The 103,068-nt window shown below is 36.0% G+C and overlaps 4 protein-coding genes, 1 long non-coding RNA gene and 4 pseudogenes across 7 annotated transcripts; 7 read left to right on the top strand and 2 right to left on the bottom strand.

Annotated features, from left to right (window-relative positions):
• The first annotated feature begins 2,003 nt into the window (after positions 1-2,003).
• Positions 2,004-5,338, top strand: LOC122314823 (adenine phosphoribosyltransferase 1-like). The gene is made up of 6 exons (XM_043130435.1): positions 2,004-2,221; positions 2,391-2,501; positions 2,864-2,956; positions 3,925-4,074; positions 4,571-4,629; positions 5,054-5,338. The coding sequence occupies exons 1-6, from the start codon at positions 2,140-2,142 to the stop codon at positions 5,105-5,107; spliced, it is 549 nt and encodes a 182-aa protein (XP_042986369.1). The 5' UTR covers positions 2,004-2,139; the 3' UTR covers positions 5,108-5,338.
• A 2,936-nt stretch (positions 5,339-8,274) lies between these two features.
• LOC122316394 lies at positions 8,275-8,912 on the top strand (annotated as a pseudogene).
• Positions 8,913-24,713: 15,801 nt separating this feature from the next.
• Positions 24,714-26,356, top strand: LOC122316393 (annotated as a pseudogene).
• Positions 26,357-32,018: 5,662 nt separating this feature from the next.
• LOC122316444 lies at positions 32,019-53,552 on the top strand (annotated as a pseudogene).
• Positions 53,553-55,583: 2,031 nt separating this feature from the next.
• LOC122316854 (interferon-related developmental regulator 1) lies at positions 55,584-60,269 on the top strand. The gene is made up of 13 exons (XM_043133675.1): positions 55,584-56,028; positions 56,237-56,408; positions 56,639-56,719; positions 57,161-57,243; positions 57,327-57,442; positions 57,554-57,664; positions 57,886-57,995; positions 58,266-58,578; positions 58,656-58,733; positions 58,825-58,875; positions 58,973-59,062; positions 59,187-59,264; positions 59,944-60,269. The coding sequence occupies exons 1-13, from the start codon at positions 56,019-56,021 to the stop codon at positions 59,992-59,994; spliced, it is 1,344 nt and encodes a 447-aa protein (XP_042989609.1). The 5' UTR covers positions 55,584-56,018; the 3' UTR covers positions 59,995-60,269.
• A 10,692-nt stretch (positions 60,270-70,961) lies between these two features.
• On the top strand, positions 70,962-73,462 carry LOC122315091 (cyclin-D5-1-like). 2 transcript variants are annotated; one of them, XM_043130852.1, is made up of 5 exons: positions 70,962-71,566; positions 71,674-71,760; positions 71,889-72,186; positions 72,286-72,419; positions 72,548-73,462. In XM_043130852.1, exons 1-5 carry the CDS (start codon positions 71,333-71,335, stop codon positions 72,767-72,769), a joined length of 975 nt encoding a protein of 324 aa, XP_042986786.1. In that variant the 5' UTR covers positions 70,962-71,332; the 3' UTR covers positions 72,770-73,462. The 2 variants fall into 2 exon arrangements, with proteins under 2 accessions (XP_042986786.1, XP_042986787.1); XM_043130853.1 differs by having other exon boundaries at positions 70,967-71,566; positions 71,895-72,186.
• Positions 73,463-76,962: 3,500 nt separating this feature from the next.
• Positions 76,963-87,836, bottom strand: LOC122315275 (calcium-transporting ATPase 1-like). 2 transcript variants are annotated; one of them, XM_043131099.1, is made up of 8 exons: positions 87,700-87,836; positions 87,126-87,370; positions 82,683-82,737; positions 80,646-82,597; positions 79,242-79,400; positions 78,516-78,687; positions 78,099-78,397; positions 76,963-77,478 (listed from the first exon to the last, which is right to left on the bottom strand). In XM_043131099.1, exons 2-8 carry the CDS (start codon positions 87,300-87,302, stop codon positions 77,236-77,238), a joined length of 3,057 nt encoding a protein of 1,018 aa, XP_042987033.1. In that variant the 5' UTR covers positions 87,303-87,370; positions 87,700-87,836; the 3' UTR covers positions 76,963-77,235. The 2 variants fall into 2 exon arrangements, with proteins under 2 accessions (XP_042987033.1, XP_042987031.1); XM_043131097.1 differs by having other exon boundaries at positions 87,126-87,795.
• Positions 87,837-89,689: 1,853 nt separating this feature from the next.
• On the top strand, positions 89,690-90,768 carry LOC122316392 (annotated as a pseudogene).
• Positions 90,769-99,210: 8,442 nt separating this feature from the next.
• Positions 99,211-101,095, bottom strand: LOC122314789. The gene is made up of 3 exons (XR_006243873.1): positions 100,940-101,095; positions 99,977-100,053; positions 99,211-99,754 (listed from the first exon to the last, which is right to left on the bottom strand). It is a non-coding gene; the product is annotated as an uncharacterized LOC122314789 (long non-coding RNA).
• Between the last annotated feature and the right edge of the window lie 1,973 nt (positions 101,096-103,068).

Raw genomic sequence — 103,068 nt, 5'->3', positions numbered from 1 at the left:
TTGTCTTGTAATAAAACGGGCTATTCCTTGTATTTAAAATGCAATCGGCATTTAGATTGAATTATTGATGGAAGCACGTGAGAGTATAAAATAGAGATATAGCTCTAATTAAACATTAGTTATCGAGAATGCGACAAAACAAATCAGAATTGATAAGGTTAAGCAGTTAAATAACATTTTAAGTTTCTAGACAAATCCTCGCCAATAAGATAAGTTGAAAATGGATTAATCATGAAGTCATTGCTTACAAGGCGTTTTTTTTTTTTGTCAAAGAAAAATAAATGAGTAAAGTTCAGGTCGCAGCAGAAACCAAGTGCTAGTTTTCAACAGGCTTCAACACACGGGATTTTCCCCCATTTTAAATTCTCCAAACCTGTTTGTAAAATTCTAATTTTATTTCATTATTATAAATTTTTTTAAATTTTTATATAAAATATAATAAATAATTTTATATTCTAAATTTTAAAATAAAAATAATATTTTAAACTTTTTCTAAAACTAAAAATTCTTATCACATTCACCAACCCGGCCCAAACCTACCCAAAAGTTTCGTAACGACTAAGATACTTCTCCCCTGTCAATCCAAACGAGGAACGTCAGATACTTCTCCCCTGCCAAGCCAAACGCAAAACACGTGAGCTCTTACTATTTCAAGATGGGCAGCACAGTTTGCATCTCCAGAAACCTCTTAACTGTGATTGTTTAAAGAAATGCAGGAAGAGAATCTGCAACTGTTCAAAAATACTCTCCATCGTTTAATTTTTTTTTGTTCAGAAAATACAGGACTGGATAATAGAAGAAGTGATGGGAAATTGGAATTGGGGAAATGGCTAAGGAGTCGGGAGTATCTGATGCTTGCCTTTTTAACTGGCAAGAGAAGTTGGAGAAACGAAAGGCCAGCCTTTCCGAACTTTGAATCTAAAAAACAAGGCGGCATATGCCGTTGATTTCTGACTTCTTTGCTCAAGAAAGTTTCTTGGAGAAACTAGAAGGTAGAAAGCGATGAAGGATGCGTGTGGGGTTGGGTTGGGCCGAGTGAATCCGGTCCATTGCCGTTTACATCATCAAGTTGCTGCTACGTTGTCCTTCTTATTAAAGTCGATTTTTAGGGGTCCCCTGGACTTATTAAAGAGACAAACAAAAATCAAGAAATAAACAAATGGCACTATAAAAGTTCCCAATTCGCACATCAATGTGGCTGTAGACTGATACTACTCCTCAAAGTAAAAGGCCCATTAATCTATTTTGAGTACTAACGACCAACCCACAGGGCTCACTGAAACAAAATTGTAGTCCAGGGGACGTGAATGTCGTAGTTCCATTTTTCTCACGTGCTTGTTTGGAACAAAAGAAGGCTATTATTTAATTATTTTATATAAATTTACGTTAAAGTTATTAAAATAATAATAACTTTTCTCATTTCTGAATTAAATTATTTTGTCCATGGAATTCAGGATCACTGAAAAAGAGAATAAAAATAAAGAAAGGGCTCCAATTGTGAGATTGGTAATTTGTAGTTCCAGTAATTTATATGGTCCGCATACAATGTATACTCATTAAAAAGAAAAAAAAAAAGATTTAATTTGGTCAGATACACTAGAGAAAGCTTGTAGAATTCACCAATATTCCTGAACGTGGCATTTGATTGGTGCCTCCTAAAACAAGTAGCTCTCGTAAATTGCCTTCTTTCCGTTCCTTCTGCTGCACGTACAGTGCAGACGCTCGCCCTGCTGGCTTGCTTTCTTACAATATACATGAACCTTTTCAACGATGGTGCACACAGACTCGCTTTTCTCCTTCTCGTTTTCAGTCTCACCGTCACAGCAATGGATCTTTCTCCATATCATAAAATCCGAACCGTAATAAACACGACCAAGCTACACGTATAGAAACCCAACGAGAGTTGAACGTGTGTTAGTCGCCATAAGTGACTTTGTAAATGGGTAATTTGGTCTTAAAAAATAATTTATCACCGCTTGGTCTGTTTTGTTTTTTTGGAGTGGGGCTTTTCATGCCTCTTTTCCAAGTCTACTCATCAAAAAAGCGTAAAAGAGTAGGCAGCTCCTTTGTCTCTGTCTCTGACATTCCAACTGTTATTTTGCCTATTGGGTAGCGAGTGACTCTGTGAAACGACAAGAGATGGCTTCTGAGGATTGCCAAGACGCTCGCATAGCAAGAATCGCCGCAGCCATCCGAGCCATCCCAAACTTCCCTAAACCAGGTGCTTTTCTTAATTTTATAAAAATGTCTATTTTCTTGTTACAATGCTATTTTGCTTCTGTTGGGCGATCGCAGTTGTCTTCTGGGTAGTGAGTAATCTTTTGTTTAATCGTAGATGTAGTATTGAAATTCTGAGGATACTTTTGGTTTACTGGCTACCAATTTGGCAGGGATTTTGTTCCAAGATATAACCACCTTGCTTCTTGATACGAGGGCGTTCAGGGACACCATCGATTTGTTCGTTGAGAGGTACAAAGACAAAGATATATCCGTGGTTGCAGGTATTCCCTCATACTCTGGCCGGTAGCCCATGTGATGAAGATACCATCAATCGTTCTGCGATTTTTTGATTTGGGCATCTTGTTCTTTAATTTGAACAAGCTCAAGACTTCAGGGTGTTTTTAGACTACGTAGTGTATATTTGTATAGTGCCTTGATGTTATAGGCTTTATTGGCTGCCCGATGCAGCTTAGTTTGAACTTTCAGACCTATGGTTTTTTTTTTTTTTTAATTATTATTATTATTTTTTATCATCTGAAAGTTTGATAAATAGTCCCTTGGGTTTTAGTCTGGGATTGACTGGTTATTCTTGCATGTACGTTGAAGTAAATTATTTTCTGATTGTACCATTAATACAATGCAGGTATTGAAGCTAGAGGTTTTATCTTTGGCCCTCCAGTTGCATTGGCTATAGGTGCAAAGTTTGTCCCCTTGAGAAAGCCCAATAAGTTGCCTGGTATTGTTTCATTCTATACTTTTTTGCTTCCTCCACACGAATTGCATCATTTTTTTAACTGTGTTTTTGAGAGGTCTATGGTATCTTTGATCACTAATTGAAGGGACACATTGCATCTTGATCAACCTAATATCCAAGCTCGACAGAACAACTCGACCCAATATGTATACAGCTCGGATGCGACGCTAGTTTGGTGTTGAGGCTTCTAATGTGTCAGTTTTGTAAATATAGTGACATTTGCTTCAATAAAATTAATCTTCTTTAGATAAAACCAGTTGGGTTGAAAACTCATTCATAGCAACTGTTTCAAACCAAACTCCTCGAATTATGTCACATTAAATGAGTCTAGTTGAAAGTATCACGTAGTTGATGATAGTCTGTGCGTCCTTTCTTTCAATATGAAATAGATTCATCTATCCCAAAAAAAAAACACTGGAAAGAAAACATAGGCAAGGCTTGAAGGTTGAAGAGTTTATAAAAGAAGATAATTGGATAAAAGAGGAAAGTAGTCCTCTCAACTCACAGAAATCCAACTATGAGCCCACAGTACACCGGATCGCTTCATTTTTGTTTCAAGTTGAACAAATAGTCTGTTTGGAGACATCAACACAAGGCCCAAGGGACTTCCCTGAGAAGGGAATAGATAAGAAAACATGAAAAGTTCTACCCCTCCCAACCAGATAGTGAAAGAGAGAGAAGTTTCCTTTGCATTAGTATATTATTCAAACAAAAACAAATTAATGATGTTCTGGTAAAATACAGCATGAGGCAGAGTGCAATTGTTTTACTTCATCTGTATGATGGGGACCCCGTGTAAGTTTGGATTTTAACAGGGTAAAGATGGGTTGCATTTGCATGGTCTAGGATTCCCTCTCATAAAAAAAAAAAAAATGTAGGGTGCAGCTATAAATTATAATTGAAGTTTCAACATCCAGATTTTGATTAACAGTTAATTGACGGTTTGGCAGGAGAGGTTATTTCTGAAGAGTATTCATTGGAGTATGGAAAAGACAAAATGGAGATGCATGTAGGCGCTGTTCAAGCAGGAGAACGTGCACTGGTAATAGATGATCTCATTGCAACTGGGGGAACCTTGTGTGCAGCAATCAGCCTACTCGGTAACGTGTAAAATCTTGGCTTAGTTTTACGTACAAGTGTAGATCAAGGAGGTGCGTTTCAAAAGACAAGCATATTGGGTATATTGATTGGCTAGCCAATCAAGAAATAATTAACTTTGCTTCGTAATGCACATGATGGATCAGTCAGGTCCATGGACCTGTCTGGGGGCTTCACAAATGACAATTTGTCTCAAATAGGTCTGGTGGAATAGATTGTAGCTACCTTTTGACCGGATTAGTGTTCCTTTTCTTGCATTTCTCAGTAAGAGTATGGTTTTTCATTGCAGACAACCTTGGTTTGATAAACATACATTAAACTATGGTTTAGTCGCCACTATACATTTCAAGTGGTTCCTCTAAAGAAAGATGTTTGATTCTATGTGCTATTCTTGGCCTCAAGGAACATCATCAACCTTCTCTAATTCCCAGTGACTTTAAGTCTGTTGTTCACTTGGTTAAGTCTGTTGTTCACTTGGTTTTAGTTCTTTCGTTGCAGAGCGTGTTGCAGTGCATGTGGTAGAGTGTGCTTGTGTTATTGAATTGCCTGAGCTGAAGGTATGATGTCCCTCATAAAGCTTATTATTGGATAGTGAGATGAAATAAGATGGTTTTAGATAAAAATTGAAAATTGAAAGTTGAATAAACTATTGCTAGAATATTATTTTTTAATATTATTATTGTTTTGGGATTTGAAAAGGTTGAATTGTTTATTATATTTTGTGTGAGAATTTGAAAAAGTTGTAATGATGAGATGAGATGAGATAAAACCGTTTTTGTATTCAAACTGAGCATGAGATTTTGCTACTGAGATACAAAGACCAAATCTTTCGAGTTCTCTGGAATGATGGCTTGAGATACTGAGATACAAAGACCAAAATCTCTCTGTTCACGCTTGCTAATGTTAACTTAAGCAACTGTAAAAACATATTTTCACCCTTCAGGTATTGCATTGCTGATGTGCATTATTGACTTATTTCAGGGTCGGGAACGGTTGGGAGACAAACCATTGTTTGTTCTTGTTGATGCAGCTTGATCTAGAGTGTCTGAGATAGTACGGATTGTTTCTCGGCATATAATTTTTATATACATAAATACTAGATGTCTACTTGAAGCTATATTTTTGGAGACTATTTTGAGTTAAAAGTCCAGGAAAGCTCGGTTTGCTAATAAAAGGTAATTTGTTCGTGTGGTTGAAGAGAAGCATGAGGCACTTGAATCTTGATATTGAATGATATCAGTAATAAATTATATAATTCTTGTACAATAATGCGACCAATTTCTTAATCTTCTTCTCAAACTCACAATATCATAGTGTATCACAAAATCATGTCTTACGTATCAATAACAACTATTGCTACAACCATTTACTATTTATTTATATGATCATCACCATCATGACTACTAGTACCATCCTTCAAACACTCAATAATACTTTACACTAAAATAACATAAAATTCGAATCAGACATCAAAAGAAAATGAAGGTGCCAATTCATATTCAGGCAGCCATGCATTCCTCAGACATAGAATATGATCTGGGGATACAAGCTAGTTTTGATATAAAGTGTATCCTCATTTAGCAATGCTGGCAAGATTCAAATAGCACCATGTGGGATGCGCGCGCGTGCAAATGTCTATACACACATATATACATATTATATAAGTGACGTTACTACAAGAAAATCGGATTTTTGTTATCAATTTATTACAATCAAAAGATTATTTGCAATCAATTTTAGTTGGAAGTAGTCATTTTGTTGGAATTAACTAGTCATAAATAAGCAATTTTCTTATAGTGCGTATACAGTGATCAATAAAATATGAGATTAATTTCCTACTTACAAAGAGGCCGAATTAGTATATGGTACCATTTTGACCTGCATGTGAGGGGTCTAAGACTCTGAATTGATTCTTATAATTAGTGACATTATATTAATCTACTAATTTAAATCAATATATATTTATATAAATAAATGAATAAAAAGTTATAATATGTCATGCTAATTAAAAGTACTAATATATTCGGGATAATTTGTTCCCAATGTGGAATATTATTCTTTTCGAATTACGAAATACGAAATACTACACGACGTATTTGATGTACTGTACGTGCATGCATGCTCTTCCTAGTAATTCCTATATACATGACCAGTTTGACGTGTCCTTCTAACTACTAAGAACAAAACGTGCATAACAATGTATAGGTGTGACACATGATCTCTTAATTACATAAATAAATTAATAACCATTAATGCTGCTTGGACTTTCGAGAATGGAGCAACTATACATGATAATGTACTATATATTTAAATCATTATATGTATGTGTGTGTATATATATATATATATATATAACTTGTTAAATTGCCAGCCCAAAACAAGAAAAGAATGATTAATGGTTCATGCATGCAGTTCATGATTACCGACTTAATTGGAAGTTGGAAACGGTCCCTCATGAGTCCGGCCCGAATATTTTTTATTAACACAAACTATTTAAATAACTACTACTTTTTTTTTTGCCCTTACTTATAATGACGTGATAGTATGCCATAATGACGTTGTTTGAGAGTGATTAAGATAGATTAGTTTAATGGTTATTTTAATATGTTGTTAATTGGGCCTTTAGAACCCACTAACTCGATAACTCTAATGTCCGCTGCTGTTTTGATATATAATTATAGTACTGTTACATCTATAAAAAAAATTATATAAAATAATGTATTTTCATCTGATTTATTAGATCTGCTTTATAATAAAAATAATTTTACAATCTGACAAATTACATTAAATCACGTCAATTTATAAAATAATTTTTATATAATTCTTTTGTGAGTAAAATATTTTCCATATAATTAAGACAAAAGGAAGAGTTGTCATATGTCTTTTAGGTTTTGTTATTTGTTAATGTTGAAAAATTGCAAACCGCGATCAAGTGGATGGAATCGCAGCCAACTAGATCTGAGATAAACTTGTCCTACCGAAAACCCTATATCGATGATCTAATCATGCAAGAGAGCGCGCGAGACAGTAGCACTACTATAAATATATATATATATATATATATATATACACATTATACCAAATTAGTTTTCTGATAATGGGAGGAATAAAATCAGATTTCTTAGTTTTTAAACTTCATTATGTGCTTTGAACTTCTAGATTTAATTCCATTCTCTAGCTCATTTTGATTTTGATTTTTTTTAAAAAAAGCAAGCTTTGGGAATATTTAGGGTTTTGTTTTGATCACACAAAAAAGGCCGTCGTTCAAGAGCCGGTGCAATTTTCAAATGAAGATCACCTCGCGCGTCGAACTTTCCTCAAAGAAGGAGCATAATATATACAGATATAATTACAGGCGTATATATTTGAGTTTTAATCTTGAGTTCCTGAAGTAATACTCATGCTTAATTATTGTGTATATATTGAAGAAATTCATGAGTCTAACTCATATCATAAAATTGATTCAAAGAAAGAGGTTTGTTTCAACTTTATAAACATGTCTAAGATTTTGTCTACAAGTAATATTGTGAGATTTATTCATCAACACCCTCTCTTAAGTCTAACTTAGTATTTTTTTTTGTTCTTGTCACTTGGTAAGTAGTGTGTACCCCCATTCGTCCTGTAGCAGAATCTGATATTATGAAAAAATTTATGGGACTAACTCATCTTATAAAATTAGTTCAAAAAGAGAGATTTGCTCCAATCTTATAAATATATTCAAGATCTTGTCAATAGGGAATGTGAGATTTATTTTTTAACATATATATATATATATATATATATATATTATATATCTCTGAAAACATTTGATCAGCTGAAGGAAAACCTATTACGTTTAATCCATTGACGATACAAGGAACGAGCTATGCGGTTTCCTTGTCGGGCTTTAATTTCGGTACTACTTGTAAATAATGCATGTTATAAGCCTCATTCCCACGATCTGGTCGTCCATTTATCGTGTTTTTGTTTATTATATCTCTCTATAATAATAAGCGTCTATCCCGCTGCTACAGGAATGAGCAGTAAATTCACACATTTGATTTTTTCTATTTATTGCATAGTTACTTTTTTCTTGATGAACCTCTCTCTCTCTCTCTCTGAAGCTTACGAACCCAGCTCTCTGCCAAAGCCTCAAGATCCACTCCACCCTACCGAAAAGTCGAACTTTTTACTACCCAGAAGATTACTCGCCTGCAAAAGCCATGACGATCGATCAGGATCTGCGATACCCGGTATTCATTTCTCACGTTTGATGCAGAGCTCAATCTCATTGATTGCTTGGAAGCACTAGGAGGCCACCAAAATGCCCATAAACCTATTGTAAAAGAAAATTCTATAGTTCACAAGCACTAGGAGGCCACCAAAATGCCCACAAAAGAGAGAGGACCTAGCAAAAAGAGGACAAAAGATAGCAGCACACATATTGGCCTCCGCAGAAGCTTTTGGGCACTCCCTCCACCAGCACCGGCATCGGCACTGGCACTACCCAAGCATGGCTTCTCTTCCTCTTCATGGTGCTAATTACAATAACAGATCGCTCGGAGTTCAGGCGCATTTTATGATCCAAAAGCCTTCTCACAAATCATCTTCGGTTAAGTTTTGGGAACCTCAGGGCTGGTCAAGACCCCTCGTTGACCAACAACCAGCAGTTGGAAATTTTCACACAGCAGTAGGATCGCTTTCGCGAGGCAGCGTTGGTAGATTTGGATTGCTAAGAATGATGAATGGTTCTCCAACCCGTGATGATGAATTTAGTGAATTTTGGTCTGCAAATAGTGCTGCTATTTACAGGACTAATCAAGAGGAGATGAAGAAGCTTGACTTATCTCTCAAGCTTTGAAGAGCTGCACGCTTCGTCTTTCTTTTTCTTTTTTTACAGAAATTAATGTTGTATATTCAAAGCTGCCTTGCTTAATGGGAAAAGAAACTTATTTGAGAAGAAATTTTAAATTTTTTGAAATGAAAATTTGAGAAAAAACTTGAGATTGTTTTAAATGAAAATTAATAAATTAAAATATGTATTTATTTTTATAAAATTTTTGACAATAAAAATTTTTTAATTTTTAAAATTTTTATTTTAATCGTAAAAGTTAACGAGACCTAAACAGTAGCGTGTAGAAATGTACAGGGCCTTGATTTCAACTGACGGTGGTGCGGGGATCGATGAATTTGCTTTAGTAACGTGACAGGGATGTATGACATCATAGAATTGACCCCATCAATAACAAAGTGATATATCTTGTGTGAATGGAAGATTTATTAATGATTTCTCAGTACTTTTTTTTTTTAATGTCGATCGACTCAAATGGGTTCAAGTTCTTGCCCTCATGACATTAAACAACAAAAAAATGGAAATCTCCAAAATTATGTCTGCCACAATGAAAATGCAAAACATGCCTTCCATAAATCTTATGCATGCGCCCCCACCGCATGCAATACTGTACCAGCATAAACGTCCATGCATGCAACAACACAAGGATAGCAAATAAATATTTTATAGCCAATAATTACCGAGCCAATTGCATGCATGTCACATCAGCATTCCCTTTGATATAATATAAAACAAATATCTCCAAGATTCGTACCATGTGGTTTTGGGTTAACTATTTATTAGTGGACACATATGAAATATTATCACTCTACGTATGAGACAGAGAGAGGGGGATCGAGATCAATTGCCTTGGAGGAGAAATTAAAAAAATTGTAAGGACTTGAAATTATTGAAGTTAAATAATTACATGAGCTAATTAAAAATTGATAGATGGAAGAAAATCATGTCTATCAGCATGCAATACTATACCAGCACAAACGTCTATGCATGCAACAGCACAAGGATAGCAAATAAATATTTTATAGCCAATAATTATCGAGCCAATTGCATGCATGTCACGTCAGCATTCCCTTCGATATAATATAAAACAAATATCTCCAAGATTCGTACCATGCATGCAATACTGAACCAGTACAAACATCCATGCATGCAATAGCACAAGGATAGCAAATAAATATTTTATAGCCAATAATTATCGAGCCAATTACATGCATGTCACATCAGCATTCCCTTCGATATAATATAAAACAAATATCTCCAAAATTCGTACCATATGGTTTTGGGTTAACTATTGATTAGTGAACACATATGAAATATTATCACTCCACGTATGAGACAAAGAGAGAGGGATCGAGATCAATTGCCTTGGAGGAGAAATTAAAAAAATTGTAAGGACTTGAAATTATTGAAGTTAAATAATTACATGATCTAATTAAAAATTGATAGATGAAAGAAAATCATGTCTATCATTGTCCACGATCAACGACCTTGATCGTGGAAGCCCTGCCGTCCTCCGACTGAGCCAAAAGCCAGTCAATTCCCTTGGCGATCTCGTTCCCTTCACCAACAAAGTATTTTCCAGAAGAAACTCTTTTTATTTTATTTTATTCTATTTTTCAGGTCTCTCGTGAACAACTGTGTTAAAATAAATATGCAAAGGTTATATACAGAAAGATGCGATTAAACTAAAGGAAGGTTATTGGAGAGGTTTGTTTTGTGGGTGATTGATTATATATGTTGTGGGACCAGGCTCTTTTCCATGCATGCTAGCTTTATTTATTTTATTTTATTTTATTTTTATGAATCTTCATGGATAGCAAAAGATCATCATATAGATATAGGTCATGTGTTGACATATATAAATGATGAATAATCAGAGGGAATTTAAAAGGTTTGTGTGTCTGCAGCTTGAATTTTTAGCTTTGTTAAATACATCAATTTAGGTAAAGAAAAAATGATCTATTCTGGAGGGAGACATTATAACACCTGGGCCCAAAGATATACATATATATATTAAGCGAGTGCACCAGCTGGTTCTTTATAGTCCAATCAAATCATCATCATGATAAGTACCTAATCCACAAATTAGTGGCATGCAGTCTGATATGGATTGAGAAATTAGCTCAATTTGTTTGACATTTTGGCCTCTGAATTAATCAAGTAGTATGCTCTTGGGCTAGCTGCTGCGGCTATATATATATATATATATATGTTTTTTTCACCCTGTTATTTACCTAACCAAAGAAAAGACATTATTCAATAATCTTACAGAGCTTGTCTTGTCATTGAGGCGCACGACTTTATATACACATATATTATTGATATCCACTCCTTTCACTTTATCACCCAATCATTATCATGGAAGCTTGCAAATAATTACCGCACATGGGTTTGATCATCCGGTAATTTCGATGTACATTTTTTACTTGTTTCAACTTTTTGTTTATGAAAGCATGACATAAGAGTGACTCCATCCATGAATTAATATTGTAATGCATGAAATCGTAATTCGTAAAAAGATGACAAATTTTTTATTTTATTTTTTACATTTTTAGATAATTTAATTAAGATATCTTATTCCCTGAAAGTCGAAGAAAACATTATTACTGTTAGAGAACATATCTGTGAAATATTTTAGAGAGCAAGAGAGAGACTTTTAAAAATATTTATTTTCTCTAAATAAAGCAAAATTATTGTTCTTGCTCGAGCCCTTTAATTGCTCGTCTTACAGACAAAAATATTAAATTTAATATGCTAAGGTGGATGGAAAGTTTATATCGACAGGGGTCCAATCATTGATGATTTTAACAATTTTGATAACACATTGTCTAAAAAGTGGCTTTAGTCATGTCCAACAAATGGGCTTTTTTTATTCATCACTCTCAATACTGTTATGTTAAAAATTATAAATTATGCAATGAACTCCATTTTTTTATGTTTTATTTTAAAAGTTTTAAAAATTGTAACGATTAAATAATATCATTAGATAAAAAACTTAAAGCTAAAAGATATTTTAATTATATTAAAATATTAAAATGAGGTAAGATAAAATGAATAAAAAAAATTATAATATTTTGCTAAAAATATAGGTTGACAGTTTTATCCTAACACTCTTTTTTTGCCATTTTATTAAGATATAAGTTTATTTAAAATTACATACTACTTAATTAATTAAATTAAATTATGTCAGCTTAAAAAGTTTACAGCAACAATACTTGCTAGAAATGATTGATTGAAACCAAAAAAAGTAGGTTATGTACAGATGGATGACACTTTGAATTATAGAAGCTTGAGGCAGCTTCAAGATCACAATTGGATTGGTTGCCTTTTAGTGCGCGTCACCTTTTTCCTGGGGCCTCTCTCTTATATTTAGCAATTTAATTTTACAAGTTGTACGTACGATGTGACTGGTGTAAATATTTATCAATCGTTTTACTTATTTTGTTGCAAGTTGCTAAAATTTTGTTCCGATGTGCCTGCCAATATTTTAACGTTTTCTATCCATCCATTTGATTTTATTTATAATTATTTTTTATTTTTTAAATCATAAACTTTAGTCGAATCAAAATGTTTGGACAGATCGAAAACGATTGAAAAAAGCAAATACTACTTTAATTATAATGATTACCATCATTTTCCTATATTCAAATTTTGCCTAGCTTTTAATAAATATTATTAAAAATCTAAATATACATATTTTAATGCCAAGTGACAAGTCAATTATTGACAAATTAACACCGCGTATGGTTGATGGATTAATATTCTTTTTACTTTGAGTTAGAATTTTGGATGATAATTTAACAGAGAGACATTTATAAAAAAAGTAATGACATTCTTTTCAACACTTATCTGCACAAGTAAAATTAAATCTATGTCATAGATTTAAATAAAGAGTCTTTATATAAAACTTCTTTATCTCAATCAATTATAACAATATTAATAATAAAAAAACTGTATGTGTATTATCATCTTCCACTAAATTTTGTCTTTTGTAATAAAAACAATGGTGTCAAGTAATTGGGCAGATATCATACAAATATGACTAAAGGTATACAGTAATAGATTATAATTTTCGATATATTAAAACTTAATTCAATAATTTATTTCAAGAAGTCGATGTCTAATGTCAACAACCAAGTTAATTTATATTATATAGATGTATATATATATATAATATAAGGCAAATCCAACGAATGGATCAAGAAGATTGAACTCAATCAGACAGATAAGATATCACACAGATTTCGAGCACAAGCATATCAATAATGCAAAAGTGGAAGTCTCAGAAGATTTTAGAGGAAAGACGTGGAAACTGTAGAGGCTGATATCGAGATGTGTACTGGTTTGTGTCTATGTCATAGATTTAAATAAAGAGTCTTTATATAAAACTTTTTTATCTCAATCAATTATAACAATATTAATAATAAAAACACTGCATGTGTATTGCCATCTTTCACTAAATTTTGTCTTCTGTAATAAAAACAATAGTGTCAAGTAATTGGGCAGACATCATACAAATATGACTAAAGGTATACAGTAATAGATTATAACTTTCGATATATTAAAACTTGATATATTAAAACTTAATTCAATAATTTAAAATGCATGGGTGTGTGCCAGCTATTGATGCTCTCTGTCATCAAATAAAATAAAATAAATGAGAAGATGCGATTAGACTCGGCAACCGAACAAAGCATCTTCACATGGCATCAACTCCAGAATAGTTTTGCGCCTTACGGTGCGCAATTATTGAGCAAAATGTTGTATCAGAAAAGATTGAATACGATTTTATATATAAAAATATTAATGATTTTTAGAGCTAATTAATATAAAAGTATATATTTTTCTTGCATAACATGAATAATAATTAATAATGAATTGAGTTGATCATGATCAGTTTATTTCAATCTCCAACCAGCACGTTTCCTAATCGAATGGAGTCCACTCAATTATTCGAACCCATCTTATAAAAAAGTATCAGTTACTATTCACGTGTCGGGAAAGAATTCAAAATTGATTGACGTGTTGAATTGAAGATTGCAAAAAATTAATGAAAACCGTTCAGTTATTTTTCTGTCGACTTCTCTCTTATTTTCTTTCTTTAATTTAGAAGTTTAAGCACAATTTTTATTTTTTATTTTTTTTATTTTTTGCAATCTTTAATCAATCATAATTAATGTTTTTATATTTTTTTTGTTAAGACTAAATACCAATAATGTAATTGAATGATTAATTAATAATGAACGGGTAGTGTAATGTATTAAATACGATGTTATATCATGTTGATGGTGTTGCGAATAGAGTAGTTAATCTAGGGATCTAACGGGTCGAAGACATATTTAGTCGAGCATCCAAACAAGTCTTAATTCACCAAAAAACAAAACCGAAAACCGCTTTAAGGACACCTGGTTTTCATTTGGTGGGAGATAATCCATTTCTCAGCACAAATACATTGCATGTGGGTTTTTCTTATGTGTATTATCACGTACACAAACCTCCCACATTCTTCTCATGAAATAAAACTGTTTTCCATTGACCCACCCCGACTTCTATCATTTCGCTCCTCACTTTCTATTTCTTCTCACTTATTTTCTTTACTTTTTTTTGCCCTATCTCATAGAATTTGCATGTGGGTTTCCGTTTTTGTTGATAAAGCTCAGTATGAAGAGATTTTGGCCGTTGTCTTATTTGGTTTTATCTTTTTTGCTCTGTTTGGAGGGTTTTCTGATGGAAAACGGTGCGGATTCGACCTCCTGGATTTTTTTCAACTGTACCCATGTCTAACATCTTCGGTTTCAGTGGTAAACTCTCGATTGCTTTAGAAAAACATAAATGATATACTTTAAGTGTTCTTCTAAATAACATACTTAGTAAAGAATTCATCAAAATTAAGCCGTTAACCACACACAGTCTCTCTCTCTCTCTCTCTCTCTCTCTCTCTCTCTCTCTTAACAAGAGCGGTGGCCCTCTGTTTTAGACCAAACAACTATGATCTGTAGGATTTTTACGGGTCTTCTGTAGCTGTCAGGCGTCGCATAGCTATAACACTACATTGCTCTTCTGTAGTTGTTAGGCGCCGCAGCTATGATACTACATTGCTCTTCTGTAGCTGTCAGGCACCGCAACTATGATACTACATCACTCTTGTCTCTTGTAGAGAAATGCTTCACGAGAGATAATTCGTCATAATTTTCTCTATAAAAGAATTATTCAGTTCATCTTCTTTCGCATCTCATCTTCTTCACTTTTTTGAAATTAGTCTGCATTCTTATTCTGTAATCTCTTTCTGTTTTCTCACTTTGCAATGACTCAACAATCTTCTCATTACCAATATATGAGATATTCTGCACCTCGTTCACCAGTTGTTTCTACTTCTTCCGTAGGTGCTATAATGCAATCCAATAATGATCTGACTAATAAGTCAGATAATGAAATTATCTACGAGCTTGTGAGTCTCAGTACCCTATACTCATCAACCCTCGTTGCATATTCTCAACAACTACAATCTAGAACTGGTGGGGTTGACAAACTCCACGAGAATATTTTTATCCTTCAGCGGCTTCTTATGGAGTCCAACATGAAGATAGAAGCACTAAAGTGAGAGAACAGAGATTTAAAATCTTTGCTTAACTCTTCTTTTCGAGTGGCTACTCCTTTAGATAGAAAATGCATGCAGATTTTTGAAGAGCAAGAGCGTTTAAAGATTGAGGCAAAGAGTCTCAAATTTCTATAATTTTGCTTTGTGATATTAAAATAATATTTCACAAATATTTATATTTGTGTTTCTATCTTCTGGTAGATGCTTTATGTGCTCTATTTTATTTCTTTAAGGGATTTTTATATATATGACATGATCCAATGACTCATATAAATATGCATTTAATCATGCATATCCAAACTCTTGGTAATCTTCAAGTTAATAAAAACCTCAAGAAGTTCTACTGGTCTAGGACTAACTTACTTCTTTATAATCGCAACAATCAGTCCTTTTCTTAGGTGGTACTTCGATAACTGACCAGTTAATAACTTAAACTTGAGACTTTCTCTCTTATGATTATCATAACTCTTCTTTCCATCATGAGTTATCAATTATTCTAACTCTAAATGATTTGTTCCTAATGTTCACATAAATCCTCAAGACCAAGATTTTACTCCCCATATAATAGTCTCCAAAAGAAGATCGATCTATAATTTCTATAATTTTGCTTCGAGATAATAAAATAATACTTTACAAATATTCATATTTGTGTTTCTATTTTCTGTTAGATATTCTATATGTTCCATTTTATTTCTCCTTTAATAATGCACACTCTCTTATAAAACCGTAATATGAATCTGAAATACTAATTGTATTTAAGAGATGATATTTTAGATCTAATAATTTCATTCATCTCCCACATGAATGTTCTCTAAATCCCAATTGAAGCTTCTCATTTTACAAATTTTTTAGTTACAATTCACTTGTAAAATCTTTACTTGTTATTTGGAAAAATTTCAATGGATCAAGATATCAACAATCATGACAGTCTTGCTGCTCTCCTTCTAAACAGGTTGATTCACATGAATAACCTCAGTTGCTTCAGTATATTGAATGAGATGTACTTATTTCTTCTGTTCTTTATTTTAGGGCATTTCATAAATTTGAATTTGACGATGTAGGAAAACTTGCTGCTGAGCTTTGTGGTCGCATTCACCCCCAAGTATCAACAACTATGCCCAAACTTGTTATTAGTGCATCTTATTTGGCTCATGCTTGAGACTGTTTGATTATTTGATTATGTTCCTGTTTGAAAAAAATTGTAATTTCAATAAAACTCTAATTTCAATTCCTCCAAATTTGTATCAGTTTTAACTTATTTGTCTTTGAATTAATACTTTAGTATTAATGTTTTTATATTTTTTTTGTTAAGACTAAATACCAATACTGTAATTGAATAATTGATTAATAATTAACGGGTAGTGGTGGCTTTGGTTTGAGATCTCTGTTGGTCAATACAGACAGATAGGATTATAATAAAGCATAAGATTTTGAATTAGTTGTTGGACGCTACAACTAATTTGTCTTTGACTTAATACTTTAGTAATAGAAAGTAATTATTACTATCATTACTATCTTTTCATGCATTTTATTTATTCAAATATTAGTCTTTATTTTAAGAAATTTTGATAATTTTCTAATAATATTATATTTAATGAACATATTTTTTTCTCTCTCACTAGAGAAACGTGCCTTGCACGTTGAGTGCCAACTAATATATATATAAAAGCGAACTTCAACGTTCCCGCTATATCAAATACATGATCATGATCGATGATAAGCTCGCATGATTAGAAAAACAAAAAAATACATGATCAATCTTTTCTCCACGCAGACATGCGTATAATTACTCTAAATTCTAATACCACCTTACTAAATATATAGGTATTAAGGGGCCCATTAAATGTAGTTAGTCACCTGATCTCGATGATTTTTGCTTTTTGACCCTTTTTTGTCATGATTCTGATCGTGGCAGTTTTAGCAAGTCCACGGTGTTTAAAGGCCATTAAAATCCTGCAATATTTAATTTCCATCGTTGCATCATGAACTTGGCCCCTTCTGAGTTGTACTTTGGCTGTTATCTGCCCCTTCAGATTTCTTAGGTTTTAATCTCCATTCTGCGTTGTACTTCTAGATTTTATTCCTTTCTCTTGTGGGCTTAAAAAGAAAAAGAAAAGGAAATTCAAGCTTTGGGAATATTTAGGGTTTTCTTTTGTTTTGATCATATAAAAAAGGTCGTGCAAGGGCGGCCGGTGCAATTTTCAAACGAAGACCTTATATCGAACTTTCCCCAAAGCAAAGAAGGAACATATTAAAAGAAGAGTAATGTCACGTATAATCATTTTTGCGTATTCTCTACGCATTCCACTGATATGATTGGCTGGATTAATTTTTTTTAATACACAACCAATCATATCACTAGAGTGCACAAAGGAATCCGCAAAAATGACTGCACATAAAATTTTTCTTAAAAGAATGTCTCTATCTCATGACGCGTACTGGAATCAAAGCGCGAGAATCGGCAGAATCTTTAGGGGGGCAAAAGGGACAGTACTTAGATCTGTTCGTGTGTTTCTTGGCTTTGTTCAGGTCATCCAATTAATGGCAGCTGATTACTACGAATAGGTTGGGGTCTTGAACATGGTTTAATCGTATCTAAGATATCACATCTGGGTTTTGGGTTTCTTATAGATGTTGTGCTGGTATGGCGCATGGGAATCTTAATCTAGTTTGTTTATTTGGAGCTATGTTACTGTAGCTACCTAATTTTTCACTATATTTAGGTGCCATTTGATTAAATAACCAAGTTCCAACCATTCAAACAGCTGATTTTCAAGCTGCAGGTTTCTAGTTATAACAGAGGCATGTTTTCCACTTATGATGAAGCCCTATTAATATTTATGTCTGGATTAGCTGAAGACTGGAATTTTGAAGCATGAGCGGCTGAGTTTGGAAATTAAACTAGCCAAATCTGAATTTGCATGTCAGGAACATTCCCAATGATCATGATCAATAGTGGGGACATCTCAGAGTGCAAGGGAATACAAGAGTTTCTGCACGTATTGCATGTTATAATTATACATTTAAGTATGCGTTTTCAATTTTCATTGCAACTCACGGTCAGGCATCATCTCATGAGGCTCTGATCTGATCGAGCCAATAAATTTATGCCAGAGCACTTATAGAATATGGTTTTAACGGTCAACTATATATTGGATCGTGTAGGATTTAACAAATCGATGACTGAAAAAGTTTCTATATTTCATCGTATAATTGTGTACAGAGTATATGAATTTATAATCCACCTATCAGTAACTGACGCCTACTAAAGTGATATACAAAATTCAAAAAATAGAATCTGGAAACATAAATCACGGCATATAACAGAACCGAAAATAAAGGTCCAGGATTATTGCTATGTCTTCTCTGCTTGTTGAGGTTCAGCCTGATTTTTAGTTGCTGCAGAATCTTCTACGTGATCATCGGATTTTAATTCAATACACCCCCTCAATCGAATGGGCAGCTCCTGCACATGAAGGTTGGCTCTTAGATTATTAAACCGTGCGGTAGCCAGAGGTTTAGTCAACAAATCCGCAAGCTGATCTCGCGTAGACAAGAAAGAAACTTGAAGTTTCTGCTGCACAACTTGATCTCGTATGAAATGAAAGTCAATTTCAATATGTTTCATACGAGCATGAAACATTGGATTAGAGGAAAGATAAGTTGCTCCAATATTATCGCACCAAAGAGTGGGACAACGTTGGAGAGGCATTTGGAGTTCTTTCAAGAGTGATTGAAGCCACTGTAATTCGGCAGCAGTGTTGGCTAGTGACTTATATTCCGATTCAGTGCTGCTGCGTGCTACCGTTTGCTGTTGTTTGCAGCTCCAGCTAATTAAATTGGAACCATGAAAAATACAATATGCCCCTACACTTCGTCTATCATCATTGTCACCAGCCCAGTCGGCATCACTAAAGCCTTGTAAAATATGATCTGACTGATTGGTAATATGTAAACCATAGTTTACGGTGTGTTTGAGATAACGAAGTATTCGTTTTACTGCCTGCCAATGAACATCTTTGGGCTGATGCATGAACTTGCTCACTTTATGAACTGCAAACGCAATGTCTGGTCGTGTAAAACCAAGATAGTGTAAAGCACCAACAGTACTTCGATATAAATGGGGGTCATCGAAATCAACACCCTCAAATTTGGACAGTTTGCAGCTTGTAGACATTGGCGTGCTGCAAGGTTTTACCTTATCTAACTTGAGTCTTCGTAACAAGTCAATGACATATTTTCGTTGAGTCAAAATAAGAGCACCACTATCACGTAGAGTTTCAACGCCGAGAAAGTAGGATAAGGGACCCAAATCTTTGACAGGAAAGGCACGCCCAAGATAAGAAATTAATTTGGTGACTTCCGCAAAGTGAGAACCTGTGACTATTATATCATTAACATAGATAAGTATGAGTAGCTGGAAATTTTCAGTCCGTAGAATGTAAAGAGAAGGATCTGATTTTGAGCCAACAAAACCATATTGAATCAATTGATCTGTCAACCGAGAGAACCAAGAGCGGGGAGCCTGACGAAGGCCATATAGACTTTTCTTTAAGCGACATATGTGTGTGGGAAAATCTGGATGAACGTACCCTTGAGGTTGACACATATAGACCTCGTCATCCAGCAGTCCATGAAGAAAGGCATTCTGGATGTCCAGTTGCCGAATATACCAATTGTTTGAGAGAGCAATAGACAATACCAACCTTATTGTTCCTTGTTTGACGACGGGACTAAAGGTTTCCAGAAAATCAACACTATGCTGTTGATGATAACCTTTAGCGACCAGTCGTGCTTTGTAACGCTCCACAGTTCCATCAGCGTGAGTTTTGACACGGTAAACCCATTTATTGCCAACTAGATTGACATTGGATTTAGCTGGTACAAGATCCCAAGTATTATTTTGTAAGAGAGCATTAAATTCCATATTCATTGCTTCCTTCCACTTTTGGTCCTTTGAAGCTTCAGTAAAGGAGGTTGGTTCAACCATTGCGTGGCAGGATTGCGCAATAAGCGCTTGAGGCAGTGGGTATTTGATGAAACCAACATATGGTTGCTTCGGTTTGAGAGAGTTTGTCTGAGATCTGGTAGTCATCTTTCTTGATATAGTGGATGGAGCAGGTGCATCAGCAAGTGAAGGTCGAACTGCATGCATTGCTGGAGGTGGCATTGCATTCGAAACAACAGTTGTAGGAACAGCAGCTGGCATAAGATCAGATGCATGTGGAGAGACATGATTGGCACTAGTAATATCACCTACATGTAGAGTGAGAGAATTCGAGACACTTGGACGTAAATGGGAAGGTAATGTGATAGTGTCTGACTCGGTAACTATGGATGTAGAGGTGGGAGATTTGTAAGGAAAAAAGGCTTCATCAAATATGACATGACGGGACACAAAGATCTTGCCAGTAGACAAATCGAGACACTTATACCCCTGATGTGAGAGACTGTAGCCAATAAAAATACATGTTTTCGATCTGTAATCAAATTTATGTTTGTTATAAGGACGTAAGTTTGGCCAACAAGCACAGCCGAAAACACGCATAAAGTTATAATTTGGTTTTTGATTGTAAGCTTTTTCAAAGGGAGAGTAATGATTCAAAATTTTACTGGGAAGACGATTAATTATATATACAGAAGTTAAAAACGCATCCTCCCAATATGGTTTTGGAAGATTAGCATAGGCCAATAAAGCGAGACCCATTTCAACAATTTGGCGATGTCGTCTTTCAACGGATCCCATTTGCTCATGCGTGTATGGGCAAGCTAGACGATGTTGAATACCACATTTAGAAAAATATGTATTTAGTCTACGATACTCACCTCCCCAATCAGTTTGAATAGCCTTAATTTTGGTGTTAAAGTGGCGTTCAACATACGTCTGAAAGTGTAAGAAAATATTTTCAACATCAGATTTTTGCTTAAGAGGAAATAACCAAATAAATTTTGTAAAAGCATCCAAGAAACAAACATAATAACGAGAGCCGTAGCTCGAAATCACGGAACTAGGCCCCCATACATCTGAATAAATGAGTTCCAGGGGCTTCGTAACATGAGGTACAGAAATGGAAAACGGTAAATTATGGCTTTTAGCCATCTCACATTCAGGACATATTCGGTGCCATTTATTGGAAATAAATGGAAGTTGATTTGCACGGATAACATGATTGACAGTGTTGTAAGATGCATGCCCAAGACGACAGTGCCAATCGGAGACTGAGACACGGACAGCAACAAGAGTTTTGGGATATAAATGCTGAAGAGGCTGTGAAAAACAGTAGAGACCATCTTTGACGATACCCTTATGCAGGGTGTTCCCCAAGTAATCCTTGATCAAAAAAAAGGAAGCATGAAACTCAAAATAGACAGGATTGTCTTCAGTGAATTTCTTAATGGAAATCAGATTTTTAGTAATTTGAGGAACAACTAATATTTGATCAAGAACAAACGAGTGAGAGTGTGTGGATAAGGATGCCTTGCCTAGGTGAGTTATGGGCAAACCTGTGCCATCTCCAACTTGAATCTGATCATTGCCAGCATACTCTTCACTATGAACATTAAGATTGTTGAAGTTGTTAGTCAAATGGTGCGTAGCTCCAGTGTCGGCATGCCATTCTTGCTCCACTAAGTGCTGAGTGGGTTGGTTGGAGGCAAAGTTGGCTTGAGGATTGGGTCGAGGAGGTTGTGGAAGAAACTGAGTATCAAATCTCTTGAAGCATCGAGCCGCAGTATGGCCAGGTTTATCACATAGCTGACACCAAATATTAGTGTAGTTATTATTTGGACGGGAAACAGTTTGAAAATTACCTCTACCACGTGAGAATGATTGGCCACGTCCCCTGCTTCGAGAGGTGGAATTGTTGTTGCGGCCACGGAATCCAGAAAAAGATTGTTGCTTGGTAGCAACATTGGCTGACGGTGTGGCAGACAAGAGAGCTTGTTGGTGATGCTGCACACGTGCCTCACAAGTGAGCAGCATAGAGTACACCTCTTCTAGAGTGATATTGTCTTTAACAGAGACTGTGGTGACAAGAGAATCATACTCGGGTCCTAGACCAGCGAGTAGATATGTGATGATCTCATCACATTTAAGAGCCTGACCTGCCATAGCAAGGTCATCAGATAGCTTCTTCACATACATGAAATAGTCTGTGATAGATTGAGTGGTTTTCCAAGCAGTAGCAAGCTGCGAACGGACTTGGATGGCCTTGGCTTTGGACTGTGTAGCAAAAGCATTGTGGAGTGATGTCCAGACTTCGTGAGAAGTAGTGCATTGTGCCACCTGCACGAGTACATCATCAGTAAGAGAGGCATTAATGCAGCTGAGAAGAAGATTATCTTGAGTTTCCCAAATATCAAATGCTGGGTTGGGTTGCATGGAGCCATCACTAAGAGGAACTTTCTGTGCAGGCATTTTAAAGTGCCATCAACATAGCCAAACACTTTCTGACCCTTAAGATAGGGAAGCATGGTTGCTTTCCAAGTTGGGAAATTGGTGCGGGTAAGTTTAGTGATATTGATGCTAGAGGAAGGATTGAAGAGAGGGAGAGTGTTTGGAGTGTTATCAAAAGTAGAGGAAGAATTGGGGGAGGCAGCCATGGTGGCTGCGAGGGGAAACAGGCAAGAAGTTTAGAAAGAAGAAAGGAGAGGTCGGAGCAGAGAGGAAGAATTTTAGGAAAGGACGTTAGTCGTTCTGGCTGATACCATGTAGGATTTAACAAATCGATGACTGAAAAAGTTTCTATATTTCATCGTATAATTGTGTACAGAGTATATGAATTTATAATCCACCTATCAGTAACTGACGCCTACTAAAGTGATATACAAAATTCAAAAAATAGAATCTGGAAACATAAATCACGGCATATAACAGAATCGAAAATAAAGGTCCAGGATTATTGCTATGTCTTCTCTGCTTGTTGAGGTTCAGCCTGATTTTTAGTTGCTGCAGAATCTTCTACGTGATCATCGGATTTTAATTCAATAGATCGAACATTACATTATTATGATTTAGCCTTTATTCACCCTTAAATAATTTAAACCCCGATCATCCTGCCTCATGGTTCATGCCTTCTTTAAACAATGAAGTGCCATTAAAGTTATACGTACACGATGATATGATCGACTGAGTTATTCAGTTCAAGTACTGCTGATCAATCAAAAATATATTTGTAAATACATATCAGTACTGTGGCTGATCAGCCGGAGGAAAACTGGCCTGTTCGGTCCAGTCCATTCATGATCATCAGGAGGCAAGGAACGAGCCATGCGTAGACTTTGTCGAACTTTCAGTACTTGAAAATAAATAATGCACGTCAGACTCATTCCCACGATCTTGCCATCCATTTGCTTGCGTTTTGTTTAATAATAGGACAACAAATTAAACTCGAAAAATGATATACTACAAACTACTCTACAACTTATTTACAATAATAGATTAAAATAATATATTTTTTAAAATTTTAATTTAACTTTTATTTGATTTGATGGATTTAAATATTAAAAAAATATTATTTTATTAATAATTGTAAATAAATTGTAGCTTGGTTGTAAGGTATCAGTTCTCATTAAACTCCCTCCGTTTAGTCTATTAATTCAAGAAAACTTCCACGTTCTAGCTGTAATATCAAATACTTTATCAGTCTTTTCAACACGCAGGCTATTATAAATTACTCTCGTACCACGTACCTAATTACTATATAGCTATTAAGGGACCCATTGAATGTAGTCATGAGTCGCCTCTCAATGATTGCTTTTTTAACGCTTTTTGTCATTCTGGTGACAGTTTTAGCAAGTCCACGGTGTTTTTAAGGGCCATTAAAGCCCTGCAATATTTAATTTCCGTCATTGCATGAACTTGGCCCCTTCTGAGTTGTCCTTTGCCTGGCCTCGGCCCCACTGTAGACTCCTCAGATTACATAGAACTGGGACTTGCCATGAACAATGATGATCATGAATTAAATTATATATATTCACTCTGCAAATTCTGAAGTCAATCCTTACTGACATGTACGTTCTTAATAGGGGTGAGCATAAATATGTGTCTCCAGTCTCCTCTTGTCTCTCAAAAGCAGTTCATGAGCTTCTCTTAGCAGCAGCACTAAACAAACAGAAGAAGACTGCTTTTTGCACAGGTTTGCAAGGGTATTAGAAAAAATGGAGCGTCTTGGGGAGCCTTTCCTGATGGAGAATGGGACTCCTTTAGCAATATGTTCTTCGCTGATGATCAAGAGCTTGATTTCACACCACAGTTTCTTGGTCATGAGTGCTCATTTCTGCTCGAGCATGATGAGGCCGGTTTGAGCTCTCGAGCGCCATCAACTTCTTGCCCTGATTCTGAGGCAGCTAACATGATAATGACCGGATTGGTTAACGACAGTTTACTTTATTCCTTGGATTGTCTCAACTCTAACTTGCACTTTATTCCTCAAGAAAGTAGTAGTAGCAGTAATAATAGTAACAGTAGTAGCAGCATCTTTATTGCCACTCCAAGCCATGAGAACTACCACTTCAGTGAAGCCAACCATATTCAAATATCAAATGATATATCCATGTTCATGAATATTTGTATGATGGATGATCAGAAAAATATTGCCTCTTTTATCCCGGGGTTTCCTGATGTTTTAATGGGTGAGACGGTCTGTAACAATGAATTAGATACGAGCCTTAAAGGATCGGATGCATTAGAAGATGGCAAGCAACCAGCTGTTTCTATTCCTATCAAGGACTTGATACCCAAAAGGAAGTTTGATATGCCAGAATCTCAGACAAAAGCAGAAAGTAGAAATAACAACCAGTCATCTGAACAGAATTCAAAGAAGAGACCTCGGGTCTCATCAAGAGATGTAAGTACTTGAAAAAGAAATGAAGTGATTCTCCGTATTCCACTAGTGGGGGTACTGGATTTCTTTTTAAATACATTGTTTAATTAATCTCGTTTCTAAATGAAGGTACGAAAGAGGAAGAAGAATGTAGAGTCAAAGAAGAACCGGAAGCTCCCCAATGGTAATGCTCAGGAAGAAAAGAGCAATATTGCTGGACCTGATGGACAGAGCTCTACTGCTCAGAGGATGATAATGCTTCCCAGGAGATTAATGGAGGAGCCACTTCAGAATCCAAAGCGGCTGCATCTATCAGCTTGAGTGGGAAGTCGAGAGCCAGTAGAGGGTCGGCAACAGATCCACAAAGCCTCTACGCAAGGGTAATTAATAAGACTTCTGCAGACGCAGAAAACGTTTTCAGTACTGTAATCTGCATGTATTATATAACTGATTTCGTCTGTTCTATTGAATCTTGCAGAAAAGAAGGGAAATGATAAATGAGCGATTGAAAACCTTACAGAATCTAGTCCCCAATGGAACGAAGGTGTGTAACATTATTCTTTCAAAACCGTGCTTGTCTATATGTCTTTTAAGATATAATATGAAACCCTAAATTAGATCTTCATTGATGGTCTAACAGGTTGATATTAGCACACTGCTTGAAGAGGCAGTCCATTATGTTAAGTTTTTGCAGCTCCAAATCAAGGTAGGAACACTTTACACTGATTTTTCCACCCAAAAACGTGAATTTTCTTAAACAAAGGTAGCAAAATGTAGGGACTAACCGCTTCCGTATCATCTAATTTGTAGCTTTTAAGCTCCGATGATCTGTGGATGTATTCTCCCATCGCTTACAATGGAATGGATATTGGTTTGATCAACCAGAAGATTTCTCCACCTGACCTATGACTTTTAAGGGAACTAGCTGTTGCATGTGATATTTATTCATTTCTTGCAAGTTTATCCCAAAAAAACTCCATGCATCTTCGATCACGAGGAGAATCCTAGATCATTTTAAGCTGTCTTGTATCATGTCTAGCCTGTTTTTCTTGTGTTTGCCAAACACTTGTATAAATTGCAGCAGCCGGCCCGGCCCTGTTCAGAATATTGGTCCGATCCTCTAATTTCAAGATTCAGTACTACTGAATTTGAATTCATGTGGTTCTCGTGAATTTGCACCACTCAACAAAATATAAAGCATATTTTATATATAAGATATGATATGTAATTGATTGTTTGATATGTGCTGAGAATCTCCAATATTAGTACTGATCATGTCCTCGATGATTAAGATCAACCGAAAGCCTTTGTCAATTCCTGCGGTTGTGAATTTGGCACCCCCGACCCTCTCAATCGATCTCATGAACTTCACACTCAAATTGTATATAAACAAATCGATAATATGGGATTCCTATATATATATATATAATTATATAAATATTTTGAAGAGAAGAATATCACTATATTTTTATTCCAATATTACAATTAATTAATTAGAAGATAAAAATATTTATGTTAACTTATCAAAATAATAATAATTCTTATCTACTATATATCTAATGGCTTATAATTTTTAATTCAACTTCTTTCCACACACACACATATATATATATATTAAAATTAAGCTTGTAGTTATACATGAAATGAATACTACGTATATGCTAATATAAATAATAAGTAATGAATAAAAACTATGAACTTCTCATATCATGCATGCACGGTTAAATGTTCGGAAAACTAAGGCATCTCACTATGGTTTATGCTTCTTAATTTCAAGCAATTACTGGTCTCTGATATATAACACTTCTTCCTGTACATATAGATCACTTTAATTAACTGCCCAGGCCGAGGCCCGGTTTTATCTTTGTCGCAATATAATATAAATACTGTTCATATATATGTTTGGAGTAAACCTTTTTTTATTGAGTATTCAAATATACTAGCAATGTTATAAAAAGTTATATATTATGTAAGCGTTGTATTTTTTTTTTAAATATTATTAAAAAATTATTATTTTTATATAAATCTTATATTTATTATTTTTTAAATAAATATATGCGTTATTGTTCACTCTAATATCATTTTTTCAGATATACAAATTTAGTCTCAATTTCTTTTTCTATTTTTTTTTAAAGTTTAAATAGTGAATGGCTCACTGAATCCCACGTAAAAAATAAAAAAAAAATCAAAATTTTAACAAGACCACATTTTTACGAATGAGTAATTCTACTCTTAAGCCGGTCTAGATGCATACACCACATATTAATCATGTGACAAACCGGTTTATTTGAAAACGGTCTAATGCTTGAGAATCGAGTTCCCTCTCTCCCTCCCCCCTCCCTCATTCTTTGCTTTTCTCTCTCTCTCTTTGCATAATCCTTCTTCTCCCTGGCCCCTTTCTCTGCACGGTAACATTCTCAATTTCTCATGGACCTAGAACTCTAGAGGAAATGATAACAACAAAAAATTTTGAACCTTGGAGACACTGCACAAGACTGCAATATTAGAAAGCAACAAATTTCAGTAAACGAGCAATATCAAGTCAAAAATGTCGATTTCTCTCTATTGAATTTGCCTCAGCGAAAGCTTTTCTCTATTTTTTTTTTTTTTAGCAACACTGTCATGGAACTCTCTTTTTTTAGAGTTAGTAGTTGCTACCTAACCCATCATCAACTCTATTGAAGTTGCTACCTAACACATCATCTCCATTATCATTTTTTCACTCAAGTTCTGCACTGTACTGCTCCTGTGCATTGCAATTTGTATGTGTGTATTTGTGCTCATACGACTCAAATTGAAAAAGCATTAACTTTTTAATTTAATTTTTTTTTCACTCAGCTCTATTTGTGCTCATGCCACTCAAGCATCAACTTTCTTCGACTCAGATTATAGAGAAATGTCAGTGTTTTTTGTGTTTTATTGAATTTTTTTAGAGAGAGAAGTTGGGTATAGAGGACTTTTATACCAGAGTAGCAGAACAACCTGCCAAATTTAAGTTTCTTCAGTCGATAGGAGTTGTCGGCGGTGAAAGGCTTTGGCAAATGTATTTGCAACACTGGCGGAAGGGCGAATCATGGAGAGAGAAGTGGGGAGGGATGATTTCGAATCAGACATGAAAAAGTGAAAACCCACTCTTGAGACGTGGACTGGACAGGGTCACACGGGCACATGGAAACTGAAAGAGATAAAGTAAAATTACTGTGCAGGAAAAAAAAATTAAAGCCACGTGGGCAGTGTGTAGTGTGGGCGAAAGTCTGGGATTAAGTGTAGAATAACTCTTTACGAAACTTATGATTGTGCAACAGGTCTATTTATTCAAAAAAGCTTGAACGCTTCCTTTAGAGAGAGATAAATCAATGATAATTAGGGTGGAGCTGTCTACCCTCATCTCATTTTTTTTTTCATTTTCATATTGTGTATACCCTTTTCAAGATAGTGTTTTTTTCTCTTATCCATCCAACGATTCGGTTTTGATCAAATCTGTTACTCTCTCGCCATTCGCCTACACGCGTTGTACCACTCCATCCTACAGTCGTCGATCTACTAAGACTGTGCAGAGCTGCTCCAAATGCTCTGCATGTTATCCTCACGCGCGACTTGTTGCCACACGTGGTGTTTACACATCGCTGTGCTTCAACGCCTCCAACGACTACATGCGTCGTACTAGCAACTTTGTCTCGCCGAGATCTTCTAGATCTAGGCCACCCCGTCTCCTTCCCACCAATGTGTGGTTGCCTTGGGTCACCAAAAGTGGTCGGGAACGCAAACGATCTCTAGTTGCAAATCAGTCCACTCAATGTCATGCTTTTTACTATATTTTTGCTTTCCTTAATCGGTGATATTGAAGAAATGACTGCGAATCTCTCTAAAAATTATCTCAAGATAACAAACAACAGTACACCGACCACTCTCATCGCTTCTAGCGGAGATGTTTGCAACTTTTTGTGAACATCTTATTACCGTATTTTAAGACAACGTCCTCTTGGTAAGATTTGGTAAAAACTAAGAAATTGATCGCTAAAACCCGTTTTTTTATTTTTTTATTCATCTCTTTGCATTGTTGTTATTATTCTGGGGCGTTTGTTGGGGAACTCCACCCCCCTCATGTATCATCTTTTTTACCTTTTTAATGAAATTTACTCGCTTGCTTAAAAAGAAGAAGAAGAAGGTCTATATACATTCATGAGCGAGCAAGGCTTGTGTGCTTTAGAGGTAACAATTTGTGTTTGTGGATCGTATTTGTGTCATGTCGTGTTAAATTATGGATATTCGATTGTATAGCTCAATCTGAACCCAATTCATTAAGCTAAATATGTCAGGCTTTCAAACCTTAACACGATCCCTTTAAATAACAAATTGTATCGTGTCACTCGTTTAATAATTAATTAAAAATAAATCAACACAATATTACTCATTTAAATTCATTTCATGTAAATGAGTTGAGATAATCTACATAATCCATTTGATCTAATTAACATAGTTTTTCAAAAAAATTAAAATATATATATTAGTAACCGCAATATTTAAAAAACACAATTAGACTATCCACTAACAAAAAATATCAATATTTTTCAAATTTTAACTTCTAATAAAATCAATATTTCAACTCAATATTAATAAATATGAGTATAAGTTAAAATTATAATCTCAATAATAAAAACGTAAGTATGTTGATAATATTACAATCCAACAATAATAAAATTGTGATTGTGAGTAAAAATCTAAACGAGTCACAAGAGGTTGGTTTTATGTTAAAGAAATTTAAATAATGCTACATATAATCGTGAGTGTACAAGCGTCATATAATTATTTTGAAAAATAATAAAGTCTATTATTAAAAAATTAATTTTTTTATATCAATTTCATATTTACTCATTTTTTCAAAAAAACTAAATAGTACTTCCACGAATTACTACGGCATTTCTCAACAAATTTACCCGTTATCACAAAGCCATTTACAATTAACTCTTAATACTTAAAATATTAAAAAATAAATACTTCTACAGAGACCAACGGTCTAAAAAATATTTTTGGGTACAAATTATAATATAATTTAAATAAAAAAATTTAATTTATTAAAGTTATAGTTTAAATTTTCTTAATCTTTTGGAAAAGTCTTATTGCAGGCATAAAGCGGACCAACTTGTGCACCATTGCTGACATGGATAAAATGAAACGCAGCGTTTCATCTCGAGCGAGAATTCTTTTCCTCTTCTTTGTTTTTTCATGCGTTTTCCTTTTGTGGATCTGGGTGTTTTTCTTTCATTTGAAACACAGAGTGATGAGAGAGAAAGAGAGATTGGAGAGAGGTGGCAGAGTAGAGCACGATGGAGCTGTAGATCGGCGACGGCGAGCGTGCGACAGAGTCGAAAAGCTTTTAAAGCCTTCAACTTTTGCTTCCAAAGTTCTGGTGCACCAGGAGAAGAACAGCTCCTGAGTCGTTTACTCAAGTCATCCCGGTCTCGCCCAAGGATGAACCTAATGTTCATACTATTTATTCTTATTTCTTTGTTCAAATTGAAAGCGTTTTGAACTTTTGAAGCGCTTGGTGTTTGCAAAAGCATCTTCTAAATATTTTTTTTTTTATAAAGGCAGCCAAGCAGCCTAGCAAGTATGTGAAAAACTCAACTTGTTTATTTGTTAAGGAGGCGATAATTATGCTTAATATTTATGGGGCTTCGTTTGGCTGCTGAGTTATGGGTTGAGAATTATGGAAATCATAAATTTTCACTACCGAATTTTTCATAGGTTTTAAGGAGTTTAGTTAGAGAAAATGTTGAAGACAGAAACTATTCAAATTTTTTTGGTATTTCCACAAAAAATTTGTATGCTAGCTGAGAAAAAAGAATTTGAAAAGCCAAGAAAATACATTTCTTTATCGTTCTTCTCAATCATTCTATAACTTCTCTTTATGCGTTATGAATTGGGTATATATAACAACAAAAAATGGAGTGGAACATGGACTAATAAGAGATGAAAATAGAGAAACTGAGAAAGGAGTTGGTGGGAAGAGATGAAAATGGTGGAAGAGATTCATGGAGGTGGTGGTCGCGGAGGAGATGGTTGCGGAGGAGCTGTAGTCCGCGGATGGGAGAGATGAAAATGGCTGGAGCATTTCTGGATTTTGCTTCCCTCTTCTGTGTTTTTCTTTTTTATAAGATAATTGGGTCTGCCACGTCAGCAGATGGTGTGCAAGTCAGTCCGCAACTTACCTGTACGGAGAAGAACTCTAATCTTTTATGAGTTTTGTTATATACAAGCACGGTCGCGTATTAATTTGTGTACCAATATTGATTCATTTATACTTAAAATTTAAATTAACACTGTTTTTAATAAAATCTATTTTTTGACCAATCACATTACATTAGTGTATATATTAGTGCACAATTATACTTACAACTATATTTTTCCATCTTTTATGCCAACTTTCAAAGGTGGGCAATGGGGATCGTGCCCTGTTACCCATCAAGTTCGCATGCCCCAGCTTTATTTTACATATAAAAAAATAACTTTTTTATATTTATATATATAATATATTATATATAGATATAATAATTTATTAAAAAATTAAAATTATATTTAAATTATTGAATTGTCGTTTTAAGCTAACTCAACTTCATATTGCTTAAATATGGCTATTACCTCAATCTCTAAAAATTAGTAGCCTCCTGCGGGGTTGAAAAGCCATCCCGCAATCCGCATGGTGCGGGGTAGACTTTTTACTTAACGTACTGGGTTAATGGTAATTTTACGTACCCCTTGGGCCGACACTAATTCTGAGCGGGCTACCATTAGGCCAGAGCGAGACTTGTGGCCCTACTATCTCTTTCACTGGTCATGGCGTCGGCGGAGCAGCCTCCGAAGAAGCGGAGGCTATACGAGCCTCTAGAAGAACCCCCTCATCCACCACTATCAGAACCACCGCCGCCACAAAAATTAGACCAGGATCAGAGCTCCGTAGCTCCACCGCCAACACCACCGCCACTTTCTCAGGATGAAATTCTTCTCAGACGGAGGAACAGAGACGAGATTCGAAGCGTTTACGATTGTTATAAGCGAATTAGGTTTTGCCTTTCTCAGAAAGACGATGCCTCCATGCCTGACATCGAACAGGCTTATCTATCGCTCCTTTCCGCTTCTAGAGGTTAGGGTTTTACCATCTTCCCTCTCCTATTTATTTTATTTAATTTGGTTTCGAATATATTTTTCTTCGGATGCTATAGTGCCAAATTCACTACTGTAGCATCTTTCGGTTGAAGATATGTCGAAGGAGTATCAATTAATGCTCCGTTTGGCTGCTGACAACCAAATAAAAAACACTAAATGAAAATAAAGATTAGATAGGAAGAAGCTTAATTGAGTGCTGCCTGTTATTTTTTCTCACGCTATAATTAGCATATAATCAGGTGGTCTACATATCATTTTGTTGTAATTTCCTTCCTTTTTTTTTTTTTTTTTTTTCCTTCCTTTATCCAAATTCCAAAGTAAGAAAACTAAGTGGGGACTATGATTCAATCATGAAAAATTATTTATGATACTAGGGAGCTTTTTCTGTAGAAAGCTCTCATGATTAGGGTTGAGGTAACCCCTTCCCTCCTTCTCTCTTTACATCCTAAATTAGTCTGCTATTAATCTATCTCTATTTTTTGATGGGGAATATATAATTGCATAAGTCTACATTGTGCTTTATATACATTAAGAAAAGGGGACGAGACCCTCTTTAAATAATACTAAGCTTTTTTTGTTGGAAGGCCATGACTATTTACGACAAATTAACAATATTTGGGGAAACAGAAGCATTTGCCTGTTTGGGTTGCAATTACGAATTTCTAACCAGCATGACTTGTTAGATAACTTGCCTTGCTAGAAGAGCATCTTGGCACCTTTTAGCTTGTTCATCTTGGCTTGCCCGTGCATTTCTTTCATTGCTAAATAAGATTTTATTGATTTTAGGAATAGGCAAAAGCCCAAGTACACGGGTCATATACAAGAGCAATGCCTAGGCGTGAGCCCGTGCATTTTTATATAACTGATCAATTTATAAAAGCTGTTCAGTAATTTAGCTTTTTCTAAAAAAGAGAGAAAAAAGAAATTATTGGAAAAGAGGGAGGCAATTGCCGCAGTTCTACTCCAAAGAATTAAAAATGTACAATAAAGTATTTAAGAGCTCCATAATGTTGATGGTGAACTGACTTCAGTAGACATCCATTGATACAATAAGCCTACTGAGAGGCAGTTTCTACTCCTTCAATATTATTTTATTTGGTTCACTCCATGTTGTCCTCATTAGGCACGTTAGGTCCACAGCCTAGCATTTCTATGCTACCCATATGTCCACTGCGGGCGCTGAAAAATAGTACAACCACGTATAATAAAATACTTGTATGCACCTTTGAGGATAAAAGCACAGAAACTATTTTCTTAATCTGAAACAGAACTTCTACTCGGCTTGTTATTGCAAATGTAGAATACGATCACTGTGCTTGGTACAGATGGACAAGGAACAAAGATTGTGTGTAGAAGACCTTAGTATTCTTTTTTTTAAAGGTAAAAAACCTTAGTATTCTGAGTTCTTTTTTTTTTTAATTATTTTATTTATTTATTTTTATTGGCACCGGGTGTCTAGGAACAACCGTTCCGACTAATCTTGGAGGTGCACAGGCTTTCGGCAAGGAGTTTCCCTCAAGTGCACCTCGGGTAATTCAAAGAGAAAATCTCCCAGTTTGATGGCCCTTAGAGATTGTTTGCACCCAATAGGATTTAATCGTTAGACCTGGGGGGAGCATACTCTTAAGCCCAAGGCTTTTACCACTTGAGCCAACCTCTAGGGGTTAAAAGGTCAACCTTAGTATTCTGAGTTCTAAAGAAGCTCTAAATAATATTATAACTACTAATATTATTGCTAGCTAGTATGAGCTAGGTGTTTTCTTGTATACGTCCAGTCTACTTAGTTTTTTTTTTTTTTGATAAGTAAAAGATAAATATTATTGATCATAAGAGAACATGCATGGCCCTTGTATACAGGAAGTATACATTAGGTATCTAAAAACATTCTACGAGCGAGGAATCAAAGACAGGAAATCATGGATATTGTCCCCATTTAGTACAATAGCAGAAAACCAAAGCAATAAAGTTTGAAAGAAAAAGTTCTTTAGCTCCTCAATAGTGCTTTCCTTGTCTTCAAAACAGTGCGCATTTCTTTCCAACCAGATACACCACATGATACATGGTAGAATCATCTTCCATACTGCTGCCACTTGCTGGCAACCTTGTATCTTCCTCCAACACCCCAGCATGTCCACTACCCTCAAAGGCATCACCCAAGCAATGTTGACCCTTTGGAAAATCTCATCCCATATCTCCCTTGTGATCTCACAATGTAATAGAAGGTGATCCACAGATTCTCTATTCTTTTTGCACATATAGCACTAATCCATCACTACACACCCCATCTTCCTCAAATTATCCGTGGTCAAGATCTTCCCAAGTGCTGCGTTCCAGACGAAGAAGGCTACTTTGGAGGGTACACGTGACCGCCAAATATTCTTCCAAGGGAACAAAGGGAGGTTTTGTGTGGTCAAAATTTTGTAATACGCCTTTACCGTAAATTTCTTCTGATTATTACACCTTCACTTCACACGGTCACACTGTGCCATAGGAGTATAGAAGGCTGAAAAGATCTGAAACAGAAGATAATTCCCAATCATGAAAGTTCCTGTTGAAAAGAACATCCCACTGAATAGTGCCATTATAGAGGGACCGCATATCTGCAACCGAAGCCTCTCTATTAGCAGCAATGCGATAAAGGTTCGGAAAAACTTTTTCCAAAGCATGATCTCCACACCACACGTCCCGCCAAAAACTGATTCTATTGCCTTCTCCCACAACGAATCGAATATGATTCTCGAAACAAGACCACCCCCTTCTTATAAACTTCCATAAACCCACACCATACCCCTCTCTCCCTTTATTGGAACACCAACCGGCCTAGGTATCTCCATAGCGAGCGACGATGATTTCCTTCCACAATGCATCCCCCTTCGATTGGTATCTCCATAACCATTTCTCCAAAAGAGCTTTATTGAAGGTTCTCAAGTCACACACTCCCCACCCCCCCTGTACGACTGCATCACAAACTGTCTTCCATCTAACTAGATGGAATTTCTTCTCCTCTCCCATGCCCCCCATAGGAACGCCCTGAAGAGTTTCTCAATTTTGTTTCCCACCCCTGCTGGCAATGGGAACAAAGATAGACAATAAGTGGGAAGATTCGTAAGGGTGCTCTTAATAAGAGTGAGTCGACCCCCTTTCAATAAGTACATCCGTTTCCAGCCAGCCAATCTTTTCTCTATCTTCTCCACTAACCCATCCCAAATCGCTCTAGCCTTAAAAGCAGCTCCCAGAGGAAGGCCCAGGTATTTCAAAGGCAACGAAGACACCTTGCAATCCAAAAAACTAGCTAAGCTGTGTATATTTGAAGCCACACCCACCGGAACCATCTCAGACTTACCAAGATTTACCTTGAGCCCCGACACTGCTTCAAAGCAAAGTAACAATGCCCGTAGAGCTTGGATCTGGTTCCTATTTGCTTCACAAAAGAGTAGGGTATCATTTGCAAATAATAAATGAGAGATCATAACCGTGTCGTTACCCACGTTGAAGCCAGATAAGAAACCTTCGCTAAAAACTGCCTGAACCATTTGGCTAAGAGCCTCTATAACTATAACAAACAAAAGGGGAGATAAAGGGTCTCCTTGCCTCAAACCACGAGAATTGTCAAAGCAACTAACCGGTGTACCATTTACTAAAACTGAGAACCGAGCTGTTGAAATGCAGTGACGCATCCAAGCAATCCATCTATCGCCAAAACCACTCGTCCTAAGCATATACAGAAGGAACTCCCAATTCACATGATCATAAGCCTTCTCCATATTAAACTTGCATAAAATACCTGGTTCACCCTCCCTCAGTCTATGATCCAAGCACTCATTTGCAATGAGCACCGAGTCAAGAATTTGTCTTCCACGAATAAAAGCATTCTGAGGCTTGGAGATAATCTGTTCCAGCGCCGGGCTTAAGCGGTTGGCAAGGACTTTCGAGATAATCTTATATACACCACTAATCAAGCTTATAGGGCGAAAATCCTCAATAACCGAAGCCCTGTGTCTCTTAGGTATGAGAGCAATGAATGTCGCATTAAGAGATTTTTCAAACTTTTGAAAAGAATGAAATTCATTGAAGACTTGCAAAACATCACCTTTAACGATGTCCCAACAAGTTTGGAAGAACCCCATTGAGAACCCATCCGGCCCCGGCGCTTTGTCTTTGGCCATACCAGAAATGACCTTGTAAATCTCTTCTACCTCAAACGGTCTCTCCAAAGTAATCATGCTCTGAGGATCAATAGTTTTAAAGGACAGGGTATCCAGCTTTGGCCTCCAACCAGCCGGTTCTGGAAGAAGACGCTCATAATAATTCGTAATATGGTTTTCTAAATCAGAAGCAGAAGATATCACCTGGTTATCTGAGTGTAGAGATTCAATGGAGTTATTGCGCCGGTGTGAATTGACCATTTTGTGAAAGTATTTTGTGCACTTGTCACCTTCTTTCAACCAAAGAGCTCTGGATTTTTGGCGCCAAGAAATCTCCTCTGACAACAAGACCCTCTCCAGATTTTCCAAAACCATGCCCTTACTCAAAAGCACCTCCTCTGAGGTCTCTCCCAACAGCTCCCTCCTCTCTAGATCCTGCAATTCCTCTAGGAGAGAGGACTTTTGATTGTCAATGTGGCCAAATACTTCCAAGTTCCACTTCTTCAGATCTTGTTTCAGTGCCTTCAATTTACCTGAAAGAATGAAGCTTGGGGTGCCAAAGAATTGATACGAGGCCCACCAAGTACAGACCATCTCTACAAACCCATCCGCTGCAAGCCACATGTTCTCAAACTTGAAGTACCGACGCCCACTATGAATACCCCCACAATCTAAAAGAATAGGAAAGTGGTTTGAATTTATTCTGGCTAACAGTTTCTGACAAACCTCCGGATAGTGTGCTTCCCACGCAGGAGAAACAAGGAATCGATCCAGTTTCGACCAAACCCGACCGTTTGACCAAGTGAACTTGCCTCCCATAAGGAGGAGATCCATGAGATCTAGCTCAAAGATGAACTCGGAGAACTCCTCCATGGCCGCAGAATTCCGGTAGTGCCCTAATCTCTCACTAGGGAAGCGAGTAATGTTAAAATTCCCCCCCCCCCCCCCCCACATGCACCATGGTACATCCCACAAAGAGTGCAGCCCTGCCAATGCTTCCCAAAGCCTCCCCCTTTCTCTGTCCACATTCGGCCCATGAGACCCTGCAAAAGCCCATGCCCACCCGTCAACCACATTTTTGAAAAGTGTCGCTACCATATACGCCCCGATACACTCCTCAATCGCCTCAACCACTTTTTTATCCCACATTAATAATACTCCGCCTGAAGCTCTCAAAGAGGCCAGATAGGCCCATCCCACATACGAGCACCCCCATAAACTCCTCACAATTTTTCTATCAATAAAACTGAGTTTAGTTTCTTGAAAACATACCACATCCCCCTTCCATAACCGCAATAAAGATTTGATGCGGAGGCGTTTATTGCAATTGTTAAGCCCCTGCACGTTCCTAGAGATGATCTTAGGCCGCATGTAAACCGAGATTGCCCCTCCCTTTCACTCTATCCCTACCACTACTTCCCTCCTTTGCATCATAATTAATGGAACAAGTTAGCCTTTTAGGCTCCCTGTTCTGCTTAGTCTTTGACTTCGACCGCCTCTCTTCAATTGCCATAAGAAGGGCCATAAATTTATCTTCATCCCCTTCATATGAAATCCCAATAACAGCTTGTATCTCCTCCACCTTGGTTTGAACTTTTGTTGGGAGAGGAGGGAGGAGGGCCATTAATTTATCTCATCCCCTTCATATGAAATCCCAATTACATTCTTGCTTGCATGAAATTGCATCACGAGGCATCAAATGAGTTGCATGGTAATTGGTCCTTTGTTGCCTATTTAAGTCTTTAGCATTGATATGCTTATATTGCACAATCCATCATCCCATCGAGCTCTTACTAGGGTTTTCTTTTGAAAAAAAATGTAATAAATTTATTAAAAAGTGCAAAAGGTGCAGTTAAGGTATACAGAATGTAAACAAGAGAAAATCATGAAAGTTAATGTCTAACTTATCAAAAAATGAAAGTTAATGTCTAAAGGACAATTACTGGAAAATAAATTTTTGTGCTCCTTTAATGTCCGGTCATGGTCTTCAATTTTTTTTTTCATTTCTTTCCCTCAAAAATCAGGATATGAGGCAACTGAGGACCTTCTTACACATTGTTGTATTTGTGAACTATCCCTTAACCCTCTCCAAACACCAAAAAGGTCCACTATTATTCTGGACATTACCCGAGTCAAATCAACCTAACTGAAGAAGTCATTCAACAAAGCACCAATAATCTTAAAGGGTTACTCAACCCAATACTCTGCCAAGTAGGTTGTTATAATGAGGAATAAGGACATTATATAGGTGGGACATAAATAGTATATTTTTTGCCGAAATGATTATTCTTTTAGTCAAAATAAACATAAGGAATCCCTGTGCTTGCATTAGACATTTAATAATAAATTTAACATATTTATATATCTGTATCACCCCAGAAACCCCCCCCCCCCCCCCCAAAAAAAAAAAAAGGAGAAGAAAAAATTGACAAATTGTCTGTTTACTGCTAGCTTTGCAGGTTGTGCAAGCGTACAACGGATAGTGGCTGATCTCATTCCTCGGTATGCATCACATTGTCCTACTGCTCTTGAAGCTGCAGCAAAAGTTGTTATCAACATGCATAACTGGAGTTTGGCAGTGATAAATAGAGGAGATGTTGCTGATGAGGTTGCATTTCAGACTGCTAAGGCCTGTATTTTTGGTCTAGTTGACATCTGTTGCACTGCTTCTTCAGAGGCCCCAACATCATCTGTCATTCGAGGCATTTGCTCTGCAGTTTTTCAGAATGTGCTTACCTTCTTCATGTCCTCATTTGAGGAAAAGGATATCTTTCAGATAGTTGATAAAGAAAATCTGAAGATGCAAGATTCTGCTGACATCTTCACTGAGCTAAAGCAAAAGCTTTCAGATGAAGATGCATCTTCTTTAGTTAAATTATCCAAGTTCCGTGCACTAAGCTTACTTCGAATTTTCTTTTGTTGTCCTAAAAACTTGCTTGCGGCATCTTTTGAGCTCCTCAACTCCAGTGTGGTGGAGGGAGTCAATAAAGAGAGCGAGTGTTTTCTTAGGCAGGTGACAAGCAAGCTTGTCCATGATGTGGCTTCTGTATCAGATAAAACTAGTGACAGAGCTGAATCACGTACAGGTTCTGTTGAAAGAAGCATGAAAGGCAGTGAGGAGCTAATATCTGATGGCAACCATTTTTCAGGAGATGCATTGCCTGCTCCAGAGAGTTGCTTGTTGGCTTTGGTAATGCTCGTGTCTTGTTCAGGGTGAAAAATCTTGTTGGCTGGTAGATTAAAGCCTTCATTTTCATTACTTCCAGCTGGCCAACATTTGCTACCAAAACCTGTGGTTGTAAACATACAAATATGTAAATAAAATTTCTGGTGGACTTTCTTTTCCTCGTAAAAGGAAAAAGAGGTTGAATCTAAACTAATTGCCGCAGATAATGACAAATCATTGACTATGGCTGGCACTTGAATCTGTGGTAGATTGTAAATCTTATGGGAAAAATGAATTTTGTGCACTAGACTAGCCATACTTGATCTTCAACATCTAATTTTCCTGAAAGAGTTATGTTGCTGGGACAAAGTTGTCAGCAGGGAATTTCCTATGACTATGGCATTCTTTTGTTATCTATGTTTCTTCCTTTGTGATAAGATGTCTCATTGTTTTCATAAGTCTGACGTGCATAAGTTTAAATGTACTTCTAGTGTATATTCTTTAACTAAAATATCTCGTGTATGAAAAAACTTGGATATAATCTTATTAGTTTTTTATTTTTTAGAGAAAATAGCTCTTCTTGTTGTAATTGACAAAAGTTATGATGTTGCCCCAGATACACAATTTTTATCATAAAATTAACTTTTCTTTTTCCCTTTTTTTTCATTTTTTATTTCTTGGGAAAAAACATATCAACCTTCTTTGATGCAAATAAGATATTTGTACGGTTTTTATTATGAGAAAAGCATATAATTCATTCAAATTCTGGTTGAAAATTAAACAGTTTAAATAATATGGAGAGATTATGGTAGATTTGTATTATGGACGTTCAGTTATATTCATGCTCTTCACTATTGATTTCTTTCACTGGGCTTCATTTATGCAGGTTCTTGGAAAAGACCGATCATTGCAGAGATGGATTTTCTCAAAGTTCAAGAAATTAAATAACTCGTCATTTTCTAGTACTGTTTCTGATATTTTGTCAGCTTTGGAAGGAATCATTCAATCGTTTAAAGAAGCAATTTCTGTAGAAGGCAGACTGGTAGATAGTGATGAGGATGATCCTGATTCATCTAAGTATGTTAATCAGAGATATTCAGTGCATAGGATCTCTAATCAACATGAACACTCCGATGATCCATCTGGAAAGAAAGGTAATTCAGACATCCATTATTGGTGATAGTTTGATATCTGATAAAGTTCAGATAGATATTCCAAAATTTGCTCTTCAGTAATTTCTCATGAAACTGATCACCACTCAAATTCAGGTTCTGCTCATGATATTGGAGGCTCGAGGCCCATGGATTTTGAGTCCGGCGAGAATAGTGATGTGTCGCGTGGCCGGTCTTCCGGGGAATTATTTTCACCTGCTAGAAGAACTCCGTTACACTTCAGGAGTAATTCATTTGAAGGTAGAAGTAATTCTTTTAATGTTGAGAAGAATCAGGTTTCAAATATGGATTCCAGTATGTCCACCATGAGATCTTCCTGTGGAGGCATAAATAATGCTTTGACTTCTCCTCAACATCACTTGGGAATGCCATGTAATTCGACAACCCAAATTGTTTGGCATTCTGATGGGGACCCTGCAGCCATGGATATTGTCTCTGCGTCTAAACAGCTCTGGGTGGGTTTTTCAGGATCAGATACATCTGAAGCTCATATAAGGTTTCAGTTTGAGAGGTTTGGTCCTATAGAGCAATTTATTTTTTTTCCAGTCAAAGGATTTGCCTTAGTGGAGTACAGAAACATCATTGATGCCATAAAGGCTCGTGAATATATGCGGCGGCATTTCCCATGGCGTATCAAGTTCATCGATGTAGGATTGGGAACTAGGGGTGCAATGAATGGCGTTGCGGTTGGTTCAAGTTCTCATGTTTATGTTGGAAATGTTTCAAGCCAATGGGCCAAGGATGAGATTCTGCATGAATCAAGGAAAGTGGTTTACAAGGGTCCCTACACTGTTACTGAGCTTTTTAGTGAGGGTGCATTACTGATGGAGTTTGAATCTCCTGAAGAAGCTGCCTCTGTAATGGCCCATCTCAGACAGCAGCGCAAGGAGCGAAGTAATTATCGGGCACCTCTGAATGTGGGGCCATCTAATGTTGCAGTGCCTCTTATAGATGGCGCAAGATCTGTCCCTACCCATGTTGATGCCAGAAACAGTAACCTTGGAACCATATCTAGTAACAGTATTGGATCACCTCACCCCCGAACTGTACCAGGGAGCCCTGCTGACAGTTGTAGGATGAGGATGCCTCACTTATCTTCCTTACTTTCATCATTACGTACAAAATATAATATCAATCAGAACTCAAGCTTCTTTGACAATTATATATCTGGAAACAGCCATACTGCCATGACAAGGGAAGAAGATAAAGTGCCATCAAATACACTTTGGATTAGTCTTCCTAATATTAGCTCCCCATTCCTCACAGATGATGAGCTAATGGCCATTTGTAGTCTGGCTGTCAGCAATGTTGGGTCTGTAGTCAGGTTGACCCGAGCAAATATTCAGATGGGGTGCAGTTGGTTTGTTGAATGCAGCAGTGTCGATGCTGCAATCACAATTTTGAAGAATCTCCGTGGTTCTCCTGGATTGTTCTTTCAAATAGAATTCAGGTTTGAAGTCACTTTACACTTGATTTCATTCAAAAATTGTGCCCTTAATTCCTCCCATTGACAAAGCATTTGGATTGACATTGGAGCATCATGAATTACCAACTCATGGCCATTGAATTTTAATCATATATTGGGAGAAAGTGTGGGTTCAAGACCCCCGAACTATAACTTACCAACCAATAAACGTTTACGTGGAAGTAGATGTTCCCATCCTCTGTATAGTCGGGCATTCGTATAAATTGTGACCTATTCTGTTGATAATATACAAGGTACTCGTGCTATCACAGATCATCATGGGCTGAAAAGTAGCGACATTAAATCTGAAACATTCTAAGGCAAGAAATAAGGAGGTCGAACAATTCTGGCCTCAAAAAACCCTGGCTATGTATGGCCAATGTGCTCTAGTTGAAATGAACCCCCCCCCCCCCCAAAAAAAAAAAAAGGGACCAAATAAGAATGGGATTGAGGATGTGGTCTTTTTACATGTTACTTTTTTCCTGAAAAAATGTCCTGTAAAGTTACATTTGGAATTAGTTGTTTCGTACCAAATTCAGGTTTTGGTGTTAAATTAAAGTAGTATATGTTTTTCATCGGTTCTAATGTTCCTTCTGACCTTTCATTTGGCATGTGAGTTGTAATCGTATTTGTGTACTATTCTCCTTACTTATATTCAATTTGTTCCGTCTTTATTAACTTAAGATAATTAATGAAGTATGCCCAAGAGCTCAAAATTTATTTAGTTTTGAGTTGATAATGCACTGTTCTTATATTTCTTTTAATTATTATTTTTTCTTGAAACTTGATTTTACAAGTGGTGCATGGAATGTAAATCTTCTATGAGTTATTGTTTGAACTTCTAGAGTTATGCATATGTTTCTTGTCAAATACTTCTGAGTTTAATTCTTGATGATAATACTTTTATTAAGCTCTACTATTCTTTACTATCTCCTTTGAACAGTCAACCAGGAAAGCAGCATCCTGCACCTTTCTCAATGAAAAATGAGAGCAGCTCTATGGAGCTTGTATCCCCCAGAATGAAGCTTGATAATCATGCAAATACAGTACATTGCGGGTATTCATTTCAGTCAAACTGGGCAGTTTCTGGAGAGATGCCTGAAGTTGGGGGGAGAAAAGTTGATGGTTATGATAGCAGTGCAGGGCTAGATCCTTCACAAGGAGGTGATATATTGATGATTAACATGTAAACAAAAATAATTTTTTCTCTTCTTTTCTCATATAACTGAATGAGTTTTTGTGGAATGATTTTATTTTAGGTGGTCATGGTGTTTCTGGTTCTGCCGAACAAATGTGGATGTATAAGAAACCTGAAATTGAGCTACATTCTGCGCCAGTGAACATTCCTTGCATGCCCTTCGCAGCACAGGGACCACCTATTCCCTCACCACAGCAAATTCAGTCATCATCGTATATGCGACCTGTTTACCTTCCTCCAAACAGTTCCTGGGATGCACGAGGTTTACATCATCAGATGCCTTTGAACCCTGTCTCGCCAGGTGTAATGACTAATAGTTTTCATGGTAATGCTGTTGCAGCTCCTTTTATACCTGCTTCTGTGACACCATTAGCACAGATACAAGGAGCTCCAATGCACCATTTTGACCAAATGTTTTCCTTGCCTGTTGCACCGCCACCTTTATCGTCCCTGCCACCACCTCAGCCTGAAATGCCACCTCCATTGCCTCCATCTCCACCTCCTTTGCCTCAATCAAAGCCACCTTCAGTCCCTCCTCCCCCCAGTTCTCCCCCTCCACCTCCTCCTATTGTAGAACCATCCAAGACAGAAAGTTCTGGACAGTGTCCCAAACATCAGTGGCAAGGTACATTATGTAAAAGTGGGGTTCATTACTGCACAGTTTATGCACATAGACTGGACTCTGATATTTGCAAATATTCAAACGCTCTTTCGGAGCCTTCTGAGTAAGGACCACATTTCCCATTATCCACTTTGTTGATGATTTTGTTTGGACCGGACTATTTCTAATAGTAGTTTTTCTTGCTACTGCTTGGTGCAGATGGCCTGCTAAATTAGATATGACCAAACGCACAGATTTCCGGCATGTTAGATCAACATTTACGAGTGCCCCACCACATAAAGTGAGTCTCTGGATATTCTCTCTCTTTGAAATTCTGTTGAGAGTAAATTGGCATGCGCATGTTTTTTTCCTGTCTTTCGATTTCTTTTTCTAATTTCAGTTGTAAATATTTGTGGTTTTGACATGTGATGCAGAGGGAGGTATGTCAGCTGATCCCATCTTCTGCAGGTGACCGTAAAGGCGTAAGTTATCTGAATATTTATCTTGATTCCGTTCTTTAATGAAAGTAATTAAGCATTGAAGCCCATGCCCCTCTGTTTGGTGTACTCGTTGATTATATGAAGTCTATGAAGACTCAAATCTAATCAATGCTTTGGTAAAGTAATGTGGAATTTGTTTTTCACCCAAAGATCAATTGACTGGTGACAATAAAAGCTTTTGGAAATGTGATGCTTAAGATTCTGATAGGGCACCTGCAGTTTGGTGTAATGGTAAAGGTCTCACGTCTTAAGCGCTAGTGTGGGGGGTTCTCGATTCTTAAAGTGTGACCACTTAATGCAGAAATGCTGTAGGTATAGCCATATCTGGGTCTCCCTGTCCCAGGCCCCTTTGGGAGGAGCTAATTGTAATTATTGAACTCCTTATTTTGTAAGGTGGTCCCAACTTTATTTTCATTCAGCTAGAAGGATAGATAGGTTATGTTGAGTTCATTGCACTCACACAACTCGCATGATCAGAACCCAGTTTCCTAATCTCATGTGCATGCAGTCAGGCATGATGGGAACCCAGTTTCTGTAATAAGCTGTAAGCTGCAGTTGCAAAACTTTTTTGAGTCCTAAAAATTGTGTTCTGCAGTTTCAGGATTTCATATCATACTTGAAGCAGAGGGACTGTGCAGGAGTAATCAAGATCCCAGCAGTGAATACCATTTGGGCAAGGCTTTTGTTCATACTTCCCTACTCGCATGATGCATGTTCCATGCTCTCCATTGCACCTAAATCATCTGATTGCCTCATTGCTCTGGTTTTGCCCAAGGAAACAAACTTAGAATGGGCCTAATATGCACAGTTCGACTTGATGAAGCTTTAGAGCGGAGCTGTTCATCTCCAAAGAATGATATTTTCAACACTTTCAGAATGGTGTTATGACTCCCAACAGTCATTCTGCCATATTGAATTTGATACTGATTAGAGAAAAAACCGTAGTGATGATGCTTTTATTCTGCTTAGCAATTTTGTCGTCCCTGCAATCAGGTTTAGCCCACCTGCACTTGGCAAAAGATGAGAAGCTGCATCTCACTTTTTCATCAGAACCGAAATTAACGGGTCAAAATTCTAAATTTCCAAGGGGAATCTTGTGACAAATTGGTGCTTCCTACGGCACACTGAGAGTTTTAATTTGGTGCTTGTGGAATACAGTTATTCACTTAAATCACCTGCTGTGATCTGTATCGAGCTTCTAGGAGTGTTTGTTTTCTCAGAAAAGAAAAATCTCCTATTGTTGTTTTTTGTATATGATTTTGTGGTGAAGCAATGCCCTCGTTTTTGTCCTTAATTGTATTCTTTCATGATTCTGGAATTTTCATAGTTACAGATCTCGCACGGACTCGCCTCAATATAAAAATGGAAACAAGTATGGCAGGATGGATTCCCTCTCTGCCTTCTATTTCTCAACATATTTATCAGTCAATAGTTGTCTTGGCATTTGACAATTACATAGCTCTTAAATTTGATGGCCACTTTAGTCGCAAAAATAAGTTGGGTATAATTTTTGAAGTTGACAATTTTTGAGATATTTTTTCATAGTGATGTAATTTTATGTCCTGTTGGAGATATTGCCTAGTCGTTAGGTGGTAATGAATTTCTCAAAAAATTTCTATTTTTGTAAATATATAATACAAAATATGTTTTTCGCATAAAAAATTTCATCTCTCGAAATAGTTTTCGTTTGAATATTTGTATTGATTTTTTGTAATTTACAAAAGAAAAAAGCTACTTTGCAGCTCAAGTTGCTCGGTAATTTATTTATTTATTTAATGATTGAAGATGTGATTTTAAGTATATTTGTGTATTTTTTTATTTAAAAAAAATATTTAAATATTTAAAAAAATATATTTAAAAAAAAAAAAAAAAAAAAGAGGAAGAAGAAGCAGAAATATGCTAGGGTCAAATGGAGCGGGTGAGTCAAAAACCCAAAATAGAACTATTTTATACATGATAAAAATCGAAACTCTCTCTCTCTTCAAACAATATTTTAGGTCCAAACGAGAGCCCATGGGCCGATTGTTGAAAATTTGGAAAGGTAGTTAAACCAAATTAGTAATTTAATTAACTAATTTAATCAACACAAAAGATAAATTATTTCGGCAGCCACCCACAGGCCCCATCCGCCTTGTCGTACTCTGCAGTCGCTCCGACTTCCCTACATTTCGAAACACCACCCCCCCCCCCCCCCCCCCCCCCCCCCCCACCTTCTCTCTCTCTCTCTCTCTTCTCTCTCCTGAAATCAATTGTGCAAACATGGCGAGTCGATACGGTAACAACAGGCATGCGGTAAACAAGGAGAGTTTCGCTAGAACGCAAAAGAAATTCGTGCCCAAAAACCATAACTCAACTCCAAAAGAAGCGAACCCCAATTCCATTTCCACACTCTCTACTTCTCTCAGACAGTCGCTTTCCAAACAATCGGATGCCGCCACAACCAGCTCTGGTCCACCTGCGTTGACAGTGAGTAGGGTTCGAATGGGGGAGAACGGAGATTTTGTGGCTAGCACAACTCCTGGTGGCAATTTCGTAAATTACTTGCCCCAAGACGAGGCGGTGGCGGCTGGGCTCGGCGCCGACGAAGGTGGATTGGATCCCGTGGAGTCTCAGAGAGTTGTGGATCTTTTGAACCGAGAGTTGTCGCGTATGCTCAAGTTGAACGCCAGGAACTTCTGGACAGAAGGTTTCCACGTTTAATATTCTACATAATCTTCGCTCCACTCTCTCAAATAGATTTTGTTGTTCTACCTAGAAATATGTATTTCTCTCAATTATCAGTGTGATCTCGTTCCTCATCTGGTTGGGTAAATCTCAAAGTTCTTTTTCTTTCCTCTCTATTCTCAGTGGCGAGGGACACTTCCTTTCTCGAATTTCTTGATAGCTTCCTACAGTTTAGGAGCAGATGGTACGATTTCCCTCACCATGGAGCCAAGGGAATAGTTGCAGGGGTTATTGTTGGAGAGCTTGAGTTAAGCCGCCGCGTCTTTATGGTATTGTATCGCATGTAAGTTCCAATTTTAGGTGGTCTGAATTGGTATGTTATATATTTTTTCTCATTCTTCGTTCTTATCCTCAACTAATTAGGAATTTACTTTGGTGGCAGATCTTCTAATCGAGAACCTGGCGCTCGGGCCGCTGATAGTCTTAGTACGAAAGATTATGGAGGTGGTTCTCTCTCTCTTACACTGTAATTTGTGCGTGCACTTTTTACTTGTTGACAAAGGTAATAAAAATGTGGGTGAAAGACGATTGATATGGATTGCCTTCCAAACAATTGAATAAAACGTTATCAGGTGATTCCTACGCGGTGTGCTATGTGACACTTCTCTATAATATTTGTGAATGATGTGATTCGGTACATACTGCCAATTATTTCTACAGACACGAATGTCTGATTGCATACTCATAAACGAGCTGCACCCAAATACAGAGGAAAGCACAATCCTTTTTTGCCTTTTTGTATTGGTTGCTTATAATCCCATTTTTTTACTGTATTCTGTAGATACTTTTATGGATCAGTTGGTGTCTCAGTTTTTTTGTATGTCTATAAAATATCGTCCCTACATCCATGTTTTCCGTATCACTCCAAATAATGGCACAGTGCTTTAATACTTATTAACAAAAGTATTGTTGATTTAATGAACTAATGCTATCAATGGTTCAATGCTATATTTAAGTTTTTTGGCAAGTAATGCTATCACTAGTAATTAACATATTTTAAAGGTAAAAGTTTAGAATGTTTGGTCTGGGATTTTTTATTTTTTCTTTTAAATTAGTTTTCTGAAAAACTTTTGTTCACAAATTCTTCCTTGTAGTTATTTTGCAGGACAAGAAGTTGCTGGAGTTGCCTAAGTTGTTAGATATATGTGCCATATACGGTCATGAAAACAAAGATTTGACCAGAATACTGGTAAGTATTTGCCCTAAAAAGTAGTCTATCTGCTATGCATTTCCTATGGTGCTCGATGGTGTCGTAATCTTTCTTACCCACTATTGCCTTACCGGCTTATAATGTATTTTTATTTATTTTTCTAAGTACCAAAGTCTTTTTTCAGCTAAAAGTAGTGATAAAAATAATGAGTTATGACTCTACAATTGGTGAGTTTTGTAAATGCTTTTTTCTTTCTTTTGGTTTCTCACTGAGAAAAAGAATGCAGAAGCTCAGGAACCATGCATGAAACTTGGTCTTATTAATACGGTTTACTTATATCTTGCTGCCTAAATCTTTCCACTGGTCTGATCAAAAGGGAAACCTTAATTGAGCTGGGATTTACTGCCCTGCAGATTTTGAGTTCAGCAGTGCTCAATTTGTTGGTGGTCAATGCAACACTTCAAGGGTTGAGAAGTTGCCACTTCTCATCTGGTTGTTAAGTTAATGTATTCCAAGGGGAGGGAGTTTATGTGGGACAAGTGAGAGATGAGGGATATATCAAATGATGTGTGTTCTTGTGATATTTTGTCAAGGGAAGGCTATCATCTAATGCCTAGAAGTACATGCTTCTCTCTTTTTTCCTCACTGTGGCATAATTATATCCGCCAGGTTGCAAATGTTTTCAAAGCCCAGCCTAGGATCCACGATAACTTAACTGCTGTAATATCACATTTCTTGAGCATTGTCCACACAATGGATCAACGCTGCAGCTTATCTTTACAGGTATTCTTTCCAAATAAGTTAGGTTCTAAATTGAGTTTTCCAAACTTCATTTTTTGGCTGAAAACTTGTGGATTATTTCCCGTGGGGTTCACTAGCAGTCTTGTTAGGATCCTGTATTGCTTTCTTTTTCAGTTCAATAGAAATTGCTTGTAGTAGATATACCAATTTTCTTTGCTTGCGCCAGGACATTTTTTAGGGGATATTGACACAAATAGTTGAGGTCGACAGTAAGAATATTGAAGTAGTCGAGCATCAGCAGAACTTAGTCTTGTTGGGCTCCTGTATTGCCTTTTCTTTTTGGCAGTGAAATAGAATTTGCTTGTATCAGATACAGCATTTTTTTGCTTGCACCAGGACTTTCTTAGGGCATATTGACGCAAATATTTGAGCTTGACTATAAGACGATTAAAGTGTTTGAGCATCGGCTTGCCCAAGTTCTGATGTATGGCATTCTTTTGTACAGTTATCATTTAAGAACCATGTCAGAGGTTTGTAATTTTAAGTTTCTATTAGGGATAAGTTTCTTACAAGCTCCATACCTTTTAGGCTGATAAGGGTTAAGAGTGAATATGATCTCCAATTCAATTTATATATCTTTTAGGATTCATATAAATATTTTACAAAGGATGCTCGCCAATAGCTGAATCATAGAGTACTTCATTCTCTTCTCGCTTTCTTAAGTTGTAACTAGTTACAAAGGTATCATGAATCAGAAAGTGAGAATGTTGGTGTTCCATGGTCTTGCTTCATTCTTTTGCAGAACTAATATTTGTTAAACTACACTAGTTATGCTAATATATATGGTCATCTTTATTTGTCATGGTCTCTTTTTCTTGTGGGAATTTGTGCTATTCTTTAAGCTAGGAGTCATTGCATATTTGCATAAGTTGTTATGTAAAGTTTCTGAATCAACATTACATGTAGGTCCTACTTTCCACTGGAAGTCGTGAAGACCATGGATCCGGTCGACTTTATTCTGATTATTTAGAGGTGATTGTCTTCATTTTTATTTTTGAGGGAATATATATTTTATTTTTAATGAAATAGTTTCCTCAAGGAGATGCAAAATACTGTAATAGCTTCAAACCATTTATATTTAACTTATAGTTTGGTTCATGCTAGACAAGTTGGGTCAAATAAACTACCAGTCAAATTATTAATTGAAAATGGTTCTCCAGCTACTCGATCATTATGGCTGCTTGGCAGGTTATGGACTTTATAAATGATTCAATTGTATCCATGGATGCTTTTGTAACTGCATACAAACCAGCGGCTGTATACTTCTCTTGCCCTGTTGAGTTAAGGTACCTTTTTTGCTACTGGGATTCATAGTCGTCAATGGTTTATATTTGGTGTTGGTGTGAGTTTTCCAATGCAAAGTTCTTCCGCCAACGCATCTGCTGGTTATGTCACTGATTCACTGCACATGCTGATGTTACCTAGGAATTTTTTTTTTTTAATTTATAAGTAATAAGTTATTTTATTGAAATAAGGATGGGCATAGCCCAGGTACACTGAAAGTATACATGACACACCTATGTTAGCTAGGAATTTTCTGTGGTGAAACCTTTTTAATATTGAACGTTCATCCCTATATTTGGTTGATTATATTGTAGGGTTCTGCTTCGAATGAAAGTGCCATTCACTATTGACCAAACAAAAAGAAAAAGGCAATATTATTAGTATTTTTAATGTTGAAAAAAAAACTTTTCTCCCGTGCTAATTTCCCTCAGTGGTCTGTTGTCTTGTCATAGTTTTTACATTTTGGACCAGAGTGTGAAGAAAATTGTACTTATTTCAAAAAGAAAACAAACAAAAAAAGAGAGAACTCTCTTTCCTTCTGACGCGAAGTTTCTCGGTGCTTGCAGTTCTGGGAATGAGGAATTGCTCAAAACCCTTGCAAGATTGCATGATTCATTGCTACCATCTCTACAACGGGGGTTGAGGATCATCCTTCAAGCAGAAGACGCAATGATATCTGATGTTGCTATAAGCTTGAAGATGTTGTCAATGAGAATAGTCAAGTTTGGATGGAATTTAGTGGAAATTTGCCATCTAAGTAATGAAGTGTTTGATGATAGCTTCCCTGTTCCACCTGCCCCAAAGATGTTTCCAGCAAATGTAGAGGATCCCATCATTAGGGCAGATATTTTAGTTCAAACTTTTAGGGAGATCAATGGGGTTTCCCAACAATTTCAGGAGAATGAGAACAGGGAAACATTCCTTCAAAGCGTTGAGAAGGTTCACAATGTAATGAGCAGACTTGAGAGTTTGCGGGACACTGGTTAGTGCTTTTATGCTTGAAAAAGTTATTTTGGTCAAAATATGATTTGGTCCTTAAATTGTATGTCAGATTCTAGTTTTGTCCCCGATATATCATTAGGTTTAATTTAGTTCTCAAGGTTTTAAAGGCGTTGTGGTGTTACTTTTACTCCACATTACTAAAAGGACAACAATTATTGAGGTGGCAAGTGCTTTTTTTACACATTTTATATTGTTGATCAACTTGGACAACATGTAGCTCATAGATTTTTTTTATTTTTTTTTAAAGAACTACGATTCACCTTACTTCATCTTTCTTCTGTGAGCATAATTTTTTTGGCCATTGTCAATTTTGAGTGTAAACCTTGAAGCCATTTACATTTAATTTGACTTTGGTTCAGGATGGATATGCATGGATGATGAACAGTTCCAATATCTATCTGGTATAATGATGCATCAACCAAAAGCAACTATTAAGGGACCCAACTATACAAAATCCCCTTTGGCAAGCAACAAAGTGCAGATGGATGAGGATGCTGTGATAATGGAGTCCAAAATCAGTCAGATAAAGGATCTCTTCCCCGACTTTGGTAAAGGGTTTCTTGTTGCCTGTCTTGAAGTCTATAACCAGAATCCAGAAGAGGTGATTCAGAGAATTCTGGAGGGAACTCTTCATGAAGACCTGCTGTCCTTAGACACTTCAGTAGATTCAATTCCAATGCCCAAGCCTGCTTTATCTGTGAGCTCAAATGATAAAGGAAAAGGGAAACTAGTGGAACCTGCATCACCAAAAGGAAAAACTGAATCTACAAATCCACCATCTACCACTTCAGTGTCTGTAATTGGGGAGCAACCACTTGAGGGCCCCTCATTTTCATCCTCATCCTCTCTTGGGAGATATGTGAGGAAGCCCCAAGGTGACTTGCCTGATTCCAATATCCTGGATATCCGTAATGAAAAGGATTCTGCAATTTCTGGCACTATAATTTCACAGTATGAGTATGAAGATGAGTATGATGACTCTTTTGATGATTTGGGGTTGAGTGTTGGGGAAACAGGTATGGAGGAAACTGAGATGATGGGTGATAAAATGAGCTCGAATCTGGGGAAATCTTGGGGGACAGAGTCTGGAAGCTCGGTTCAAAATGCTTCTGGATCAAAATGGGGTTCCAGAAAGAAGCCCCAATTCTATGTCAGGGATGGGAAGAACTACAGTTATAAAGTTGCAGGTTCGGTTGCAGTTGCAAATAGTGGTGAAGCAGCACTATTGTCTCAGGCTCAAGAAGAATTAATTTATGGCCTTGGACAAGGTGGCAACATTCCTCTTGGTGCAGTGAAGAAGCTGATAGAGTCATCTGAGGAACAAGATGAACGGTTTGATGTTTCTCAGTCAGAAGGTAGAGGAAATGTTGGGAACTTGAGGGGCCGGGGAAGAAGGGGAGGGGGAAGGCCAAGAGAGTCAAATGAGGAGGAAAATAAGCAGTCTGATGCTTCTGAGGTGGAAGCAAAGGGAAATTTGGGTAATCAGAGAGGCAGGGGAAGGAGGGGAGGAGGAGGCGGAGGAAGAAGCAATCATTACAGGAAGGACCGTGCCATGAATAAGCACTTTTCTGGAGTTACTGGCTTTTAGGTTCATATAGGTTATATAGATTTACATTATACACACTTTTTCTCTAAATGATCAAAGGGCTTTATTTTTGTGTCAGAGCTGCAACTGTACAGCGGTTCGGTTCGTTTTAAAGTTGCCATATTTGCAGCGAGGGCCTAACCATTTGGATCAATATATAATATGCTCGTTGAGGTTATCTTTTGAGATTCATTTGAAATAGAATTGAGAGTTGTGTTATACTGTTTTTCTTCCTTGCAATACAAATATCTCGGGTTTAATTAGTCATTCGTGTGATGATTCATGGGGACAAGTAATTACTCTTTCATTTGACCATATGGATATATTCAACAACCTGTATTTTACTATTTTGTGGTTTGAATGTCCAGGAAGAGACTTGGGCCATGTGGATGTTTATTGAATCTGTATTTTGTTGTTATTATCTTTATCTTCAATTAAAATCAGGCAGCCAGCCCGTAAACAGAGGCAGTCAAGTCAAAGTCGATTACAAGAACAAACACATCGTCCCTCGCATTGTAACATTTGATGGCGGTCACTTTTTCCACGCGGTCTTCGACTCCGACACGGTTGTCTGAAGTGGTGCACTGCTATCTCTGTTCACTTTCCCTTAATCTAGCGGTAGGGCTGTGCATAAAATGGTTTGACCCAATCAATCCAAAGGGCCTGATATGGGCCCACCCAACTTTAGTTAGGTTCATCGGTTCAAAGTCAATAACGGGTATATTTTCTTTAATGTTGGTCGAAACCGATCATGCCCAAATTGTAAAAAATCATCGTTTTCTACTCTTTTTCTCTCCCACTTTCTCATTTTCCTTCTTCCCAAACACCCCCAACCCAGATCCCACCTCTCTCTTGGCCCCCTCTTCCCCACTCCCCATTTTACCTCCTATTCCTCCATCCATTTCCCCCTCAATTTCCTTGCAACTTAATTATTGTCTCTCTCCTCTTTCTTTCTCTCTCTATATGAAGCCCACTCGTCTCTATCCCTGTTTTTGGCTCCATGCCTAGTTCACGAGCTCCATTTCTTGTCCTTCAAACCGTCATTCGGTGCTCGAACAGATTATCACTATTTGAAGGACGTATCGAACATATCCTCCTCGTGGAGCCACTGGTTACAAGGCGAGGCCATCGTTGTAACGCTTATGCGTTTTATTTGTAGTTTTTCAACATTTCGTTTTTCTTTAGTTAGTGATAAAGCTTTATGCATTTTGTTTTTGTGTTAGAGATTCGTCTTCAAATCTACTTAGCAAGTGAGTTGAATGGATTGTAGGGGTTTGGGTTTGTTAGAATATGTGATCGGAGTGAGAGCAGGGCACTGAATGCGGCGGTTGTTCTTCAAATCCATCGCAGACTTTGAGTCCAATTCCTTGTAGCCACCGGACATCAGGCAATCGGAGATTGAGCTGTGGTACTCCAATTTCATCCAAAAGATGCCTAGCTGGTGTTGGTCACCACCCATGGTTTTAAATACCGTACCGTACCGGCCGGTACGGTCGGAATATTCCGTACCGGTCACCGGTCCGATACAGATATTGCACATGTTTCGTACCGATCTGAATACCGGTCGTACCGGCCGATATTTCGGCCTACGTACCTGTCGGTATTTCGGCCTTCTATTTTTTTATTTTTTTTTCAGTTTTTCAAACTACAAGTTTATTTTTTGACTCCCAATTTATACCAGACTATTTATAATTTATATATATATATGTATTTATGTATAAATTATTCATATATAAATTATTATTTTAGAATATAATTTATTTATTTATATTTATACATATAATTTATTTATATATTGACTATCCCGAAACGGTACACGAAACGGTATCGGTACTGAAATATTTCATTCCAATACCTTGATCGGTACGCCATCCGATACGGTATTCAAAACATTGTCACCACCACTAAAGCAATCGATGCGTGAGGATGAGCAGAGCATCAACGGTCAGGATGCATTCCTTTTTTTTCTTTTCTAAAAAAAACAAAAAAAAGAGAGAGAGAGAGGAAGAAAACAAGGGAGAAGCCGGTGGCCACCAATAATTCGATTTGACCTGAACTGTACGAGTCAGTTTGAGTAAGTTTTGTCTTTTATTTTATGCCGAGTTGGGTCGGACCAAGCCCAAAACAGTCTTGGGCAGGCCGGGTTGCAGGCCTACCTAGCGGAGATCTCTGTGGATTAGCACCTTTTGTTTCCACGTGTCCCTCTCAATTTCCACGTGCTATATCTGCAATAAACAACATTTTTTATTTTTTGTTGTGTGGAGCAAAAACTAATGGATTCCTCAGCGCCAAGCCTCCCACGTAACGACCCCTTCCCATTTGAAATTACCGAATGTACCCCTCTACGAGGTTCGCCGAATATTCCACACCACGCAATTTGAATGGAATAATGCCGCATCCTTGGCAAGAACCTCCCCCGTGACCTATCGCCTCACCTGCGTTTCTTTAAATCCCTTTCCCCATTACGAAACCTTTCTTCTTTCCCTTGTTAATTCACAATTTCTCTTGCTGAGAGACTTTCCTTTGTACCCTTGAATTTTAATGGCTTATTCTTCCTTCGAATCAACTCATCCTTTGTTGTTGTTGTCGTCGTCATTCTTGTCCTTGTTTTCTTCTCTCATATTTATTCATTTCAATTCGAACGATCTCATATTTTCAAAGCCTTCCCTTCCTCAGATTCTCGGTAAATCTTGTAGCTCTTTCTGACACCGAAAGTAGGAGGAGCCCTCACCGATGGGAAAGCGTAAGCCTTTTTTTCCCCTTATTTTAGTTGAACTTAGGGTTTTTGTCTTTCTGATTGTCTTGTAAGTTATTTTTACCGGAAATTGACCAAAGTTATTACCATATTATTCTTCTTTCTTTATTTAGTTGGACTTCAATTTGCTTAAATTGTAGCTTGAACTTCAAACTTTGCAATAATTCGTTGTTGTTGATGTTTTTGCAACTCACAGGCAAGTCTCAACGTAAAAATGCTGCGATGTTGGAGAGCGATGATGATAATAGTAGTGTGAGCTCGTCTTCGACCACGCGGTCGGATCGAGTGCCCGTTTTGGGGACCGAAGAAGTCCAATTAGATAAAGACAGTTTACTAGAACAAGCTCTAGACGCTCTTTATGAAAAGAGGTATATTTACGTTTCAGTTGGATTGATTTTTGCTAATGAATGGGCTTTTTTTTTTCTAAAGTATCTAAAATTAGGTTACGCGGGACTTATTTCTTGTTAAGCTCGCAACGTTATAAGGAAGTCCAAGATATTTAAATTACTTTCTTCTTTCAACGATTATATTTGCGACCATGAATTTCGCTAAATATTGGGTTTTTTTTTTTTTTGTTACTCTTATTATTGACACAAAGGGGTTCCACAAGAGAAAAAGCTATGGCATCAATTATTGAGGCTTTTAATAGCAGCTTGCAGCATGACTTTCTGGAAAAGAAGTACGTAACTTTTTCTTGTTTTTCTTTCTTTATTGTATATTTTCTCTCTCTTGTTCTTCTTTAGGTGCCATAGGACGAGATATACTAGAAATAGATGGAGAGAAGCTTCTTTCTGTGTTGTTTTCTTTTTGGAAGAGGGGTGCGAGGTAAGGTGTCAGATTATATAAGGGGAAGAAATAAGGTCCCTGTTTGCTTTATTAAGCTTCTTGCTAGTAATAAGTACAACCACTTTGGATTCATAAATAAGGGTCCCTGTTTCCTAAAGAACTCCGGTGTCACCCATGTGCTTTCTTTTTGAGATATAAGTGATGTTCCAAATTGTACATCCATCTTCTGTTTTTGTGTCTACTTAGTGTTGGAAATGTGTATATAATACACTCCAGATATCCTTTATTTTTTTCAAATTCTTGTGGATCCTCACAATCTTATGTTGTTCTTTAGATTTGCCACTTTACTGCATCAGTGTCTGAACTCTGTTAAACGCGGGTCTTCTAAAGAGATATCTTTAGCTTCCCATGCCATTGGTTAGTTGCTTAGTCTTTTGTTGACTTCTTTGCATTCTCTCCCAAATTGAATCTCAATTTCAATAGTTAATCCATTTTTGTAGGCTTGTTGGCCTTGACAGTTGGCCCTGGGGATAATGCACATGAAATATTGGAAGAGTCGATCACTCCTCTTTCACAGGCTTTTAAATCTGTGTCTGATTCACTAAAAATATCCGCGGTACAGGATGTTCAAAATTCTATTGATTGTATGGGCATTTACTCCTTGATTGTCAGGATCTTATTTGATACTTACCTGTTGTTTTCTACGTTCTATGGATTGTAATTGTAGTTGCTGGAGTGCTTGGCCATCATCACTTTTGTTGGTGGAAATGACTCTGAGGAAACAGAAAGGTCAATGCAAATAATGTGGCAAGTGCTTAATCCAAAATTGGGTTCTAATGTACGTATTTCTGCTCAACATATTTACTTTTGAATGTGTTTGACCGTGCCAATTTGATGCTTTTGATGTAGTTTGTAAAGATGCTTACTAAGATTTATCCAGTTAGCTATGTTGATTCTACAGGCGTGATAACTTGAAACAAGAATCCATGTTCTTTTTCACCTTTTTTTCTGCCTGGTTCTTGGTTTTCTTAAATGGCCTAATGCTCTTTCATATTTTAGGTTGTTGCATCAAAACCCTCAGCAGCTGTCATAACTGCAGTGGTGTCGGCTTGGTCCTTTCTTCTGACAACTATGGATGGGTTCAGCCTAAATCCCAAGCATTGGCAGGAGTAAGTTGTTGATTTCTGTCCATCACCTTATTTCCCTTTGCCTTCCTTTTCTTTTATTTAACTTTTTCTTTCTCAAAACTAATTGTGCACACTAATACACACCCATTGTATCACCTACACCATCTCATGCTTGGTGCTTTTTAAACACAGCTGCCCCCTAATCGTGTAGGAGTCTTGAGGGAGATGACACCTGCACAGTCTAGATGCTATTGGCTATATAAGCCAAATATAATAAAGAAAATGAACTTACATCTTTAGGTAATGCTGCAGGTCAATATCATATTTATCAAGTCTGCTGGATAAGGATGACCGGTCTATACGCATTGCTGCTGGTGAAGCGCTTGCTCTAATTTTTGAGATAGGAAGTGTGGAGAAGTTTTTTGGTGAAGCTAAAAGTTCAAATGATGGCTCTATTCAAGAAGGAAGCAAACCTCAGGAAGGATTTTCACAGATACAAGGACTGAAGGGGAAAATCATAAATCAAGTCAAAAACCTTTCTGCCGAGGCAGGTGGTCGAGGTTCTGCTAAGAAAGATCTTAACAGTCAGCGCAACTTGTTTCGAGATATTTTAGAGTTTTTTGAGGTACTTCTTTGATTTTCTAGCAAACAGATGTCTTACTGTTCACTTGAGGCTGACAACAGACTTACTTTTTATATTAGGATGGTTATTGCCCTGAGATATCAGTGAAGATTGGTGGAGAATCATTACAGACATCCTCATGGTCTCAACTGATACAGGTTTCATACCACCACCCAATCCTCTTATATTGCTAGTTCGTGAATGTTGCTAACTTCAGATGTTCTTATATCAAATTTCAAATGGTAACAGTTGAATTTTTTAAAGCGCTTTCTTGGGGGAGGCTTTGTTAAGCATATGCAGGTTGGTTTCCTGTATGTTCTTGTCTGCTGCCAAATTTTAATTGCTTGTTGATTTTCATATTTTGGCTGAGTGGCTGTGGAAAATTTGATTGAAACAGGAAAATGAATTCCTTCATGATGTCTTTGGGTTCACACCAAAGAAGAAGCATCTTCTTGATGATGAACATCGTATATCGAGTGCTGAAAAGGTTGGTTCTCATCTGCATTTGTTTCTCCTAGCTACTTATGTTTGGAACAATATTCATTTGAGTTTGTTGCTTGTCACATATTGCATGTGTTTTATTTTTATGATTTTTTTGTGTCCTTTTACAGAGGATGTATAAGTCGCCCAACTCAGTTCTCAACAAGGCTAGGACCCAGCTACTTAACAAGCAGAGAATGTTATCTGAGGTTGGTTTTTCCTTATCCACCCTGCAACTAGTATTCCATGGACTTTTTGGTGCGGTTTATTGATATGCTTAAATTACGTAGGTGAGGTCATCTGCGGATAGGATTTGTACTGTTAGGCCACTGTCTTTTTGTTTATATATATATATAATTTCTTTTTTCTTTTGTTTCTTTTCTTCTTTGGGGAAGGGCAGGGGGAGGGGCTTGACTGGCAAGCTCACACCAACCCTTGATATTCGTGTGTCCAGGGTTTAATACTGAACTGCCTGGACAAGTAGGATTGTCACTTCATGCGGGGGTTGATTGGTTCCCTGCAAATCCAAACTTAAAAGAAGACAATACATAATGGAGTGCTTTTGAATCTGATCGTATGTTAGTGGAATTCAAAGTTTAATATATTCGATCGAGAGGAATATGAGACAGAAATGTTAAGATGTGGATTTGATTTGGAGTAATGTTAATATTCTTTTGTGGTAGTAAAGGACTAAGATTATAAATGACTCATAAAAGATTAACTTTCTAAATCAGTTTGCTTATAGTCAAATATTGTTGTCTTTTTTAATTTAAGCCAATTTTGTTCTGCAGTAATTAGTTTGGCATGTCTACTCGCACTTCAAATAGATAGGCACCTTATTTATGATCTTAATGCTGTATTCAATCTCCATTTCTGTGGTATATACAGGGTAGAAATGCTGGCCACTTCGCAGTCAACGTGGGTGATGAAGAGGTGTGAAGGCAAAGATGTTGTGACACTTATTTAAAACCTTGATGTAATCATATATGACGTGGTGGGCATTGCTACCATCTAGTTATCTGCTACTTACCCAATTTCTCTATTAGCATCCTCGCGTAAGAAATTCGTGTGCTTGCTGAAGGATCTACATACACACATCAGATTTGTCACTGTACTTTATCCAATAATTTTTCTACATTGTTCTGTTAAGACGTTAATTGATGTTACATTCATAAACTAATTGTTATTTGCGATTACTAAAAAAGCCTTTTACATGGGTGATCTGTCTCTCTGAGTTTCAGTTTTCGATGGTTTGAGCTAGTCGAAGCGAGAGTTTACCACCGAAACCGCTTCTTTAGCTGGCCTGGCCACATGCAACTGAATCAGCGGAGTCGGTTGCTCGGGTTGGGTTGTGTTTTGCTAGTTGGGTCCCTTATGTTCTCAGTCCAAAGAAGTGAGGTGTCGGTTGGGCCCATTTGTAGTCCAACTTCTGAGTCTATGTACCATACTAGATCGTATTCATATTGAGTCTACACCGGTGGTTCGATCTTGGGGTTGCTCATCTTTTTTTTTAATGGGGCCGTGAATGGCCAATGAATGCGAGGGTTTTAAGAGGTTATTGGCATTCTCGTTTCTATTTTTGTGGACCTGAGATGACAGAAGCGAAGAGTGGAGCAAGAGACGTATGGTGTTCCTAAAAAAAAAAAAAAATTAGTTGCAAGTATAATTGTGTATTAATATGTTCATTAATCTATTATGATTGAATAAAAAGTAGATTTTATTAAAAATAATGTTAATTTAAAATTTAAGTATGAAGGAATCAATATTAATATGCAGATTAGTACGTGACTTTGTTTATATGTAGTAAAATTCTTCCTAAAAATTTTGAAAGAAAAAAGGCTGCGCATGTTTCGTGCTTATTGACGCCTAAAATATTCGACGACTGGCACGGTACGGTACCTGTTAGTTTTCAGTAGATGTTGATTTGTCGGTCGGGTTATGGTTCCCGAGGATTCATGTTGAAGTGCGGTTTTGAGGGTGATGTGGTAACTGTAAGTTAATAAAACAGATGCATTTATGTTTCTAAAACGAAAAATGGACTCATCATTTGTTTATGGAGAAAGGAGAAAGTCTATACTTAAGCCGGTTCTTCTGCATACACCACACACCATGACATGGTAAACCCAATCTGACCGCCATGTCACGGTTCCTCACTTAAGCCGGCTCGTTTACCCATCCCCCTCCCCCCAACACGAAATCGTTTCAGACCCATTCCCTCTCTTTCGAAACCATTCGCTCTCTTCCGAAACCAGACCCGTTCTCCATTTCCGTTTCCTCGCTCTATTCTCCTCCTCCATTCCTGTTTCCTCTCTTCCGAAACCAGACCCATTCTCCTCTTCTGCATAAAATTTTTTTCCATGGAATAAAAACATAGTTGCAGAACCCAAACTATCAACTATCACCACATCCATAAATCCATACCATAGTTGCAGAAACCAAAATGGGTTACCTTGCAGATGCCTTTAAAATCTTAAATTAATGAAAATAGAAAATTTTTATTATTTATTTTATATTTTAACTATTATCACCTCAAATGTCATTCTTAGGAAAAAATAAAAAATATTGCACTTTGTCTATATACCAATTCTCAACTAATAATAGGAAGAAAGCCAAAATGGGTTACCTTGCAGATGCCTTTAAACAAACACTGGGCAGATGGTAGATTTCAACATGAAGAAATGCTTTCAGCAAGTACCTTCTTAGGGAGCCCTTCTTCGCACAGTATCTATTTGTAGAACCTTGAACCATGGGGGTTAACTTGGAGGGATGGAGGCGTGAACTGAAAATGTATTTGAAAAGAGATTCTGAGATGTGACACGTATGGACAGGCGAAAGGAGGAAAGGGAAATTGTATCTGAAAAGAGAAAAATAAATAAATTACTGTACACAAAAAAAAAATTAAAAGCCACGTGGGCGGTGTGTGGTGTGGGCAGAAGGCCTGGACTTAAGTGTAGACTTTCTCTTGTTTATGCGCTAAAATTGCTGTACAAATCATCCGATTTTTTTTCTTTTTAGTGAGTCCTCTCGAGTACTCCCCGTGGAAACTGTATGGTCATGGGGATAATTAGTAATTACTAGCTAGTCCCGTGGTATAGATGATAGAACTTTTAATGTATGGTATGTGTCGAAAGTATATTAAATCCGTATTTTATAAGTATTTAAATACGTATGATGCCAAGAGCCATATGACTTGATTCTCCAAGTAAAAATACTGGATTCGAAATCGAAACTCCCACTCCCTTGTCTTAAAATATATATATATATTTAAATAATTACTGCTTGATAACATGGACGCCCGCGCGTAGCGTACGTTTACCATAGGTAGAGGTGATTTACAATTCCTTCAAAGAGTAGGGATGAGGTTTTCTCTTTAATTTGGGGAATCCATGCATAGATGATCCATTCCATTCTCAATAAATAAAAGTCATCTTTGGAGGACTATCACTCGAGACTCATGGAAATACATTAAACTTCGTTTGAATAGTAAAATTATTTCATATTATTTCATCTTATTATTATAAATTTTTAAATATTATCTTACAAAATATAATAAACAATTCAACTCTTTTAATTATAAAAATAATAATATTATTAAATAATAATATTCTAATAATATTTTATTTAACTTTTAACTATCATCTCATCTTAACTTATTATTCAAACGGCAACTAAGTCCACGCACAAAATTGAAGTTAATTAAGCTAGCTCTGCCAGGACATTTTTTATAGCAGGATTGTTGAGGAAGTTTGAATGGAGGAATGGATCAAGATCGGAGAGATCAGTACTGTTACGTAACCATGCAGTAATTTCATACAGAAGTACTGGAAGGCTGTGATTTCATGCAGGTGAGTAAAAGATAATTCGAAATTTGGTCGCAAGTCTCAAATTATTTGTGCGTGTCTTGAAAGAAGGAAAAAAGAGCAGGGATTAACTTCATGATCTGGGGCTGACTTAGATAGCATTTTTCTGGAAATATAAGAGATGATTGGTAGAGTAGTTTTTTTTTTCCCCCATTTTTTAACCCATTGCAATTATGGGGCTGAAGATTTTAGGTGGAGATAAAACCACTGATGATCAGAACTTGCACGTGCTCACTATTATTAGTAGATTAATCTTGAATGCCAAAGCGACATGAAAACTGAATGAGCATACATGTATGCAGTACTTGCTAGCTGTATTGGCCGACGTTCCAGTACTCCTTTTGTGATGGGTAATGATATCTGTGAATGGGTCGAAATGCGGTGGACAAGTGCATGCATATATTGCCTCGCAACATGTAACGACAGCACAGCGGAGCTAGTCCTCTTCCACCTCAGCCCAATTGACAAAGCAGAAATGAATAAACAACTTCTAATCAAATACGACGTTCTTATATATAATCTCAACATGATGTATGGCTCGAGTCATAGCTAGTAGGGTTGTAGACGCGTAGGCCAGGTTTAGCCAACTAAGTTTTGTAATTAGATTCATCAATTTTGCGACCTAGCGATCGAACTCAAATAAGCATGTTTCTTAGGATTGATCTTCGGGTGAAGTTTGAACAGCTCACTTTTTCATAAATGAAAAAAAAAAAAAATGTAGTTAATTTCAAGGTGCCTCTCTTGGGCCGATCGAGGGCAATTAGCTTGGAGCTAACCTAGGAGCCAAAAGCTAAAGATGAACATAATTAGCTGCTAACTGACAGTTAAATTGTCAGTGTCGGAGAACTGATGAGAAAGGGGTCCATGATAACGAAATAATAAGGCATGGGGAGTAACTGAGAGTGGCACTTCTCTCATCTTATTTATATATACATACAAGAAGTACTCCTAGCAGCTATGGTACGTCTCCTTGGCTCGAATTCTACTTTGTTTTATGGTGTCAAAAAGCCGGAACGCATTCAATTGAGGAGGCCCATACGTTGGACTTGGATTAAAAAGCGCCCAGATCGACCTTCATCTTTTTTTAAGGGTACCAGATGTGAAGAGTGGGGAAAACGGTGATGTACCCATGTGAGCACACTGCCCGGTAGGTTTGGGAGTGTCAAGTATGAATGAATGATGGTGGGGAATCAGGAGCAGTCAAAACATTGGGAATCCAAACTCCTACACTCTACTGACTACTTCCTGTGAGATACAAGGGAAGATTGGCAAGCACTTTTTTTTGAAAGAGATGGCATGCATGGGAGTTAGAGCATTCACATTAATTTATATACATGTATATGTAAAATTACATTTTTTAGAGATCTAATTTATTATACAAGTAAAATTTTTATATTAATTTATGTAAATTTGAGATAAAATAATAATAAAATATTATCATTTTATTTTATTTTATTTTATTAATAGGGTTTGATCTTCAAATATGTAAAATATTTGAGTAAAATATTTTTTTGAGAATGAATGAGTAAAATATGTAGAAAGAAAGTGGGATGAGAGAAAAAGAATGAATAAAATATATTTTTGTGGGGTACATAGGTGTATATGGGTGTGCATGGTGCTTTGCTTTTGTGGGGTATAACCCTTTGTTTGTCAGTAGTTTTTTAAGGCTGCACCCACAAGCATGCTTGCATAGTTTCCTTCCATCTCTCTGTTTTCTTCCTGTCACCATTATATTGGGTTTAATTGCCTACTGACCCAACTTTCCAGTTTCTGAATTCTACAACTTTAGTCCACCAAACTCCACATCATGTATATTTAACGTTTGGCCGTTTTGAGTTCTTTTATTTTATTTTTTTTTCCTTCACTGTTGCAATTCTCTCAAGCAAGTAATTAATTCATGGTGAGAGAACGTGTGCCAATGAAAGGGTATATTTTATTCTGCGTGTATAGTTATAGTGTTGGAAGTTATTCTCGATCATGATTCTTCTTTGTGAGACTCATTCATATAAGAATTAGATTATTTTCTAGGTAAGAGAGTTAGCTAGGTTCCTAGCTAGCAGGTTTCATATGATCCTTATACTAATCTTTAGCTCACTTAAATAAGTCGATTGAGCTTGTGAAATATTTAATTAAATATGTTAAAGATTAAAATCATGGTTCAAACAAAATAGTATTATTCCGATATTATAGAATCAAATCACTATTTATCCCAAAAATTTAAGTTGATAAAAAGACAACAACTATATTCAAGCTAATTCCTAATTCCTAGGTTTTAATACGTCGTTTGATCATAACTTAATCATTATGTTTGAACTTAGGAACTAATTGAAAGTGTGTATTTTCAAATTTTAAAGATCAAAATGATTGCAGTATTTGTCCATATATAGATCATTCTATTATTTATATATGACATACGTACGTACACTACTCTCACCAACCAAATTATACTCAAAAACCAAGCAAAATACCAATTGAAATTATCCATTAATTTGTTTGGATTTGGATTTTCTAGGTTCCTCAAGCAATCTACTGTACAGTCTGTACGTATGTGGATTTCTCTAAATCCCCACTATTGCTTTCAAATTTAAAAGTAGAGATTCTAACACACGGCATTTTTTACTTTAAATTCAAGTACTACTTATAACAGATGATCTAGTATGCATTAATTTTCTAGAATACTATATATGTGTGAATCATCATGGTGATGCTCGGACAGATCTATTAATTAATTGCTGAAATTATAAATGTAATATATATATATATATATAATAAGAAGAGCAGCAGTACTGGATTAATCTAGCGTAGTACTGCTGGTACTGTAGAAATGGTTGCATCAAACACTGATCATGATCAGATGGTGAGGTGGGTCTTTTATTTTTTAAGTTTTTTTTTTTTAATTTATTTTCTAATTTGTTCAATGAATAAGGTGGGTCCTATCTTACATCCTCAGGCACCTATGGTCTGATAATATATCAGCAAAGAAGAAAAGGATTGTAACATGTAAAAAGCAAGAAAGTCACAGTGCATGCAAGGCTGGGATCGATCGGAGCAGAGTCATGAGGGGCATGGAATTTTTCTATATATATATATATAATACACAGTGGCCCTTCAAAAGGTAGTAATGTTTTGTACGAAGAGATATAAGGGAGCACTTATACAGGAAAATTGCTTCCTCTTTAAACAACCGCATGCAATATTCGGCCCTAAGGATGCGGTTGCCCCTTCAAACTTGCACTTGGCGAGCCTCCGTGCAAGATCACGAGGGGGCTCCAGACACTCTAGATACTGCACCTTCCCCCTCAGATCACTCAACCCTTAAAAACGACAAAATGTATTGTAATCATCTTTGGGAAATCTTTTAAAGGTCTTTATTCTAGACTATAATCAAAATACTTTTCATTAGATTAATTAATGTTCTTGGCAGCTAGCTACCTAGATGCAATGCAGGTTGATGATCAAGGAAAATTAATCCAAGGCCGTATAGTAGCATTTGATCCATTTATTAATATTTGTGATGGATTAATGGATACGGCCTGATGATCAATCCAAATCAATGTTGAGTTCAATTGTGTTTTTGGATTTTGAAAAGCACCCATGACCAGAAGATACGCAAGAGATGCTACAATCCAAATTAAAGCTAGCTGTACGTAGCATGAGCGATCGCGAGATTTTATATATAGAACAGCTAGCAAAAAGATTTGGGCAATCTGAGTGACAATTTGAGACTTTATTGTACCGCGTTAATTTCAGAATATGTACATCAATGACACACCTAACACACACACACACACACACACACACACACACACACATATATATATATATATGTCGTAGGAAACTTAATTCAATCATGGATATTTACATGAATGCGTGTTCAATCAATTAATGTCTGTCCTTCAGTTCTTGCATTATACGGAGGGAACAATATGCATGTGCCATTTATATATAAATTCACCTTCACTAACTGATCTGGGAGTAAACCAGGTCTGAGACCCTGCGAATTATATAGCAGAGGCCAGGCAGTAATAGATATAATAGTCTCGATGAAGAATGTTCAATTTCATTTCCCATTAACAACGTCCTATAGCTAGCTTATGGATCAGATGGACCATAATAATATATTTATATGTTGCATGGTTCCCTAAAAAACAAAAGAAAAAAGACGTACCCAGGATTGAAATTGTGGCATTAGTAATTTAATTTCTATCTTGGTCCACAGTTAATTGAAGTTTTAAGTCAGTATTAACACCGACACGTAGGTCGGTTCTGGGTTCATAGAACAGTAACATGCTAAGGATAAATCTCATCAACATTGTACCTACGTAGCAGTAAAACTGAAAAATTGTATAAAAATGAAGGGTTGACAAATCGATTAATTGCTTAATGCATTTATCCAATCAGATCGTCCATGCATGAACCAAGTACGTAATAAAAAGGAAAAAATATAGTTACAAGTATAATTGTGTACTAATCTGTGTACCGATGTGATGTGATTAGTTAAAAAGTAGATTTTATTAAAAACAATGTTAATTTAAATTTTAAATATGAATGAATCAGTATTGGTACACAGGTTAGTACGCAATTGTATTTGTATATAGCAAAACTCTATAGTGAAATCATTCTCACTTTTCTAGGCAAACTTACATGATTAGCTAGCTATTGATCAAGTACTCAACCTCAATATTCCCCTTGACCGAAAAAAATAGCGATATATATATATATATATGAGGGGCCGGTACTGAGCAAAACTATTTGCAACTATCATGCATAGTTTTCGTTGAATGACTGAGACAACATATAACTCGTAGACAGTATTAATCAGAAATGACCAGAAAACATCTTCTTCAAATATCAGTACAAGCTAGGGAGGAAAAAAACGTAGTTTTAGCACATGATTATCATCAGAGGTAATGATGTTTCAATAAACTAGCTGCGTTGGAACATTATTTTCTTTCGAAGAAATTGGTCTCGCAGCGATGGTGGCTGGCTAGCTCTCATGTTAACTCCATTCATGGTTGATTAAAGTCTCTAATTTGATCTTTAGCTGGTGCAAGTGCTACTGCTATATAGCTCAACTACTGTACGTGCAACTGTTCATGGTATCACATTTTCTTTTTTTGTTAGGTAGTTTGAACGGGGGCGCGCGTATATATACACATATATATATATATATATATATATATAGGCCCATGGAGAAGGGGGTCGAACCCCAGCTTTGAACCCCCAGCGTACAGACACTTGTGAAGAGAGAAATATCGCCACATTCAAGTGTTGCAACAATAAAAATAAAGTGGAATGTCCTTTCCAACAATGTATTGTCCCACCGCTGATGAGCAGCTAAAGACAGAGGACAGCATAATCAAGAATGCAAACAGTAACTGATCAGAGGGAAAAATAGATTTTTTTAACTAATTTATAGTAATAAAAAAATTATTTTAATTATTAATAATCTTTTTATTGCTATAAATTAATTATAAAAATTTATCTTTTTTGCAGTAAAAATGCATGCCAACCATCCGATTTGATTTGCTTTCAGACATTCATAGATAGACTTTACGTTAAGGTACGTATGGGACCAGAAAACACAGATTATTACCTAACGTGCGTGTACAGTATCATTTTGGTCTTTTACGTAAAATCAGAAGGCATTATTATTGAAGGTCGATGCTATTTTTGGTCTCAGAGGCACATTATACAAGCTAGCAGCTAGCGCACTGCCATTCGAGTGATAAATGAATTGGGCAGTACTACTGGGTACGTGAAAGTAATCGATCGATTCTAAGATCTCTAAACGATAGCTAGGGACCCCCATGCATGCACATGCACCGGTCAACGCAATAATCTTGATCTTCTCTCTCTAAACCCAAATTTGATTGCATTTAGTACTTCTTTATAACGTACGTACGTCGACTGACTGATTAAGCTGATCATCATATTTTAATTAATCATGATCGTATTCATGATTAAAAATTAAGAATTATATAATCTCCCCTGTTATGTAATCTTACCAATTAGAAAATAAGACATTTCAGTACTGATTGAAAATTTGGATGCATGGTATATACCATATTACTCGATTGTACTAATTAATGGGGACTCTTTTCTTTTCTTTTTTTTTAGAGGCAATACTATTTATTTTAATTTGGAATTACATGGATTCGTGCTATATATTTAGAGTGGGAGAAGCCCAAAACCTGGGTACATATATATAGTTCCATCTATTTAAGTTTGACTTCTTTTTTGTTTTAATTTGTTCCAATAACCCAGAAGAAATTAGGAAGAAAAATACTTATAAATTGGCCCACTATTGTCCCAAAACAAAACAATCAATTAACCTAACTCATGATGAGTACTTTGGAGGTCAAGCAAATAATATACCCTAGCTAAAGTGTTCTTGTAGTCTTGCATCCAGCTAACCCACGATCTTCCATTGATTAATGTGAATTAATGGACATTGGTACAGTACTATTTCATTATCAATATTGTCAGTATATAGAAAGGGTTTTAGATAATTTAGCTTCAATATATGCAAGCTGCTAGCAACACTTCTGGAGGCCAGGCTTAGCCACGTGTACTTTCGGGATCCGCCATTAATGGATGATAGTACTTAGGAGCTTAATCATGAGCTATATATCTTTGTGTAGGCAAGCAGCGAGGACTGAAAAAACTTTTTTAATCAAATTTCATATTTTGAACAACCCATTTCCCTGTTAAAGGGGAATAGATCATAGAGTGCATAAGATATTAATAATTAATTATGTGCCATATATATATGTATTTTATAGATCATGATCACAAGTTGGTCTAAACAAATCATGAACTCAATTAGATAAGGAATTGTTTCCTCCTACAAGTTGACAAAATTATAATTCTTTACATTGTTAAACTATATATGTTTTCAAATAGACCAGTACAAATATTGAAAGTTCAAGATCATCGACCAAAGTGGCCGTATGATCTAGCTAGCTAGGACTAGAATTTATAAATTAAGAAATTAAGGAAAAAAAAAATTGTCAGATTCAAAGTGAGATCATGCACTATATGCCGAGGTATCATTTAGTATTGGCTAGTGTTAAGTCGGCTTTTGGATTTTTTTTGTTGTCCTTCGATCTATTTTCATGTTCCATCAAAAAATGCTCGTCTGAGCTGGACTTGCGCAACCACCTGAGATACTACTACTACTACTAGCACTTCATATATATATTTGTTGGCAATTTTTGTTGGGTTTTAAATAATAGAAATTAACGTTTGTAATTAATATAATGTGTTTTCTTCCCATGATTTTTTAAATACATTTCTCATTTGTTTACTATATAAATTATTTTGTAGAAAGTTGAAACAAGTTGAACAACAATGAATCCGCTAATTATCACTATTTGTATAGTTGATTTGGATTTTTTTCTTTCTTATTCACCTTTGATGGATCCCTTGATTTCAAACTTAATAATAAGAAGATTATAAGTGTTATAGCCATAAAAAAAAAATTTATAAAAATAAACTCACAAATTGATATGAATTTATATGATATGTTAAATTTATTTTATAATATAACGTGCTACATCAAATCATGTTACTTTATAAGTTTAATTTTGTAAAATTCTTTGGTCATAGCATTTATGTTAAAAAAAAAAAAAAACATATATAAAAACACTAACAACCAAAATTAGAGGTGAAGGCCATCGAATCCAGCAATCATTTCGATCGTGCAAGTTTATTGCAAGTGTAAAATCCCATCCAATGGCACATCTAGATGTTCTTGAATGAATGAAATTTGACTTGTCACGCCAGACCATCTGGATCCTACCGTATAGAATCCTAACTCCCTCCAATCACAGAGAACCTCAGGTTGTGCCTCAAGCCCTAAGGGTACGACACCATGTACGGAAACAATTACATAGCTGCTCTCCGTTGGGCTGTGTACCACACGGTCTGAAGACTCGCGTATCAGCAACAAGTCCCCACCAACTCATAGTCCAAGCTGTTGGTGCCCCGAAACAAAGGCTTTCTCAGTCAAACATGGTCATCCCGCACAGTGGACGCATACAAAAGAACTCTCTCTCTCTCTCTCTCCACACCCAACCCAAAAACGGACACTTCTACAATCTCGCCTCATTTTGGAGACAATGGAGAGTATCCCGTTTTATTTCTCAATCTACAACCGTGAAAACAGTCCCGCATCTTTTGCTAAATTATAGGTCCCCGTCCCCATCTCCACCTCTCCCTCAACTTCTACCTTTTGGTCATGGCGGTAAACCACGTTTTCTCTCTCCAAATCATGGATTTAGCAGTTTATATATCTCTCTCACAGTGCCTTGGATTGTCTGTTTGATTCGCATACACAGAGAGAGAGAGAGAGAGAGAGAGAGAGAGAGAGAGAGAGAGAGAGAGAGAGAGAGAGGAAAAGGAGAAAGTTAAAAATGGATGGTTCTTTCTCTAGCCTCCTTTGTCAGGAAAGTGAGACTCGCTTGGATGAAGAGCTGGTGGAAGAGGACACGTTCATTAACTTTAAGAATTATGATGGCTATGAAGATGAGTATATGGAGATGTTTTTTGAAAGAGAAATCCGTCATGGGTTCAAAAGAAGTGAGTCTTTGGTTTTTGGGAACTGGGTCAAATGTGCTCGCTTGGAAGCTATCACATGGATTCTCAAAGTTAGTCTCATTCCATTCCTTTTTTTCAATTTAATTGTTATTTTCATTGAGCTGAACCAACACCACTGTAATCGGCCTTGATTTTTAATTCTTGTAAATGGATCTAGACCAGAGCAGCATTCCGATTTCGCTTCCAAACAGCTTATTTGTCTATGACATACTTCGATCGATTCCTTTCAAGGCGTTTCATCGATGTAAGTTCAATTTCCTTCAATTTTTTCTTTACCTTTATTTTTTCTTTACCCCAAACTTAATAACTTCGACCTAATCCTTTCGATTATCAATCATCGTTCTTGTTATATATATATTGAAATTTTAAAAGTTGCAGAGTGAAAATTTGTGGGCTATTAGATTGCTCTCAGTAGCATGTCTTTCTTTGGCTGCGAAGATGGAGGAGTTAAAAGTTCCAGTTTTGTCAGAGTATCTGTTAGAGGATTATAACTTCGACAGCGAAGTCATTCAGAGAATGGAGCTTTTGGTATTGAGCACATTGGAATGGCGGATGTGCTCAATCACTCCTTTCCCTTTTCTTTATTTCTTCATCAACAAGTTTTACGAGGAATCTCCGCCAAGCAATATAGTGTCTAGAACTGTGCAGATCATCTTAGCCATAATGAGAGGTACATCCAGGAACATCTATTCATATTTGTATTGATGGCATTGTACTGATCTGGTTTTATGTACATATCCGTATTGATTTATGATGCTATTTATTGTAGAGGTCAATTTAATGGGTCATCGACCGTCTGCTGTTGCTGCTGCCGCCGCCTTGCTGGCTTTGGACGACAGATTCACAAGAAGAGCATTGGAGTTGAAGATGAATTCCATTTCTCCTCGTAGATTTCTTGAAGTTGTGAGTCCCTTGTGTGTATATATACACACATAAATTAGTGTAGAATTCGTTTTCTCTATTATATATTCATCAAACAAAGAAAGAAGCGGATTCCGGTTAATGGGTCTTGGACCTTGTTTCTACTACAGGACGATGTGTTTTCATGCTATAATACGATGCGAAGACTACAAACGGAGATTCTTAAAATCCCAAAGGCTGTGAATTCTTCAGATCTTTCGCCGACCCAATCGAGGCCTATTGATGTTTTAGAAAAATCTTCGGTTACTTCTGCGGTTACCAACAAAAGAAGAAAGCTTACGTTCAGTACTTGTGATCAAAGCTATGGCATACCTGATGATAAACTCGGATAAAGAGATTTCTGACTATTGAGAGTTTTCCAAAGATTAGCTATGGCTTTTACAATGATGACTATTGGTCTTAGGCTTTCTTTAATCAATACTTGATCGACATGATTTTGGCTTGCCTGAATCTCCCTTAGGAAAGGAGAGACAGAGCAGGAAAAGAGAAATAAAAAAGAAAAAAAAAAAACAAAGAAAAAGGCAAAGCTTTGGGCAACATACAAAAAGCTGACTGTTATTAGACCAATGCCACGATATGAAAAAAGACAGGGAAGAGGAGGGGGGGCTGCTTCAAGACTGCATGTAAAACAGTGCTATTACTTCATTCTTGTGCAATTATTTTTGCTTATAGTTTCTCTCTAGTTTGTTATAGTTTGTGGGTCTGAGATGTCTGAGGCGACCTGGCTATCGATGGGATGCTTGGGATGCTTTGGTGGTGTTTCGAAAAGGCTGAAAGCAAGGTAGAGTGACGGGGAAAAGATGGGCAAGGAGCTCTGTTTGTGTGATTTGATGCATCTATGCTTGTGTAACAGGTGGATGTGATTGGATTTGTTTGAATGTTTGGGGCATGCCTTTTCAGGCGGGCCCTCGCTCTTTTTTTTCCCGGCGAAGCTCTGGCTTTGCTGGATTGAGGGGCCATGAAACCCAACACCTTGTCTATGTAATCAAAAGGAATTTTCTATGTTGATTATAGTTTTGATGAAATCGGTTTTTGTATTCACTCTGTTGGCTACCATTTTCCAAGCCAGCTGAGTTGTTAGTGTTGGGCTCCTTTAACGATGCTACCTAATGCTAGCTCTCACCTTCCAAATAATATGTAACGCCCTTAATTTTTTAGGCAGTAATTTTATTTTCGTTAAATCACGTATCATGACGATGAATTTGATCATTTTAGTTTGCAATAATTTAAAAAAAAATTAAAAAAATCCCAAAATAAAGTTATGAACTGAATTAAGAAATCAAAAGAATTCTACATCATCTTGGTGCTTTGTATTTGTACTCTTTTGGGAGTTTTTAAAATTCTCTCAAATCCAAGTAAAATATATATAAACAAAATTCTTTAATCTAAACCTATTTTAGTGACTTCACCACTTTCGAAAAACCTATAAAAATTACAATAAATCTATTTATCTTTTGATGACATGGTATTAAATAATTGGTTCACAAGTAAAACATAATAAATAATTTTTAATTATTTAATATCATATCATTAGATGATGAGAATTGAAATGATGAACAGTATTACTCTAAAAATCATCAAGGAATCCTCAGTTGGAGCCAGACCATGCAAGCAGTGTTTTCATCACATGTATTGACTGATAATGTTGATAAAGTTGGCGAGGATAAAACTTGTATACTTAGCCAAGAACATGATAGGATAGAATCATAGATGAAGATGCTGGCTAGGGATGTTTGAAGCGAAAATAGTAGAAAGAAGAAAACGACCTGAAACACAAAGAAACGAAACAAATAGTCCTTTTTTAATTTTTCGTAGCATGATATTTGGCTGAAGGATGGAACCCAAGATCTGGGCAGATGAGGTTGACGTTCCGAGGGAAAACATTTACATGGGAGATACCATAGTGAATAAATCTGTTTTTATTGAAGAGGCAGACTACTGCCAAAAGTACTTGGCTCCTTACATTTTGCTGACATCCAGCTCCCATTCTTTGCTGGCTGGAAGATGGCATCTCCATCTATTTTTTACCACTGCTATAAATCACATCGGACGGATATCTTCAGCTTTGCCTGCTCCCAGCACGTCTCCCTCTCTGTTAAAAGAAAAGTTTATTTACCATCCCCGTTACCGTCAGAATAAAAAAATAATTAAAAAGTAAAATAATATTTGTAGCATATTTTTATTTTAAAAAAATTAAATTTAAAATTTATATAATAATAAATTATTTTTTATAAATAAATATTAAAAAAAATACTAAAATTACTCGTTTGAAAATTCAAACACATTGGAAAGTCTTCAAAATTATCCTCACCCGCTATACAAGGTCCCACTGTCTCTGTTCTGAGAGACAGGATGACGGCTTCGCGCTCGGACGGACGATCCGGTGAAAAATGTGTTCTAGATTTGGGGTTTCTGCAGCTGAAAATTGCAATCATATCATCGCAATATTTTCGTCCATTACGTGATTTTATGTATTTGAAAAAAGCGCCAACATCGCAGTGCTGATGTGCTTGAATGATTCACCGAGGGCGAGGGCTATCATGTATCAAAACTGCAAGCTAAATTAAATACAACAAACGATACAAAACCGAAGTCAATAAAAAATAAAAAATAAATAAAACAGCATTATATAAAGGAAAACGGACACTGCAAGAAAGTTGGACTGAAATTTCTTTTAATTTTAGATATGAACGCTTTCTACAATGAGAAAAAATAAAAATAAAAAATAGACAGCAGCTAAATTAGTTCATAGCATGATTAAATGCTGCCAGTAAACAATGTGTAAATTAATATTAATTATAATGAAATTCACATATATTTTTCGATAACTGAGTTAGCTATAGGGATGGCCATACTGCATTCAGTTCAGTTGTGATATTTCTATCCATCCAACGCTACGTGGCAATTATTATAAACTGCTCGACAGTTTCGTTTAGTTATATAGATAAGGTAAAATATTTTAAATGATAATAATAAAATATTATTATAATATAATTTTTAAATATTAATTTTATATTAAAATTTAAAAAAATTAAATTATTTATTATATTTTATATAAAAATTTAAAAAATATATAATAATAAATTAAGATATGATAAAATTTTTAATTTTAATTAACCAAAACCTCAGGTATCGGTGTGAGCATCCCACCACTAGAATTAGTGCACAGTGAGTGAAGTGGTGCTTGGAACAGAGCATAGGTTTTAAATGTTGACAAGCAAAAAGCTGCCATATCAATGCCGTTAATTTACTCATGCCCATCGCTGCTGTGCTGTGGCTTGCGTTGTTTATGGTGGGAACCCTTTTGTTTTTTTGGGACGTGGATGCAGCTAGACACTGAGACTTTGACAACCACTCAGCAATCTCCACTCCTATCCACAACATAAATATGGTTACTGACTAGAAAGAGAAATTCATCCCCCGCATTCAATGGAGAACTGTAGATTGGATTAGACGGTTGTTAGACTTATCGTCGTGTTGTCAATCTGTTCTTGGGGAGGTGTCTGTTACCTAGATCATCCTTTATCTAAGTTTCCATCGTGCCCTACGTCGTCATCTTAGGTCATTTCAGCGTCCCAACACCTTAAACTTTCATTCTAAGAGCATTCACATTGGTCTATGCATATGCATATGCAAAATCATATTTGCATAATATGAGCTTAAATTCATCTACATTGGATTATGCATCTTCAAATATTTGCATAGCTATGAACAGTACATTTACATGTTTAAAGATCAACTATTCACTCTCCAAAACATATTTTATTCATTCTTTTTCTCTCCTCCCACTCTCTTTCTACATATTTTACTTTTAAATATTTTACTACATATTTTATTCATTCATTCTCCAAAAAATATTTTACTCAAATATTTTACATATTTGAAGATCAAACCCTATTAAAAAAAATGTAAAAAAAAAATAATAAAATGATAATATTTTATTATTATTTTGTTCTCAAATTTGCATAAGCCAATGTGGAAGTTTTGCTTGTATGGTAAATTGGATCTCTAAAAGATGTGATTTTACATATGCATATGCATAAACCAATGTGAATGCTCTAACAACATTCCTTATCTCAAACTCGCACCTGCTCAATTATCAATGCACAAGTTTTTTTTTCAACTGGAAAAGTTGCAGTCCAACGCACCGCACTCAAATTCAATTGAAACTAAACGTTTCTCCTATTTGTTGACACCATGTATACCTTGACTCGAGAATGCCAAGCGACACAAAGACACTGCAACTTTTTTATCTGTAACGTTCAAGATCAAACTTTTAACAAGTACCCATCTCAGATGACAGCCCACACCGCTCGTTTCTCACCATTTGTCAACCAAAGATTATTACTTCAATATAAACGGCTTTGGCAATTGGCACCGAATGCCTAAAATTGGATCATGCCAAAAACACAAAGAAAAAAGAAAAAGAAAAAATACTCTGTTGATGGGAACATTTGGGCGTTATATAACAACTGGCAAGATCAATCATAAAAATACCGGATAAGCACGTTATAATACAGCTGCATGATCAGGCAAATCTTTCAATTCATATCACAAATCCTGAAGTTAGAAGTCTAGAGAAAATCTAACATGAATAGAAACTCCCCCACAAATGTCAGACGCGCCCATCTTGAGCCATAGGTTTTGTATTAAATTTTCTAGCCTATCAAATTTACAATACGGAAAACCATGTCAGTTCAAAGTTACTCCACAGCTGTACAACCAAAATATAAACTCCTATCACGGTTGCGAGTTTGGAAAACTAAGCCAGAACGCAACTATTCAGTTTGCCTTGATTTCAATCCACAGGAATCATCTTTAGAATTGCTGCTACTGGCATCCCAAGGAATCCCAGGAAAACACTTACAAACCACTGTTCTGAGCTGAGAGGAGTTGTGTTTGCAAATGCACCCAGGAACTCAATGACGATGATTTGAAAGAGGACAGTGCAAGCAAGCACACCCACAAACACATAGTTCTCTATTATACCTTTGAAGACGTTTATTTTTTCCATCTCCCTACAGCTGATCTCATTGAAAACCTGCAGAAGACATCAGCATTCCAGGGTAAGTTAAATAATACAAATAAATTCAAGATTGCAGCTCTTAGAGGGAAAAAAAGGGGTAATTAGTTCAGATTGTGCTTGTAATCATGACAGCGAACTATTAACAAGATTCAATATTGCAACTAGACATTAATATTCTATACAAAAAAACAAAAAGGATAAGTTTATCATGATTGAATCATGAGATTTCATATTTAAGGCAAAAATCTATGCTCATCCAGTCAGATGAAGTATCTGCCTAGAAAACAAGTAGATGAGCATCCATTGCATAGGCGTGTGTGGAACGAATCTGTCAGCATGCTCCTACTATTATTTGCTATATTACTAGTCAGGATTAAGCAGTAATAACAAGCCTATTACATAAAATTCCCCTCCCAAATATTAGCAGCAGTACTAATACATGTATCCATGCACATACAGCACCATAGAACAAAACCATAAAACTCTGGGTGTTTTCCTGGATATAGATGATACCATCAATTTTGACCCTGTATGGTCAACACACCAAAGAAACGCATTCCAAATTAAGAGTGACATGTCCCCCACGGGAGTGGTGAAGGGAGAGCCCCAATTTGTCCCAATGAATTTAAAATTACCTGACAAAAGACAAACGAGTTGAAAATGATCGTGTTCAATACTAAATCGGAATGTGGGCCTTCAAGCCTAAAAGCTGCTTTTCCTCTTGTCTGGAGAAACCAAATTATGACAAACTGATACAGAGACTGCCCCAAGATATTCCTCCACATAACATTACTGATGAAGTTTCCCTTCCTACCAACCGGTGATCTTTTCATTAAGTCATCATTTGGAGGCTCTGTGGCTAATGCAAGTGCTCCTAGAGTGTCCATGATCATGTTGACCCATAGAAGCTGCACAGCAGTCAGGGGAGTGTTCCCTGAGAACGAAGACAAAAGAGTGAATGAAGGAATGTTATAAGAATGCTATAGGAAAAGGTTTAGCCTAAAAAAGTAAACTGATATGAAAAGAAAGAAAAAAGATGAGCATCTGCTGACCTGTCAAACAGGCCGAAGAAAAGTTGACAATTAGGGCAACCACATTTACTGTGAGCTGAAACTGAACAAATTTTTGAATATTTATGTAAACAGAACGTCCCCATTTCGCTACAGTAACGATTGTGGAGAAGTTATCATCTAAGATAATGACATCAGCACTCTCTTTTGCCACCTGGTACAAGGTTCATGACATAAATCACTAAATTACTGTCCACGAGATACAAGAAAAGGGCCTGGATGCATAAACAACAATCTTTTTGGATAGCAGTTTCATGATGCGAAAGCTTTTTCCAGGTAATTAAAAGAATATAGATGAAAAAAGGCAAAAAGTAGACAGAAAGAAAACCAGGAAAAGATTTCTAATGTTTATATGAAATTACACAAATGTTGTGAGTTGCTGTCATTTGATATCTTGCACTCAAGGCCTAATAGGAAAACGTATGCTTGTTTCTCACAGTTTCATGTCTAAATATGATTACCAATGACACACAGAAAATTCCATCTAACCTTCCCCTTTAAGCATTGGAGCACTTGTATTAGCAGGCAAGAATGAAATGAAAACATAGTTAATTTAAAGGGGTTGAGAATTTAAATAAATATATCTTTGTTAAAACCAAAGAAGTAGAATATAACTTTTTGAAGTTGGGGCTTGCATCACAGCTATATTTGGTAAGATTAATGTATTTTTTTTATGGCAAGAACAAAGGAACAGCATCTAGGTAACACCTCAGTTCCAGCAATGCCCATTGCTAGTCCAATGTCTGCTTCATGAAGCGCTGGAGCATCATTCGTACCATCACCAGTCACTGCAACAACTTCTTCAAAAGTGGTTCGTAACTGTTTCACAAGGGTATGCTTATCCAGAGGTAAAGATCGAGCCATGACCTGTACATGAAGAAATAATAGATTTTCTTTAGCAGATGACTTCTTCTCATAGAAAAGTTCTATCTAGCGGATAATTTACACTTCGATGACTGCCAATGATTTCAAATGATTCATGGAATTGATAAAAAGTTCTCCTGCCCATATACCTCCAGCAAAATGGGGTCGCAGAAAGGAAGGGAAGCATAGACACGTATCATAGAAACTCGGATCACTCTGTTTTTGTTCGTCAGCAGACTTCAGGTGTGATCATTATAGTTTTTTATGTGGATGACATTATTGTTACTGGGAGTACTCACTGGGACTGGGACTCAAGTAGCCCAGAATTATCCTAATTTACCATACCCATTGCTTTAGTCCAATCCTTGCAGCTACATACTATTTCTAAATTAAAACTGGGCAGTACTTCCAGGGAAGAGAATTTGAATAGTTAGAGCCCAAGATAAAGCAAAACAAATTATCAGAAGAACTGCAAACTGGAAATGAGGAATTTGCACAGAATTTCCTTTAGGAATCTTTTAAAAAATAGTCCAGGAATGCAGCATTCCTTAGGCAACTCTGGGATGGGTCATTGTGAGTTCGATATGGATGTCATATTTTCTTTAGAAATCAATTCAACAATGGTGTCCATGGAAATTCAGAGTCAAACCATTCATTGTTCAGACACCATGCAATTTTCATCAATGTAAACCATTAACTTATATGAAGTAGATAAGGAAATTGAGAAGATGACGAGGGTTATAGATCATCCTATGAGGAAAAAAATGATGCTTAATGATGAGGATGATATATAATCTAGGATTTCAGTGTATTGCTTATGCCAGTATAAAAGTCAACGCTTGATCATTCAGTGCCTTTTGAGAGTATTTTGATTCAACATGCAATTTACTTTTACGAAGGCTATCAATTATCCTTGTCATGTAAATCTCATAATGCACAAAAGAATTATTAAAATTCTATGTTTAAATTTTATGTAATAATGTTGCATAAGGCTATACAAAATTGAGTTGATAAGCTAAATATGTGATTATCTTGCCTTTTTTTATTGTATTTTATGAGAATTTTGATATTAAATTTCTTCGATCAAAAAATTTCTGTTCTTAAACGTGCGCGTTACTTTTATCGAGCGTGCACGAGTACTTTGTGCTAGGAAGCATTTATGCTTAAGTACGGGCTTGGGTTTTCCACAAACACTGAATTTGTCTCCCAACTTCCACTCCTAATAATGTCATTAAGCACGTAAATCACCTGAAGGTTTGGAATAATTTTGAGCAATTCCTCCTCACTTTTCTCACGGAATTCTGGGCCTTCAATTGCTATTCCCTTACTGGTCAAAATTCCACATTCTCGAGCTATTGCCTTTGCAGTGTTTATGTTGTCTCCGGTAACCATCCGAACAGTTATACCAGCTGCCCTACAAATTGCAACAGACTCCCTGACACCTGGGCGAACTGGATCTTTAATTCCAACAATTCCTATGCAAGTGTACCCTTTTGTGGGTATAGGACTTTCAGCAGAATATTCGTTTTCAATTTCCATATACGCAAGGCATAGAGTTCGAAGAGCTTCACTGGCAAATTGGTCAATCGTATCCTTCAAATGATTAATTGATGTCTCATTCAGTGCAACAATTTCACCGTTGGAGTCTATGACTTTGTCACATCCAGCTAATACTATTTCAGAAGCACCTTTACTGTGCACGCGGAAACCACCATTGGGAAGCTCTAAAACTACTCCCATTCGCTTCTTAACAGAATTGAAGGGCTCGACTTTCACAATGTTCAGTGCTTGTCTTTCTGATTGAAAATTCCCACCAAGCAACAGCCCAAACTCCAAGAGTGCAGTGTCAGTTGGTGTTCCCAGTATCTCAACTTTCTCATCTTTGTTTTTAACAATTTCTCCTCCAGTGTTGGTAAATATTGATTGGAGAAGAATACTCAAGGCAGAACTAGGAATTTCAGAGCCTATACTAGAAGTCTCCTTAGAGCTTCCTACGTCATTGATTTTCCCACAGATACAAGCTTTCACAACAGTCATATGGTTAGTAGTTAGAGTCCCAGTCTTGTCACTACAGATACTTGTGGCAGACCCCATTGTCTCACAAGCAGCCAAATGACGGACAAGTGCCTTATCTTTCATCATCTTCTTCATGGCAAAAGCAAGGCTTAGTGTCACAGCCAAAGGCAGTCCTTCAGGAACAGCAACAACGACTATGGTGACAGCAATAGCAAACGATTCCAAGATTTGCATCATATCATCTCCAGACCAGATCCAGTAGGATCCTTCATGTAGTTTGCGGCTGATCAGGCCTTGCATCATAACAGAAAAAGTAACCACAGAAAAAAATAGGCCTATTTTACCAATAATGGTTGCCACACCATTAAGTTTGACCTGCAACGGCGTCTCATCATCTCCTCCCTCAATAAGGGTCTCCATCAGTTTACCCCACTGGGTTCTCATTCCAACAGTTGTTACCAGCATCTTGCATGATCCATCCTGAACTTTGGTTCCTGATAGGAGAAAAGGATTATCAGAATTGACGTTAACCGGTTCACTCTCTCCTGTTAAACTGGATTCATTTATCAATACTGAGAACCCAGAAACAAAAAGTCCATCTGCCGGAACCTGATCTCCAATGGCAAGATGAACAATGTCACCAGGAAGAAGATCATATATCGATATCTTTTGTCTAAGTCCATCTCTGGTGACCTGAACTGTAATTTTTTTCTTCTCCCTGTCCAAATCCTTGAACTGAAGAGATTGTTTGTAGTCACTAATGGCAGTGACCAGTACAACCAGCAAAATGCTGGCAACAATTCCAAGGCCATCATGAGCACCCTTTGGCCATCCTTCCAGAGTAATGCCAACAAGAAGAGAGACAAAAGCACAAACGGCAAGTATCATAAGGGTCATATCTTGAAGGGCTTCCCACACAAAGACCCAAAACCCTCGCACTGGGGTTTCATTAAATTTATTAATTCCATAAATCTCTTTTCTCTGATTCAGCAAGTGCTCAGAAGTTGGAATGCCAACGTCATATGATGACGCAAGCTTGTTTGCAATACCCTCAACCCCATCATGTATTTTCAGTTTCTTCACATCACGGCCTTCAGCGATGGATGCTAACTCCTCAGCACATATTTCAAAGCCTGCTGTTTTGACTTCCTCCGGCACAGTGTATTCACTGGAAAGAGTTAGACCTACAGGTATTGAAGTTCCAGTCAACACAATGAAGTATAACCATGGTATTACAAAAGTTTAATTTGAGAAGATTAAGATACTTACCACTGATAAATTGAAGTGCAGCTTGCGAAACCAAAACTGCAACTCTAAACTTTTCCTATAATGTTCAACAAGAAAGAAAGAGGGAAAAAAGAAAGACAGAGAGAGACATCAGAAAATCAAGAATATGCAAGGAAAATCTCAGTTGAGCAGGACACAACAAATGTCCAATTTTCAGGAAATTCATTGTTTCTGAATTTGAACATGATTTAAAATTTATAATCATTGTTTAAAAGCAATGGTATAACCCCCACCACACATTTTCTAACCAAATCCACTTCCCTCTCAGTGCATTCCTCAAAACTTCTAATTTGTAAACCACCAACAATCAATCCAGAAGAATAGTTTTATAAAATTGATAGATCTACATGAAGATTTTCAAGAAAGTGCAGGCAAGTTCCTATCCAGGTAAGCTTATTAAAGAATATAAGTCCAGAAGCACCTCAGTCATCAAAGCTCATAGATTATTCTTACAGATACTTGCTACAGCAAAGTTTGGAGTCTAAGCAACTGAGATTAAAATTAGTGGCATATGCTCATGTCCCAGTTGGAAAAGTTCCACGGCACATACTTGCTAAAAGGTGCTAAGTACAGCCAATGAGGTCGGGAACTTCACACCTGCTTACATTCAAATTCCACAGCAGGCACAATTGAGCATCAACTTTGTTTGCATCAATGGAAGTATGCTAATTGTTATTTAATATTGCACAGATCATGAATGATATAACGCCTTGATTTCTCACAGTTGTATTGTTTCCTCAGGCCCTCCCTACAGAGCACTTGCTAATGAGAATTAGAACACCTTGACTTAGTGACCCAAAGCTTAATATAAACAAAGACCAAATATAATTAACTCAGATATAAATTTTTATTATTAAACACCAAAAATTCTCTTTTTCCATTTAAGATGCAAATTTACTAATCAAATTTTTGTATTTGGGATTTATTAATCTATCCTTTTCGATTGATAATATAGCCAGAGTGAGGAGGAAGGAGAAAGCAATTAGAGATTCACGGAGTATGAATTGTGAAAAAGATTAAAAAAAAAAAGATAAGAGATGGAGAGAAAAGGACATGTGATAGAGAATTTATACTTCAACATCTTTCCATTCCTGACATTCTTTAACCACATGAAAATTTATATTTCCAATCCTGACATTCTTTAACCACATGTCAATATGTCCTTGTTCATTAATTTTTCTCATAAAAAAAATATGCCCTTGTTTACAAAAATTTTATTATCAAGGGTCCTTTAATAGACTTCTATTTCTCAGGAGACTTAAACAAACTCCTCAATCTCCCCATTCTACCGTCCAAAACATGCCAACAATTCTAAATTTGGGGGTTGGGTTTGATAGGACCAAACCAAATACTGCAAGCTCTGTGGAACCTGAGTGTATCAAAGCTTCAAGTTCAGGTGTCATACCACTGTAACGCACCAAGAGAGACTCAAGCCAAAAGGGTTAGTCGATGATACAATTGAAATTCCATTGAAACCATTATAAGGAGCAAGAGTTTTCCCATCCCAGGCAATGTGGGATCTCATACACTACCTACCCTTATTAGTTAGTATGGGGTATCGAATCCCCCCCTCCTTAAATTCCCAACATCCTCGTCGAGCCAATCCGTCGTAAGTGGCATAGCTCAAGTTCCACATTTCTGGTTGGGATGGTCTCTGATACAATTTGTAATGCCCCAAGAAAGGCTCAAGCCACATATGGGTCTATATTCCAAAATGACTAGTAAATTATACAATTGAAGCCTCACTGGAACCATTACAAAGAACAAGAACTTCTTTTTCACAAGTGATGTAGAATTTCATACACCACCTACCCTTATTGGTCAGTATAGGATATCACAACCACGATCAAAACAAAAAGGAAGGGACAATAAATCATCTTCCATAAGGCCAAAGTTTTTGTAATACTACAAATATTGTATAGAATAGTAGTGAATGAGAGCCCAATTCTTTCTGAGGGAAATAAATCTTGCGGGTTATAATGATTTCATCGGACTCAAATTGTCACATTGAATAGTCCAATTGGAATATAAATCCACATGTGGTTTGGCTTTCCTTCAATCATTACAAATGAAATCACAATCAATCTCAACTAGGAATGGTCTAATGAGGATGCCAATGATTCAGGGGAGGAAATTGTTCTACCCCAAATTGAGTATAGAATGATGAATTGCCTATGAATAAAAAGTTACTGACGTGTATGATGATTCTATGGGGCTAACATAGAATGATTATTGGAGCATAAGCCGATATGTAGCTTATGCTTTCCTCCTATCTTGTAATAACAATTTCTTGTAATAACGACTAACATTCTTGGAGCATAAGCCCATATGTAGCTTGGGGTTTCCTCCTATCTTTACAATTTCTTTCTAGAGCTGGCTCTAACTATTTAGTCAAGTAACTAAGGAAGTAACAAAAGAAAAGCCAACCCATCTACTTAATATAAAATAGCTTCTATGGAGAGAATAACAAAAGAAATGCTCCCACGCATTCTTTACTTCTACTTCTCGATTGTAGGGGTGAGAACATACTTAGTTGGAGTCGGATTCCCTTAAATGCAACTCTGACTCCAGCTTTGTTGAAGTTCAAATCCAAACTCCAACTCCAACTTGTGTAGACTTCAATCCAACTCCAACTCTGACTTGTCAGAATAGAGTCAGATTTTGGTTTTTTAGATTTTTTTTAGCTTCCTATTTAGCCCATTCTTAAAAAGATTTTTTGTGAGCTTTCATATTTTAATTTTTCCAAAAATTAAAAACTAAAACTACATCATTCACTGCTGATTTACTTCTATACTAATATCTAATTTTGTTATTCACCGCTGAATAACAAAAGAAATGTTCCCACGCATTCTTTACCTCTACTTCTCGATTGTAGGGGTGAGCACATACTTAGTTGGAGTCGGATTCCCTTAAATCCAACTGTGACTCCGGCTTTGTTGAAGTTCAAATCCAAACTCCGACTATAACTTGTCGGAGTGGAGTCGGATTTTGGTTTTTTTAGATTTTTTTTTAGCTTCATATTTAGCCCATTCTTAAAAATGATTTTTTGTGAGCTTTCAAATTTTAAGTTTTCCAAAAATTAAAAACTAAAACTAAATCATTCATTGCTGATTTACTTCTATACTAATATCTAATTTCTTTTTATACTAGACTTATAGTACTATAGTTCTAATTACATGTTATCATATTATAGTAGTACAAATTACTTTTAGTGTCTAATTACATGTTATTATACTGTAGTATTATGTGTTATTAACTTATTATATTAGACTTATTTCTATAATATAGTATTACATGTTATTATGTTATACGTTTGTCTAACTTATTTATAACTTATTTTTGCACTAAACTTATTTCTAGTGTCTAATTGCGTGTTATTTTATACATTAATAAATTAGTATTACGTGTTATTAGCTTATTATACTAGACTTATTTCAATACTAATGTCTAACTTATTTATGTACTTGATTATGCATGATTGTAATACTATGATGTTTACATATACTAAACTATTATTAGTCTATTTTTTTATAGTATAATTATATTATTTTATAATAATTTGCTCAAACTAATATATTATTGAATTTAACAATATAAGTTCAGTTATATAACTATACTAGTATATATGATAAATACAAATTTTTATAACATATGTATAATATCGGAATCAGAGTTGAAGCATAAAGTGAGAGTAGAATCGGATTGGAGTCGGAATCGATCTAGTGACACCTCCTCCTCCGTTTTTTCGGAGCTAGAGCGAAGTCAGATTTTTGAATTTTTCCTCATCCTTACTCGATTGGTTAGAAAGTTCCATTAAATCTGAAACTGTACTAAAGATCTACCTAGCTTTCCACCATGAGTGAAATGTTATAATTTGGACAGACAAACCAATTTGTATAGTGAGATGAGATGATTTTAGATAAAAGTTAAATAAAATATTGTTATAATATGATTTTATTTCTATTTTGATATTTGGAAAAATTGAATTATTTATTATATTTTGTATAAAAATTTTAAAAAGTTCTAATGATGAGGTGTTTGTCAATCAAAACCGCAGCGAGAAGACCAAACCAATGGGGTCACGATATTACCACTTCTAAACGAAGCTCAAACCAAAAGAAGGTGGAGGCTTTTTAAAAAAAAAAAATTACTTTCCATTTGTTTATTAGTACAAGGAAGTCTTTCAAATTCAAATCAAATCTTAGATTTATGAAATAGAAATTCCAAATGTTTGTTATGCAGAACTACTTCAAACTTAAAAAACCAAGTACAATCAACTACGCCACAAAAATTAAATCCATTTGTTCCTGACCCTACTGCCAAATAACCGTGATTTAAGTGCAGAATACATAGTGATTCCTTATGTTAGCAACAATTTTGAAAAGAAACAAATGCAACGAAATGAAAAATAGCTGGGATTAGGACCTGATTGGAGCGACGGATAGCCTCAGCCTCGAAGCGCTTGGAGAGATTAGCAGTGAATCGAAATCTCCGTTTAGGATTTTTGACTAGCCAGCAGAGGCTCCTCCATCTCTGAAGCGCCTCATCGGACGAGTTCTTGGCTTTTACATCCCCAAAGTTATCGTTCAGGTAGCTCTCCATCGAGGACCCTCCCCCTTCAGCAAAAGCAAGAATACTCCTATAACATGTTCACGGACTCTAGCCTTTGCCTAAATGAAGCAAGCGGAAAGAATTCAAAAGGAAGCTCAAGGAAGAATAAGGAATTGCGTCAATCTTGGATAATAGAAAAAGCGTTCCGAGATAGCTTCGAACTTAATTCAAATCAAAGCGTCTCGTGTATTGGGTGGGTGGGTAGTAGTTAGTGCGAAAAGCAGAGCAGACAAAAGAAGAATTGAATTGACAAAAGCGGATCAAAGCGAGACAACGAAATCTAAATTCAAAATAATCTCTTTTGGTACTTCGTACGTAACAACAGAGGTAGGAGTGGTCAGAGTTTGTAATAGGATGGCGGACAAAAACCGCAAAGGAGTTTTAATACCGGAGTCCCTTGGCGAGATCTCGGTCATGCGATAAGCCTACGATAGCATTTGATTGGAAAGAGTCCATTACTGTTTACTTTGGAGGAAGGAAGTATGCGAATATATGTCAAAATAAAAAAGAGTAATGTTAGGGTTGCCTGCACGCTAGCACAAATTTACTTTTATTTTTTTTATATTTTTTAATATATTGAAATATTTTTAAAAAATAATTATTATTTTTTAATTATTAAATAAAAAATTAATATATAAACGATTAAAATGAAGGTACAAATTCAAGCCACGTATTAACATTTTTCTAAAAAAAAAAAAGTCAAAACGCGTTCCCAACCAGTCTCTGCCTTCTGATTGGGTAAAATTATGCGCGTTGTAAGCATGTGAAGGTGTCAGCCGTCGCACGTGGATGGCTGAGTATCTGAGTGGGTCCGGCTACTCGGAGCCCTTATGATGTCTCTACCGCGTGACATTAATGGACTCGATAGTGATTATTATAGGTATGTTATTTTAATCGGACAAAAAATATATTAATTTAATTTTTTTTCCTTTATTTGTTTTTTTATGGGAATCAAAAGTAAAATTATTCATCTCGATCAAAATTGGCCCTACACCATCTACTTCTTTATTACGTGGCACAATCAAGATTTCTTCCTCAATTCTCAACAAAATTTGTGTGGCTATAAATGTTAAATATGAAAGATTTTAGAAAAGGAAAGAATTTGTATATGCCAAAGGTATCGTTTTAAAAAATTAAAATTTATTTAAATGTTTTATTTTCTAATCATACTTTTTTTTTAAAATAAACGAGATCTAAGTTTATATTTAACATTACTTTATTAAAATTTGGTATGGACGGAGCCAACAATTTCATATTGGTCACACTCTCAAAATCTAAGTTTTGATTGATTTTTATTTCAGATAAATTTATAAGGAAAACGTTATTCATTATTTTAATTTTTATCATTTTATAATATAATATTAAATAATTAAAACTTATTTATTTGATTTTATTTATAAATTTATTATCTAATATCATATTATATATTATATATGGTCATAAAAATTGAGACAGAGAACGAACTTTTTCAACTTGCAAACTTTACTCTCTTCTTTCACGCTTTATCTCGAATTTGTTTCTAAATATGCATAATTCATTCTACCCTACTATTTGTATAGCCTGTTGCCTAGGCTGCATTGTTCCCTCACTTTCAAAGTGGAATCCTAAACCTGGGGCGCACTCAAGGCTTTTACTTTTCGTGTATATATGAAAAAAATTTAGTTGTATTATAAATTGATTTGTATTCAATGATTATATTTAATTGTTATAATTAATTACGTGTTAGTCGTTAATTAAAATTTTTATACTTATATATATAGGTATCATTCAAGACACAAGATATGAAAATAAGAATTCTCTCTCTCATTCTTTCCTTCTTTGTCTTTGAGGCTCTCTCTTTTTATTAATTTTACAATACGTTATTAGCACAATGAAAAATATATATATATATATATATTCAACCTCCCAGCTCCTTCCTCTTATTACAGTCCCTAGCTATAATTCTCTTCCAAAACCTAGAACCAAACCAGGAGAATCTCTAGGCAAAATGTTCAGATCTGGTGGCGATCTTCTTTCCTAATCTAAATCTGTAAGACAAAACAAAACCCAACAGAGAAGCTACAACGGCACCGACTATGTACTGGTACACCATCTTCAAATTCGATGATGATAATTCCTCGACACCACCACCGCCCGATTCTTTTTGTCCATTGCTTGGGCCGACCTCATACATGACCCAAACCTGGAAAAAACCCAGAATTTTGTGCCTTCATGGGTTCAGTTCGGAGCTAAAGCACCGGCAACCAATACTCACATAATTCCTATCCCTATTACCCAGACTCTTAAATTTCCAAAAAAATGAGCGTGGGTACACATCTTCTGTACAAGAGTTGAAATTGGCCCCGTCTGAGAGGGTCTCGAAGATCGTTGACGAGCTCATGGGCTTCATCGGTATAAGAAGAAATGGACAGGCGAGATCCGAGATCGACACTTCGGTGGGGCATCATCGAAGAAGCAAATGGGTTTCGCTGTTGATGCTTCTATTTGCTCATCCAACCACTGCAATTCTTGCAGAAGATGGTCCTGTACCAAACGGTGATTTCGAGACGCCCCTAGCAAACGAGTTCCTAAGTGTGGCCGTGGTAGAAAGAGCCACCACGATCCCGAGCTAGAAATCAAAGGGCACAGTTCAGGTGGGATTCCTCGCCCAACCGCGAGCTAATCCACCAGGCCATTGAGGCCTTCAAGGACCATCTGGGCCACGGAGAACGGTCAAAGAAGGTCAACAGCAAAGGCAAACGAAGAAAGAAACCGACCAGTTGCCGCGCTCCAGGAAAGTCCCCCGATGTTTCGGAGACTCCGATTACATAGGAGATTGAGGAAAGCTGTGCTTTTTCTGTGACCTCTCCGGAAAATGATGTGGCTTCTGCGAGCTGGATGGACAAGGGTGATGTTTCTGTGGAAGGAAGTGGTAAGGACAAGCATAAAGAGCACGAGGTGGCCATTGAAGAGGAGGAGGAGGCTACGGTGGTTGAAACGGCAATGGTGACGGCTAGCAGTAGCAACAACCACAAGGGTTTGGCCCAGAAGGTGTTGCCGGACGTGTTGGGTTTATTAAATTCTCGATGGTGGAGCCTTTGGAGTCCGAATGTCACGAAGGTTCTATTGATTCTGAAACTAGTGGTCTTCTACTTCAAATAAGTTTTTCAACATATTATTTGCAATCTCCGAGGTGAGTATTTAAAACTATATTCATTATTATTACTTGATAAAATTATATTTATTTACATAGTTTACATTTCAGTTATATCAGTGGTAAATTTTATTCACATAGTTTATATACAAGTTCTATTTACTTTTTATACTTGTTATGAATTATTGATGAAAAGATTCATCTTAGAATAAAAATGAAGCATCCCTGAAGGATCGCCCTAAACCAATAATTTTATTGGATATTTCATATTAAGTTTCATCCTGAAATAGAAGTTGAGCATCCTGAAGGATCGTTCTAAACCAATGATTTTATTAAGTATATCATATTAAGATTCATCTTGGAATAGAAATTGAGTATCCATTAAGAATCGCTCTAAATCAATAATTTTATTGAGTATCTCATAATAAAAGATCTATTAATTCTATGAGATAATTTAAATGAATGATATGTGTACCAAAAGCTCATTATGATTAATGCACCTGAAGTTGCATAATTGAAATTGTATAAAAAAATCACTAAAAAATATGTGTTTAAAATGAATACCTCGAATGTGCTCATAAAGTAGTAATATCGAGTGCAAAAACTCACAATATATTATAAATTTATATTTAGTCTTCTAGTGGTTAAGCAAAATAATGAAGTTTTGTTAATAAATTATTAATCACGTCCGACTAGTTCCACATCATTCCCTGAAGTAAATGATATTAGATTTATATCATTCTCAGAAGAGAATGATGCATTTTATTCAAAGAAACCAAGAGCTTAGATGTGGTAATGATTATCTTTATAATATTTCTATAGTTTCGAGCCAGAAACTTGTATTGAAAAAACTATCAGATTTCTCTTTGAGATGATATTATACAACTATTAAATCAAATATTATGATGCATCAAAAGTGACATGATTCAAAATATTCGTATATTTTTCATGATTATCTTGATCATCCGAAATCAATTATGATAAGTCAAATAATTTTCATATGGACGTCCATAAAAAAACCAAAAGATTCTTTTACTATAAAGTCTTCCCACCATGAGTGAAAATAAAAATTTCCTAGAAACAAATAAAATGAAATAATTCGATGTTATCTTGATTATCATAGGTGAACTGGAAGTTCAGATGATAATTAATTTATGGATGCAGTAAGATAAAAATGTCTCATATTCTAGCTGCTAAAATCTCAGCGAGGATTGAAGTCCCCGTATGACAATTAAGAAATTTAGCAGTCTAATGAACATAAGACATATCTAAAAACATGTGAGACCTATTGATACAAAAGATAAAGCATCCCAAAAGAGAAAAGCTCAAAGAAAAAAAATTGGTGCTCTTGAAGAGATCCTACCTACAAAACAAGTAATAAAATCCATCCAAACTTTTTGTACAAAATTCTCTCATAATAAAAACTTATGAAAAGTATAATCCTCCTGAAGAATGTCTTCTGAAGAGATTTTTCATGAAATGTCTTCCCTTAAAGAGAGACAGGTACCTGAAAATAACGAAATCTCGATAAATTTAATGAGTATTGGAGACATTTTGAATAAAAATAAAACTATTGTTGACAACGTATTTTCATATAAGATGACACTTGACATTATCAGAAGTAATGAAAAAAATAAGCCAAGAACCATCGAAAAATACCGACGTAAAAATATTGTCTAGAATAGAAAGAAACAATTCATGCAGAATTGATATCACTAGTAAAATGTGATACATATGGACTCGTAGTCCAAACACCTAAAAGATTATGCTTGTTGAATATCAGTGGGTATTTGTATAAAGAAAATAAAAATATGATATGTAAATCACGAGCGAATTTTTCGTAGAAATAATATTGATATGCTTTTGAAGTTGATGAAATTATATTGAGGTTTTTATTAGCTTGAAAGTTATCGAGAGTTTGGATATACATGATTCACTGCATATTTATATGGATCATTGGATTATAACATATATATGAAAATCTCTGAAGGATATAAAATGCCTGAAACTTCTAATCTGAATATATCCAAAAATATGTATTCTATTAAGTTTCAAAAATCCTTATATGATCTAAAAACAATCCAAACACACGTGGAACAAACTATTTTCCATATATTTTCAGTATCTATATTAACTTATTGCAATTTATATAGATGATTTAAATGCTATTGAGGTTCCAGAAGAGCTCATGAAAATTACATATATTTGAAATATAAATTTAAAACCTTTGCGGCTTCAATGGAAAGATTAATGAAATTATTAGTTCTGAAATATCATCTCTTAAATACAATTAGTATTTTATATTCATATTACGGTTTTGTAAGAAGTTATTAAAAGAGAAATAAAATTGAGCACACAGAACATCTACCAGAAGATAGAAACACAATATGAATATTTGTAAAATATTATTTTATTATCTCGAAACAAAATTACATAAATTTGAGGCTCTTCGCCTCATTCTTTAAATAATCTTGCTTTTTAAAAATTTGCATGACATCCCTATCTAAAGGAGTAGGCAATCGAAAAGAATATTTAAGTAAGGATTTAAATTCATATTATTTTGCTTTATTGCTCCTATCTTCATGTTGGACTCCAAAAGAAATCGTTGAAAGATATAAATTTTCTCGTTGAGTTTGTCAACTCCACAAGTTTTGGATTATCATCGCTGAGAAAATGTGACAATACTTGATGAGTATCGGGTACCGAGACTCACAAGGTCGTAGATAGCTTCATTATCTAACTTATTAGTCAGATCATTATTGTATTGCATTATAGCACCTACGGTAAAAGCAAAAATAACTGGTGAACAAAGTGTAGAATACCTCGTATATTGATCATCAGAAGATTGCTGAGCCATTACAGAGTAAGAATACAGACTAATTACGTAAAAGTGAAGAATATGAAATGCGAATAAAAATGAGCTGAATATTTCTTTTATAGAGAAAATTATGACAAAGCATCTCTATTGCTTCACAGCATCTCTCGTGAAGTATCTCTCTACAATAAACAATAGATGTAGGATTATAGCCCTGCGACGCCTGACAGCTACGGAAGAGCTGTAAAATCCTGCGGTACTTATCTAGTCTAAAAAGATGCCACCGTTTTGTTGAATTTGGAGGTTAGCATTTAATTTTGATAACTTTTCCATTATATTATTTGCAATAACTCCAAAAGAGCACAACTCCAGAAGAGTAGTGAATTTAATGTTAAAATGATTTTGAATCAATATGGTGAATTTGTTTATCAAAACATTATCAACTGTATCATTTAAAGAGTTGGTACACAATATTGAGATGCATCAACGTAAAGATCTTTTACTATAAAGTCTTGAAACACTTTTATATAGACAAAGTTCATCTCCTGAGTACTCCAATGGTTGCTCGATTATTTGATGAGCAGAAATATTCATTTCGTCCTTGTGAAAACGATGAAGAAATTCTTGGTCCTGAAATATCTTATCTCAGTGCAATTGAAGCCCTGAATATGTGATTATTTTATCAACATAGATCAAGTCCACAATTAGTTGGATATACATATGCAGGTTATCTTTCAGATCCATACAAGAAGATCATTGTAATTCATGAAGAGAAATGTGAAATTGATGTCAAGCAGATACGATCAAGTAATAATTTGGCAAATTTATTCGCTAAACCATTACCAATTGCAATATTTAAGAAAATTATACAGATATTGAAATGCAGAAACTTGGAAACCTATTATCATGTACTTTTCAGGGAAGTAATGTCTTGAAGACTTGTGTTAATTGTACTCTTTTTCTTTTGCTAAGATTTTATCCCACTGGGTTTTCCTTTACAAGGTTTTAATGAGACAATCCTAAAGCGCTTGACGGTACACATAAATACTATACTCTTTTTCATTTGCAATTGGTTTTTTTTTTCCACATGATTTTTTTTTTGTTAAGGTTTTAACGAAACATATTCTTTAAATATGGTCATTCAAAATGAGAGTGTTATAAACCGACTTGTATTGTATGACCACATTTAGCCGTCATAATTGACCATGTCTTAGCCGTCAATTAAGACTTTTGTACTCATATATATATGGGTATCATTCAAGGTACAAGATATGGAAATAAGAATTATCTCTCTCTCATTCTCTCTCTTTGTCATTGAAGCTCTCTCTTTTCATTAATTTTACAATAAGTTATAACTACAATTGCATATTAATATATATATCAATTTAATACAATTAATTAAAAAATAATTTTTATTAAAAATAGTGTTAATTTAAAATTTGAATATGAATAAATTAATATTGATACGTATATTAGTACATATATTAATATGTGACTTTACTTATATATAGCAAAACTCATATATATTTTAACTTGACAACAACTTTAAAGTCTAAAGTAAGTGTTATACTATTTATACCGTGGTATGTAAATATATATTAGTATGTAATTTTATTTATGTATAACAAAACTCATATATATTTTAAGAGTTCTTCTATATACCACCGGGGTTGCGCTCCCGTCGCGTCCCCGGCTGATGTGACATATGCCATGTCATCTAACTTTTGTTAAAAAAAAAAGAAGAAGAAGAAGAAGAAGAAAGCGGGAACTAAAATGAAATGAAATGGGTATTTTTTTTCATTTTTGCATGGGTTTCCATTTTCGTCTGAGCCACTGTCGAGCTTCTTCTTCTCCTCGTCCAGTTGTTGCGGTCGCTGTCGTGGGATAGTCCACATCTCTGAGTCGCGGTCATCGTCGTGGGTAAGAGAGCTACTGGCCGCGGTCATCGTTGCAGGGGAGAGAGCGACTGGTTCATCTGGTCCTTGGCTATTGAAGGTATATTATCCTCTAAATCCAGTAGCTAGATCTGCTAAAATCTCACAAATGACTGCATTGAACTGAAATTTTCACACACCAAAATACAAGCTGATAAACAGAGATGAATACAAGCAAATAAATAAATTCGACTCACCAAAATACAAGCAGATAAACAAAGATGAATGGTTTTGTCTTTATTGTCAACGGGTTGATGCTTTTCTTTCCTTTTTTGCTTTGCCAGAGAAAGCAAATTACATGAAAGGTAATAACTTTGTTGTTATTTCTTCAAGTTCTGCTATTTCTTCGGTCACCATTGTTGATCTCTGAAACTTTTCTGCTCCGTGCACCATTGTCGATCTCTAAAGTTGTAAAAAATCTCTTTTTATCTCTATCTTATATCTGCCTTATTTTTTGTTGCAATACTTGTGGGCTTTCGACATCTGTCTGTGCAGTGACTTCGTTTGGTTTTACTCATCCCCTTCACATTTTGGGTTGTGTGGATTCCCCAGTTTATGTGAAAACACCCTTCGTGTTTTGCACATTTTTGGCCTTTTGATTTTCTTTTACCATCCAGTATACAAATACCTATTCTGTTTGTTTTATGGGTGGGCCTAGTGGAGGTTTATTAAACCGATTACTAAAAAACAAGGTCCTAGTCTTTTTCCTTACCTTAAATTTCTTTCTTTGTTGAGGTGGGCAGGCTCTGATCTTAGGCCTCTTGTTCAACGATGAGAGAACTTATGTGTTGAGCCGATTCAAATTTTATGTTGATTTGCAGGATTGAGGGCCTGGACTGTGCTAGGTACTAGATAGGTTAACCAGTAAGGCGCTTAAAGCTTAGCTATAGATTGCATAAACTTAAGTTTGTCTACATCTAGGTAGGGAATTAAAAAAAGAAAAAGTCTAGATGCAATCGGCGTGTGCAAGTGCGGGGAAAACGTGCTAACATGGAAAAATCAAAACGACTGCGTTTTGGTTTTAGACGGTCTGCCTTCATCTCGTGCCGATCAGATCCCCCCCTTTCCTTCCCTTTCCTTCCTTCTTATGTAGACCCTCTATGTGTTTATCTCTCTCGAAGCTTCCTTCCTTCCTCTGTGTTTATCTCATTCGATCGTGCCTCTTTGTATTTACAAACCTCGAAGATTCTTTCGTTCCTCTCTGTGTTTCAAAAACTCGAAGCCCCAATCTGTGTTTATCTTTGTCAAAAATTCACGCCGAAAAGAATGTGCTTTCAAGTAAATGACCTGCGTAGGAAAAAAGACTCTCGAATGTGCTTTCAAGTAAATGAACTGCGTAGGGAAAATTGAGATCATATTCACACATAGATGCTCCCAAGACTCTGGTTATCCAAATTCGCGGAAATCCAAGAAAATAACAAACAATGAAAGAAAAACTCTTGGAAAACTCAAAAAGGTGCCTTTTACCGTCCATGAAGGAAAACTCGGGGAAGAGGAGCAGAAAAGAAACTATTATCCCTAGTTAATTGTTCTTGATCTTCAATGAATGTGTGTGGAACTAGAGGAAAAGTGAACTACATTTATGGAGGTTGTTGAAGGAGGCCGTATAAGACAAAGCCATAAAGCATTTATTGCTTGTGAGAGGTGGAATTCCTCTCTACATTAATGGAGTCGGTTTTCTGGCAGGAGAGAAGGATAAGACGAGCAGTGGTTGTGAGAAGAGTGCAGGAAATTAATGGAATGAAGAAAGCCACGAAGTTCTTTGATCCCTACCGGTCGTAGAAATCACTCGTGCCAACGAATGTTGTAGTGGTCGGAGAAATCACGAAAAAGATCTGCCTTTTTCATCTACCCACGAAGACAACCCACATGAAGACCCAAATATCTACCTTCTTCATGTACCCACTCGAAGACGAGAGACCAGGGAGACCCACACTAAGAAGAAGACGACCACCACACGAAGAGATTTGAGTGTGTTTTTTTTTTATTTATTTTTTTAATTTAACTGACGTGGCCTGCACGCTTACCCCACGTTTGCATGCCCCGACTGAGTGTAGCAGAATTGTTAAAAAAAATACCCTGAAAATACCTCTTACCATTTAGCACTTGAACTATAGGGATGTTTATTGGCTTCATGGACACTTGAACACAACAACAAAGAGAATTGCTTGGTCTACACAGGGATCCTATAGAAGTGATTTTACATGCAAATGTGTCCGCCTGTTTTGTTTTGAATTGAATTTTTGAGTTCACTTTTTGTTGAGCCAAGATTGGCATTGTCATTGCGAAGTTAGCATGTAACTTGACTTTTGTAAAAAAACCTGTGTAGACGTAGCAATTCTCGAACCAATAATCCCAAGGGTATTTTCTCAATTGCATTGACTATGTCATAAGTGTCAGAATGCATAAGATATATAAGTTGGACACACTATATTAATGGGGAGAATACAATGATGTTGAATACACAATAGTACATTACAGTAAGCTACAGAAGAACACATTATATAGGACTTATCTCTCTGCTTGAGATTCTCTTTTTAGAAACTTCCATTTTATGCAGTGAGTTATTTCTCCATGATTATCATGTGTATCATGTGTACATCTCTTTTTATTTTATAACTGCCTTTTCATGTCCTTCAGCTTAACAAAGGCACCTTCCAGATTTTGAAGCCTTATGAACTATATTTTTTAACCCTTTATGAGAAATTCCATTCTAATATTTTTTTTATTCTACCATATTTTGACATAGAAACCCAGGCTAATAGAAGTCAAACTCAAAGGCCAGTGCATGTTTTCTTTAAACCCATTAAATTGAATCCATCATGCCATTACTCCCAGCTAGGATGTCCTTATAATGATCTTATACCCCTACTAATCAATAGGTAGGTGAAAAGCTGATCGATGTTGAATCAACCCACTTCGCCAAGTACTAAACTTTAAACCTGTTACAAAATAACACCTCCACCTATATAATAACAATGCAAAAGGGTATCCAAAAATGCCTTTGAGGGTGATCTTGAAAAGCATCACCACAAGACTAAAATGCAAATACTGTTGCATCTGATAACTGTGTAGAGAAGAACTCCCACAGCAACCTCGGACTCATATACAACTCGAATTATCACCCTCATTGCTAATTTTGGTTGATTTAATGTATTTTTAGTGGCTTGAATGTAGTCTTGACATTATTTAGTGGCTTGAATGTAAACTAGTAATTTTTTTGCATTGGTTGAAATTAACAAGAGCAGCATCAGGAACTCCTTGGGCAGAGGCATGAAAATTGGGTGTAGCTTCAAAGTACATGCTTTTTCTTAGAGAACTCAGCATCAATTCCTGGATCAGAACATGTTGGGAAGTCTATGCGAGCCTCAGCTTCAAAAATTGGATCTGTTGTTTTTGGTTCTCAGGTTGTATTAAGACCTGGTTTCAGTTCATTTAGGTGTCCAAAAAAGTCTATTTTCGTCTTGAGAAAAAGAGCTTCCTAGAATATTTTGTAAGAGATGTGCCATCTAAAACCTTTGGTGTTCATTTGGAGACACATCTGCTTTGAATTTTGCAACAAATCTACTGTGAATTTTATGTTTGGAAACACTAGCCAATTAATAGCTGGGTAGAGTTTGAGCGGTAGTACTTAGATAATCGTAAGTTTCATCTTTGTGCAACCTTACAAATGAATAATTACAAGCCCATGGAATAAAGAGATCTCACATCAATTATTGCTCTTACAAACGTGAAGAAAAAAGTCAGTAGCTTTTTATTTGCAAATGGATGGGCATGCCACCATGCATGCATATATTATGAGTTTACAAGAACCAAAATCAAACAGGAAAATAACTTTTCACAGGCTGCCAAAGTTTACGGGCTCCCTCAAGAACCTTTCCTGTAAGAAAAGGAAAGGGAAAAACAATAGAAGAGGAAAAAGTGCTCTGTTTTGTATATTGATCAATAATAAAATGATGAAAGTTTTGTAAAAAGGCAACCATATATATACACATGGCTACATGGCCAACTGCCTGCAGACAGCACACAAAAGTACCACCTATTCCACTACTAACAATAAAAGGCAAAACAAAAGGTATTTGTACAATTCCAACAAATGGGACAAAAATAGAAAGTGGAAAGGCATGCAATGACTATTCTAGTGGGCCTCCATGCAGATCATCCAGAGCAAACAAAAGAAATTTAGAAGCAGAGGCATATTGTAGGTCTTCAAGACTTGTAGTAGCAGCATGAGTAGAGTGAGCAAAGTGCTGCAATATTTCCATCTGCCGATCGAACCCTGGTCTTGATGGACATATCAAGATAGACATTTTGTCCGATCGAATTCAACCACCAGGCCACCAAGAATACTCGAATCAATCTAACATACATAAATAAAAAAAATAAAAAATAAAAAAATGAATTCCTTTTTGTTTAACGTTAAATGAAGTAGTGCAAGAAAATAAGAGTCATGGATGATATGCCACATACCTTCTGCTCGAGATCAATTAACCTTCTTCCCACGTCCAATAATATCTTTAAGTGTTTCCTTCAGTTCTTTCTCCTCTTTCGGTGGAAGGGCCTGGTAGGAAAAATAATAACATTCATAACACACAAGATCAATTCCCAATTCTCATAACGAAAGGTTGTATGGGACTATCACACAGACATACCCATTTAAGTTGTGTACAACCCACATAAATCTTATGATTAGTAAACCAGATGTGCGAGAATTGTGCAAGTAATAAAATAGTATGTTATTCTCCTAGCAATAGCAATTTTACAATCAGGGGGAGGAACTTACAATAACAGTCGTCATTACAGCTTTCACTTCCCCCCTATGTGCCATGGTCAACTCCACAAATCTCTTAGCGATGCTGTCTATAAATCTTAGCCTTTCATTGTCAGCCAACAAAACTAAAATAATTTATAAAGGATCACACTAATTACAAGCATTTAGCTTTTATCGGAAAAGAATTCAATAAAGCCACAGTCATCAAAAGATATTAACTAAAATAAAAAATTAAACTGAACATCAATGAATCAAGAAAATAGATCAAATGAATACAAATTGAATATACCCAAATCCTTCGATGGTGAGAGACACAGATGGTGAGAGACACGGAATAATGGACATAATCATCAGTTTAATTTTTAAGCCCAACCACACAATGAGAACACCAACACTACCCTTTCCCCATAGTAGCAACAACAATTGTTACTGCTAATATTGGATATGGTATGCAAGAAGTAGCAGAAAATCCAAATTATCATAGCATAATGGATATGCAAAAGATATTGTGAAAAAGTCATTCACTTGAGGTATCGACTACATGACTCTTTCTTCATGCAAAAAAAAAAAAAAACAAATAATGACAAAATAAGGTGATGTCCCAAGGCAACCTCAAATAACCTAGGACGTACGTCAAAACCCAAATCTGTTTTGCCACTATGGCCCCTTCTGCCAAGAAAGAAATGGAAAAAGGGGAAAAATCATATCAATGAAATTTTTTTTGTATAAGTTGATGCATTGGTTTATGCCAATATAACAACCAATTAGTAGCCTACGTGCGCGAAGATTTATTTAGACATCAAACCAAGGAAAGGATAAAATGTGAGATAACCACAAGTTAAATAACAACACCATCCAATATCATTACACGAAACAATTCCCAACTCTCCTCACTGCAACCACATGAAAGCAAAATGTATCCACCAAATGAAAACCGTTTACAAAAATAATCTATCAGATCAAAACCAAACATACCCATGAAACACTCCACATCCCAAGTCAGCATTCGAAAGAGAGAGAGAACTCTGAGGGAAATCGAAGTCACAATAATCAGAGAGAGAGGTCTAAGGGAAATTGAAGAGGGTTAGGGTTCCTGCTTCTCGAGGTCTGAGAAAGGGGAAATCGAAGGGGAGAAAGAGGTCTGAGGGAAGCACGAAGTCACAAGAATAGAATAGAGGGAATTTGAACAAAAGAGAAAATGACTATTAATTTTATGCCACGTAGGACACAAGGTCACGGCAGGGTTATAACGCGGTTGTCCATAGCATTTTTCATATTTTAACTTGGCAACAACTTTAAAGTGTAAAGTAAGCGTTATACTATTTATACGGTGATATGTAAACACATATCGAATTTATCAGATTTAAAAATAATTTTTTTTTTACATTAATTATTATGATAAATCTTTACATTAATAAATTATTTAATATATCGATAAAATATATATACACACTTTTTGTACGGGAAAAGTGGCTTGCAAGTTGTAACATTGGAGAAAACCAATTCGTCCGAACATAAAAGACATTCAAAACTGACGTTGGGCCCAAAAAGTAGACCTCGTCGGCCATAAACCCGATTCCCTTTCAGTATTCATGGCCCATTTAAAATCTGGGCAGAGCCCACCAGGCTTAGGGCAGACACTTGCGTATATGGATTCCGATCATTTCTGTCTAAATTTAATTACGTCATTTATAATAAGTAAGTTTATTAACCATAACTGTTAAATTGGTTAAAGAGTTCTTTAAAATAAAAATAAAATTTATTATTTAATATATTATTTATCCAAAAAATTAACCTTTATTTATTTATTTTTATAAATTTGTAAAATGTAAATTCCAAAATCCAAACTTCCATTTTAAAAATTGGAGGAGATTATACCAATCAGGCTATAGGTCTTTGGCATCCCTTACTTTTACTAATGCATATCCTACACAAGAGTTTATCCTATAAATATAATTGCTCGCTCATTTTATCCTATCGATGGTATCAAATTATGACGCCTGTGGGGGCAATGCACGCTTGAACTACTAATCAAAGATTGAAAGTATTTCTATTGTAGTAACTAATTGAGTGCTTAGTTTCGATTCAAATAGTTAAAACAATGTTTGTCGTTAAACAATACTCTGTTTAGTCGTATAATTCCGTTCAAACTATAGGCTGCTTTACATGTTTCATCTTGTCATGTTTGAATGATTTCGGACCAACCATTTCGGATAAAACTATGAGCTTGACATGTTTCATGTTTGAATGATTTCGAACCAACCATTTTTACTCCAACCTAGAATTAAGTCAACTAATCCTCACTATTTTTTTACCTTAATTTTTCGTTTATAATAAGGACAGGTTATGGAGACAAAAGTTTCTCAGTCAATCAATCTTAACATTACTTGATAGCGACAATATTATTTTATAATTATTTAAGAAAAATTAAATTAACCAAAAAATTCCTTGACTAAGTAAAAAATTAGAATATTCGTACAACTTGTGGAGAGAATGAGCAAGACCCACTTCCCACCAATGGTTCGGACCGGATCTGTAATATTTAGATGCAATTTTGATCTATAGTAATGGTATACATCCAATGTTTTTTTTTTTACATGATAATTACATAAAATTTCAAATCTAAATAAAAGAAAAAAAAATTAATTTTATAATAAAAAATAATAATATTTCTAGAGTCATAAGAAAATTTTTATAAATATAAATTTATAAAGTAATATGATTTATTTTATAATAGAAATAATTTTATAGTTTAACTAACACAATATTGTTTTGTTATGAAATTTTGATTGGCTAAACCATTCATCAGATAAGAAACAAATGAAGGAGGGTGTACGATGGGAACCCACCACAGCGGAGACAATATCCGGACTACACATTAATGCACGCGTGCATTCGCAGTCTAATCGCATCCATTGCCTTGCAAATCACAGACTGACTCTCTGTCTCCTTATCCTTCCCTACTTTTTCCCTATTTCAGTTCAATTTTTATTTATTTTTTGGGCCAATTAAGCAGCCCCAGGTTGCGAACTACAACTCGACAGAATCTGTGTTGAGATTTCCATGAAACTTAGAAAAGGGGGCGGATTCCACAAATGTTTTCC

Source organism: Carya illinoinensis, chromosome 7 (assembly GCF_018687715.1).
Source record: "Carya illinoinensis cultivar Pawnee chromosome 7, C.illinoinensisPawnee_v1, whole genome shotgun sequence".
Classification (NCBI taxonomy): Eukaryota; Viridiplantae; Streptophyta; class Magnoliopsida; order Fagales; family Juglandaceae; genus Carya; species Carya illinoinensis.
Note: the sequence above shows the minus strand (reverse complement) of the source record. Positions and strands in the feature narration are given on the sequence as shown.

Coding starts and splice junctions, on each gene's coding strand:
- LOC122314823 (XM_043130435.1), top strand. CDS start 2,140: ATGGCTTCTGAGGATTGCCAAGACGCTCGCATAGCAAGAATCGCCGCA. Junction 2,222..2,390: donor CCCAAACTTCCCTAAACCAG/GTGCTTTTCTTA, acceptor CCAATTTGGCAG/GGATTTTGTTCCAAGATATA. Junction 4,075..4,570: donor TGCAGCAATCAGCCTACTCG/GTAACGTGTAAA, acceptor CTTTCGTTGCAG/AGCGTGTTGCAGTGCATGTG.
- LOC122316854 (XM_043133675.1), top strand. Junction 56,720..57,160: donor CATGACTTTCTGGAAAAGAA/GTACGTAACTTT, acceptor GTTGTTCTTTAG/ATTTGCCACTTTACTGCATC. Junction 57,244..57,326: donor TTTAGCTTCCCATGCCATTG/GTTAGTTGCTTA, acceptor CCATTTTTGTAG/GCTTGTTGGCCTTGACAGTT.
- LOC122315091 (XM_043130852.1), top strand. CDS start 71,333: ATGGATGGTTCTTTCTCTAGCCTCCTTTGTCAGGAAAGTGAGACTCGC. Junction 71,567..71,673: donor CTATCACATGGATTCTCAAA/GTTAGTCTCATT, acceptor AAATGGATCTAG/ACCAGAGCAGCATTCCGATT. Junction 72,420..72,547: donor CTCGTAGATTTCTTGAAGTT/GTGAGTCCCTTG, acceptor TTTCTACTACAG/GACGATGTGTTTTCATGCTA.
- LOC122315275 (XM_043131099.1), bottom strand. CDS start 87,302: ATGGAGAGCTACCTGAACGATAACTTTGGGGATGTAAAAGCCAAGAAC. Junction 82,598..82,682: donor TGCACTTCAATTTATCAGTG/GTAAGTATCTTA, acceptor CAATACCTGTAG/GTCTAACTCTTTCCAGTGAA. Junction 78,398..78,515: donor TTCTTCGGCCTGTTTGACAG/GTCAGCAGATGC, acceptor CTTCGTTCTCAG/GGAACACTCCCCTGACTGCT.